Here is a 144179-nt window from a genome sequence, read left to right on the forward strand (position 1 = left end):
TGATTCAGATTATGATTATTGTTGTTACATTTCGGCTTTACATACTCGGTACATTTCCGTACTGATACCTTGTTCTTCGGGGGCTGCGCTACATGCCCGCAGGTACAGACGCACCGCGTGATACGCCACCAGTGTAGGATCTCCGTTCTGCGGTTTGGAGTGCTCCCTTTTGATCCGGAGCTTATACTTTTGGTATATACCTTTTTCTGTTGTATATTCTGTACATGTGTTTATTTGGGGTACGACGGGGCCCTGTCCCGTCATCTGATTCTGTTATGTCTGTTAGAGGCCTGTAGACATGTTTGTGGGTTGTGGGTTGTCACTGTTCTGGTAGGTACGTGTGAGATTGCGACTTAAGTGATCCTGCTTGCTATGATAGCCTCAACGGCTTATGTATAAACCTATGTGTGTACATATATTTTGTGCAACGTATGCTCTATCCGTATGAACCTATGTATGTTTAATTTAAGTAATTAGTTAGTACGCTAACTCTATCAGGTAGGTACGTATGGGTGCCCAGTTAGGACACCAGTCGCGACCCACGGGGTTGGGTCGTGACATGACAGAAAAGCTAGCATACGAAGAAGTGCCCATTGCCATATTAGACAGGCAAGTACTAAGGCTTCAAAATAAAGAAGTAGCTTCAGTCAAAGTGTTGTGGCGAAACAACAACCGAGAAGAAATGACTTGGGAGGCGGAAGAGAAAATGAAATCCACATATCCACAGTTATTCCAACCCCCAGGAGAGATTCAAGATGAAACACTAGCATTATGAGGTATGTATGATTTCTTTCCATGCTTTTGGTCGTGTGTGGCCAATTTATATTGCTATAGTGTTGTGGCCCTGTGAGGAAATATTATTATGGGTTGTTGTGACAGGATGGTAGTGCCATATTACAGGGGAAACTCTGGCGAATTTTTTGTAGAATTCCCGAGTGTTTAACATTCGAGGACGAATGTTCCAAAGGGAGTGGGGAAGAATGTTACACCTTGGAAAATTTCCCCATTAACGTACAGTGAATAGGCTAGAAAAGGGCGCGAATTATACAATTTTTTGATAAGTGAGAAAATAGCATTTGATGATTGTAATCGAGATTCAAAGACATTTGATGTAAGGGAAGAAGGTTGTCAAGGAAAGTAAGGGATATGTTGCGTGTCGAGTAAGAATTATGAGCGACGAGTTAATGATGGTGTAATGATGTTTTGGAGAAGAGTGATAACGTCCCTTAGATTGGTATTGGGGTGTTAATCAAGTGTCAAGAAAGTTTCATAAGGATTGAAGATCAAACGAGTCGACAAAAATGAGTTTCGGAGAACTGGGCATTATACGGCCAGACATACTGGCCGTATAAAACATACGGACCATATGTCCAACCGTATGTCTTGCCCAGAATAAGGGTCCTCACAGGACCAAACATACGACCATACATACGGACTGTATAAAATGTACAGACCGTATGTTCCGGTCGGGATAGATTTGAAGTGTTAATATAAGGACCCTCTCTCATTAAATCATTTCATTTTCCACTCACCACACCTCAAGAATTCCACAAGAAAACAAGAGAAATCCATGATCAACTTAATCAAACCCACAAAATCAAGTGTATGAAACCTATTAAAAGTTCATCTACATCAAGAAAACTCAAGGGAAGTGAGTTAGGGTTTTTGGTACAAAAAGAGAAGTTCCACTCAAGGTTTATTAATCCATAATCTAAGATGGGTTTTATGATCACTCCTTGTTGTTTAAGGTGTTGAAAGTAAAAAACACTTGGATTGTAGAAAGATATAGGAAATGGGTCATGAATGTGTCAATAGTGTCATTTTTTAGTAGTAGTTTGGGGTGAATGATGAATATTGGTATGTTGTGATTGTAAGTATGCTGTGAACGACATTTAGAACATGGAATAAGTATTATATGTGAGAAAATGCAATAATGACCTATGACCATGACTATGGAGAAATTGGAGTGAAATGGTGAAATGTGGGTAATGTAGATGAATGATCATTGTTGTTCGCGATATTGTGAATGTTGTTATGAACGTTTGGGAGTTGATATAGAATATGGAAAAGTTGTATAAACAAAGGAAATGCTGCCAAATTTTCTTTAGCTTTAGTAAGCACGTTTAAGTAATCGATTAGCTAATGTTAATGCGAATTCTCTTGAAGGTAGAGACGTGGGCATTGAAGGAGAAAAAGCAAGCGATAGATTAGTTAAACGAAAAAGGTATGTAAGACTAGTCCCTTCTTTCTATGGCATGATTCCTATGACATGAATCTTTTAAATTTTCCATAATCTTCTTAAATAGAGGAACTATGAGTCCATGACTGTAATGAGATATATATATGTATGAGGTAAAGAACAGAGATACGACGAGCAAGATAATGATGACGATGAGTTAAGTATAAGAGTCCTAGAGTAAAGTAAGATGTCTATGAGGCTAATGATTCTAGATATGGTCTCATTGATACTTTCCCTTGTATACACTCAACTTAACATATTAGTTCCTCCAAGGTGAGCTACGATGTGGATGATTACTCCATACTATAATTGAGGATTCACGACCTTATGTCACCCCGACATAGCCATGGTTGCCTTCAAGTTCTAATGTATGTTTTTAATGATAAATATATAATGATGCTCAGTCATGATATGTCTATGAGATGATCAATAATGTAAGTTTATAATATGCCTATTCCATGTATGAAAGTGTTGAGTTACGCTGGGTATATGACGATACGATTACACCGTGCCTAAATGGCCGAACATGTCACCGCTAATGCGGGCTGCTTATGATTACACCGTGCCTAGGTGGCCGGACATGTCACCGCTAATGCGGGCTTCTTATGATTACACGTGCCTAGGTGGCTGGACATGTCACCGCTAATGCGGGCTGCTTATGATTACACCGTGCCTAGAGGGCCGGACATGACACCACTAGTGGGCGGCTTATGATGGTTACCCGGACGCGGGTTAACGATGATGATGATGATGTGATGATATATATACGCTATGATGATACCTGTACTATGATCATATAAATATGCGATATATGTATGAAATGTATTCACCTATAAAACTTATGCAGGTTATATCTTCCTCCTATGGCTTATGATTCTTCTATTATGCTCATTTCATTCATGTCTTACATACTCAGTACAATGTTCGTACTGACGTCCGTTTTCTTTGAACACTGTGTTCATGCCCACAGGTAGACAGGGAGGTGAGCTTGGTCCAGACTCGTAGGAGCGGTTAGCTGACTTAAGAGCACTCCATTGTTCTGGAGGTGCTTTTGATTATTCTTTTGTGTACATATGTATATTTTGGGCACGACGGGGTCCTGTCCCGTCCCTATGTCTACCACTCTAGTAGAGGCTCGTAGATATGCAGGTGTGGGTTATATGGTCTCACGATGTTATTACTATATATGTATATTATCAATTTGATAGCCGAAAGGCTTATGTAGATAAAAGTATTTATGTTCTCAAATGAAAGATGATTTTCTAAGATTTGAGTATGAATTTGAAAAAAGAAATGCTTAATGAGCATGATAAGTAAGGGAATGAGTAGTGCTCGGTGGTTAGCCCCGGGTACCTGTCACGGCCCATAATCGGGTCGTGACACTGTCACACCCTAACCTTACTAGGGTGTGATGGGCACCCGACCCTTACTTAGGGCCGGGCGAACCCTCTGACCCTTAGTACACACATAATCATGTCAAACTTTTAAATCAAATAAACATAAAGTACATAGTAGGCTTTCAAAAATATTCTTCTTCTTAATCCTCAAATCAACATCAATGCTTACACATTCAAATATTTGCTCAAGACCTTACAAACACAATTCAAGAATTCTTCAAACAAGTCATAAAATATTCAAACGATCTAGCCAGTATGTCAGTTCACCCGAAACCTTCCAAAAGCAACAAGAACCATAACAACACACTTCCTTCTTTCAAATTCAATTACGACAACCCAACTTACAATCTTCCAAACACATGTCTCATTTCCAATATTCATGAAATATATTTACAACATACACATTAGCGGCTCTATTCTTATAATTATAAGGAACCATACTAATATCACATTACCTTCTTCCGCAAACGATTACAACTTCATTTCCAACCATTAAATCCTCATTTTTATCATGGAATCCACAACTATGTCAATAAAAATACCAAATAAAATCAATTCACCATATCTATACAAAACACTCTATATTCGGCCATACACTACATGTACACGGCCAACACCAACATACCCATATCTCATGAATTTCATTCATTTCTACACACTACAATATTCACAACTCATCCATGACATGTGTAAAAGACGATTGAACACATACCTTTCTTCACAAATCTCTCCACTTGGCTAGGGGTGTATGTTTGCACAAATAAATGGTTTGCTTGCTCCAACAACCATTCCATGTTGTTAAGGACATCCCAATTGGTAGAAAAGCTAGAAGAAAACAATTTTTCTTGGTTAATTTCTCCATGGAGTTGCTCGGCCAAGGCCATGGCCGAATGGCCTCTCTTGTCTCCTCTCCAAATTTCTTGATTCTTCCAAGCATAAAAGATAAATATTATGACTAGTAAGTCATCTTTTGGGCTACTTATTTTAATTCCATGTGGGCCTTGGCCCATTTCATGTTGGACGGCCAAATGGTCCAACAATTCAAGCCCACTTTTTTTTTGTTTTGTTTTGTTATTCATGAAAATTTATTTCCCAATTTCAAATTTGCCCTTAGGCTTCCTCCACATTTTTATGAGCCATCTTGCGAATTTCCCTTTCTACCCCTGACCATTCTTAATATTTCCACATCAAAATTTTTCATAAACAATTTATGTATTAAACAAGGTCAAAATATAGCATTGTCCTTAACATTGTCGCAATTACCTTAAAATATTCTAATGTGCAAAATGCGGAATATAACATTCACCCCCCCCCCCCCTTTAGAACATTCGTCCTCGAATGTTCAACTGGCCTTATGGGGTGTTATGATACTTCGGGAGGGTCCTTTCTATAGTTGTCCTTTTGTTCATGCTCGTTCCTTATCTTTACCCTATTTTCTTTATAATCGAACTCCTCGGTCTTTACATGAGTCCTCATTTCTGGGCACAAGTATACTTGTCTTTGATCTCTTTTTATTGGCGCTCGTTTCGCCCATCGTTATTCCTTATTGGCTCTCGGTTGTGGATTCCTTACAAATATGATTGAGTATCGTTTCACGTCGATGATTCATACACTTTCATAGCGTATATTCTCATATTCCGCACAATTACTGGTCCATGAACTACTTTCTAGTATCCGACGAACCCTTTTAGCTCCTTCACAAACGCTGCGTTCTTTCTTTCTTTAACAAATTTCCTAACCACCAATTATAGGTACTTTTATTACAATAGTCGTTGTCATCCAAAATATCCTTTGAGTCTTATCATTCTCTCCATTATTCTTTGTAAACTTAGCTTGTAAGCATTTTCTTAAGGTGTCTTTCATTCTTTCCCTTTATGTTGGCCTCACGGTACATTCATTGTCAATTCGTTTCTACTCCTTCCATGTGTCCTTTTGATGTGCCGACATGTTTCAAACTCTGGTCCTGAGCTAATAAATTTCCTTCTTTGGACTTGAGGCCTAATATAATATGTTCTCCCCCCCCCCCCCCCCTTTTTAAGGGGTTCCTTATATGTCACAATCTTCGAGTACTCTCGTCTTCGATTATACTTCATTCCTCGTCTTTCTTTCCAACTCTACGCATAACATGTCGAAAACTTCTTATCATAAGTTTTTCTTTCAGTTTGTGCCTATATTATCATTCTTATCAATATTCCCATATCCTTCCATTCACTATTAATCCTTTCACTCATTTAGCTCACTTACTCGTGATTCTTCTTAACCATGCTCTTGTATCGCAGCCGTGCGTCCATATTTCTTAAGCGTCCCGCTACTTTTGTTCTTAGCACCGAATCCTTACAATTTTCACTCTCCTTATCCTTATTCATCGAATCTTTAATTATATTCATGATGCTATCACCGAGCGGTCTCTTATGTACATTCCTTACATTTCATTCCATTTTTTTTTCTCAGACCAAATCTTTCAGACCTCACATGAATTCTCGCTCCACACCTTTAATTTCCCACTTAACAATGTCGACCCATTATCCTTATTCTTTCCTTGATGCGTACTCGGGTTTCTACCATTACCTCGTTAAAGTATTCTCCTTACTCCTATGGTTTATTCCCAAATGTTCTCCTCTTCCTTCGACTAATCCATTTATATACCTTTCCTACTTTCATCCTTACCCTTCCTTAGGTTCCTTCCTCCTCGGACACTTTCCTCCTTTTGCCGTTTGTGGCATTGACTCTGAAGTTTACAAAATTCTAAGCTCACAAATCCGCTTCATTTCTAAGTCATCCTTTCAGGAAAACACTTCCATCTCCGAGGAAATCATAGTAACGCAGCTGCACATTTATCCCTTTATATACCTTTCGAGGGTCTGAATCTCTTAACATTGTCACAAGGCTTTATCATTCTTTATCTTTCTTCCCATTCCTTGTCGTGGTCACTATTCCTTTAGCCCTACTTATTAGAATCGGTTCTCGAACCTCACACATTCCTCCTTTGTTCCATATTACCATACCTTACCCTTTTCACGTGCCTATCCTCGAATTCTTATCCAAATTGTCTCGTGCTTTGCCTGCAGTTTCTCTCGGGGGCTTCATTCACTGAGGTTTCTTACCTTCACCTTCTTCTGACACTTTGATCTGTTTATTTTCCAGCTACACACTCACTTTCTTTTCCAAATACCGTTATATTAGAACTTTTCCATTCTTAACCCATAGTGAAAATAATATCAGCTTACCATGTAACACTTGTACCATCTATTTTTTTGCTATCACTCGAACTTCGGTACCCTCACTTGATTAATGCCCTCTTTACCGTAGCGCCGGTTGCTGGGACTCACATGTCCACCGATACAATCACAGATGAGATATCATACGCATTCATATATATATATACAATCACTATCAACTAGCCCACAAAATATTTCCAAACACTATTCAAGCTTATCCTAATTCCAGAGCTGTGATGCGCCTTCTGTCTTTTCTCCAGTCTAGCCCGTCTCGTCCTATGTGACCTTTTGTGGTCTCTAACCATCCCATATACTCTAGTTCCCTTTAGGTTACTCTAGCTTCTCATTTGTCTCTTATGTCGGAACATATAGAATTTCTTGCACACTTCCCAGGGGGTCACCCATCCTGGAATTTCTCCCACCTTAGCACGCTTAATCTCGAAACTTCGATGGAATCCGGTGCCTTAATGCTGATATAATCGCGTCCGCTTCCTCACATGACCTTTATTACATGATCTGGAGCAAGTCAAAGTCTTACAGGTTCCGAGACACTCTCGTAACACGTCCTTTCTTTTACAATTACCGTTTTGCCCTTTTCGATCCTCAATATTCACCTTTCACTTTCATGTATAATTACCTTCCGTCCTAGATCCCCAGGTTCCCGATGGTAATGATCACACCTTCATCGCCGTAACTTGTAAGTACTCAGATATTAGTATGTTCAGATTTCCACTCGCCATCCGTACATAATAACCTACAGCAAAACTGATTGTCGACTTTCTGAATCCTCCATCAGACCTTGTTCCTATTAAACCTCGAATGTTATTCATTTTAATCCTTCAGACTACTAATCGTCGTTCTCGGTAGTATTCTTCTTGTCATGCCAAATCCATAACTCCTCTGAAACAATACATCCCATTTTCTTCTAGTTACGGTATTTCCCTTCCACGCTTTTCCTATTAGGTGTTCCAGATCAAATAACCTGATTTTGAAAAACTCTGACCAGGTCTCCTTTACAAATTCTTACCATTTAAATCTGTACGCAGCAAATACCAACAATGCCTTACAGAGCATACGGCTGTATGTCACATTCTAGCCATCCAGAACTTCCAATTTCGGATAACAGAACAAGTATATCAAGGCTCACTTTTATAGCTTTCCATATCATCGCTTACCTCCTTCCGTCATATGTAAGGCTTATATGAGGAATTTCAGTTCCTATGACTTGGCTCTATCGCACGATCTGAGACAAAAAGAAGGTCAACAATCCCTAGATGCCCCATAGCCTCCTGTTTATAAATGTGGCGCGCTTCACACCATAAACAGGACTCTACCGGACACGACTTTGCAGACAGCCCCTAGGACAACCTGCTCTGATACCACTTTGTCACACCCTAACCTTACTAGGGTGTGATGGGCACCCGACCCTTACTTAGGGCCGAGCGAACCCTCTGACCCTTAGTACACACATAATCTTGTCAAACTTTTAAATCAAATAAACATAAAGTACATAGTAGGCTTTCAAAAATATTCTTCTTCTTTATCCTCAAATCAACGAAATCTGTAATCATATGGAACTTATCACATAACACAAATGACATATCGGCTGATGGAGCCGCTTACAAAACTAACATTCTATACCCACAACTCTGTCTGCAAAGTCTCTAACATAAATCAGAAATCATAACACATATACTCTGACTCGGCAGCACTCCCGGAGCTAGTGGAGCTTGCCAACGCCGCTGGAACATCTTCTATATTGGCTACTACTCATCTGGGTGTACCTGCGCGGCATGAAACACAGCCCCCCGAAGAAAGGGGTCAGTACGGAATATGTATTGAGTATGTAAAGCATGAAATACAGAAAACAGAACCATAACCGAAACAAACAGTACAAGAGTGAGTACATTATCCAGATTACCAAAGTGCTTGTTTTCTAATCACAAATCGTGCATACAGAGGTCACATGTCAGAAAAGTGCAGATCCCGGATATCAGAATACTTGTTTCCCAGACACAAATCATATATGCCAAAGTCATATGTCAGAAGGAGAACGGATCCAGAATGTCAGAATATTTGTTTTCCAGGCACAGATCATGTATGCCGATGTCGTATATCAGAAGAAGTACAGAGGGTACGGAATGCCAAAATTCTTACTTTTCAAACACAAATCATATATGCCAGAATCATATGTCATATATATGCATGTAACAGATCCTGACCCTCTAGTGAGGGACACGGTAAACAGAATCATCATATGCCAAAATCATATATCATATATGCATGTAACGTGTCCCGGCCCTCCAGTGAGGGACTCGGTGGATAGAATCATGCATGCAACATCATGTATCATATATACATATAACGTGTCCCGGCCCTCTAGTGCGGGTCTCGGTGAATAGAGTTATCATATGTCATCCTGGCCGCCATCCCCGTATCATCACATCATCATATACATATTCATATAACGTGTCCCGGCCCGCCTATGAGGGACTCGGTGAACAATGCAGTTGAGTGCGCACGAGAACATGTCCTGGCCCGGGACTCAGTGAAAGATGCAGAAGAATGCGCACGATTACGTGTCCTGGCCCGGGACTTAGTGAAAGATACATTGAGCCGCGCACGAGCAGAGTAGTGAGAAACCATATGCACATAAATCAAGACTCGATAGATACATACACTTATCAATATTCGACTGATCATAAACATATATCAAGTCAATCGGAGTTAGTATGTGAAAGTTACGGACATTTTTACTACAGAACTTTTACGAATATTTCAAAGCGAATCCGAGATCTTTTACGAACTTAGGGATACAAATACTTACAGAATTCCTTTAGGGACAGAACTTTGGAATCATAAGAACGTATCAAAATATATCAAGGACTCAACGGAATAATCAAACGTGCTATCATGTGAAAATCAAGACATTGGTCATATCAAATGTCTCTCGAATGCCCTACGGAAACATATCAAATAGAACTTCGAACATTGACACATACAGAACTCTTTTAGGAACAAAACTCTTCACGCTCATCTCGTTGTCCAATCATATAATAAGCTTGATCATATTAAGTGTAATCATATCAAGAAGTGCATAAGCATCATAAACGAACTCGGAATCAAGAGTAGAATTACCTCAAGATACGTATCATACCTTACTTGCTCTAGGTCATGCCAAAAGAAAGAAAGGGTAAGCGTTACATACCTGCTCCACGTCCTATTAGCTACGCTTATTTGTCCCAAGCTTGCTTGTCTACATTCAAGAGAATTGACATAATCATTAGATTCATTGACATATACTTGTCTTAGTCTTTCAAATGAATTCGCTTATATTCTACCGAAATTTCGACAGCATTTCCCCTGTAAATACAACATCCCCGAGAATCTAACTCGGCCAATTTAACAACAACAATACCAACAATCATACTAGCAACTTTAACAATCAATCCAGAGTATATTCTAACATTAACAACTCTTGCCACACAATTCAACGGCATTTCATTTATATTCAATTCCATCACGTATAGTCAAGCCAACATCAATGCTTACACATTCAAATATTTGCCCAAGACCTTACAAACACAATTCAAGAATTCTTCAAACAGGTCATACAATATTCAAACGATCTAGCCAGTATGTCATTTCACCCGAAACCTTCCAAAAGCAACAAGAACCATAACAACACACTTCCTTCTTTCAAAGTCAATTACGACAACCCAACTTACAATCTTCCAAACACATGTCTCATTTCCAATATTCATGAAATATATTTACAACATACACATTAGCGGCTCTATTCTTATAATTATAAGGAACCATATTAATATCACATTAACTTCTTCCATAACCCGCAAACGGTTACAACTTCATTTCCAACCATTAAATCCTCATTTTCATCATGGAATCCAAAACTATGTCAATCAAAATACCAAATAAAATCAATTCACCATATCTATACAAAACACTCTATATTCGGCCATACACTACATGTACACGGCCAACACCAACATACCCATATCTCATGAATTTCATTCATTTCTACACACTACAATATTCACAACTCATCCATGACATGTGTAAAAGAAGATTGAACACATACCTTTCTTCACAAATCTCTCCACTTGGCTAGGGGTGTATGTTTGCACAAATAAATGGTTTGCTTGCTCCAACAATCATTCCATGTTGTTAAGGACATCCCAATTGGTAGAAAAGCTAGAAGAAAACAATTTTTCTTGGTTAATTTCTCCATGGAGTTGCTCGGCCAAGGTCATGGCCGAATGGCCTCTCTTGTCTCCTCTCCAAATTTCTTGAATCTTCCAAGCATAAAAGATAAATATTATGACTAGTAAGTCATCTTTTGGGCTACTTATTTTAATTCCATGTGGGCCTTGGCCCATTTAATGTTGGACGGCCAAATGGTCCAACTATTCAAGCCCACTTTTTTTTTTATTTTGTAATTCATGAAAATTTATTTCCCAATTCCAAATTTTCCCTTAGGCTTCCTCCACATTTTTATGAGCCATCTTGCGAATTTCCCTTTCTACCCCTGACCATTCTTAATATTTCCACATCAAAATTTTTCATAAACAATTTATGTATTAAACAAGGTCAAAATATAGCCTTGTCCTTAACATTGTCGCAATTACCTTAAAATATCCGAATGTGCAAAATGCGGAATATAACAGACACAAATACTATCGCCACGTTCATTTTTAGTCGAGAGCTATAGATCCATGATGACTACCTAACGCTATCGATACGATTTACCTTAAGTAACGATCTAGAACCCATCAACGATGCCCTGGAACTTGTCCACTTAACTAAACCTCAATAGAATCTGATATTTGTTAGCGAACTCCTAAAGCTATTCACATGTTTAATTTTACTTTATAATTTATAACCAACCAACAATCACCGGAAACTATCCGTACAATTCATCCTAAATATCATTTCGTCTGTTATTAATGACCTTTAGACATTGTCATCATGATCCATCTTAAACCACTCTCTATGTCCCAATTATGACCACATATAGACTATTAAAATCATCCATCTTAAACAACAATCTATAATCCCCTTCAATCGTACCTTTAGAAACTCTCTTCATCACTTATCTCAAGCAGGATCTATGACCCTCTAACAATACTCTTGAAACTCGACCGTAGGAGTAGAATAGTCGGATGGGATACCGATACTAAAACACATGACGTATCTCTTATTCAACTTATGAAACATACAACGTGGAACCGATATACTTATGAACAAATAACGGGAGCCGTGCCGTAGTGTATAGTCAAGGGATAGCCTTACGTACCTCGAGTCCATCTTTGAATGTAAATCCTTCTGATACACATTTAATTTGTTAAAATGGGGCTAATATCAACAAAAGCTATAGCTATACCAACACTATCGTCAAGCAATCAAAGAGCAACGAGCTTCCGATGCTATATATAATGGTGTACTCCACAGTCGATCTCCTTTTAACTACAATCAAGCTCTAAACGAGCTATCAACCCCGCCAACCTCCAAACCACATAAGAACATCTCTTAATCAGTTTACATAACTATCACAACCCAAACTCACGGCTTCCTATCACCGTCCCGTGAGTTCTTATCAAATACTTACCTTAGACGCTCATACAAGCTTGTAGAAAGTCGTAGATGAAGAATCGAACTTAAGTCACCTTCTTGAAAGCTTCCAGACACCTTACTTCATAACAAATTAATCTTCAACTTGCTAGGATCCGGAGGAACCGATGTTATAGTTATGAAATCGACGGAGGAAGATACTATACTTGATCTTGAAAAGAAGAGGAGAATCTTTTCCTTACTTTGTTGATATTGAAAAGTGCAAAATATCATGAAATATGTTGTTGCACCTTCAACGAATTTGAAAAGAAGGAAAAATAAATACTTGCTGCTACTATTAATAGTAGGAGGCGGTCGTATAATCAACAATATAAAAAGAATTGCTTAAAGTCCTTTGAACTTATCTAAAAAAGGTGGAATAATTGGATAAACATAAGCCAATATACCACAAACGTATGATTATTCATATTTGTAATATTTTAATAAATAAATTTAGCCAACAATCTTGTACTTTCCATAATTGGAAAGTTTATTTTGATTGTGGATAAGGCTTACTATATTCTATAATTATATTAAATATCCAACTCATAAAATTTCCAATATAAATAAATTCTAACTTTTTATAAAATTAAAACATATGATGATATTTCATAAAGATTAAAACATCCCAAAATATATTTTATCATAGTCCTACTTTTCAACCTAATCTAAAGAATACAAATTTTTGTTCTAGCATCTCTCAAAATGGGGAAAGATAATTTTTCTGGTGAGAAAATAATTTCTATTCTTATAACCAAATAAAATCTCATTTATAAACCTCTATATATATATATATATATATATATATATATATATATATATATATATATATATAATTTAAAGAATATATATATACATATATCTAACAATATCAAGATTGTCAAACTTATGAGGTCTTACAGTAACACCATCATAAACCCTATGTAACCTCATGAATGACCTTAATCCCTTCAAGCTCATAGGAATTTACTATGATGCATTATAATGCCAATGTACCGGGTGTTACAGCAATGTGAATGATTCTGACAGAAAAGCATAAGTTGAGTAGGTTCGTGCATGGTTTAGGGCCACATATGAAATATGTGTGTGCTGCTACGGGTATGTCCCATACTTGTACCTTTGCGTCCGTGTTGGTTTTGTTAAGCAGCAAGATAATTGGAGGATTCAAGACAGGTTAGAGAGGGAAAAGAGTAAGAAGGCCCAAGCAGGGGGTGGTTTTAGTGGCTCATACAATGGAGGGCAATACAAAGGGTATTCTGCACCTGTGCAGTTTGTTGCTCATTCTAATGCTAGTGTTCCATCTGGTAGATAGAGTCGGAGATACAACAATCAAAATAGGTATTATCGGAGTGGGAATCGACATTTATCTGGATGGGATGATTGTGTTTTCCATCATTGTGGTATAAGGGGTCGTATGAAGAGAGATTGCACGAAGTGGCAGAGAGATATGGTTAACTTTTCTGGTCCAAAAAAAAATTTGTTTGCCCCTGTTGCTGTAAAGAATCTGCTTGTAGGTAATTCTAATAATGTTCCTAATGCTCATGGTAATGGATGAGGTAAAGAGGATGCTAACATTGCTAATGGGGGTCAAGCTTGACTCTATGGTTTGGCTCATAGGGAGACACATGAAGCCTCAAACGCTGTGGTCACTGGTATACTTACTATTTTTGCTTATGAAGCGTTGATCGACATAGGTCGAACCTCTCTAATGTGACACCATATTTTTCTCTTTATTTTGGGGTGGAGCCCGAACAATTCTTAGAATCCTTTTCTGTGAATACCCTGTTGGTGTCCCCATTATTGCTTCTGGATTTTACAAAAGCTGTGTAGTTAGAGTCAGTTTCATGAGACTACCGCTGACTTGCTCAAGTTAGAGATGGTATATTTTGATATGATTAAGGGAATGGATTTGCTTTTGGCGTGTTATGAAACTGTGGAATACCGATGAAAATTAGTTTGATTCGATTCCCTAATGAACCTGTTATCGAATGGAAAGGTGACATTGCTAAGCCTCGAGGCAGGTTTATTTCCTATCTTAAGGTTCAGAACATGATCTAGAAAGGGTGTATTTACCATCTGGTTGTTGTTAATGATACTCAGGTCATAATACCCGAATATAAATTTGTGCTATTGTGGATGAATTTCCCGAAGTGTATCCCGAGGACCTCCTAGGTATTCCACCTGATAGAGTTATTGATTATGGGATTGGAGTTATTCCCTAATAATCAACCAATATCTATTCCGTCGTATTGTATGGCTCCAGCAGAGCTACGTGAATTGAAGGACCAATTAAAGGATTTGTTGGATAAAGGATTAATTCGACCGAGCACCTCACCTTGGGGGTGTTTCGGTCTTGTTTGTCCAAAAGAAATATGGCTCTCTTAAGATGTGTGTTGAGTATCATCAGTATTTTTTTTTCATTTTTTTTTAGTATCGTCAGCTTAATAGGGTGACAATCAAGAATAAATATCCTTTACCTAGGATAAAGGACTTGTTTGACCAGCTTCAGGGTGCTAAATTCTTTCCAAAGATTTACTTGAGGTCTCGGTATCATCAGTTGAAAATAAAAGAACAAGATATTCGGAAAACAAATTTTCATACTCGTTATGGGCATTTTAATTTTTTTTTATGATATTAATCGGTCGGACTAATGCACCACCTGCGTTCATGGACTTGATGAATCGTGTATTCATGCATTTCCTTGATCATTTCATTATTGTGTTAATATATGATATCTTGGTATATTCGAAGAGTTGTGAGGATCATGCAGGTCACTTGAGATTAACCATGCAAACGATTAAGCAGAATTAGCTTTATGCAAAATTTTCCAAGTGTGAGGTTTGGCTTAATTCTATGGCATTCTTCGGTCACGTGGTGTCAAGTGATGGTAATAAAGTTGATCCTCAAAAGATTGAGGCAGTCAAGAATTGGTCGAGGTCCACTGGAGCGATAGAAATTCGTCACTTCTTAGGATTAGGTTAATACCGAAAATTTGTGGAAGGTTTCTCCTTTATATCTGCACCGCTTATGACTTTGACTCAGAAGACTGCTAATTTTCAGTTGTATGAATCGTATGAAAAGGAATTTCAAGAGCTTAAAGTCACATTGACTTCAGCTTCAATTATGACTCTACCTTCAAGTTCAGGGGGTTTTGTAGTCTATTGTGATGCCTCCCGAATTGGTTTGGGTTGCGTGTTCATGCCGAAAGGCAAAGTAATGGCCTACACTTCACGACAGTTTGAAGAAGCATGAGAAGAACTATCCGACTCATGATCTGGACTTAGCTCTTGTGGCTTTCACTTTGAAGATTTGGCATCATTACTTGTATCACAAGCACTGTGATGTCATCAGAGATAACAAGAGCTTGCAATATATCATCAAACAGTGATAGTGGAATCTCAGAAAGAGAAAATGGTTAGAGTTGTTGAATGTTTATGACTTGAACGTCTTGTATCACCCTGATAAGGCGAATGTCATGCTGATGCCTTAAGTCATAAATCTATGGGAACCTTGGGGTATTTATTGTCTCACCAAATGCCAATAGGTATGGAAATATGAAGGCTAGCTAGTCTTGGGGTTAAGCTAGATAAAGCTAAAAATGGAGAGTTAGTTGGAGTTACTCAAGTGCGATTTGATATTGTGGAGACAATCAAGTTTAAGCAATATGAAGATGAAATTTTGGTGATCTGCAAGATGGAGTGCAGAAGGGTGATTACACTTCATTCACCAATGATTCTGATGATAATGTTCTAAGACGCAAGGACGGTCATGTGTTCTTGATATTAACGGTTTTCGACAAGAATAGATGGTGGAAGCACATAGTTTCAAATATTCTATACATCCGGGATCTTCCAAGACGTACAAAGCCTTGATGCAACACTATTGGTGGAAGAGTATGACAATAGATATATCAAATTTTGTAGCTAAGAGTTTTAATTGCCAGCTGGTGAAGGCCGAAGACCAAAGGCCTAGTGGGTTGGCTCATAATATTGAAATTCCCTAATAGAAGTGGGAAATGACTAACATGGACTTTGTCGTAGGTTTACCTAACACAAATTCCAGATTTAACTCTATTAGGGTGATTGTGGACAGACTCAAAAAGTATGCACATTTCCTTTCGGTAAAGACGACATATACTGCAACAAGTTATACAAAGATATATTTGAAGAGATAGTCATATTGCATAGGATTCCGACATCCATCATATCTTACAGAGGTACGCAAGTCACTGCTCATTTTTTGAAATTGTTCCAAGAAGGTCTCGAAACTCATGTTAATTTGAGTACTACCTTTCACCTTAGATAGATGGGAAGGTTGAGAGGACTATTGAAACTCTTGAAGACGTGTTACAAGCTTGTGTGATTGATTTTTGAGGTAATTGGGATGAAAATCTGTCTTTTGTGGAGTTTGCTTACAATAACAACTATCAAACAAGTATACAAAAGACTCCTTATGAATCTCTTTATGGGAGGCATTGTAGATCTCCAGTTAGTTTGTTCGAACCTACTGAAGTAGAATTTTTGGGCCCTGACTCAGTTCAGGAAGCTATTGAGAAGGTGAATCCCATTGTGCAACGACTCAAAACATCTTAGAGTCGACAGAAGTCCTATAACGACATGAGGCATCGAGAGGTAGAATTTGCTATTGGTGACAAGGTATTATTTAAAGTGTCACCAATCAAGGATTTAATGCAATTTGGTATACGACAAACTTGGTCATCGTTTTATTGTCCCTTATAAAATTGTGAGAAGAATTAGGAAGGTGTCTTACAATTTTAATTTACCGTCCGTGATGTCTATGGTGCATCTTGTGTTTCACATTTTGGTGTTGAGGTTGTATAAACCTGATCCTTCTCACGTCCTGTCCTATGAAGATATTGAAATTAATGAGTGGTTGTCTTATAAAGAAGAACCTGTGCAAATCTTAGATTGTCAAGTTAGAAGGTCGAGAACCAAGTATGTAGACTCGGTCAAAGTCTTGTGGAGTAATCATAATACCGAAAAAGCGACTTGGACGGCGGAAGAGGACATGAAGAGGAGATACACTCATTGGTTCCCTATTACAGGTATGTTTTAACCTTTTTGTTATGGAGATTCAATGTGTTGATTAATAGTATGAAGCCATACTATGAATTCGAAGAGAGTTATTCATAGTTGTGAATGTCCCCATGAAGACTCCGCTGTTGATTTTTGGGTGTTAGCTGAGTTTATAATTTTGCTATTGCGCTATTTACAAAGAAAACTCTAGAGAAATTTATATTAATCTTGGGATTTAGTCAAAATATTACGCTATGATCCACATTCGAGTATGAATGTTCCAAAGGAGGGAGATAATGTAACACTCCATGTTTCATGGTTAGGTTTGAACAAATTAAATGCTTGGTGTTAGTCAACAATTAAGTAATAAATGAGTTACATAACTATTAAAGGCTCTTTGGAAGTGATTTGGGCTGTAAGGATTTCCCTAAGGCCAAGGCATGTTGAAAAGTGCATGTAAATCAAAAGTTCCAATTGAGTTTTCATAAGGCTTCATTTTGAGAGCGTATAAATTTTTATTTCTAGTGAATCTGTGAAAACTTAAAAGATGAAAATTGTATCCTTTTGAAATACCTTTCAATGAAATAATGATCGGGTCAATCAGAGCTGTGTGTAAAGAGTTATATACGATTTACTAAATATCATCTCGAACTGCGGCCGGGATGTGACCGCAAACTCTGGGTGCGATCCCCCATTTCAACTTCTCATTTCAAGGACATTTTTCAATTTTAATGGAATGCGTATACGATGTAGATGTGCCGTAACTTCGAATATGCTACCGCATATGTATCGTAGAATCTCCAACTGGGCAGAAATTGTATAAGAATGGGATTTTCAAACCCACCTTGTTTTGACCAACATTTTGAGGACAAAACAACCTAGGGCTTCTCCAAACCTTACAAGGTGAGTTCCCAATCATTCTATGATTAAACAATATAAAAGTAACAAGGATTAACACTAGATTATCATTCCAATCCATATATTCTAGTAAATCATAGGAAGAATGATTGAAGTGGACTTTCGGGGAATGTCAATAAAGGTAAGATCTTTGACCACTAATGGTTTTTATTGAATGAATTGAGACTAGGGTGGATTATTACAAGTGATTATAACCATGAGAAATTCTCAAATCATCAACAACACGATTTTGACATAAAAGCTCTAGTTTTCTAAAAGGATGGGCATTTGTAGAATTCGAGAAAAGCTCTAATATTTATCATCATAATTGATTGTAAAGCTATCATTGAACGCTACGGGACAAGTTTGGTCATTCTTAAAGAAATTTGTCGTATGTCTCTGTTTGAACATATTTTTTTACTTGAACGATGATTTGAACAAGGTTTCAAGTACTTGTAGGGTCAAGCCTGCATGGAACCTTTTATAAGTACTCTATTAACTATGTTTAGATGTGTTCTGCCTCATAAGGGATGATTGAAATGATTTTGTAAAACGTTGATCTTTAATGTGTTTTGCCCTATGAACGGTTTATTGACTTGGAATTGATTCATGACTTGAACATGACTTCTAAATCTATTAATAATTTTATATAACTCTATTGCCTGGATGCTGAACTAATTCGAAATAACCGACTCGGTTGTTGTGCCATGATTCAGGATTCGACTAATATGCCGTGACTTTAAATTATTTATGTTTGGGTTTGTATGGGCAAGTTGTACTACTTTAGAGGACGATTAGTGTTGCTCCCAAACGCAAACACAAGTATACGTGGTCGAACAAGTACTATAGGATTTAAAGTCTAGATAATGTACCACAGAGACTTAGATTTTGTACTGTTCAACTAATCCATATTCGGTCGTAACTATTTAAGAGAGTGAAAATCGATGAGTTTGTTCTAACTAAAGTATCAATTTAAAGAAATAATGAGATAAGTGATTTTTAGGGGAATGAAACTGGGACAAAGATTGTAAGGTTTATCAGATGAGAAAGAGTTCCAGGGCCACGGCTTTTGACAATCCAGTTAAGTCTTCTGACAGTTTTACCTATCTAATTTCCTGGGTTACTAGTTGACGGGTTAATTATTACTTTATGAGTATCTTCTGAGTTGCTCACAAGTCAATTCAAGCTACTCCAACACCTATATTCCTATGGTCATCAGAAAAATACTTGAAAGCATTTAAATCTCCGTATTCAACTAAACAAGGCTAAAGGGTATATTCCTATCCCGATTAGCGAACGATTATTCGAACAAGCTCTAATTATTCTTATTACTACACATGAAAATTCTCTATTCCTAGTTCAATTCAGATGCCACATATAGTGTCTAATTAGTGATCAAGTAATTAAACAATTAAGCACAAGAATAAATAAGCAACCCAAAAGATGGAAATTCAATAGATAAAAACTGTTGTCAAACCAACTATCATGCCTTTTGCCCCAACCCTAGAATAAGAGAGTTTAGCTTCTCATAATTCGAGAAGAAGAACAATAATTTAAGGATAGATCTAGGGTTGAATGAAGAGAATAAAATAAAACCAAAGATAAAACAAGGGTGACGACTTACAAGTCTTAAGAATAATCCCAACACATCGTTTCTAACATAAAACATCTATTATAGTTTGGGCTAAAAACTGAAATAATTACAACCAAATCCCGATCAAATTGGGAAAACTGGCTGAAGACCCGCGATGGCTGCGCGACGCTGATGTCACACCCCAGAAAATTCCCCGTTGATGCACAGTGAATAGACTAACGAAAGGCACGAAGTATACGGTATAGCAATAAGTGAGAAATGACATTTGATGACCCTAATTGAGATTTGCAAAGACATTCGGAGTAAGAGGAGAAAGTTTGCCAAGAGAGGGCAAGGCATACGATGTGTATCGGAAAGGATGTACGAGTAATAAGTTCAAGGACTCTCTAGACACCTCTCCACTCTTCATCCATAAGAACTCAAGAGAAATTTATTATCAACTTCATCAAACTAAGAAAACCAAGTGTAAGAAACTCATTAGAGATCATCCAAGTCAAGAAATTTCATTAGAGGTGAACTAGGGTTTTGGCTCAAGCGAAGTATTTCCACCCAAGGCTTATACCTACACCATCTAAGGTAAGTTTTATGGTCTTTTCATGTTATTTAAGGTATTGATAGGTTGAAAGACTTGGATTGTCGAAGGAGATAGAAAATGGGTCATGAATGTGGGAATAGTGTCATTTTTGAGTAGTAGCTCGGATTGAGTCATGATTCTTGATATGTTACTATTATGATCACGTTATAAATGATACTAAGAACATGGGATAAACATTGTGTATGAGTGAACGTAATTGTTACACCTCAGAAATTTTCCCGTTAGCGTACAGTGAATAGGCTAACAAAGGACATAGCTTGTGCGATGTTTTGATGAGTAATGACGTCCCTTAGATTGGTATCGAAGTGTTGAACAATTGTTAAGAAGGTTCCATAAGGATCAGAGAGTTAACGAAGTGACAAAAATAAGATTCAGTTAACTGGTGGATTATACGGTCGATTATACGGACCGTATAATGGTTTTACGGACGTATAATGAACCGTAGAAGTGTCACAGAACGAAGTTGAGAAAAGGTGGGTTATACGGTAGATTATACGGACCGTATAAAATTATACGGCCCGTAAAATGAACCGTCAAGTTGACACAGAAAAGGGAAGTCACTGGAGCAGTTTTACGGTCGATTATACGGACCGTAAAAATTTATACGGTCCGTATAATGGACCGTATAATGATGTCGGGACAGATTTCAACTTTTAAATAAGGACCCAAGCTCATTTTAATTTATTTCACTCTCTCTCTCCACGACCCAACATCTCTCTAGAACCTTCCCAACTCTTTCAATACAAGAATCCAAGTGAAGAATTAAGATCAACTTCATCAATCCACCAAAACCAAGTGTAAGGAACACATCAAGGATCATTTAAGTCAAGAAATTTCCATAAAAGGTGGAACTAGGGTTTTGTGAAAGTGAAGCTTTTCAACTCAAGATTTGTTCAACTATCATCCAAGGTAAGTTTCATGACTTTATCATGTTGTTTAAGGTATTAGAAGACTAAGAAGCTTGAATTGTAGAAAGACATGGGAAGTGGGTCTTGAATGGGTGAATAGTGTCACCATTGAATGATAATGGAATTGAATCATGAATGTTGATATGTTGTGATTATGAATACGTTATAAATGATGTTTATATCATGAAGCAATTATTAAATGTGCGAAAACACAAAAATGAGTTATAAGGATAAATGTGGGAAAATTGGAGGGAATCGGTGGAATGTGATAAACGTATATACATAATGGTTGTTGATTGTAATATTGTGAACGTTGGGAAGTTGATATAGACTATGGGAAAGGTAGTATAAATAAAGGAAATGCTGCTCAATTTTCTCTAGAAATAGTGACGTATTCCCTTAAGTCGATTAGCTAACATTAATACGGATTCCTTCGTGAAGGTAGCGACGTGACGCTAAAGGGGAGCCAGTGGACGATAGCTTAGTTAAACGACAGAGGTATGTGAGGCTAGTCCTTTTCTTCCATGGCATGAATCCTAGGACATGATTCTTCTTTCATCCTCATGATTCTCCTACATCCCTAAAGGCTAAGAGTCCAAGATCATGAATAATTATACGAGATAAGATTAATGTTATGAGTTTAGTAGTGATATGATGTCATTCCTTGCTTATACTCACCTCATACATTAATCCCTTCGAGGTGAGGCAGAATGGTTATAAAGGTTCATAATGGAATCGAGGGTTCACGACCTTCTGTCACCTCGATAAAGTATAGTTGTTCTAGAGTCTTCATGTATATACTATGATGCGCATATTACGATGAGCATGTTATGATAAGAACGATTTTATGTTTAAAGGTTCCAAGTTTACGATTTCAAAGACGACATGAGAATGTTGAGCCATCTATTGACTTCTCGATTTTATTCATGAATGATGACTACATTTTTCCTTAAGATTCCAAAAACATATGGATTGACTTCTTGTTAGATTATGACCCTATTTTATTGTTATACCCCGCATTTTCAGAGCATGAGCATGACACGTGCTTCCTCGAAAAAAAAAATTGATTGACAATTATGTTGTTGCTACATAATTTAAACTCATGTTGATAGTGTTATATCCCGTATTTTAGTACGTCGGATTATTTGTAAGCTGAGATGGGGCCCACACGTCGAGATTTTTTTTTGGACATGTGAAAAATTATATGAAGCACATATGCGAAGTTAAACCCAACTCAAGAAGGACCCTTGAGCCAAATCGAAATGGAAGTCCTCCAAACAAATATTTTTAAGTAACGTTTTCGGGTGATCTGACTTCGAGGGCAAAAAACGGTATTATAAGTTTGGAATTCGGAAAAATACCAAGAAATAGAAGTTGTGGATAATTGAATTAGCTTTCCAACCAAAGGTCGTGGGTCCACAGGTGACGTCGGGACAAGGAGATATGGACGTTTTAAGGCAGAAAGGTCAGTGGGCTAGGCCCAGTCCGAGCCCAACCGGGTTAGACCCATGACCCATGTTTATTTAAGTGAAACTTCAGCCCTTTTTTCCTCAATTTTCATACCAAAACACCATAAAATTCTGGAAAAAGAGAAAGAGGGGCCTTGGAGAGAAGAAAAACCAATTTTGACCAAAATCTGAGCCCCGAATCCCGAAGCCCATGAAGGGAAAAGTGTTGTACGCTGCGTTGTCTTCAATATGAGCTAAAAATCAATCAAGAAAAAGAGGATGGACGTGATGGCTGCACATTTGGGGTAAGATTACGATCCCTATTCATTGTTAACAAGTTTATTTAAAGTTTTAACAGATTAGAACGGAGAAAATAGCGATATAAATTCATTTGTTGATGTTGTTGAATTATCGTTTGAGTTTGAGGAGAACTTTGGATAAAATATATACATATTTCTTGTAGGATGTTGTTATTAATGTTATTGGTATTGATTTCAGCCTCTCTACGGAAATAAAATTACTAAATAGTTATACCGCAAATTGGTTGGTTGAGAAATTTAGATAATAGTGTGTGGGCTGTTCTATGGCATACGTTGGTATTGGAAATGATGTTAATACTATTGGTATTGTTGTTGATAATTTGGCCGAGTTGAATTCTCGGATTGTTGTTGATAATTTGGCCGAGTTGGATTCTCGGGGTTGGTTGTATTTACAGGGGAAATGCTGCCGAAATTTCTGTAGATAAAGTGTTAGTTTAGAATTGGATTCTTAAGTAGCGGTAGCTAATGTTTGGTATTCACTAATATTGTTGTATATTTTGGAAAACCCGAGACTTAAGTTCGGATTAGCTTAGGAAGCGGACAAGGTATGTAAGGCTTACCCTTTCTTTCTCTTTGGCATGTCCTAGAGACAAATAAGGTATGATATGCACCTCGGGGTTACTCTATTCTTGGATTCCGAGTCTGTTTATGATTCTTATGTACTTTTGATATGTTTTTAAAAGAGTTCTATAAGCTATTTTATATGGTTTTGATGCGTATCTATGATGTCCGAAGTTCTATTTGATATGTTTCTGAATGGCATTTGAGAGAATATTGGAGATGACTAATGTCTTGATTTTCAAAGGATAGCACGTTTGATTATTCCATTGAGTCTTTGATATATTTGATACGTACATATGGTTCCAAAAGCTCTGTTTGATTTAATCCATAACGATATTCGAAAGGTACCTAACGTGATTGTTGCTTTGATTTTCCAAAAATGGCTTCTGAAACGTTCGTAGAAGGTTCTGTACTAAAACGTCCATAACTTTTTCATACTAACTCGGATTGACCCGAAACGTGTTTGTGATCCTTCAAGTGTCGGCTAGCGTACCTATCTATCGAGTCTTAAAAATTGATTTATGTGCATACAGTTTCTCACTACTCTGCTCGTGCATGCCTCAATGTATCTTTCACTGAGTCCCGGGCCAGGATATGTTATCGTGCGCCTTCCACTGCATTGTTCACCGCGTCCCTCACTAGGGGGTCGGGATATGTTATATGTATATCTGTATATGATGATATGATGATATGGGGATGGCGGCCAGGATGGCATGTGATGATACTATTCACCGCGTCTCTCCCTAAAGGGCCGAGATCTGTTATGTGCATATATAATATATGATGCCGGCATATATGATGACCCCATTCACCGCGTCCCTCACTAAAGGGCCGGGATCTGTTATATGTGTATATGATATATGATGTCAGTATACATGATGACTCCATCCACCGCGTCCCACACTAGAGGGCCGGGATCTGTTATATGTATATGTATATGATTACATATGATGTCGGCCCGCATGATCTGTGTTTGGAAAGTAAGTATTTTGGTACTCTGGATGATTTACTCATTTTCTGTACTTCTTCTGACATATGACATCGGTATGCATGATTTACGTTCGGAAAATAAGCACCTTGGTATTCTGGCTAATGTACTTACTTTTTGTACCGTTGTTCCGGTTATGTTTCTGTTTTCTGTATTCCATGCCTTACATGCTCAGTACATATTCCGTACTGACCCCCTTTCTTCGGGGGCTGCGTTTCATGCCGCTCAGGTACACCCAGATGAATAGAAGCTATTATAGAAGATGTTCCAGCGGAGTTGGCAAGCTCCATTTGCCCTGGTGTGTTGCCGGGTCAGAGTATTATGCTATGATGTCTTGTTCGAAGTTAGAGACTTTGCAGACAGAGTCGTGGATATAGAATGGCGGTATTGTAAGCAACTCCACCAGCCGATGTGTCATTCTGTGTTATGTGATAAATTCCATATGTTTACAGATTTTGTTTGATTTGAGAACAACGAAAAAGAAAGATTCTGAAAGCTTTACTATGTATTTCATTCTATTTGATTTAAGAGTCCAAAGAGATTATGTATGTAATAAGAGTCAGCGGGTTCGCTCGGCTCTGAATATGGGGTCGGGTGCCCATCACACCCTAGTAAGGTTAGGGTGTGACAAAGTGGTATCAGAGCAGGTTGTCCTAGGGGTTGTCTGCAAAGTCGTGTCCAGTAAAGTTCTGTTTATGGGTGTGAAGCCGGCCACATTTATAAACAGGAGGCTGCAGGGCATCTAGGGATTGTTGACCTTCTTTCTGTCTTAGATCGTGCTATAAAGCCAGGTCATAGGAAATGAGATTCCTTATGTAAGACTTATATACGACGGAAGAAGGTGAGTGATGATATCGAAAGTCATAGAGGTAAGTTTTGATATATTTGTTCTGTTACCTGAAATTGGAAGTTCTGGGTGGCTGGAATATGTCGTATGTATATATGCCCTGTGAGGCATTGTTGGTGTTTGCTGCGTGCAGATTCTGAATAGTAAGAATTGTAAAGGAGACTCTGTCAGAATTTTTCAAAATCAGGTTATTTAGTTAGGTACTTCTTGTCACGACCCGACTAGGGGCCGCGACGGGTACCCGGAGCAAATTACCGAGCACCGCTCACTCTACTACTTGTCTTGCTCATTTAATTCTCTTTTATCAATTTTACATACCAATTGTAGGAAAATCATATTTAATCAAAACATAAATACTTTACATACATTTGCCTCTCGGCCATCAAAATAATATACATACATATGAAAACATCTTGTGAGACCATCTAACCCACACTGCGTATCTACGAGCCTCTACTAACATAATGAATACATAGACGGGACAAAACTCCATCCTGCCCAAAATATGCATATATGAATGTACATCAAAAGAATAGCCATAAGCACCTCCGAACAATGGAGTGCTATCTATCAGCTGACAGCTACTGAGGACCTGGGCCAAGCTCTCCTCCCTGTCTACCTGTGGGCATGAACACAGCGTCCGAAGAAAGGACGTCAGTACGAATATTGTACCGAGTATGAGAGGCATACATAATGAAAGGAGACATCAATAATATGGGGATAACATCAACATGAGACATCTCGGTCTGACTGATAATCATGAATGAAGTAATGCATGCTATCTTACTCATACTCATCATCATAACATGTATGCATCATATGCAAGCTGTCCGTCCATGTCGGAACGGTGTGATAATCAATAATATTAGCCTGCGTCCAGGCCTCCCGCGTCCGGGGTACCATCTCATGCCACCCACTAGTGGTGTCTGCCCATGCCCGAAGGTCATGGTGTATCCGTATAGCTGCCCGCCTTGGCAGTGACTGCCCAGCCAACTAGGCACGGTGTGAAATGCTCATGACATGCTTAACGTAAATACTCATAGTAATATGCTTATCATAAAATACTTATCTTATCATAATGCGTGTATAAGGCTCATGATCAACTTTACTCTATCGGGGTGACGTAAGGTCGTGATCCCCCGGGTACGTTATGGAACCATTATAGACATTCTGCCTCACCTTGAAAGGACTAGTACATAAGGTGACTGTAGGCAAGGAATAACATCATCATCATTCTAGTGTCATCATATCGTATAACTTATCTCATATAGACATTCATAGGTATAAGCTTTTAACTTCATAGAATGTAAGAACTCATGAAAGGAATAAGGATTCAAGCTAAAAGATTCATGCCATTAAAAAGAAGGACTAGCCTCACATACCTTGGTCGTTTAGCTAAGATATCGCTCACTTGTTCTCCGTCGATATCACGTCGTTACCTTCATAAGAGAATTGGTATCAACATTAGTAAACTAACTATAAGAACGCATCGCTAATCCTAGGAAACGTTGGGCAGCGTCTCCTTTGCTCATACTACTTTTCTCACGTTCTATATCAACTCCCAATATTCATAATATTATTTGCAACATAATCGACAATCGTCATTTACGTGCGTTTAGCAAAATCCACCATTTTCCTCCAATTTCCCCCATATTTAACCTTATGACTCTTCTTTGCGTTTTCATGCATTTAATGCCTGTTTCATGATATAAACATCATTTATAACGTATTTGTACTCACAACACTTCAATATTCATAGTTCAATTCTACTATCATTCATTTATGTCACTATTCACTCAATAATGACCCATTTCTATGTTCTTCTATATTTCGAATGTCTAAGCTTTCCAATACTTCAAACAACATGGAATAATCATGAAACTTACCTTGGATGATGGTTGAACAATCCTTAAGTTGAAATACTTCAATTAACCAAAACCCTAGTTCCACCCTTTGTGGGATTTCTTGACTTAGATGATCCTTTATTGTGTTCTTACACTTGATTTCATGAATTTGGTGGTGTTGATCTTAATGGTTCCTTTGATCCTTTTGAATTCTTGTGGAGGAAGTATTTGGAGAGTTCTAGAAGTCTCTTGAGTTGGTTGAATGGATAATGAATTAAAATGAGGCTTAAGTCCCCTTTAAAAATCACAAAATCTGATCTTTAATGAATTCTTGTCGGGATGAACAGTGGTCGTAAACCACCATATACGGACCGTATTTTGATTTCCGGTCCATCCTCCATGGCCGTATTTAATCATTTTAAAAAGAGAAAGTTTTTGCTGAGGAACATGGCATTTTACGACCTGGTTTACGGTCCGTAAACCAGTTTACGGGCCGTAAACTGGGTCGTATATAACCATATCAACACAGGGCAGAACTTGAGATTTTTGGCAAGCTGAAAGACGATTGAACTATACGGTCCGTAAATCACTTTACGGGCCGTATAGTGCCATATACGACCACTGGACTGAAAATGTTTCCGCGACTTTCTTATTTCCAAAAATTCTTAATTGGCCATTCCCGACTTAACAAAGCATCATACACTCAAACTCTTCATTATTCCACTCATCATACAAGTACGGAGAAATTTCCGAGGTGTAACACTTCTAACAGGAAGAAGCGCGGAAAGGAAATATCGTAAATAGACAATAAGTGGGATGCGTTATTTTAGAGGAGTTATGGATTTGGCATGGCATGAAGAATAATTGCGAGAAAGACGATTAGCATTTTGAAGGATTAAAATGGATAACATTCGAGATCTAGTAGGAGCAAGGTGTTATATCCCGTATTTTTGCATATTCGGGAAATTTGAAATAATGTTGGCTTGTAAGAAATAAGGCTATATTTTGATTGTAGAAAATATATATGTTGTTTATGAAAAGTATTGAAGTGGAAATGTAGAGGAAGGCCAAGGGCAAAATTGGGAACTTTGGAAATTAGTTTCGGGAATTACAAAATTAGCCACAAGTAATTGGGCTTGAAAAAAAAAATTGTAATAGAGGGCCCAAGAGGGGTGGCCGGCCAAGGCCATGGCCCAAGGCCCATATGAACTAATTTTTCCATGTGCTTAATATGACTTAAGAGTCATATATTGACCATAGCCATTAGAACTTTCAAGAAAGAAAAAAAAAAAGAAGAAGAGAGCATCAAAAGAGGAGTAATTTCGGCTAGGAGAGGAGAAAAAGAAGACCAACAAATCTTGTTCAAAAAATTGTTTCTTCATGTATTACTACTAATTTGAAGGCCCTCTTCAACATGGTATGATTGTTGGAAGGAAAGAATCACTCTTTGGTGCAAAATACCAACCCTAGCTAAGTGAAGAAGATTGGAGAAAAAGGTAAGAATCAATTCCTTTTTATTATGTTATGAAGGTTTGTTTGTGTTGTAGTGTATGGAAATGAGTAGAAACTATAGAAATATAGAAGTTTGCAAAGTGGGTATGTATGTATATATGTGGTCGTGTATGTGCATGGTTGTGTAGTTAAGATGTGTTGAATTTTGTGTTGTATTCTAGTTGAGGTGATGATGGGATTCATATTGGAAATGAAAGTTGAATGAATTTGGTGGAAGTTGGAAATATAGGGTATGGCCGTGTGGTACATTGAAGTTGGAATGAAAATGGATTAATGTTGTTTAATATGTTAGTTGTGTTGTTGTGATCCTTGCAATGTAAGTGAAGGCAAAATGGCTTAAGTTGGCATTAAAATGGAATGTAGAAGAATAGGTCATCTTAGTATAATTTCATGATACTATGGAAATGAAGTCGTTAAGGTGCAAGTTGGGATAGTTGTAGATGAAATTAGAAGATGGAAACATGTTATGAATAAGTATGTTAAAGATTAGAAGTTTTGGATGAATTATGGCTTTGGTGAAAAATTTGTATATTTCGTATACCTTGTGAATATATATTGTATAAATGATATGAAATGCTTCCAAATTATATTGTAATGATCTTGATTAGTAATGAATATGATCATGTTGGTATTGATCTGAAAATGTGAAGTCGGAATGAAAGCTATTGCATTATGTTGGAAAGAAGCCTAGTTGTGACATATTGTAATTGATTGTGATTGTTGTTGTTGTTGGTGTTGTTGTTGGGTTGTTGAATTATTTTGGCCGATTTGAATTCTCGGGGTGTCGTATTTATAGGGGAGGTGCTGCCGAAATTTCGGTAGACAAGTACTAATTCAAGATTGGATGCCAAAAGCCTTATAGTAACATTTGGTAAATGTGACCATTTATAGGTTTCGGACGAAACGAGGTTTGAGGTTTGGCGAGCGTAAAAGGCAAAAAAGGTACGTAAAGCTCCACCTTTCCTTCCCTTGGCATGTCCTAGATGTATTAGGTTTGAATTTGGACCTCGGGGACCACTCCACTCTTCGGAATCCGCGCCTAAATTTGCCGCTTTTCCATTCAGTGGAATTGAACTAATGATGTTGCAAATGGCTAGGAAAATTTTCTAAATACCTAGAATTTGTGTAAATTAAATCCGACTACCTTAAAAACTGTCGTAAGCGACTCCATAAAGTCTATTACACATAATTTGTGTCCGCCACCTCGGCTGGCCCGAGGTGGGCCCACTATTTCCGATTCCACCCTTATTGCAATTTGTAACTTGACTTCAAGCGATTTTAAAGGAAACGTCTTAACTACTAAGGATACTTATTCTAAATACTTTATTGAGTCTCTGTAAAAGTATGAAGTTTTGTGTTGCAATCAGTTTCCCACTATTCCCGCGTTGCCTCTTGTTGTACGGTTGCCTTATTTTCGAATAATATAAAATGAAACGTTTCAACTATCTTTCTAACTACTAAAGGAAAATTGTTTTTATGATTCCCTTGAGTCTTGTAAACTATTTTGGAATGTGAAAACGACCCAAGGAGGATTATTTTCCCGTAACTCATTATGATATCCGACATACGCTTACTATGATCCTGTCCGAGTACATCATTACGATTTGACACTCGAAATGCCCTTTTTGATATAAGTACTTCGATATAAGCATTCCGACCTAAGTATGCGGATACGAGTATTCTGTTTGAGTAATTTGTTACGAATGTTCTGATAGTACGTCTGATTATTCGGATGAGTCTTATAATATATTTTGATATGCAAAAAAATAATTCCAGAGGTTTTGTTTCGACACAATCTATCGTGCTATCCAAAAGGTATACGTACATTATAACTACCGTTCGATTCCTTCAAACTGATCTGTCGTATGGATTTGCTTTGAAATGTCCGTAACTTTCACATACTAACTCCGATACGAGTAATTGGACATAAGTATTCTGATATGAGTATTTCGACACAAGTGTTTTGACATAAATGTTCTGATATAAGCATTCTGTTTAAATAACCTGCTATGAACATTCTGATGGCACGTTCGATCATTCTATCGAGTCTTGATTTATGTGCATTAGTTACTCACTATTCTGCTCGTGCATGTGCTACGATCCCTTTCACCGGATCCCGGGCCGGTATGTATCGTGCGGATGGGTCGCCGAGTCTCTTGTCGGGGGGCCGGGTCCTATATATGAATTCCGAAGTATGATGTATCCGGTTCCGGGGTACTGTGGTATATGTCCATCCCCGGTTACCGTGTATATGTTACGAAGTATGATGTGTCCGGTTCCCCGGCGTGTGATATGTCCCCGGGGTTACCGTGGTTATGATATGATGTGTTATGGGACAGAGATGTTCGGAGATATGAAATCTTCTGAAATATGATATGTTGTGGCGCCAAAGGCAGGAATGGCGACCACGTTCCTGTGCCCTATGCATGACTCTGATATGCATCATTTATGATTTGAAAGCAAATACTCTGATAATCTGGTAAACTATTCATTTCCTATATCTCTTCTGATATATGATGTCAGCATTATACTATATGTTTGTGGATCAGGCATTCTGTAACCTCTGAACTACTTCTGACCTATGATATCGGTATACGTGCTCCGTGTCTGAAAAACAAGCATTTTAACATTCTGGGAACATATTTCTTCTGACATGTGACTTCAGCTTATATAATATGATATTTCGGGCCCGCATTATCTGACATCCGAAATCTGTATACACGATTTGTGATCTGGAAATAGCACTTCGGTAATTTTGGATTATATATTTAATTCTGTACTATTGCCCAGTTATGGTTTTATTTTCTGTACTTCATGCTTTACATACTCGGTACATATTCCGTACTGACCCCTTTCTTCGGGGGCTGCGTTTTCATGCCGCGCAGGTACAGACGACAGGTTTGCTGATCCGCCCACTTAGGATCTTATTCTGCTAGTTTGGAGTGCTCTATTATCCAGAGCCTATATTTTGGTGCAGACTTCTGCTATTGTATATATGTATATCATTCAGGGGTACGACGGGGCCCTGTCCCGTCATATGGTTCTGTCGGTCTGTTTAGAGGTCTGTGGACATGTTTGTGGGTTAGGGTCTTTCTGTACGAATGTGTGTATATGTTGTGTTTGGGAAGATCCCATTCGCCGCGGCGGCCGGTCCGCATATGTTTATATGTTGCTTTGTTGGCCGGTGTGGCCTTTGTTGGTATTTTCTATGCGCAGGGTTATTTTGGATAGTCTGTAAACCAAAGGAAACTTTGCCAAAAATTTTCTAGAAATTACCTAAATTTGAAATATAGCCTTGGCGGCTTCTGCTTTATACTTGAATGCGTTTGATAACATTTGAGATAGCATTGGATAGATGTGTTTGGGTGCCCAGATCGGGTACTAGTCACGGCCTACGGGGATGGGTCGTGACACAAGGCCTACTGGGCGATTCAAGGAAAGTCGACCAAATGAGTTCTATTGTGGACTATTATATAAGAGTGGTTAGTGGAAACCCAAACAGGCTGATACCCGAGTATTTATAGGTAATAGCGACGAAGGTGCGTTCCCTACCATCAGGAATCTGGAAGTCTGGGACAGAAAGTAGCTATATATACAGGCGAAAGATGAATATTGAGAACTAAAAAGGTCAAAATAGTAATGGTGAAATCGGAAGAGCAAGAGACGTTCTCTAATTCGGAGAGAGATGCATTACGAGAATGTTTGGAATCTATTAAGACTTCAACCTGCTCCAGGTCATGCAATGAAGGTCATGCGGTGAGGTGGATGCGAGTATATCAGTACTAATGCACCGGATTTCATCGAAGTTTCGAGGTTAAGCGTGCTAAGGTGAGGGAAATATTAGGATGGGTGACCCCCTGGGAAGTGTGCAAGAAATCCCACATATTTAGACATAAGAGACAAATGAGAAGCTAGAATAGCCTAAGGGAAACTAGAGTATACAGAGTGGTTAGAGACCATAAGAGGTCGCGTAGGACGAGGCAGACTAGACTGGTGAAGAGACAGGGAGTGCATTACAGCTCTGGAATTAGGATGAGCTTGAATAGCGTTTGGAAATATTTTGTAGGCAGGATGGTAGTAAATATATATATGTATATATGTATGCATATGGTATCCTATTTATGACTGTACAGATGGGCATGTGTATCCCAGCAACCGGTGTTATGGTATGGAAGGCATCAATTGTGTAAGGGTACCGAAATTCAAGTGACAACAAAAATAAACGGTACAAGTGTCACAAGGTAAGCTGATGTTATATCTACTACCGGTTAAGATTGGAAAGTCCTAATACAACGACATTTGGAAAAGAAGGAAAGTGAGTAGATGGAAGGTAACAAGATTAAAATGTCGGAAAAAGGTGAAAGGTAAGAAACCATAGTGAGTGAAGCCCCGAGAGAAATTACCGGCAAAGTACGAGACTATTTGGATAAAAGATTCAAAGGTAGGTACGTGGAAAGGATAAAGTATGGTAATATGAAACAAAAGACGAAAATGTGGGGCTAAAAGAATAGCGACCACGACAAGGAATGTGAAGTAAGAGACAGAACGATTAAGCCTTGTGACGATGTTAGGAGATTTCGGCCCTTGAAAAGTATATAAAGGGATAAATGTATGGTAAGATTAACACGGTTTCCTCGGACATGGAAGGGATTTCCAAAGGATAATTTAAGAATAGAACGGATTTGCGAGTTTAAAGTAAAAATTTCACGAACTTCGGAGCCGATGCCACAAATGGCAAAAGAAGAAAAGTGGCATTGAAGAAAACCCAAGAAGGGTTAAGGATGATGAGTCGACACTACTGATTGGGAAGTTAGTGGTATGGAATAAGAATTCATGTGAGATCTGAGAGATTTAATCTTAGAGGGAATGGAATGAAATGCAAGGAACGTACATAGGAGACCGCTCGGTCATAGCATCATAAATATGGTTAAAGGTTCGAGGAGCATAGAATACTAGGGTTTGTAATGAATGTGAACAACCTGGTAAGACAACCTATGTGGTAAGTGTAATAGGGTCAATTAGAAAGAGTTACCAGTTAAGTAAGCTTACTCCACGAGCTTTATTCTGTTTTATAAGCAGTGTTACGAATGAGATCAAGAAATGGTACTCTATAGAGTTGATTATGATTGGGATATAATGAGAACGTAGCAAGAACTACAATACAAAGTAAGTAAAGTACAACGAGGAAACGACTAAAGAGGTTTTGCAATGGCAGGACTGATAGAAAGCATGATGAAGAGGGAAGTCAACTCGAAAAAAAACAGAGAAAAAAGAGAAAGAAAAGTGAAATTGGACTAAATTCAGGTATATTATGAAACAAACATGGGAAAGGGGGCATGACGAAATAATAAAGGTGTCACACCCCGACTTTACTAGGGTGTGATAGGCACCCGACCCCATATCTGGAGCCGAGCGAACCCGCTGACTCTTATTACATAGATAAACTATTGTATCAATTAAGAAATAAATACATGGTAAGCCCTCCAATATTGTTTTTTCATAAGTAATGTCTATCATCATATGGGACCCGCGACATGAAACGTAATAACATTGTGACAGTTGAAGCCGTCTACCAAGCTGACACTCTATACTCATGACTCTGTCTGCAAAGTCTCTAACATTGAATAGACACCATAGCTCATATACTCTGACTCGGCAGCACTCCAGAACAAGTGGAGCCCGCCAACTCCGTTGGAACATCTTCTATTATAATTGTGGCTCAGCTGGTGTACCTGCGTGGCATGAACGCAGCCCCCGAAGAAGAGGGGTCAGTACGAGTAATGTACTGAGTATGTAAGGCATGAATAGTGACATAATAAAGGAATATACAGTATGAATAATAACGGAATAGACATATGGAGCTTATCTTGGGACAGAAGTAACCTGTACATATGAATGCCTTTCAGGCAGATGCCATGCATGCTACGTCTTTTTTTCAGAAAACAGTACTTCTTATTTACATGTACAGAAAACAGAACGTTTCAGAAAACGGTATCCTTTATTCACATTTACAGACGCCGAGTACATCGGCTCTCCCACCCCCCTCCCCAACAGTGTCCCAACATATCATATATAAATATACATAACATATACAGACGCCGTATCCGGCTCTCCCATATCCCGCGTCCGGGACGAAATCCAGCTGAATCAGGTGGTGATGTAACAGTGGCCCTTCCCCTTTTCCTCATATACATATACATATACATATTCACATTCATATACATATGTCATACAATTGGCATGCATGAGAGCCCAAAGAAAGTCATGTGTCCATCGGAGTGACGTAAGGTCGGTGACCTCCGATTACATTATGGAATAATCATGGTCACTTTGTCTCACCTTGAAGGAACGAGTATTTTAAGGCGAGACTACCAACGGAAAATAGCCTTAAGAGAGAGCATAGAATGAAATCATGGACATTATAACCGCCAACTAATATGCTTTGAAGTCTTTTAGAAACTAGTGTCATAGCTAAGGAATAGAATTGAGGTTCAAGAACTAGTATAACACTTTCATATTCACATAGGATTCTTAGCTCAAGACTCTTAGTCGTGGAATCATTCTTGTCGTACTTATCATAGGCATATTCTCTTTTCTGACATCATCGTTATCATTATCATCATGGAAGTATTCTCGTTGGGATAGGTACAGTACTTGTCATTTGGTAATGGAATAAGGATCGAAGGTTTCTTTTGGATTCAGCTTCAAAGTAAGTCAAGCGGAACAATAAGGTAAATCCGGGAACCAGTGGGCCCACCTCGGATCAAATGAGGCGGCGTACCAAATTTACATATGTTACATGTCATGGCGTTACTTGTGAGGGTTTTAGGGTAGTCGGGTCCTATTTATGCGAGTTCTAGAGGTTTAGGAAATTCTTCCAACATTTTGCACACTTTTTAATTCAATTCTACTGATCGAAAAAGGGGAAACTTTAGATGCGGATTCTGGAGGGTAGAAGGGTCCCCGAGGTTCTTAGCCAACATATTACATCTAAGACATGCCATAGAAAGAAGGGAGAAGCCTTACATACCTTTTATGCTTCTTATGCGACGCCAAATTCACGTTCCAAATCCGCTAAAATCTACAAATTGGTCATGTTTACCAAAACTTGATTAGAGCCTTTAGAAGTTGATTCTTTAAAGTAACACTTTGTCTGCCGAAATTTCGGCAGCATTTCCCCTGTAAATGCACCATCCCCGAGAATACGGCTCGGCCCCAAATCAACAACAACAACAATCCGGGAATTTAACCCGGCCAAATCAACAACAATACTAACAGTTATTCTAGCAATATTCCAACATTCAATTTAATTCGATTTAATTCAATCCAATTCAATTTAATTCACACAATGTTCCAACAACTTAATCAACATACTATTTCATCCGAAACCTTCAACGTCAATCCCAACCATACATTTACTTATCATTCGTATACATTAACTTCGACGACACCCTTCATTCAATATCACATAATTCATAACGGCGACGGCTACAATATCAAATTACATCAATTTACCTTAACCTACCAAACAACACCATTTTCAACCACAATGACTTCTTACACATTTTTCATACAATTTCATCCATCTCTACACATTACAACAACAACCACATGCTACATGAAATTCATTCATCCTTTTCCATATAACACAACTCTCACACACGGCCAACATACTACATACACCTATATTGCCATAAATTTCAATCATTTCACGCTCCGCAACATATACAACAATCAAATAACATTAAATAAAATTTGTTCATCATGCTCACACCAAAGAGACATACACACGGCCTCAACTTTCAACACACAACCTTTCATGGTTTTCATCCATTTTCATATACCACAACATGCATAAATCATTCATAATACATGAGAAGAGGATTGAACCTTACTCTTTTTTTTTCCATTTGGCTCTCCAAAACCTCGGCTAGGAGTATGAATCATGCAAACGAACGCCTTACTTGCTTCTCTTGATTTCTCTAGAACTTAAAATGATGACTTGTGCCTCTTATTATTCATCACACACACATATATATATATAGGCACATGCACATGGCTGGTCATGTGCAATTTTTGTCCTTTCCTTTTTTTTTTTCCAATTTTCTCCAATTTTCTCAAATTTTCTAGAAATTTCCAAGGTCATAAAAAATGACTTTATAATCTTCTCTTGCAAGCTTTGTCCATACTTATTTATAATTAGTCCATAAAAATGTGGGCACATGCCACACACCACACGGCCAAGGGCCTCTTTTGAACCTCCAAGGCTTTTTGTGAAATTCCCATTTTGCCCTTAGTCCTCCGCAATATTTCCCATGAACCCCTTTGCGGATTTTCCTTCTTACCCTTGGCCTTTCTCAACATTTCCATTCTAGTAATGTCCATAATTGATATTAATAACCAACTTGTACATTAAAATAATTTTGGAAGGTGGTCATTCCCTTAACTTCGTCACAACTACCTTGGAATATCCGAACGCATAAAATACGGGATATAACATCCTCCCCCCCTTTAGAACATTCGTCCTCGAATGTCCAACTGATCTTATGGGGTGTCATAATACTTCGGAAGTATTTCCTTTGTAGTCATTCTTCCCTTCATGCTCACTCCTTGCCCTTTACCTCATTCCTTTTATAATCGAACTTCTCGGTTTTTACATGAATCTTCTTCCCGTGTCTTGGGCTTTCTCCTTTGTTTAGCCAACGTATTACCCTTGTCTTTCTCAGATCATCTCTTTTCTTGTTACTGTTTCATGACCATATCTTAACAAAAGCCACACCTTTAGATTCTTACTACAGCTTTTCTTTAATCTCTTTTCGTATCCCTCAATACAGGTACACTTGTCTTTGACTTCATGTGTTGGTGCTCGTTTCGTTTATCGTCATTCCTTGTAAGCCTAATATGGCCTCCCCCCCCCCCCCCCTTTAAGGGGTTCCTTATATGCTCATAGTCCTTTATGAAGTCTTTGCTTACCTTTATCCCTCACCTTATTTTCCAGCTTTGTGCCTAACATATCAAAACTTCTTATCTTAAGCTTTTCTTTTACTTTCTGTCTAGGTCCTCATTTGTCCTCATTTCCATACCTTTCTATCCTTTATTCGTCCTTTCACTTGCTTAGCTCTCTTGCTCGTAATTCTTTCTTAACTACATGTTCGTGAGGTAACCGTGCGTCCATATTTCTTCAGCGCCCCGTTACTTTCCTAAACCTCTAAGCATATTACTATAGCTACATACTTATCCTTTTTCAGATCTTTCACCTTGACACCGTCACCATCCTGAGTATTCCTTCTCTTACTTCACATTCCTCTACCCTGGTCACCATTCTCTTAGACCTACTTGTTGAAATCAGCTCTCAACCTCTCCACATTCCTCCTTGTTTCCTTTTTCCTCACTCTATCTCGTCTCACATGCCTTATTGAATCTTCATCCTAGTGGTCTCGTACTTTTACCATTAATTTCTCGCGGGGGTTTCACCCACTAAGGTTTTCTTAACTTTCCCCCTTTTCCAACATTTAAGCTTCCTATCTTCCATTTACTCACACTTTATTTCTTTTCCAAGTATCGTTATGCTGAAATTTTCAACCTCAACCTATAGTAAAATAATAACGGCTCACACACCGTACTTGTACCATTTACTCTTGCTATCCCTCGAGCTTCGATTCCTTTACTCTATTAACACTTTTTATACCGCAGCTTCGGTTGCTGAAGCTCACATGCCCACTGATACAATCATATATAGGACACACTACGCCTTTATACATATACATATATTTTTACTATCAACTAGCCCACAACTTACTTCCAGGCACTGTTCAAGCCTATCCTAATTCCAGGGCTATGATGCCTTTTCTGTCTCTTTACCGGGCTAGTCTGCCTTGTTCTACGTGTCTTCTTATAGTCTCCGGCCATCTTATGTACCGTAGTTTCATTTAGGCTATTCTAGCTTTCCATTTGTCTTTTATGCCAGAATATGTAAAATTCCTTATAAACTTCCCAGGGGGTCACTCATCATGGAATTGCTCCCTCCTGAGCACGCTTAACCCAAAAACTTTGCTGGAATCCGTTGTCTTAATGCTGATATTTTCGCGTCAGCTCCCTCACATGACCTCTATTACCTGTTCTGGGGCAAGTCGAAGTCTTACAGGCTCCGAAACATTTTCGTAACACGTCATTTCTTTTATAATTACCGTTTTACCCTTTTGGCTCCCGATGTTCATCTTCCGCCGGTGTGTATGGCTACCCCCTGTCCTGGACCTCCAGACTCCCAATAGTAACGTTCACACCTCCATTGCCATACCAAATCCATGACCTTTCTGGAACAACGCATCTCACCTATTGCCGGTTTGCAATATTTCCTTTCCACGCGCCTTCCTGTCAGGTGTATCCATGCTTACGGAATCTCCTTTACCATTCCTACTCTTCACGGGCTGTACGTAACAATTATCGATGATACTTTACAGAACATACGGCTGTATGACAAATTCCAGCCATTCAGAACTTCCTGTCCCAAGTAACAGAACAAATACCCCAACATACCTCTGTGTCTTACCTTAGCGCCATTCGCCTTTTTCCGTCGCTATTGGGCGTCTGCGAAAATTAACGATTAGTATCAGGAATCTCGTTTCCTATGGCTTGGCTATATCGCACGATCTGAGACAGAAAGAAGGTCAACATTTCGTAGATGCCCCGCAGCCTCTTGTTTATAAATGTGGCCGGCTTCACACCCATAAACAGGACTCTACTGGACACGACTTTGCAGACAACCCTTAGACCGACCTGCTCTGATACCACTATGTCACACCCCGACTTTACTAGGGTGTGATGAGCACCCGACCCCATATCTAGAGCCGAGCAAACCCGCTGACTCTTATTACATAGATAAACTCTTGTATCAATTAAGAAATAAATACATGGTAAGCCCTCCAATTTTTTTTTTCATAAGTAATGTCTATCATCATATGGGACCCGCGACATGAAACGTAATAACATTGTGACGGTTGAAGCCGTCTACCAAGCTGACACTCTATACTCATGACTCTGTCTACAAAGTCTCTAACATTGAACAAACACCATAGTTCATATACTCTGACTCGGCAGCACTCCAGAACAAGTGGAGCCCGCCAACTCCGCTGGAACATCTTCTATGATAACTGTGGCTCAGCTGGTGTACCTGCGCGGCATGAACGTAGCCCCCGAAAAAGAGGGGTCAGTACGAGTAATGTACTGAGCATGTAAGGCATGAATAGTGACATAATAAAGGAATATACAGTATGAATAATAACGGAATAGACATATGGAGCTTATCTTGGGACAGAAGTAACCTGTACATATGAATGCCTTTCAGGCAGATGTCATGCATGCTTCGTCTTTTTTTCAGAAAACAGTACTTCTTATTTACATGTACAGAAAACAGAACGTTTCAGAAAACGGTATCCTTTATTCACATTTACAGACGCCGAGTACATCGGCTCTCCCACCCCCCTCCCCAACAGTGTCCCAACATATCATATATAAATATATATAACATATACAGACGCCGTATCCGGCTCTCCCATATCCCGCGTCCGGGCATCCCGCGTCCGGGACGAAATCCAGCTGAATCAGGTGGTGATGTAACAGTGGCCCTTCCCCTTTTCCTCATATACATATACATATACATATACATATTCACATTCATATACATATGTCATACAATTGGCATGCATGAAAGCCCAAAGAAAGTCATGTGTCCATCGGAGTGACGTAAGGTCGGTGACCTCCGATTACATTATGGAATAATCATGGTCACTTTGTCTCACCTTGAAGGAACGAGTATTTTAAGGTGAGACTACCAACGGAAAATAGCCTTAAGAGAGAGCACAGAATGAAATCATGGACATTATAACTGCCAACTAATATGCTTTGAAGTCTTTTAGAAACTAGTGTCATAGCTAAGGAATAGAATTGAGGTTCAAGAACTAGTATAACACTTTCATATTCACATAGGATTCTTAGCTCAAGACTCTTAGTCGTGGAATCATTCTTGTCGTACTTATCATAGGCATATTCTCTTTTCTGACATCATCGTTATCATTATCATCATGGAAGTATTCTCGTTGAGATAGGTACAGTACTTGTCATTTGGTAATGGAATAAGGATCGAAGGTTTCTTTTGGATTCAGCTTCAAAGTAAGTCAAGCGGAACAATAAGGTAAATCCGGGAACCAGTCGGCCCACCTCGGATCAAATGAGGCGGCATACCAAATTTACATATGTTATATGTCATGGCGTTACTTGTGAGGGTTTTAGGGTAGTCGGGTCCTATTTATGCGAGTTCTAGAGGTTTAGGAAATTCTTCCAACATTTTGCACACTTTTTAATTCAATTCTACTGATCGAAAAAGGGAAAACTTTAGATGCGGATTCTGGAGGGTAGAAGAGTCCCCGAGGTTCTTAGCCAACATATTACATCTAAGATATGCCATAGAAAGAAAGGAGAAGCCTTACATACCTTTTATGCTTCTTATGCGACTCCAAATTCACGTTCCAAATCCGCCAAAATCTACAAATTGGTCATGTTTACCAAAACTTGATTAGAGCCTTTAGAAGTTGATTCTTTAAAGTAACACTTTGTTTGCCGAAATTTCGGCAGCATTTCCCCTGTAAATGCACCATCCCCGAGAATACGGCTCGGGCCCAAATCAACAACAGCTAACAATCCGGGAATTTAACCCGGCCAAATCAACAACAATACTAACAGTTATTCTAGCAATATTCCGACATTCAATTTAATTCGATTTAATTCAATCCAATTCAATTTAATTCACACAATGTTCCAACAACTTAATCAACATACTATTTCATCCGAAACCTTCAACGTCAATCCCAACCATACATTTACTTATCATTCGTATACATTAATTTCGACGACACCCTTCATTCAATATCACATAATTCATAACGGCGACGGCAAGAATATCAAATTACATCAATTTACCTTAACCTACCAAACAACACCATTTTCGACCACAATGACTTCTTACAAATTTTTGATACAATTTCATCCATCTCTACACATTACAACAACAACCACATGCTACATGAAATTCATTCATCCTTTTCCATATAACACAACTCACACACACGGCCAACATACTACATACACCCATATTGCCATTAATTTCATTCATTTCACACTCCGCAACATATACAACAATCAAATAACATTAAATAAAATTTGTTCATCATGCTCACACCAAAGAGACATACACACGGCCTTAACTTTCAACACACAACCTTTCATGGTTTTCATCCATTTTCATATACCACAACATGCATAAATCATTCATAATACATGAGAAGAGGATTGAACCTTACTCTTTTTTTTTTCCATTTGGCTCTCCAAAACCTCGGCTAGGAGTATGAATCATGCAAACGAACGCCTTACTTGCTTCAACAACTAGCTCATGTCGATAAGGACCCTTCAATTAGTAGAGAAGCTAGGAAAAAAATAATTCCATGATCATTCTCCATGGACCAAGTTCAGCCATGCCTTGGCCGAACCCCCTTTTTTTTTTTTTTTTTTTTTTTCTTTTTCTCTTCTTTCTCTTGATTTCTCTAGAACTTAAAATGATGACTTGTGCCTCTTATTATTCATCACACACATATATATATATATAGGCACATGCACATGGCTGGTCATGTGCAATTTTTGTCCTTTCCTCTTTTTTTTTTCTTTTTCCAATTTTCTCCAATTTTCTCAAATTTTCTAGAAATTTCCAAGGTCATAAAAGATGACTTTATAATCTTCTCTTGCAAGATTTGTCCATACTTATTTATAATTAGTCCATAAAAATGTGGGCACATGCCACACACCACACGGCCAAGGGCCTCTTTTGAACCTCCAAGGCTTTTTGTGAAATTTCCATTTTGCCCTTAGTCCTCCGCAATATTTCCCATGAACCCCTTCGCGGATTTTCCTTCTTACCCTTGGCCTTTCTCAACATTTCCATTCTAGTAATGTCCATAATTGATATTAATAACCAACTTGTACATTAAAATAATTTTGGAAGGTGTTCATTCCCTTAACTTCGTCACGACTACCTTGGAATATCCGAACACATAAAATACGGGATATAACAAAAGGAACTAAGCCAACGGACGGTGATATCGTGGAAGTAGGTGACGACAAGGTCGCAGGAAAAGGGTTCAAGGATGTAACTAAAAGCGATGGACATTTAAGGAATTAAAAGATCCGCTTGATGGATAAACCAAAATGACAGATAAGTACGTCAGACTATGGGAGGAAAACCCCAAAGAAAATCAGGCAAAGGTTAAAAGTAGAAGGAAAAACCCAAAGAAAATTATTGAAGGGTATCATGTTTGATTGGAGCAAGCGGGTGCTAATTAGACCGCGTGGAACTGGCCACATGAAGGCTCTTATTGGAAACAGAGACGAATGAGGGTTACAGACAAAAGGAAAGAATGAAAGGATTCGAATTCACTGCATGACTGGAGATCTGGTTATTTCCGACATACTTCTGAATTCACTCCTAATTTGTTAGCCGAACTAAGGATCAGAAACTGTAAGAGTAAACTGAAGGAAATGAATCATTAAAGGAAAGGTTTGAGATATTTTTGAATACATGTACAAGAATTGCCGTTAGATAGCTAAGGCCCAGAAATCCAATTGGAGGAAAGAGAAATCAAATGAGATGTTTCGGTGTTAAACTAGTCGAGAGACAAAGTGCCGCAAAGATTGATTCGACTGCTACAGAAAGCAAATGAGGCTAAAGTAAGAATAAGAATAATTCAACTTTAAGAAAATAAAGGCTTGGGTCATCTAGGAAACGATAGGAAGACACGTGGAGATTGAAGGGAACAAAAAGAAGATGAAACAAAAGGATTGGATAAAAGTATGTGGTAAATACGGCATGAAAGGGCATGCAAGAATGTAAACAACGAAAGCTGAAGAGGCAATGAGAACGATAAAGTATAAACAGTCAGTAGACAGACATATAATGCGAAAAGGGACGATTTTGAGTACAGGCATAAATTTTGGCCACAAAAGAAGAAAAATAGACTGCATAATTTGGATAAATTCGGTTTCAATGAGAAAGTAAGTAAAGTAATTACTAACAAGATAAGTAAGAACATTGACGTCTACCTCAACATTCGAGGACAACTGTTTTTAAAGGGGGGGAGGATGTTATACCCCGCATTTTCAGAGCATGAGCATGACACGTGCTTCCTAAAAAAAAAAATTGATTGACAATTATGTTGTTGCTACATAATTTAAACTCATGTTGATAGTGTTGTATCCCGTATTTTAGTACGTCGGATTATTTGTAAGCTGAGGTGGGGTCCACACGTCGAGATTTTTTTTGGACATGTGACAAATTATATGAAGCACATATGCGAAGTTAAACACAACTCAAGAAGGACCCTTGAGCCAAATCGAAGTGGAAGTCCTCCAAACAAATATTTTTAAGTAACATTTTCGGGTGATCTGACTTCGAGGGGAAAAAACGGTTTTATAAGTTTGGATTTCGGAAAAATAACAAGAAATATAAGTTGTATATAATTGAATTAGCTTTCCAACCATAGGTCGTGGGTCCACAGGTGACGTCTGGACAAGGAGATATGGACGTTTTAAGGAAGAAAGGTCAGTGGGCTAGGCTGAATCCGAGCCCAACCGGGTTAGGCCCATGCCCCATGTTTATTTAAGTGAAACTTCAGCCCCTTTCTCCTCAATTTTCATACCAAAACACCAGAAAATTCTGGAAAAAGAGAAAGAGGAGCCTTGGAGAGAAGAAAAACCAATTTTGACCAAAATCTGAGCCCCGAATCCCGAAGCCCATGAAGGGAAAAGTGTTGTACGCTGTGTTTTCTTCAATATGAGCTAAAAATCAATCAAGAAAAAGAGGATGGACGTGATGGCTGCACACTTGGGGTAAGATTACGATCCCTTTTCATTGTTAACAAGTTTATTTAAAGTTTTAACAGATTAGAACGGAGAAAATAGCGATATAAATTCGTTTGTTGATGTTGTTGAATTATCGTTTGAGTTTGAGGAGAACTTTGGATAAAATATATACATATTTCTTGTAGGATGTTGTTATTAATGTTATTGGTATTGATTTCAGCCTCTCTACGGAAATAAAATTACTAAATAGTTATACCGCAAATTGGTTGGTTGAGAAATTTAGAGAATAGTGTGTGGGCTATTCTATGGCATACGTTGTTATTGGAAATGATGTTAATATTATTGGTATTGTTGTCGATAATTTGGCCGAGTTGAATTCTCGGATTGTTGTTGATAATTTGGCCGAGTTGGATTCTCGGGGTTGGTTGTATTTACAGGGGAAATGCTGCCGAAATTTCTGTAGATAAAGTGTTAGTTTAGAATTGGATTCTTAAGTAGCGGTAGCTAATGTTTGGTATTCACTAATATTGTTGTAGATTTTGGAAAAGCCGAGACTTAAGTTCGGATTAGCTTAGGAAGCGGACAAGGTATGTAAGGCTTACCCTTTATTTCTCTTTGGCATGTCCTAGAGAAAAATAAGGTATGATATGCACCTCAGTGTTACTCTATTCTTGGATTCCGAGTCTGTTTATGATTCTTATGTACTTTTGATATGTTTTTAAAAGAGTTCTATAAGCTATTTCATATGGTTTTGATGCGTATCTATGATGTCCGAAGTTCTATTTGATATGTTTCTGAATGGCATTCGAGAGAATATTGGATATGACTAATGTCTTGATTTTCAAAGGATAGCACGTTTGATTATTCCGTTGAGTCTTTGATATATTTGATACGTACATATGGTTTCAAAAGCTCTGTTTGATTTGATCCATAACGATATTCGAAAGGTACCTAACGTGATTGTTGCTTTGATTTTCCAAAAATGGCTTCTGAAACATTCGTAGAAGGTTCTGTACTAAAACGTCCATAACTTTTTCATACTAACTCAGATTGACCCGAAACGTGTTTGTGATCCTTCAAGTGTCGGCTAGTGTACCTATCTATCGAGTCTTAAAAATTGATTTATGTGCATACAGTTTCTCACTACTCTGCTCGTGCATGCCTCAATGTATCTTTCACTGAGTCCCGGGCCAGGATATGTTATCGTACGCCTTCCACTGCATTGTTCACCGCGTCCCTCACTAGGGGGTCGGGATATGTTATATGTATATCTGTATATGATGATATGATGATATGGGGATGGCGGCCAGGATGGCATGTGATGATACTATTCACCGCGTCTCTCCCTAAAGGGCCGAGATCTGTTATGTGCATATATGATATATGATGCCGGCATATATGATGACCCCATTCACCGCGTCCCTCACTAAAGGGCCGGGATCTGTTATATGTGTATATGATATATGATGTCATTATACATGATGACTCCATCCACCGCGTCCCTCACTAGAGCGCCGGGATCTGTTATATGTATATGTATATGATGACATATGATGTCGGCACGCATGATCTGTGTTTGGAAAGTAAGTATTTTGGTACTCTGGATGATTTACTCATTTTCTGTACTTCTTCTGACATATGACATCGGTATCCATGATTTACGTTCGGAAAATAAGCACCTTGGTATTCTGGCTAATGTACTTACTTTTTGTACCGTTGTTCCGGTTATGTTTCTGTTTTCTGTATTCCATGCCTTACATGCTCAGTACATATTCCGTACTGACCCCCTTTCTTCGGGGGCTGCGTTTCATGCCGCGCAGGTACACCCAGATGAATAGAATCTATTATAGAAGATGTTCCAGCGGAGTTGGCAAGCTCCATTTGCCCTGGAGTGTTGCCGGGTCAGAGTATTATGCTATGATATCTTGTTCGAAGTTAGAGACTTTGCAGACAGAGTCGTGGATATAGAATGTCGGTATTGTAAGCGTCTCCACCGGCCGATGTGTCATTCTGTGTTATGTGATAAATTCCATATGTTTACAGATTTTGTTTGATTTGAGAACAACGAAAAAGGATTCTGAAAGCTTTACTATGTATTTCATTCTATTTGATTTAAGAGTCCAAAGAGATTATGTATGTAATAAGAGTCAGCGGGTTCGCTCGGCTCCGAATATGGGGTCGGGTGCCCATCACACCCTAGTAAGGTTAGGGTGTGACATTTATGTGTCCTCTTGATGTTATTATTCATGTCTGTATTCTTCATTGATAGTCCCAACTTATAATAATTGTCCCTTCAAGTTGAGACATGACGATCATGATTGATCCATAATATAGTCGGAGGCTACCGACCTTACGTCACTCCGATAGAGCCATAGCTTTTTCTTGGGCTCTCAGGCATGCTATGTATATTATATAAGTATATGATATGTATATGTATTCAGAGGATATGGGGAAAGGTGTGGCGCTATAGACGCATAGCCACCTGGTCAGCTGGCATATTATGATCTCATCCCGGACGCGGGATGCCCGGAGGCGGGATATATGGGTGACGGATCGGGCCGTACGTTCCATGGTATTATATTGATATATGATGATATATGGATCGGGCTGCACGTTTCGCAGCAAGATATGATACGATGTTTTATGAGTATGCATGCATGAATCCGCCTTAGGAGGCAAGCAGTTACTGGGTATCTTCTTGCACTTACCTTATCTTCTTATTCTCTCATTTATTTCTTGATGTATGTCTTACATACTCAGTACAATGTTCGTACTGACATCCTTTTCTTTTTGGATGCTGTGCTCATGCCCACAGGTAGACAGGGAGACGCTGCAGATCCGTAGGAGCCATCTATAGATTTACAGGAGCACTCCGCTATTCCGGAGGTGCTATTCGGTTGATCCTTTTGTGTATATTGGTATATGTCATCCAATAGAGGCTCGTAGATACTCGATATGGGTTATGTGGTTCCATGACGTGGATAGTATGTATGTGTATGAGTATATTGAAATATGTTCTTGTGTGAGAGCATTATATCTTGTAATGAAAACCAGATCCTTTTTTTAAAGTTAATAAGGAATCGATGAATGATTGTTAAATGGGTTAAGGAAATGATAGCACGAGCGGTGCTCGGTGGTTAGCCCCGGGTGCCCGTCGCGGCCCTCACCTGGGTCGTGACAGAAGTGGTATCAGAGCAGTTCATCCTAGGAAGTGTCTACGAGCCGTGTCTAGTAGAGTCTTGTTTATCGGTGTGTAGTCTACCACATCTTTAAACAGGAGGCTACCGGGCATTTAGGAAAGATGACCTTCTTTCTTCTTAATAGATCTTGCGATAGAGCTGTGTCGTAAGATTATTCCTCCCCTAACAGTGCATTATAATTTAAGTAAAGCTGATGAAAGGAAAGGCGGCAGCGGCCCGGAAGGGCAAGATGGTGGTTGAAGAAGGGCTTGATCGAGAGCCGTCTATAGATATGGAGGAGGGCGAACTCCAAGATAAGGCCCTACCTCGGTTTTTCCATACTTCGCCCACTTTTGAGGGTCGGAGGGGAGCCTCGACCTTATCTCCAGCACCCCCGTCTCTTCGCAGGGTACCGTGGGCCAAGAGATGAGACAGGCTATTCTTTTATTGACTCAGTTGGTAGCCGCTCAGGCTCAACGGCAGGATGCGGACTACGATAACAGAGGTTGGGGAAAGGGAGCTAATTCTTTAGGGGCTGGTCATGAGTTTAGAGGTGTTCCTCTACAGTCTCCTAGACCCGAATTTGATGGACCTACTTATTCAAGGTCACCCCAGAGTCTCAGAGTTCTAGTCCTCGGATTTGGAGTGATTCTGGCCAGAAGAGATCCTCGGTACCGCGATGTACTCAGTGTCGCAGGTTACATCGGGGACCGTGTCTCTAGGGCATGGATGTTTGTTATGCCTGTGCTCGGCCAGGCCATTTAAAGCGTAATTGTCCATCGTTACGTGGTAAGGGTGAGGTTCGGACTATGGGAGTGGTGACTGGCTCTTCATCATCAGCACGTTCTCCAAGGCCAAGGCCACAGATGTGGGTAAGCAGTGGTAGAGACCGAAGAACGCCCAGTCCAAGTGGATCCCAGCATTATATCCAGGCATTGGTCTAACGACCGGATCTTGATTCTTCCACTGATATTACTCTAGGTATATTGTTAGCACCCTTTTGCGATTAATGCGAATACGTGTGCAAATAATCCATATGGTAAATGTAATGTGACTGACTAAAAAGGATAACAGGTTGAGTATGCCTGCTTCATGAGGCTATCCTATGTTATAAACAGGCTTGCAAACGAGATCAAGAAGTGTCACCCTATAGGGTAGATTATGATCTGGGTACAACGAGCCCGTAACAAGAATTGTAATGTAAAGTATAGCGAGGAGACGCCTAAGGGCATGTTAAGATTTATATGAATACAAGAGTGAAACCAGTAAGCGAACCGGGAGCAGTAGATGAGGAAGCTTGAAGGACCTTGTTGGGGAAAGTTCGGCGCAGAAATTTCTTAACGATCGAGGTAATAGTCAGCAATAAGGGGGAAGTCAACCCGAAAAGGGGATGATCAGAACGAACAAAGTCAGTTTTGGCAGTAAGAGATGGATTGGCAAGGGCGGTACATCCTAAAGGATAAAGAGGTACTAAGTTAAGAATATGGTTCCTCATACGAAGAGTCGAGGATCGAATATAAGACGGGAGGAAATGAGGTAAGTCGAGCAGGAAGGAACAAGGGCGAAAATATAGCAAAAAGGAAATATACGAAGTGTGCGTACCTAAGGAATAGTTGTGTGGTAGTCAAAGGAGAAAGTATTTCCTACGAAGTTCTTATATTAAGTAAGAACGAGTGAAGTATATGAAGTAAAGAGTTGAAGAGGAAAGATGACCATGAGTCATGAGTTTACTGTATGACAATGAATCAAGGGAGTAGAGTCATAATTAATAATGATAGTGGTACAACATGGTTATGAAATCTGTACCAAGTGTAAATCGGAGTAAAAAAATAGGAGGCATGGGGCGCATTAGCGGTGTAAGAGACCTAAGCCCTAGGGAAACGAAGATGGCGTTACAAGCAAATTTCGAGCGCCGAAGAAGAGGGCAAGTGACATTAGATGGGTGGCATGGATAACTAGGCCTACTACTAATGCAAGCATCCCTATGGGGCAGGAAGTTGTTAGGTGGAGCAGATTCAGATATAGACCCGTAACTATCGGGTGAGCTAAGTAAAATACATTTTTGCTCAGATTGCTACATCGGGTGCATTGCTGGGTTACAAGACTGTATGGTGAGTATGTTAAGACTTCACGTATGAATTGTTATAGCCATAGATTGTGGGGAATGGTATGAGTAAGACGTAGTGTAGTCAGGAGTATGTAAATTTGAGATTTACAAGTACGAGTGAACGCAAAAAGGGGGGAAGCGAATAGAGAGGATACCAGTGTGAAGGTTGAAATGATGAACCCTACGGGAGTGTATTGACTAAGGGAAGTAGAACAAGGTGACACCCAAAAGCGAGAAGAAGAAGAAGGCTCGTGAGTCGTCAAAGATGGTAAAGCATCGACGACAGGTGGGGGTGGACCCACAGTTCTTCAAGATTATACCACCTCCTCGTTCCTCTAAATTACAAATCCCAGATAAATTTTTAGCGAAGTATAAGGCCGATCTATGAGATGTTGTGTCCCTTAAGGTTCTAAGTGGCGCGAAATGGGGAATAAAATTGCAAAGCTCTGATTGTGTGACATGGCTGAAGAAGAGCTGGAATCAGTTTAAGGAGTACTATTCAATTGGTTTTGGTTATTTTTTACTCTTTCAGTATAATGGAAACTCTCATTTCTCTGTCCTCATATTCTATTTAATTGCTTCCAGGATTAAAAACTCTTCTAGCCAAAATGAAGATATGACACCGAAGAATGTTGTAAATATAGTGGGTGATGGTAGTCACAAGAAGAAGGCATGCCGGCCTGAGACCCAGAATAATTCATGAGATTAACATGGATATTATTATGGGGTTACCCCGTTCTTGAGACAAAGACATTGACGGGAAGTCGTTGTGAATGATATTGATATCTATATGAACATGACCATAGATGCGATGTGCGAATGAGTATGATTATGAATGCGAACATGAGTTAGGATACATGTATATGGATAGATCTGTGTGAATGCGAATCGTGCAAAGATTATGTAACTTGTAGATATTTACGCGTTGCCAATGGAGTCAAGTGAGTGCTTAGATGAAGAGTAAGAGGTAAAACAGGGATAATGGAGTCATAATACTCCGGCTAGGGAAACATATGATAAACTAAGTTAGAACGTTGAGTGGGGATTATTGTTAAGGGCAAATAGGACAATCACTTGGAATACGACATAAGTATATGTTGTACGCTTACTACAATAGCCTGGGATATGACAACTTACGAAAACGATAAGATCACGGAATGAAGAGGGAGCTTAGTCCCCGGTATATTAGGTCTTACGAGATCGTATGCAATAGGCAAGGTAGCTTATGAATTTGATCTACCATTCATAACTTGAAGCTTCCAAAATATGTTAGAACTTCCACTAGGATCATGTCAATCAGATGATGCTCAAAGGGCAAGGAAGTTGATCTATGAAAAGGTACCCATTACCACATTAGATAGGCAAGTGCGAAGACTTCGGAAGAAGGAGGTAGTTTAAGACAAGTTTGGTAGCATCAGTCAAAGTCCTATGGCGGGACAACAATCGGGAAGAAATGACTTGGGAAGAGGAAGAGAACATGAGATCCAAGTTCCCCCATTTTTTCCAACCCCCGGAAGAGATTCAAGATGAAATGTCGACGATATAAGGTATGTATGCTTTATTTTTATGCTTTTGGTCGTGTGTGGCCATAGATGTGTTGATATTGTGATGTAGCCCTGTGAGGCGATGATATTATGGGTTGTTGTGACAGGTTAGTAGTACTAGATTACAGGGGAAACTCTGGCAAAATTTTTGTAAGATCCCGTGTGTTTAACATTCGAGGACGAATGTTCCAAAAGGGGGGAAGAATGTTACACCTTGGAAATTTTTCCGTTAGCGTACAGTGAATAGGCTAACAAAGGACATAGCGTGTGCGATGTTTTTATGAGTAATGACGTCCCTTAGATTGGTATCGAAGTGTTGAACAATTGTTAAGAAGGTTCCATAAGGATCGGAGAGTTAACGAAGTGACAAAAATAAGATTCAGTTAACTGGTGGATTATACGGTCGATTATACGGACCATATAATGGTTTTACGGCCGTATAATGAACCGTAGAAGTGTCTGTTATATCCCGCATTTTGTGCGTTCGGATAATTCAGGGTAATCGCGGGAAGTTAACAAGCAAGGCCATATTTTTATTTTTTTTGGCATACAAGTTGCTTATGAAAATCTTGAAGTAAAAATATTAAGAAAGGCTAGGGGCAAAAAGGTAAATTCGTAATATGACCCATGGAAATGTGGGGGAAGACGAAGGGCAAATTTGAAATTTGAAAAAAAAAAAAATTCATGAATTGTAGAACAAAAAAAAAATGGGCTTGTGTTGATTGGGCCATGTTGGCCGTCCAAGGGGTGGGCTAAGCCCACAAGTGGACTTGGTCAATAAGAATAAAAAGAAGACTAAGTCTTCATAATATTCATTTTATCCCCTAGAAATTTCAAGAAACAAAGAACAAGAAAAAGGGGAGAAAACCCCTAGGCCATTCGGCCAAAGCAAGAATCAACAAAAACTTTGGAAAAAATTTTCTCCAAAAATTATTTTCTACTAATTGAAGGGTCCTTAGCAAGTTGGAGTGTTCACTAGAGCAAGAACAACACATATTCTTGCAAGTTGTGAGTTCTAGCTAAGTGGAAAGTCAAGAGAAAAAGGTAAGAATTCATTCCTTTTTTATATGTTATGGATGTTGGTGTAGGTTGTATTATGTGAAAATGGATGAAATTTATGAAAATATGGATGATATGTGGTAGCCGTGTATATGTGTAGTGTAGCCGTGAGTGTATAGTGTGTGTATGGCCGTGTATATTAGTTGTATTGTGAAGGGATGGTGAGCAAATTTTATCTAGTATTTTAGTTGTTGTTGTAATGAAATCTATGGTGAGATAGGGAAGTTCAATAATTCTAGTTTAAATTGTTATTGTTGGAAAGTTATTTTGGAAGTGATGTGAATTGAATATAATGTTCTTGCATGTATGGAAGATAAGGTTGTTGGTATGATGTTGTTAGTGTGTAAATTGTTGGGTTGTTGTGATTAAATTTGAAAGAAGGGATTAGGTTGTTATTGTTCTTGTAGAATTGGAAGGTGTCGGGTGAAGTAGTATGTCGATTGAGCCATTTGAATGTTATACGAATTGAATTGAATATGAATGAAACGTCATTGAATTGTATGACAAGGTTGTTAATGTTAGAATGTACTTTGGGTAAATTGATAAAGTTATTAGTATTATTGTTGACATCGTTGTTGATAGTTTGGCCGGGTTGAATTCCTGGATTATTGTTGATTGAAATTGGCTAAGTTAGATTTTTGGAGATGGTGTATTTACAGGGGAAGTGCTGCCGAAATTTCGGTAGACAAAGTGTTAGTCTAGAATAAGGTTCTGAGACATCTATGGCTAATGTTTATATTCATTAATATTGTTATAGATTTTGGAAGGCCAAGGGTTAAGTTGGATTGACTAAGGAAGCGAACAAGGTATGTTAAGGCTTGTCCTTTTCATTCAAGGCATGATCCCGACGTTATGATTTCATACTTGCTTCCATATTTTCCTTATTTTCAAAAGTTAGATGTTTATGATTTCAAAGCATGATTACTTTCCCGATAACCCGTCAACGTTTCCAAAACGTCCATACTTTTCTAGGATAAAGGTTTATGGTACTATAATTCTTTATAACAACAACGATAGATATGTTTTACAGTGACAATGATGGTATTAAGGATGAGAATATTTTATGAAGACTATGATAAGGATGATTTTTCAAAAATGACTTCTGAAATGATCGTAGAATGTTCTGTACTTCAAAAGCTCGTAACTTTTGTATACTAATTCTGATTGACCCGAAACTTGTTTCTGAGCCTTCATATGTCGAATTATGTACGTACCCATTGAGTCTTAACGTTGCGATTAGTTGTTAGTCTCCCCTTATGATTATCGTTCCTTCAAGGTGAGACAAGCGACCACGGTTATTCCATAATGTCATCGGAGGCTACCGACCTTACGTCACTCCGATAGATACATGATTTTCTTTGGGCTCTTGTGCATGCTGCTTACGGGATATATGTATATGATATATGTATATGTATTTGGGGAAGATGGGGAAAGGGAGATATGTTGCGCTATAAGACGCATTGCCACCTGGTCAGCTGGCGTATTCATCCCGAACGCGGGATGCCCGGACGCGGGATATGTGGGGGAGCCGACGTATTCGGCGCTATGACATGATATGTTCTATTTTTCTACATATGTGGGGGAGCCGACGGGGGTCGGCGCTATGACATGTTCTATTTTCTATACATATGAAAAGAAATGTTTTCAAAGGAAAGCTAGCATGCATGGCATCCGCCCTAAGGGGCACTCAGATGTACAGGTTATTCTTTCATCTCATGATATGCTCAGGCAGAAATACACCGTACCTATATGGTCGGGAAGATTACTGGTAAATACTTATATGTTGTTTCAAAAGGTAAAGTTAGCTTACATGATGTCTGCCTTAAGAGGCAAACAGAGGTACATGTTATTTTCTTACCCTATGTTATGCTTTACGTCCCTTACCATGATCTTATGTTATTACATTTGCCTTACATACTCAGAACACTGCTCGTACTGACCCCTCTTCTTCAGGGGCTGTGTTTCATGCCGCGCAGGTACACCCAGATGAGCTGAAGCTAGTATAGAAGACATTCCAGTGGAGATGGTAGACTCCACTTGTCCTGGAGTGATGCCGAGTCAGAGTATATGTGCTATGAAGTTTTGTCCGAATCTAGAGACATTGCAGACAGAGTTGTGGGTAGTGGTTGTCAGTTCAGTAAGCGGCTCTATCAGCCGATGCGTCATTCATGTTATGATCTAAGTTTCATATGATCACATATTTTGTTTGGTTTGAAAGTAACGAAAAAGAATATTTCTGAAAATTTTTCTATGCATTTCACCTTTATTTGATTTAAAAAGTCCGAAGGATTGTGTATGTATTAAGAGTCAGCGGGTTCGCTCGGCTCCGAATACGGGGTCGGGTGCCCATCACACCCTAGTAAGGTCGGGGTGTGACAGTGTCACAGAACGAAGTTGAGAAAAGGTGGGTTTTACGGTAGATTATACGGACCGTATAAAATTATACAGCCCGTAAAATGAACCGTCAAGTTGACACAGAAAAGGGAAGTCACTGGAGAAGTTTTACGGTCGATTATACGGACCGTAAAAATTTATACGGTCCGTATAATGGACCGTACAATGATGTCGGGACAGATTTCAACTTTTAAATAAGGACCCAAGTTCATTTTAATTTAGTTCACTCTCTCTCTCCACGACCCAACATCTCTCTAGAACCTTCCCAACTCTTTCAATACAAGAATCCAAGTGAAGAATTAAGATCAACTTCATCAATCCACCAAAACCAAGTGTAAGGAACACATCAAGGATCATTTAATTCAAGAAGTTCCATAAAAGGTGGAACTAGGGTTTTGTGCAAGTGAAGCATTTCAACTCAAGATTTGTTCAACTATCATCCCAGGTAAGTTTCATGACTTTATCATGTTGGTTAAGGCATTAGAAGACTAAGAAGCTTGAATTGTAGAAAGACATGGGAAGTGGGACTTGAATGGGTGAATAGTGTCACCATTGAATGATAGTGGAATTGAATCATGAATTTTGATGTGTTGTGATTATGAATACGTTATAAATGATGTTTATATCATGAAGCAAGTATTAAATGTGTGAAAACACAAAAATGAGTTATAAGGATAAATGTGGGAAAATTGGGGGGAATTGGTGGAATGTGATAAACGTATATACATAATGGTTGTTGATTGTAATATAAGGAAATGCTGCTCAATTTTCTCTAGAAATAGTGGCGTATTCCCTTAAGTCTATTAGCTAACGTTAATACGGATTCCTTCGTGAAGGTAGCGACGTGACACTAAAGGGGAGCCAGTGGACGATAGCTTAGTTAAACGACAGAGGTATGTGAGGCTAGTCCTTTTCTTCCATGGCATGAATCCTAGGACATGATTCTTCTTTCATCCTCATGATTCTCCTACATCCCTAAAGGCTAAGAGTCCAAGATCATGAATAATTATACGAGATAAGATCAATGTTATGAGTTTAGTAGTGATATGATGTCATTCCTTGCTTATACTCACCTCATACATTAATCCCTTCGAGGTGAGGCAGAATGGTTATAAAGGTTCATAATGGAATCGAGGGTTCACGACCTTCTGTCACCTCGATATACTATGATGAGCATATTCCGATCAGCATGTTATGATAAGAACGATTTTATGTTTAAAGGTTCCAAGTTTACGATTTCAAAGACGACATGAGAATGTTGAGCCATCTATTGACTTCTCGATTTTATTCATGAATGATGACTACATTTTTCCTTAAGATTCCAAAAACATATGGATTGACTTCTTGTAAGATTATGACCCTATTTTATGTTTCCTCTTGATGTTATTATTCATGTCTGTATTCTTCATTGATAGTCCCACCTTATAATAATTGTCCCTTCAAGGTGAGACATGACGATCATGATTGATCCGTAATATAGTCGGAGGCTACCGACCTTACGTCACTCCGATAGAGCCATAGCTTTTTCTTGGGCTCTCAAGCATGCTATGTATATTATATAAGTATATGATATGTATATGTATTCAGGGGATATAGGGAAAGGTGAGGCGCTATAGAAGCATAGCCACCTGGTCAGCTGGCATATTACGATCTCATCCCGGACGCGGGATGCCCGGACGCGGGATATATGGGTGATGGATCGGGTCGTACGTTGCACGACATTATATTGATATATGATGATATATGGATCAGGCTGTACGTTCCGCAGCAAGATATGATACGATGTTTTATGAGTATGCATGCATGAATCCGCCTTAAGAGGTAAGCAGTTACTGGGTATCTTCTTGCACTTACCTTATCTTCTTATTCTCTCCTTTATTTCTTGATGTATGCCTTACATACTCAGTACAATGTTCGTGCTGACATCCTTTTCTTTATGGATGCTGTGCTCTTGCCTACAGGTAGATAGGGAGACACTGCAGATTCGTAGGAGCCATCTACAGATTTACAGGAGCACTCCACTATTCCGGAGGTGCTATTCGGTTGCTCCTTTTGTGTATATTGGTATATGTCATCCAATAGAGGCTCGTAGATTCTCGATGTGGGTTATGTGGTTCCATGACATGGATAGTATGTATGTGTATGAGTATATTGAAATATGTTTTTGTGTGAGAGCATTATATCTTGTAATGAAAACCAGATCCTTTTTTTAAAGTTAATAAGGAATCGATGAATGATTGTTAAATGGGTTAAGAAAATGATAGCACGAGTGGTGCTTGGTGGTTAGCCCCGGGTGCCCGTCGCGGCCCTCAGCTGGGTCGTGACAGTAATAGTGTACTATGACCATGATTATGGAGGAATTGTAGAGAAATTGTGAAATGTGGATAATGTAGATGAATGACGATTGTTGCTTATAATATTGTGAATATTGTTATGAATGTTTGAGAGTTGATATGTAAATGAGGAAAGTTGTATAAACAAAGGAAACGAATTAGCTAATGTTAATACGAACTTTCTTGAAGGTAGAAACGCGAGCATGGAAGGAGAACGATCAAACGATAGAATAGCTAAACGAAGGAGGTATGTAAGGCTAATCCTTTCCTTCTAAGGCATGACTTCTATGGCATGAATTTTCCTATTTTTCCATAATATTCCTCAATAACGGAAATTATGAGTCCATGACTATAAAGAGCTACATACGCACATGATAAAGAAAAGAGATACGATACGAGTATGATAACGATGATGATGAATTTAAGTATAAAGAATCCTAGAGTAACATACAATGTCCATGAGGTTAATGATCCTAAATATGGTTCCATTGATGCTTTTCTTGTGTACACTCACCTTAAAATGTTAGTCCGTTCAAGGTGAGACATAATGATTATGATCACTCCATAATGTAATCTGGGGTTCACGACCTTATGTCACCCCGACATAGCCATAGTTGCCTTCAAGTTCTAATGTATGTTTGATGATAAATGTATAATGATGCTAAGCTTATGATATGCCTATACAATGCATGAAAATGTTAAGTTTACGATAGGTATATGACGATGCGATTCCACCGTGCCTAAATGATCGGGCATGTCACCGCGAAGGCGGGCTGCATACTATTCCACCGTGCCTAAATGGTCGGGCATTCACCGCTAAGGTGAGCTACTATGTTTACACCGACCCTAGAGGGCCGGGCATGACACCACTAGTGGGCGGCATATGATGGTTACCCGGACGCGGGTTAACGATGATGATATATATGATACGATGATGTATGCACTATGATGATACATGTACTATGATTATATATGATATATGTATGAAATGTATCCACCCTTAAAAGTTACGCAGGTTATATCTTCATCTTATGTCTTATGATTTCTCCATTATGTTCATTTCATTCATGCCTTACATACTCAGTACAATGTTCGTACTGACGTCCGTTTTCTTTGGACGCTGTGTTCATGCCCACAGGTAGACAGGTAGGTGATCCAGACTCGTAGGAGCTACTACCAAACTTTGATAGCACTCCATGTTTCGGGATAGTATATATATGTTTTGGGCATGACGGGTTCCTGTCCCGTCCATATGTCTAGTACTCTAGTAGAGGCTCGTAGATACGCATGTGTGGGTAGTATGGTCTCACAATTTTTTCCCACGTGTATATATATATATATATATATATATATATATATATATTTTGATAGCCGAAGGGCTTATGTATATAAAGGTAATTATGTTTCAAAGTGAGAAATGGTTTTCCTATGATTTGAGTATAAGATTAATAAATGAACGTTTGATGTGTACGATGGGTAATGGTATGAGCGGTGCTCGGTTGTTAGCCCCGGGTACCCGTCATAGCCCCTAGTCGGGTCGTGACAAAAGTTGTATCAGAGCAGTTCAGTCCTAGGAAGTGTCTGCGAGCCGTGTCTAGTAGGGTCTTGTTTATGGTGTGTTGCGTGCCACACTAATAAACAGGAGACTACAGGGCATTTAGGAAAAATGACCATTCCTCTTCTTATGAGATCGTGCGATAGAGCTGTGTTATAAGATTATCTCCTCCTTAATGGTGTGCTATGATTTCAGAAATCCCGCTAAAGGGAAAACTACAGCCGCCTAGAAGGGGATGACTACGATGAAAAGGCGGATAGAAAGAGAGCCACCAATGAATGTAGAAGAGGGCGAATCACATAATGAGGCTCCATCTAATGCTTCTTCTACTCCGCCTATTATAGAAGAACAAGAAAGGGCTTCCGCTCCAGCTCCTATGCCTCCAGTTCCTCCACCGGCTACTTCGGGTCAACAAGTGACCGAGGCTATTCATCTATTAACGCAGTTAGATGATGCCCAGGTGCTGCGGCAGGGTTCGGGTTCGAGTGATAGGGTTGTTAATACTAGAGACCGTGATTTCATGAGTTTGAATCCTCCGGAATTCTTCGGGTCAAAGCCGGATGAAGACCCACAAAATTTTATCGATGAAATGTTGAGAACATTGAAGATTATTCATGCTTCTGAAACTGAATCTGTAGAGTTGGCATCTTATAGACTCCGAGATGTGGCGGTATTATGGTACAATAATTGGATATCATCAAGAAAAGAGAATGCACCTCCTCCCATTTGGCAAGAATTTGTAGATGCCTTCATCCGCCACTATTTGCCACCCGAGGTCCGCCGAGCTAGAGCGGATAGATTTTTAAATTTGAAATAAGGAAATATGAGTGCTCAGGAGTATAGCCTTCAGTTCAATTCATTGGCTAGCTATGCCCCGACTATGGTGGCCGACATGGGAAATAGGGTGAACAGATTCGTGAGTGGATTAGGGCCACATTTATTCAAGGACTGCTTGAAAACTTCATTGCACGATGGGATGGATATTTCCCGCATTCAAGCCCATGCCCAGAATTTAGAAGGACAACAACATCCGTAAAGGGGTTATCGTGATATTGATAGAGGACAAAGCAAGAAGGCCAGATCTATGGGGGCAGGTAGTGATTATAGAGGGGGATCAAGGCAGGCATATCCTAGACACTCAGGCCAGTCGGCGACTAGTGCGCCTCCATATTTTGCAGGTAGGAAATTTGATCGCTCCTTTCCTTCAGGACAGGGTCAGAGTTCGAGAGCTTCAGGTTCTCAGTTTGGGGGTGACCATAGTCAGAGAAGACCACCAGTACTGCGATGTAGTCAGTGCGATAAATTACATTCGGGGCCATGTCGCCAGGGTACAGATGCCTGTTATGTTTGTGGACAGACTGACCACTTGATGCGTGATTGTCCCTCGAGGTACGGTAGAGGTAGGGTTCAGCCCACAGGATCAGTAGTTGGTTCCTCTTCAGTGCGCCCGGTAGGGTAGATTCCCCAGATCCTAGCAGGTCGAGGTAGAGGTAGAGGGGGAGCATCTACTTCAAGTGCCACTTAGCCCCGTATGTATGCTTTAGCCGGACGACAGGATCTTGAGTTCTCCCCGAATGTGGTTACAAGTATATTATCTGTTTTTTCCCATGATGTGTATGTATTGATAGATCCGGGTTCTACCATATCTTATATTACTTCGTATGTTGTTGGTCGTATTGGGTGAAAGCCGAGCCAATTAAACCTTTTGAGTTATCTACTCCGGTTGGTTATCCCGTGATAGCTAGACAAGTGTACAAAAATTATGTAATTGTGATATGCGACTGCCAGACTAAAGCTGATTTAGTTGAGCTTGAAATGTTAGATTTTGATGTGACTATGGGTATGGATTGGTTGGACTCATGTTATTCTAATGTTGATTGTCGAATGAAAGTAGTTCGATTTCAATTTCCGGGAGAGCCCGTGCTTAAATGGAAGGGTAATACAGCATCTCCAAGAGGTAGGTTTATTTCCTACCTTAAGGCAAGAAAAATGATAGCAAAAGGCTATATTTATCACTTAGTCCGAGTTCATGACATCGAAGCAAAGTCGCCAACTTTCCAATCCGTTCCGGTAGTGAATGAATTTTTGGATGTATTTCCAGGCCTTCCCCCTGAAAGGGAGATTGATTTCGCTATTGATGTATTGCCGGATACCAATCCTATTTCTATTCCTCCTTACCGAATGGCTCCGGCAGAATTGAAAGATTTAAAGGCACAGTTGAAGGATTTGCTTGAGAAGGGGTTTATTAGACCCAGTTCATCACCATGGGGAGCACCAGTCCTATTCGTGAGAAAGAAAGATGGTTCCTTACGGATGTGTATCGATTATAGGCAGTTGAATAAGGTGACGATAAAGAACAAATATCCTCTCCCAAGGATTGATGATTTGTTTGATCAATTACAAGGTGCCAAGTGGTTTTCCAAAAGAGACTTGAGGTCAGGTTATCATCAAGTGAGAGTTAGAGAGGAAGATATTCCCAAAACATCTTTTAGAACAAGATATGGCCATTATGAATTCCGGGTGATGTCATTTGGGTTAACTAACGCTCCGACAATGTTCATGAATTTGATGAATAACGTATTCAGGCCTCTCTTGGATTTATTCGTAATTGTATTCATTGACGATATTCTGGTATACTGTTATATCCCGCACTTTGTGCCTTTGGAAAATTCAAGATAATTGCGGGAAGCTATGAGTGAGGCTATGTTTTGATCTTGTTTAATATATAGGATGTTTATGAAAAATATTGATGTGGAGATATCGAGGAAGGCTAAGGGCAAAATTGGACTTTCGGAAATTAGTTTCGTGAATTACAAAATGTGAACCATAAGTAATTGGGCTAAAAAAAAAAAAAAAAGAGGCCCAACTTTTGAAGGGTGGCCGGCCATGGCTAGTAAAAAAAAAACAATTGGCCCAAGCCCATGTAATTTAAATCATGTGTTAAATAAGAAAAAGGGTCCATGAATTTCTTCATTTTTCAAGAAGTTTCAAGAAAACAAAATGAAGAGCAAACCAAAGGGGCCATTCGGCCAACCCATGGAAAAATTAGGCCTTGGAAATCTTGTTCCAAAAATTTGTTTCTTCATGTATTCTTACTAATTTGAAGGCCCTCTTCAACATGGTATAATTGTTGAAGCAAGAGAATCACTCTTTGTTGCAAACTTACAACCTTAGCCAAGAGGGAAGTTGAAGGAAAAAGATTTTGAAGAATTTGGAACTTGAATTTGGAGAAGCGTAAGAAGCGGAAAAGGTATGTAAGGCTTCACTTTCCTTCTTTTGGCATGTCTTAGACATATTAGGTTTGGATACGAGCCTCGGGGACGATTCTATTCCTAGAAATCCGAGTTTCAATTTGACCCTTTTTCATTCAATAGAATTGAACTAAGTTCTACGTGCCTTGTTGAAACAATTGCATAAGCATCCATAACTTTCCCAAATGGAACCGAATGACACTAAGACATTCATAAATGACTTCATACGGCCAAGTGTTCATAACTTATGTACACCACCTCAACTTGATCCGAGGTGGGCCCACAATCCCTGAGACCTATTTGTATTGCCCTATTTGACTCATTTCTGTACAATAAGTAAGGGAAGCATTTGGCTGTTGTTCCGAGTTCATTGTGATTCGTATGTATTCTCTGAAATAAGCATCTAGGAACTCCGATATAAGTATTCTGATTTGACTATCCTGATATGAACATTCTGATATGAGTATTTCGATACGAGTATTTGAATGTAAGTATTCTGATATGAATAATTTGAAATAAGTATTTTGAAATAAGTGCTCTGAAATGAATATTCGGATATGGGTATGTAATCTGATATAAATAATCTGTTATGAGTAATCTACTTCTGACATTCCGATAGGAGTATTCTCTGTACACTTTGATGTCTTGATTTTTAGATAATAGCATGTTCGATTATTCCATTGAGTCTTGATTTATGTGCATTTAGTTTCTCACTACTCTGGTCGTGCATATGTCATGACCTCCTTCGCCGAGTCCCGAGCCGGTATGTATCGTGCGGATGGTTCGCCGAGTCCCTTGTTTGAGGGTCGGGTTCCATATACATAATTTCGGAGTATGAAGTGTTCGGTTCCGGGGTACTGTGGTATATGTCCGTCCCCGGTTACCGTGTATATGGAGTATGATGTGTTCGGTTCCGGAGTACTGTGGTATATGTCCGTCTCCGGTTACCGTGTATATGGATTATGATGTGACCGTTCCCCGGGTTCTCGTGGTATCTGTCCGATTCCCGAGGTACCGTGTATATGTATATGGAGTATGATGTGACCGGTCCCCGGGTTCTCGTGGTATCTGTCCGGTTCCCGGGGTACCGTGTATCCGGTTCCCGGGTTCTCGTGCTATCTGTCCGGTTCCCGGGATACCGTGTATATGTTATGATGTGTGACGGAGATGTTCGGAGATATGAAATCTTCTGGAGTATGATGTATTATGGCGCCAGAGACGGGAGTGGCGACAATGTTTCTGTGCCCTATGCATGACTTTGATATGCATCATTTGTGATTGAAAAGTAAGTATTCTGATGTTCTGGATAAGCTACTTACCTTCTGTATTTATCCTGATATATGATTTTGGCATACATGATTTGTGTTCTGAAAGTAAGCATTTTGATGTCTCGGATAAGGTACTTACCTTCTGTACTTCTGATTCTGATTATGGTTCTGTCTGTTATGCTTCTGTGCTCTTGACTCCGATTATGACTCTGTTTACTGCACTTCTTGCCTTACATACTCAGTACATATTCCGTACTGACCCCCTTTCTCCGGGGGCTGCGTTTCATGCCGCGCAGGTACTCCCAGGTGAGTTGAAGACATTATAGAGATGTTCCAGCGGAGAAGGCAAGCTCCATTTGCTCTTGGAGATCTGCCGAGTCAGAGTATATGTGTTAGGGGTTCTGTTAATGTTAGAGACTTTGCAGACAGAGTCGTGGGTATGGTATGTCGGTTTAGTAAGCGGCTCCATCAGCTGATATGTCATTTTGTATTATGTTATAAAGTCCGTATGATTACAGATTTGTTTGACTTGAAAGCTACAAAATACATATATGTTTCTGTAAGTTTTACTATGTACTATATTCTACTTGATTAAAAGTCCGGAAAGATTATGTATCAAATGAAAGTCTGTGGGTTCGCTCGGCTCCGGATATGGGGTCGGGTGCCCATCAGACCCTAGCAGGATTAGGGTGTGACAAAGTGGTATCAGAGCAGGTCTGTCCTAGGGGTTGTCTGCAAAGTCGTGTCCGGTAGAGTCCTGTTTATGGTGTAAAGCGCGCCACATTTACAAACGGGAGGCTACGGGGCATCTAGGGATTGTTGGCCTTCTTTCTGTCATAGATCCTATGATAGAGCCAAGTCATAGGAAAAATGAAACTCTTTCTGTGAGCCTTACATATGATGGAAGAAGGTAAGTGACGATATGGAAAGGTCACGAGGGCAAGTCTGGATATATTTGTTCTGTTACCTGAGACAGAAAGTTCTGGGTGGCTAGAATGTGATATATAGCCGTATGCTCTGTAAGGTATTGTTGGTATTTGCTGCGTACAGATTTCGGATGATAAGAATTTGTAAAGGTGACTATTGAAGATCAAGAAGGGTAAAATGGTAATTGTAAAAGAAAGGACATATTACGAACATGCCTCGGAATCTGTAAGACCTTGACTAGCCCCAAATCATGTAATAAGGGCCATACGAGGAAGTGGACGCGATTATATCAGCATTAAGGCACTGAATCCCACCGACGTTTCAGGGTTAAGCGTGCTAAGGTGGGAGGATGGGTGACCCCCCTGGGAAGTATGCAAGAATTCTATATATTCCGACATAAGAGACAAATGGAAAGCTAGAATAGCCTGAGTGAACTTAGAATATACGAGATGGTTGGAGACCATAAAAGGCCACATAGAATGCGATAGGTTACACTAGAGGAGAGACAGAAAGTACGTCACGGCTCTGGAATTTGGATAGGCTTGAATAGCGTTTGAAAGTATTTTGTGGGTTAGTTGGTTATAATTTTATGTATATATATATATATGGATATGTGTCTCATCTGTGATTGTATCAGTGGACACGTGTGTCCCAACAACCTGTGCGACGGTAAGGGAAGGCCTCAATCGAGTAAAGGATACCGAAATCTGAGTAGTAGTGAGAAAGTAAATGGTGCAAGTGTTATAAGATAAGCCGTTATTTTCACTACAGGTTAAGGATAGAAAAGTCTTAACAGTATGATATTTGAAAAAGACGTGAGTGAGTAAATGGGAGGTAAGGAGATCAAAATGTCGGAAAAAGGTGAGAGGCAAGAAAACCTCGGTGAATGGAACCCTGAGAGAAAATTATCGGCAAGGTACGAGACTATTTGGATAAGTATTCAAAGGTAGACATGGGGAGAGGATAGAGTACGGTAATATGGAACAAGAGAGGAGTGTGTGAAATTCGAGAACTAATTTCAATAAGTAGGGATGAAAGGATATGGAAATGTGGACAAAACGATGATATAGGCAAGAAGTAAAAGGGAAACTTGAGATGAGAAGTTTCGATATGTGATGCATAGAGTTGGAAAAAAAAGATGAGGGATGAAGGATAATTAAAGATGAGAGTACTCGAAGATCGTGACGTGTAAGGAATCCCTTAAAAAAAGGGGGGGAGAATATATTATATTAGGCCTCAAGTCCAAGAAGGAAATCTATTAGCTCGAGGCCGGAGCTCGAATATATCAGAATATCAATAGAATACATGGAAGAAAGAAAGAACACAGCATTGGTGCAGGAGCACGAAGGATTCGTCGAACATTAGAAAATAGTTCATGGGCCAGTAATTGTGCGGGATATGAGCATATACACTGTGAAAGTACGTGAATCATTGGTGTGAAGCGATACTCAATTATATTGTAAGGAATTTACATCGAAGACAAGCACGCTTGCATCGATAGATGACCTGGGAAGGACAAGGAAAATAAGTTGGCACAATAGGTCAAGAACACCTACGATTCGGAATGAGGATTTATGTAAAGATCAAAGAATTCGATTATAAAGGGAGGACAAGCATGAAGAAAAAGACAACTATGCGAAGGAACCCTCCCGAACTACCACGACACCCCATAAGGTTAGTTGAACATTCGAGGACGAATGTTCTAAAGGGGGTGAGGATGTTATATCCCGCACTTTGTGCCTTTGGAAAATTCAAGATAATTGCGGGAAGCTAAGAGTGAGGCTATGTTTTGATCTTGTTTAATATATAGGATGTTTATGAAAAATATTGATGTGGAGATATCGAGGAAGGCTAAGGGCAAAATTGGACTTTCGGAAATTAGTTTCGTGAATTACAAAATGTGAACCATAAGTAATTGGGCTAAAAAAAAAAAAAAAAGAGGCCCAACTTTTGAAGGGTGGCCGGCCATGGCTAGTAAAAAAAAAAAATTGGCCCAAGCCCATGTAATTTAAATCATGTGTTAAATAAGAAAAAGGGTCCATGAATTTCTGCATTTTTCAAGAAGTTTCAAGAAAACAAAATGAAGAGCAAACCAAAGGGGCCATTCGGCCAACCCATGGAAAAATTAGGCCTTGGAAATCTTGTTCCAAAAATTTGTTTCTTCATGTATTCTTACTAATTTGAAGGCCCTCTTCAACATGGTATAATTGTTGAAGCAAGAGAATCACTCTTTGTTGCAAACTTACAACCTTAGCCAAGAGGGAAGTTGAAGGAAAAAGATTTTGAAGAATTTGGAACTTGAATTTGGAGAAGCGTAAGAAGCGGAAAAGGTATGTAAGGCTTCACTTTCCTTCTTTTGGAATGTCTTAGACATATTAGGTTTGGATACGAGCCTCGGGGACGATTCTATTCCTAGAAATCCGAGTTTCAATTTGACCCTTTTTCATTCAATAGAATTGAACTAAGTTCTACGTGCCTTGTTGAAACAATTGCATAAGCATCCATAACTTTCCCAAATGGAACCGAATGACACTAAGACATTCATAAATGACTTCATACGGCCAAGTGTTCATAACTTATGTACACCACCTCAACTTGATCCGAGGTGGGCCCACAATCCCCGAGACCTATTTGTATTGCCCTATTTGACTCATTTCCGTACAATAAGTAAGGGAAGCATTTGGCTGTTGTTCCGAGTTCATTAGATAATAGCATGTTCGATTATTCCATTGAGTCTTGATTTATGTGCATTTAGTTTCTCACTACTCTGTTCGTGCATATGTCATGACCTCCTTCGCCGAGTCCCGGGCCGGTATGTATCGTGCGGGTGGTTCGCCGAGTCCCTTGTTTGAGGGCCGGGTTCCATATATATAATTCCGGAGTAGTATGAAGTGTTCGGTTCCGGGGTACTGTGGTATATGCCCGTCCCCGGTTACCGTGTATATGGAGTATGATGTGTTCGGTTCCGGAGTACTGTGGTATATGTCCGTCTCCGGTTACCGTGTATATGGATTATGATGTGACCGGTCCCCGGGTTCTCGTGGTATCTGTCTGGTTCTCGGGGTACCGTGTATATGTATATGGAGTATGATGTGATCGGTCCCCGGGTTCTCGTGGTATCTGTCCGGTTCCCGGGATACCGTGTATATGTTATGATGTGTGACGGAGATGTTCGGAGATATGAAATCTTCTGGAGTATGATGTATTATGGTGCCAGAGACGGGAGTGGCGACCATGTTCCTGTGCCCTATGCATGACGTTGATATGCATCATTTGTGATTGAAAAGTAAGTATTCTGATATTCTGGATAAGCTACTTACCTTCTGTATTTCTCCTGATATATGATTTTGGCATACATGATTTGTGTTCTGAAAGTAAGCATTTTGATGTCTCGGATAAGGTACTTACCTTCTGTACTTCTGATTCTGATTATGGTTCTGTCTATTATGCTTCTGTGCTCCTGACTCCGATTATGACTCTGTTTACTGCACTTCTTGCCTTACATACTCAGTACATATTCCGTACTGACGCCCTTTCTCCGGGGGCTGCGTTTCATGCCGCGCAGGTACTCCCAGGTGAGTTGAAGACATTATAGAGATGTTCCAGCGAAGAAGGCAAGCTCCATTTGCTCCTGGAGATCTTCCGAGTCAGAGTATATGTGTTAGGGGTTCTGTTAATGTTAGAGACTTTGCAGACAGAGTCGTGGGTATGGTATGTCGATTTAGTAAGCAGCTCCATCAGCCGATATGTCGTTTTGTATTATGTTATAAAGTCCGTATGATTACAGATTTGTTTGACTTGAAAGCTACAAAATACATATATGTTTTTGTAAGTTTTACTATGTACTATATTCTACTTGATTAAACGTCCGGAAAGATTATGTATGAAATGAAAGTCTGTGGGTTCGCTCGGCTCTGGATATGGGGTCGGGTGCCCATCACACCCTAGCGGGATTAGGGTGTGACATATACTCTCGCATAGAATCAGAACAGGCAAACCATTTACGTATTGTTCTAGGAATTCTTCGAACTTGAGAATTGTATGCAAAATTCTCAAAGTGCGAGTTTTGGCTGAATTCTGTGACATTTTTGGGTCATGTTATTTCAGATGATGGTATTCGAGTTGATACTCAGAAAATTGAAGCTGTGAAGACTTTGCCAAGGACGACAACGCCTACAGAAGTCCATAGTTTTCTGGGATTGGCTGGGTACTATAGAAGGCTCGTAGAAGGATTTTCCTCTATTTCAGCCCCATTGACGAAGCTAACCCAAAAGTCAGCTAAATTCCAGTGGAATGATGCTTGTGAATGCAGCTTCAAAGAATTAAAGGACAGATTAACTTCAGCTTCGGTCTTAACACTCCCAGAAGGGCCAGATGGTTATGTTGTATATTGTGATGCTTCCGGTATTGAGTTAGGATGTGTGTTAGTGCAGCACGGTAAAGTCATCGCTTATGCTTCGAGGTAGCTGCGGAAACAAGAAAAGAACTATCCAACTCATGAACTCGAATTGGCTACAGTTATTCATGCAATAAAGATGTGGAGACACTACTTGTGTGGTGTACATGTCGATATTTATACAGATCACAAGAGTCTTCAATACATTTTCAAACAGAAGTAGTTAAATCTGCGGCGGAGGCGGTGGTTGAATTATTGAAAGATTATGATGTGAGTATTTTATACCACCCCGGAAAGGCAAATGTAGTAGCTGATAATCTTGGCCGCCGATCGATGGGCAGCCTATGTGAAGTTCCTCTGGGGAAGAAAGAATTAATTCATGAGCTCCACCAACTAGCTAATTATGGAGTACGTTTAATTGATTCAGGTAGTGCAGGAATTGGTAGTAATAATCTCACATTTGTCCCTGAATATAGAAGTAAAAGAGCATCAATATGAAGATCCTCAGTTGAGCCATTATAGAGACACATTTCATGAAAAAGAAGAGTCTCCATTTGAAACTTCTATGGATGGAATTCTTAGATACCGAGGCAGGCTATATGTTCCGAATGTTGCAGAATTACGTCATCGAATCCTCGAAGAAGCTCATTATTCTCGGTATTCTATTCACCCCGGTGCAACGAAGAAGTATCATCATCTCAAGTTAATATATTGGTGGGATGGCATGAAGAAAGACATAGCAAAATTTGTAGCTCAATGTCCAAATTGCCAGCAAGTGAAAATTGAACATCAAAAGCCAGGAGGATTATTACAAGCAATGGAAATCCCTACTTGGAAATGGGAAGTGATTAATATGGATTTTATTGTGGGATTACCTCATTCCCGAAGCAAGTATGATTCTATATGGGTGATTGTGGATAGATTGACGAAAGCAGCTCATTTTCTTCCTTTCAAAACCACATACTCAGGAGAAGATTATGCAAGGTTGTATCTCAAGGAGATTTGGGTACTCAAGTAAAACACAGCACGGCATTTCATCCGCAAACTGATGAGCAGGCTGAACGCACTATTCAGACATTGGATGATATGCTACGGGCATGCGTACTAGATTTTGGTGGTAGCTGGGATTATCACTTACTGTTACACCTCGAAAATTTCCCCGTGAACGTACAACGAATAGACTGACGAAGAATATGAGTATACGATGATTTAATCAGAAGGGAATGACGTTTGATGACCCTAAGTAAGATTTCAAAGGTAATTACAATAAGAGATAGGTTATGCTCCACAACGACTACTTACGAGTCCTGAAAAATGTGAAAAAGTTACAGATTTGCACTTTGGTCTCATCGATGAAATACGACCGTAAAGTAGTAGACGGCTCGTAAACTGCCATGTCGTATTCCAACTTACAAAACTTCAACTTTCTGCTAAATGTTCAAATGGTTAAATATGACTTGGAATACGGATCGTAAATTGAAATACGGCCCGTAAATCGCGAACGTAAATCACCATGATCCCCAGCATACCTTTCTAGTTTTGTTATGCTTAAATACGACCATGAAATACGGCCCGTAAACTGGAATACAGCCCGTAAACTGGGTTTACAACCACTGTGTACTTCAACTACTGTTCATTCCGGATCAAATTTTAAGTCATTAAAAAGAGATCCAAGCTCATTAAATTCATTTCATTTCCACGATACTTCTCGCTAGAAACCTCTAGAATACTCTCCACTCTTCATTTAAAAGAAAATTAAAGGAAATTCATGATCAATAACACCAAATCCATGAGACAAAGTGTATGAAACCTTGCTAAAGTTCATCTCTCTCAAGGAAACCCAAAAGAAGTGAAGTAGGGTTTTGGTGCTATAGGACTAATCCCATTCAAGGCTTGTTCAACCATCATCTAAGGTAAGTTTCTTGAATAAATCATGTTGTTTAAGGTATTGGAAGGTTAAGATACTTGAATTGTAAAAAGACATAGGAAATGGGTCATTCATGAGTGAATAGTGTCATGGTTGGATGGTAGTTGGGTTGAATTATGAATGTTGGAGTATTGTGATTATAAATACGTTATAAATGATATTTAGACCATGAAATAAGTATTATATATGAGGAAACGCGATAGTAAGCCATAACCATAAATGTGTAGAAATTGAAGAAAAATGGTGGATTGTGGTCAATGTATATAAATGATGATTGTAGATTGCGGTATTGTGAATGTTGTTATGAGCGTGTGGGAGTTGATATAGAATATGGGAAAAGTGGTATAACCAAAGGATGTGCTGCCCAATTTTCCCTAGAAATAGTCACACGTTTTTATAGTCAAATTAACTAACGTTAGTGCTAATTCTCTCTTGAAGGTAGAAACGTGATATCGAAGGAGAACAAGCAAGCGATAGCTTAGTTAACCGTCAAAGGTATGTGAGGCCAGTCCTTTCTTTCTAATGGCATGAATCTTCTAGCATGATTTTCCTTCCTCTTCATGAGTTCCTATATTCCAGAAAGCTAAAAGCCTAGATCTATGAATAGCTATATAAGATAAGAGATATGATATGATGATTCTATAATGATAATGATGTTATTTATTGCTTACACTCACCTTATATGCTAATTCCTTCAAGGTGAGGCAGAACATCAATTATTGCTCCATAATGAAATCGGGGGATCACGACCTTACGTCACCCCGATAAAGTAAAGTTGTTCTTAAGCCTTATGCATGTATTATGATAAGTATGTTACGATAAGCATATTATGATGAGCATGTATGATGATGATATAGCACCGCGCCTATTTGGCCGGGCAGTCACCGCTAAGGCGAGCAGCTATACGATACACCATGGCCAAATGGCATGAAGACACCACTAGTGGATGGCATGAGATGATACCCCGGACGCGGGAGGCCTGGACGCAGGCTAAAGTTATGTTTATCACACCAATCCTATATGGACGGGCAGCTTATGTATTTATGCATACATGACATGATGAGAAGTATGAGTAAGCCAGCATGCATTATTTTCCTTATCCTTGACAATCAGATGTTCCATATTGATGTTTCCTTTATATCATTATCCTATTTCATTGTTTATGCCTCTCATACTCAGTACAATGTTCGTGCTGACGTCCGTTTTCTTTTGAAACTGTGTTCATGCCTACAGGTAGACAGGGAGGAGAGCTCAACCCAGACCAGTAGTAGCTGGCAGCTGATTGAAAGCACTCATTTGTTCGGAGGTGCTTATGATGATTCTCTTGTGTATAGTCATATATATATATATATATATATATATATTTATATTTTTTTGGCATGACGGGGTCTTGTCCCGTCCTTATGTTTGGTACTCTAGTAGAGGCTCGTAGATACGCAGTGTGGGTTAGATGGTCTCACGAGATTGTTACTATGTATATATATATATATATATATATATATATATATATATATATATATAAATATGGAATCACGAGATTGTTATTTTGATAGCCGAGAGGCTTATGCATATAAAAGTATTTTTATGTTCACAAATGAAAAGATGATTTTCTTATGTCCTAAGTATAAATTGACAAAAAAAAAGCATTAAAAGGGTAAGATGAGTAGTAGCACGAGTGGTGCTCGGTGGCTAGCCCCGGGTACCCATCGCGGCCCCTAGCTGGGTCGTGACAAAAGTGGTATCAGAACGGTTCAGTCTTGGGAAGTGTCTACGAGGCGTGTCTAGTAGAGTCTTGTTTATGGTGTGTTGCGCGCCACATCAATAAACAAGAGGCTACAGGGCATTTAGGAAAAATGACTATCCTTCTTTTTAGGAAATCGTGCGATAGAGCCGTGTATAAGATTTTATCCTCCCTAATAGTGTGTTATGATTTCAGAGTGCCGCCAAAGGGAAAGGCTACAGCCGCCCAGAAGGGCAAGACTACGACAAAGAGGTGGGTAGTAAGAGAGCCGCCAATTGATATAGAAGAAGGCGAATCACATAATGAGGCCTTATCTAATACTTCTTCTACCCCGCCTAATGTGGAAGGACATGGAGGAGCTCCAGCTCCAAATCCTCCATCGGTTGCTTCGAGTCAACAAATGACCGAGGCTATACATCTGTTGACACAACTGGTTGCCGCTTAGGCACAGCGACAAAATGTGAGTTCAAGTGATCGGGCAGCAAGTACCAAAGCCCGTGATTTTATGAGTCTAAATCCTCTGGAGTTCTTCGGGTCAAAACTGGATGAAGACCCGCAAGGTTTCATAGATGAGATGTTGAGGACATTGAAGATTTTCCATGCCTCCGAAACTGAATCCGTGGAGTTGGCATCTTATAGACTCCGGGATGTGGCAGTTTTATGGTATAATAATTGGGTATTATCAAGAGGAGAGAATGCGCCTCCTCTGGTTTGGCAAGAATTCGTGCATGCTTTCATTCGTCACTATTTGCTACCCGAGGTCCACCTAGCTAGAGCGGATAAATTTCTTAATTTGAGGCAAGGAAATATAAGGGGCCGGGAGTATAGCATGCAATTTAATTCTTTGGCTAGATATGCCTCGACTATGGTGGCCGATATGGGAGACCGGGTACATAGATTCGTAAGTGGCTTAGGGCCACATTTATTCAAAGATTGTTTGACAGGTTCGCTACAAGATGGAATGGATATTTCCCGAATACAGGTTCATGCCCAGAATTTAGAGGGGCGACAACAACCACAAAGAAGTGATCGTGATAGTGAAAGAAGGCAAGGTAAGAGGGCCAGATCTATGGGAACAGGCAGTAATTACAGAGGGGGATCAAGACAGACATATTTTAGGTACTCAGGCCAGTCGGTGACTAGTGCACCTCCTAGATTCGCAGGTAGGAGATTTGATCGCTCCTTCCGTTCAGCACAGGGCCAGAGTTCGAGGGCCCCAGATTCCCAGTTCAGGGAAGATTATAGTCAAAGGAGACCCCCAGTATCACGATGTAGCCAGTGCGGTAGATTACATTCCGGACAGTGTCGCCAGGGTTCTGATGCTTGTTATACTTGTGGCCAGGTTGGGCACATGATGAGAGATTGTCCGTCGACGAGTGGCAGAGTTGGAGTTTAGTCTACAAGTTCAGCAACTGGTTCTTCCTCAATGCGCCCGGCAGGGCAGACTCCTCCGTTGTTAGCAGGCCGAGGTAGAGCCAGAGGGGCAGCATCTACTTCAGGTGCAACTCAGCCCCGTGTATATGCTTTAGCTGGACAGCAGGATCTTGAGTCCTCCTCGGATGTGGTTACAGGTACATTGTCTATATTTTCCCGTGACGTATATGCTTTGATAGATCCGGGTTCTACTCTTTCTTATATTACACCATATGTTGTTGGTTGTATTGGGGTGAAACCTGAGCCAATCAAACCTTCTGAGGTGTCTACTCCGGTTGGTGATCCCGTTATAGCAAGACAAGTGTATAAAAATTGTGTAATTTTGATATGTGATCGCCAAACCAAAGCTGATTTGATTGAGTTGGAAATGTTAGATTTCGATGTAATTATGGGCGTAGATTGGTTGTCATTGTGCTATGCTAGTGTTGATTGCCGATTGAAAGTGGTTCGATTCCAATTTTTGGGAGAGCCCGTGCTTGAATGGAAGGGTAATGCAGCATCTCCAAAGGTTATGTTTATTTCCTACCTTAATGCAAGGAAGATGATAGCCACGGGTTATATTTATCATTTAGTTCAGGTTCATGACACCAAGTCAAAGCCACCAACTTTCCAATCAGTTCCGGTAGTGAATAAATTCGCAGATGTGTTTCCAGACTAGCTTCCAGGTCTTCCTCCGGAAAGAGAGATTGACTTCGCCATTGATGTGTTGCCGGACACCAAGCCTATTTCTATTCCTCCTTATCGAATGGCTCCGGCGGAATTGAAGGAGCTAAAGGCGCAGTTGAAAGATTTTCTTGAAAAGGGGTTTATTAGACCGAGTTCATCGCCGTGGGGAGCACTGGTCTTGTTCGTGAGAAAGAAAGACGGATCTCTACGAATGTGAATCGATTATAGGCAATTGAACAACATGACAATAAAGAACAAATATACTCTTCCAAGGATTGATGACTTAGTCGACTAGTTGCAAGGTGCCAAGTGGTTTTCTAAAATAGATTTGAGGTCGGATTACCATCAAGTGAGAGTTAGAGAAGCGGATATTCCCAAAACGGCCTTCAGAACGAGATACGACCACTATGAATTTCGGGTGATGTCGTTTGGATTAACTAACGCTCCGGCAGTATTCATAAATTTGATAAACACTGTATTCAGACCTCTCTTGGACTTATTTTTGATAGTATTTATTTATGATATCTTGGTATACTCTCGCACAGAATCAGAACATGCAGATCATTTGCGAATTGTTCTTGGCATTCTTCGAGCCCGAGAATTGTATGCAAAATTTTCAAAGTGCGAGTTCTGGCTAAATTCTATAACATTTCTGGGCCATGTTATTTCAGATGATGGTATTCAAGTTGACACTCATAAAATTGAAGCTGTGAAGACTTGGCCAAGGCCTACGACGCCTACAGAAGTTCGTAGTTTTCTGGGTTTGGCAGGTTATTATAGAAGATTCGTAGAAGGCTTCTCATCTATTTCAGCCCCGTTGACGAGGCTAACCCAGAAGTCAGCCAAAGTTCAGTGGAATGATGCTTGTGAGCGCAGTTTCCAAGAGTTGAAAGACAGATTGACCTCAGCTCCGATCTTAACGCTTCCAGAAGGGTCAGATGGCTATGTGGTATATTGTGACGCTTCCGGTGTCGGGTTAGGATGCGTATTGATGCAGCATAGTAAAGTTATTGCATATGCTTCGAGACAATTGCGGAAACATGAAAAGAATTATCCGACTCATGATCTCGAATTGGCTGCAGTTATTCATGCCTTAAAAATATAGAGGCATTATTTGTATGGTGTACGTGTTGATATCTATACGGATCACAAAAGTCTTCAGTACATTTTCAAGCAAAAGGAGTTGAACCTGCGGCAGAGGTGGTGGTTAGAATTGTTAAAAGATTATGATGTAAACATTTTGCACCACCCCGGAAAAGCGAATGTAGTAGCCGATGCGCTTAGCCGCCGATCAATGGGCAGTTTATATGAGGTCCCTCCGGAAAAGAAAGAGATGGTTCATGAGCTCCACCAACTAGCTAATCTTGGTGTATGTGTAATCGATTCGGGTAATGTGGGGATTAGTATCAATGATCCCAAAATTTCATCCTTGGACATGGAAGTGAAATAACGGCAATATGAAGATCCTCAATTATGTCGTTACTGAGACATGTCTTATGGAAAGGAAAAGTCTTCGTTTGAAGTTTCTACGGATGGAATTCTTAGATATCGAGGCAGTCTATGTGTGCCGAATGTAGTGGAATTGCCCCAAAGAATTCTAGAAGAAGCACATTGTTCTCGGTATTCTATTCACCTAGGTGCAACAAAAATGTATCATGATCTTAAAATAATATATTGGTGGGATGGCATGAAGAGAGACATAGCGGAATTTGTAGCACAGTGTCCAAATTGCCAACAAGTAAACGTTGAGCATCAAAAGCCAGGAGGCTTATTGCAATCAACGGAGATCCCTACTTGGAAATGGTAAGTGATTAACATGGATTTTATTATGGGGTAACCTCGTTCCCGTGGCTAATATGATTCTATATGGGTGATCGTGGATAGGTTGACAAAAGCAGCCCATTTTCTCCCAGTTAGGACTACATACTCAGCCGAAGATTACGCGAGGTTATATCTCAAGAAAATTGTACGACTTCATGGTATTCCATTATCTATTATCACAGACAGAGGAGCACAGTTTATAGCCAAGTTGTGGAAGTCCTTTCAAGAAGGTCTAGGTACTCAAGTGAAGTTTAGCACGGCGTTTCATCCGCAGACCGATGGACAAGTCGAGCGTACTATTCAGGCCTTGGAAGATATGCAACGAGCATGTGTGCTGGATTTCGATGGTAGTTGGTACGACCACTTGCTGCTAATCAAATTCGCATACAGCAATAGTTACCATACCAGTATTCAAATGGCTCCATACGAAGCTTTGTATGGAAGAAAATGTAGATCCCCGATCGGATGGTTTGAAATAGGGGAAGCACAACTAGTAGGCCCTGAATTGATTCAGCAAGCGGTGGAAAAAGTTAAGGTGATCCGAGATCGATTGTTGACAGCCCAAAGTCGCCAAAAGTCTTATGCGGACAATCGCCGACGAGACTTGGAATTTCGGGCTGATGATTGGGTATTTTTGAAAGTGTCACCAATGAAAGGGGTGATCATATTTGGTAAGAAAGGGAAGCTAAGTCCTCGATACATTGGACCCTATAAAATTATCCGCAAGGTAGGTCATGTAGCTTATGAATTGGACTTACCCTCGGAGCTCGAATCAGTCCATCCAGTTTTCCACTTTTCGATGTTCCGCAAGTGTGTTGGAGATCCCATAAAGATTGTCCCGATAGATGATGTGCAAGTAACAGAAGAGCTAACCTATGAAGAGATGCCTATTTCTATTCTAGACAGGCAAGTGCGAAAACTTCGAAATAAAGAGGTAGCTTCAGTCAAAGTCTTGTGGCGAAACAATAACTGGGAAGAAATGACTTGGGAAGCGGAAGAGAGTATGAAGTCCAAGTACCCGCATTTATTCCAACCCCCAAAAGAGACTCAAGATGGAACGCCAACAATATAAGGTATATATGCAATAAATGAAGTGTAATAATTAGAGTATATGAACACCCCTATTTCCATCATTACTCAGATATTATATCCCCTACTTTCGGGAGCTTTCGCAAGTCTTTCTTAGAGTTTTATTGTGTTGTGGCCCTGTGAGGCAATCATATTATGGGTTGTTGTGACAGGATGGTAGTGCCGTATTACAGGGGAAACTTTGGTGAAATTTTCGTAGAATCCCGAGTGTTTAACATTCGAGGACGAATGTTCCAAAAAAGGGGGAAGAGTGTTACACCTAGGAAATTTCCCCGAGAACATACAACGAATAGACTAACGAAGAATACGAGTATATGATGATTTAATCAGAAGGGAATGACGTTTGTCAACCCTAAGTAATATTTCAAAAGTAATTGCAATAAGAGATAGGTTATGCTCCACAACGACTACTTACGAGTCCTGAAAAATGTGAAAAAGTTACAGATTTGCACTTTGGTCTCATCGATGAAATACGGACGGTAAAGTAGTATACGGCCCGTAAACTGCCATGTCGTATTCCAACTTACAAAACTTCAACTTACTGCTAAATGTTCAAATGGTTAAATACAACTTGGAATACGGACCGTAAATTGAAATACGGCCCGTAAACCGCGATCGTAAATCACCATGATCCCCAGCATACCTTTCTGGTTTTGTTAGGCTTAAATACGACCACGAAATACGGCCCGTAAACTAGAATACGGACCGTAAGTTGTTCAACTGTGCACTTCAACTACTGTTCATTCCGGATCAGATTTTAAGTCATTAAAAAAAGACCCATGCTCATTAAATTCATTTCATTTCCACGATACTTCTCTCTAGAAACCTCTAGAATACTCTCCACTCTTCATTTACAAGAAAATCAAAGGAAATCCATGATCAATAACACCAAATCCATGAGACAAAGTGTATGAAACCTATCTAAAGTTCATCTCTCTCATGGAAACCTAAAAGAAGTGAAGTAGGGTTTTGGTGCTAGAGGAGTAATCCCATTCAAGGCTTGTTCAACCATCATCTAAGGTAAGTTTCATGACTAAATCATGTTGTTTAAGGTATTGGAAGGTTAAGATACTTGAATTGTAAAAAGACATAGGAAATTGGTCATTCATGAGTGAATAGTGTCATGGTTGGATGGTAGTTGGGTTGAATTATGAATGTTGGAGTGTTGTGATTATAAATAAGTTATAAATGATATTTAGACCATGAAATAAGTATTATATATGAGGAAACGCGATAGTAAGCTATAACCATAAATGTGTAGAAATTGAAGAGAAATGGTGGATTGTGGTCAATGTATATAAATGATGATTGTCGATTGCGGTATTGTGAATGTTGTTGTGAGCGTGTGGGAGTTGATATAGAATATGGGAAAAGTGGTATAACAGAAGGAAGTGCTGCCCAATTTTCCCTAGAAATAGTCACGCGTTCTTATAGTCAAATTAACTAACGTTAGTGCGAATTCTCTCTTGAAGGTAGAAACGTGATATCGAAGGAGAACAAGCAAGCGATAGCGTAGTTAAACGTCAAAGGTATGTGAGGCCAGTGCTTTCTTTCTAATGGCATGAATCTTCTAGCATGATTTTCCTTCCTCTTCATGAGTTCCTATATTCCAGATAGCTAAAAGCCTAGATGTATGAATAGCTATATAAGATAAGAGATATGATATGATGATTCTATAATGATAATGATGTTATTTATTGCTTAAACTCACCTTATATGCTAATTCCTTCAAGGTGAGGCAGAACGTCAATAATTTCTCCATAATGAAATCGGGGGATCACGACCTTACGTCACCCCGATAAAGTAAAGTTGTACTTAAGCCTTATGCATATATTATGATAAGTATGTTACGATAAGCATATTATGATGAGCATGTATGATGATGATATAACACCGCGCCTATTTGGCCGGGCAGTCACCACTAAGGCGGGCAGCTATACGATACATCATGGCCAAATGGCATGGGCAGACACCACTAGTGGGCGACATGAGATGATACCCCAGACGCGGGAGGCCTGGACGCAGGCTAATGTTATGATTATCACACCGATACTATATGGACGGGCAGCTTATGTATTTATACATACATGACATGATGAGAAGTACGAGTAAGCCAGCATGCATTATTTTCCTTATCCTTGACAGTCAGATACAGATGTTCCATATTGATGTTTCCTTTATATCATTATCTTATTTCATTGTTTATGCCTCTCATACTCAGTACAATGTTCGTACTGACGTCCGTTTTCTTTCGACGTTGTGTTCATGACCATAGGTAGACAGGGAGGAGAGCTCGACCCAGACCAGTAGTAGCTGTCAGCTGATTGAAAGCACTCCTTTGTTCGGAGGTGCTTATTATGATTCTCTTGTGTATAGTCATACATATATATATTTTGGGCATGACGGGTCTTGTCCCGTCCTTATGTTTAGCACTCCAGTAGAGGCTCGTAGATATGCAGTGTGGGTTACATGGTCTCACGAGATTGTTACTGTGTACATATATATATATATATATATATATATATATATATATATATATATATATATATATATATATATATATATATTATTTTGATAGCCGAAAGGCTTATGCATATAAAAGTATTTTTATGTTCACAAATGAAAAGATGATTTTCTTATGTCCTAAGTATAAATTGACAAAAAAAAGCATTAAAAGGGTAAGATGAGTAGTAGCACGAGTGGTGCTCGGTGGCTAGCCCCGGGTACCTGTTGCGGCCCCTAGCTGGGTCGTGACACTTACCCCTTATTGAGTTTGCATATAACAATAGCTACCATTATGGTATCCAAATGGCTCCATATGAAGCTTTATATGGAAAGAAGTGTAGATCCCCACTTGGATGGTTTGAAATACGAGAAGTATTGCTAATAGGCCCTGAGTTCATTCAACAAGTAGTAGAAAAAGTCAAGGTGATCCGAGATCGATTATTGACAGCCCAAAGTCGCCAAAAATCTTATGCGGACAACCGTCGGCGAGACTTAGAATTTCAAGTTGATGATTGGGTATTCTTAAAGGTGTCACCAATGAAAGGAATGATGAGATTTGGTAAGAAAGGAAAGTTAATTCCTCAATACATTGGACCCTATAAGGTTATCCGCAAGGTGGGTCAAGTAACTTATGAATTGGACCTGCCTCTAGAACTTGAATTAGTCCATCCAGTTTTCCATGTCTCAATGCTCGGCAAGTGTGTTGGATATCCTACGAGGATTGTTCCAGTAGATGATATTCAAGTGACAGAAAAGCTAGTCCATGAAGAAGTTCCCATTGCCATATTAGACAGGCTGGTACAGAGACATCGAAATAATGAAGTAGCCTCAGTTAAAATCTTATGGCGAAATAACAACCGAGAAGAAATGACTTGGGAAGCAGAAGAGAGTATGAAATCCAAATGCCCGCACTTATTTCAGCCCCCAGAAGAGATCCACGATGAAACATCGGGATTATGAGGTATGTATGTTTTATTTTTATGCATATGGGTCGTGTGTGGCCAACTTATATTATTATTTTGTTGTGGCCCTGCGAGTCAATGTTATTGTGGGCTGTTGTAGCAGGATGGTAGTGCCATATTACAGGGGAAAGTCTAGGGAAATTTTCATAGAATTCCCGAGTGCTTAACATTCGAGGACGAATGTTCCAAAAGGGGGGAAGAATGTTACACCCCGGAAAATTCCCCGTTGATGCACAATGAATAGACTAACGAAAGGCACGAAGTATACGGTATTACAATAAGTGAGAAATGACGTTTGATGACCCTAATTGAGATTTGTAAAGTCATTCGGAGTAAGAGGAGAAAGTTTGCCAAGAGAGGGCAAGGCATACGATGTGTATCGGAAAGGAAGTATGAGTAATAAGTTAATGAGTATTTAATAGTGTCTTGAAGAAGAATTATAACGTCCCTTAGATCGTTAATGAGGTGTTAAACAAGTATCAAGAAGGTTCCATAAGGATTAGAGATCAAACGAAGTGACGAGAACAAGATTAGAAAAAAGATGGGTTACACGGCCGATTATACTGTCCATATAATGTTATACAGTCCGTATAATGGTCCGCAGAATCGTCCCAGTAAAGGTCCCTCATTGATGGGATTATACGGTCACTTATACGGACCGTATAATGTGCTGTATAATGGTCACAGAAGCGAGATGTTGAAGCGGCGATTTCACGGTCACTTATACGGACCGTATAATTTTATACGGACAGTATAAGTGTTCGTATATTTTCTCGACGGATCAGATTTTTAAGTTATTAAAAAGGGAACCAAGTTCATTATTTCATTTCATTTTCACCCAACACTTCAAGGACTCTCTAGAACCCTCTCCATTCTTCATCCATAAGAAATCAAGAAAAATTTATGATCAACTTCATCAAACTAAGAAAACCAAGTGTAAAAAACTCATTAGAGATCATCCAAGTCAAGAAATTTCATTGGAGGTGAACTAGGGTTTTGGCTCAAGTGAAGTATTTCCACCCAAGGCTTATCCCTACGCCATCTAAGGTAAGTTTTATGGTCTTTCCATGTTATTTAAGGTATTGAGAGGTTGAAAGACTTGGATTGTAGAAGGAGATAGAAAATGGGTCATGAATATGGGAATAGTGTCATTTTTTAGTAGTAGCTTGGATTGGGTCATGATTCTTGATATGTTATCACGTTATAAATGATATTAAGAACATGGGATAAACATTGTGTATGAGTGAACATAATAGTGTACTATGACCATGATTATGGAGGAATTGAAGAGAAATTGTGAAATGTGGATAATGTAGATGAATGACGATTGTTGCTTATAATATTGTGAATGTTGTATTAACGTTTGAGAGTTGATATGTAATATGAGGAAAGTTGTATAAACAAAGGAAATGCTGCCCAATTTTCTCTAGCCTTAGTAAGCATGTTCTTATAATCAATTATCTAATGTTAGTACAAACTTTCTTGAAGGTAGAAATGCGAGCATCGAAGGAGAACGATCAAATGATAGAATAGCTAAACGAAGGAGGTATGTAAGGCAAATCCTTTCCTTCTAAGGCATGACTGCTATGGCATGAATCTTCCTATTTTTCCATAATATTCCTAAATAACGGAAATTATGAGTCCATGACTATAAAGAGCTACATACGCACATGATAAAGAAAAGAGATACGATACGAGTATGATAACGATGATGATGAATTTAAGTATAAAGAATCCTAGAGTAACATACGATGTCCATGAGGTTAATGATCCTAAATATGGTTCTATTGATGCTTTTCTTGTGTACACTCACCTTAAAATGTTAGTCCCTTCAAGGTGAGACATAATGATTATGATTACTCCATAATGTAATCGCGAGTTCACGACCTTATGTCACCCCGACATAGCCATAGTTTCCTTCATGTTCTAATGTATGTTTGATGATAAATGTATAATGATGCTAAGCTTATGATATGCCTATGAAATGTATGAAAATGTTAAGTTTACGATGGGTATATGACGATACGATTCCACCGTGCCTAAATTGCCGGCCATGTCACCGCGAAGACGGGCTGCATACTATTCCACCATGCCTAAATGGTCGGGCATGTCTCCGCTAAGGCGGGCTGCTATGTTTACACCGAGCCTAGAGGGCCGAGCATGACACCACTAGTGGGCGGCATACGATGGTTACCCGGACGCGGGTTAACGATGATGATATATATGATACGATGATGTATGCGCTATGATGATACATATACTATGATTATATATGATATATGTAGGAAATGTATCCACCCTTAAAAGTTACGCAGGTTATATCTTCATCTTATGTCATATGATTTCTCCATTATGTTCATTTCATTCATGCCTTACATACTCAATACAATGTTTGTACTAACGTCTGTTTTCTTTGGACGTTGTGTTCATGCCCACAGGTAGACAGGGAGGTGATCCAGACTCGTAGGAGCTACTAGCAGACTTTGAGAGCACTCCATTGTTCCGGAGGTGCCATTGATTTATTCTTTTGTGCATAGTATATATATGTTTTGGGCATGACGGGGCCTGTCCCGTCCATATATCTAGTACTCTAGTAGAGGCTCGTAGATACGCATGTGTGGGTAGTATGGTCTCACGATTTTTCCCACGTGTATGTATATATATATATATATATATATATATATATATATATATATATATATATATATATATATATATATATATTGATAGCCGAAGGGCTTATGTATATAAAGGTAATTGTGTTTCAAAGTGAAAAATGGTTTTCCTATGATTTGACTATTAGATTAATGAATGAACGCTTGATGTGCATGATGGGTAATGGTATGAGCGGTGCTCGGTGGTACGCCCCGGGTGCCCGTCATGGCCCCTAGTCGAGTCGTGACAGGTCAGCCTATCGCAGGTATATCTTTTGCCTTCATCATAGATTGGTCTGATAGTGCCCAAACTTGCCTTGCATCCCCGACATGGGCTGAACGCGGATGGTCCTTCAATGGTCCATTTTTTGTCTAAGTGTTGCACACTTCTCCCGTCATGTCGTTCTTGTGCAATAAGCTCCCATTTCACTTGAAATTGCTCAGATTTCCTTAATTCCACCTAGTTGTACCTAAACATACAAACATACCAACATAAGGTCGAATATAACGATTTCATTATAAAAAAAGCGATTAAAGTACTAAGATTTAGAAGGAAAGTGACGCGAAATATAAATATTTGTGCCACATATCACCACCCCCACTTAGACTTTGCTCGCCCTCGCGAAAACACTTACCTATACTAACCTATCACAAACCCAGAACCATGCCATTCAAATAGGTCTACTCAGGCTTCGACTAATACAACGATTTTCAAAAACACATTTCAAAACAACATTGAGCCAATCCATATGAAAGTCATGCCATCAATCAATATTTTAAGTTTTACAACATAAACGAACAACCTTCTCAAGAACAACTTTCTTCCAAAAAAATAAGACTCAAAGACGATGTCAAGACTAAACCAGAGGACCATGATGGGCACCCGGAGCTATCCTACCGAGCACCACCTGGCATACATATATCTCAAAATTATATCTGAGTGGACCATAATGCTAGCTCATTGTCACGACCCAATTTCACTAAGTCATGCGGGCACCTAACTTTCTCACCTCGGCAGGTGAACCATAACTCAACATTCATAAATAACATAAAGTAGAGGAAGCAAGTAAAATAACCTAAGTCTCACAATATACTATAAATGTTACACCCCGTAGTTTCGTATGTTTAGATTCGAGCTACCTTTCAGGAGGTATGTGAGATGATATGTGTTTATCTTATGGTTATGAGGGTTTAATTTCATATAATAAGCCATGGGAGGATTAGAGAAAGAGTATCTTTTAGTATATGTGAAGTTTTGAAAGGTACAACCATGGGAAGTACGTAGCAATGAAGTAAAAGATGAATTACCATCTTTTAAGTCGTCACCGGAAGGACAACCTTGGAACTAAAGGAAATGACCATTATCAAGTATGATTAATGATAAATATCATGTATGGAGAGTTTTGAAAGATTCCGGGATCAAGCAAATCGAAGAAAATAACTTTGTCCAGAATTTGGAAAAACGTTGGCAGAATTTTGACAGAATTTTGGGTCATTTTTGGAGGGGTATATCTCCAGGTATATTGGGAGTTTTAAGGTGTTTTAAAAGCCTAAAATAAATTCGTTGAGTCTAGTTTCCAATGCAACAAACCGCTAGTCAAAACGACATCGGAGTAGGGAGTTATGGCCATTTTAAGATAACCCATCCAAGCTGCAAAATGGCTTCTGCGGGTCCCACTTGGGAAAGTCGGTGGAACCAATTTATAAAGGGTATAAAAACCCCCCATCAACCCCATTTTTTCATCCTTTTACACTCTCATTATTTCTACAAATCTTCCAACACATCCCCCAAACAATTATAGCCCATTAAATCAAGAATTTAACAAGATTACACCGAACTAGTCCATGAAAGGTAATTGTTCTTGCTTCTACTTGATGTTGTAGTAAGTTTGGTCTTGAAGAAAGTTGGTCTGGCTAAATTTCTTCAAGTATAAGTTATGTTCTTCATCCTATCTCTTATGTTGAGTTGATTTGAAGGTTTAGCAAGTATTAAAAGTGAAAATAGTTATAGAGGAAAGGTCATAAAGTGTTGTGTTATATTTGTTGAGTTTATGGACTGTTTTGAGCATGTTGTATCCGTGTGGTTGGGCTGATTTCCATGCATATGGATAGTATCTAATGTTGTTGGTGTGTTGATGAGATTATGCTCCTTGATTAGAAAGAAAGGAAGTGTATATTGTTGTTGTATATTGAAAAACATCATGTGGGATGTTTTATGGAATATTTTGGTAGTGATGATGATGATGTTAATATTAGTATTGTTGTTGCTGTTGTTTTGTTGGTATTGTGATTTCAGGCTAGACATATAAATAGGGAAGATGCTGCCAGAATTTCGACAGATTCTAAAAGGATTTTAATTAAAGGCTTGAGACAAGTGTATGATAGTGAGCCTAACAATAGTATGAATGGTTTTATATGTAGATTACGAGACTATGAACGATCTTGTGTAGATTGCAAGACACGAGGTAGGTTGGAAAGTAGCGAAGTGAGCTTCCAGGTATGTTAAGGCTAAACTTTTCTTTCTAAAGGCATGATTCCTTTGTTGTGAACATATACATGATATCTTCAATAAACCCGTTTCTAAAAGTACCAAAGCTTATAGTTCCCGATGTTCTTATGACATCACTGAGCTTATTTCATGACTATAGATGTTATTCATTGATGTTGATCTCATCTTATGATTTTGTTCTTTCAACGTGAGATTTGTTCATGATAATAGTTCTATAATGTTAATTGGAGGTTTACCGACATTATGTCACTCCGATGAGTTTAGGAATGTATATTTAAACAATGTTTTGTAGGACATGAATAGAGTGCTAGTAGAGGATCCATAATGAGGTATTTGATGCTAGAAGAGAGGCTTATGATGTAGCGCATGCTTTGGTTAATGTTTAGTTAAGCAGGAAGAAGTCCTAATGGCATAGAACTGTGCTTATAAGTCTTATGTGATCATGTTCGCAATAACGGACAAGTGATGACGATGAGAAGTGCATAGAGATTACTTATGAAGGTCGGGTCATGATGTTGATTATATTTACCACTGGTCCATGACCAGTTGGGCAGCTATGTATTTACCACCATGCTACGGCTGGTTGGGCAGTTATTACCACCGAGCTACGGCCGGTTAGGCAGTTACCACTGATCAGTCGGGCAGTTGCGCTCTACCATCGGGCGATAATCAGACGGGCAGTCACCACGGTGCTACGGCCGGTCGGGCAGTTACCACTGATCAGTTGGGCAAATAGCACCAAGATAATGTGTTGGTCAGGATCACAGTATTATGCATATATGGAGTTAAGGATATGAGAGCATAAAGAGACATCTGTACTAGATTCTCATTAACAAGCCAGATGTGCCAAGTTGATTCTTATCCTTCTTCTTTGCAGCATATGTTTATTATATTACATTTCCACCTTACATACTCGGTACATTATTCGTATTGACGTCTCTTCTTGTGGACGCTGCGTTCATGCCCGCAGGTATAGACGGACGGGACAAGGATCTTCCCCAATAGGTTACTTTCAGGTACCAGTTTTGATTGGTGGGCTCCACTTCTTCCTGGATCATTGCCAAGTCAGGGTCGTATATGTATTTTTGTGTGTTACGGGTACGTTGGGGGCCCTGTCCCGACTTGTATACTTCAGTCATGCTCCTAGAGGCTTTGTAGACAGTGTCTTGTATACCGCTTAGTTATGTCTTGCTAGTTGTTATATCGGATTCATGGGCCTATTGTGTGTGTATATATATATATATATATATATATAAGTTGGTTCGCTCGGTTTTCGTAAGATGCCGGGTGCCAGTCACGCCTTACCAAGGTTGGGGTGTGACAATAAAAAAGTGCGGAAGTAAATTAAATCCACCCCAGTATCTGGTCTGGTCATACAAGAGTATCTAATTAAGTACTATAAGTCTGAATAGTGATAATAGTACATAAGATCTCAAAAGATGTCTCGAATGGAAATAAGACATAAATAGTTAGAAGAGTCTTCGGGCAGTGAACGTCCTCATGCTCCCCCTGAATAGACCTCGATAATCAGCCACGAGAGGTAGAAGTAGATCCAACCTGGTATTCTGCATTCATGAAAGAATGCAGCAAGTGCAGGTCCGTACAAACAACAAGTACTGGCAGGTATCATAGGCCGACTAAGACTAGCTAACATATATAAAGATAACAAAGCCAGATAAACACGTAAAACAAGGTACAAGTCAATCATGATTCCATAATCACAATACAAGTCATCACCTATGTTATAGCATCTAAACCCGATGGTGCCAAGTGTCAGTATAACCAATCTGAACCAGTATATCACAATCATATCACAATAATATCACAGAAAACCAAGGGGTACAATGCAATGCAATAATGTATGAATGATGAATGCAATGCAATGCATATGCACTATACGCATGTACTCCGACGATGGAACATCACATCTCGGCAGCACAACCAATGGGGGACCCGCGAGGTCCATGTACCACTCGTTCTGAAAAATGACCTCGGATCACCAGCACTATCTCGATCTTGGCAAGAGACCTCGGGCATCGATCACTCATTCAATCTCGGTAAGAAACCTCAGGCAACGTACACACATTCTGCTCCGATAAATGACCTCGGATCACGGACTCTCCTCTCTCTTTTACGCTCTCCGACAAAGACCACGGACGCTACTGTCACGACCCAACTAGGGCAGCGATAGGTACCCGATACGATCATACCGAGCACCTCTTATCTATCGTTTACCTTTACTACTGAGTGGGCCATATGAACTATACCATATTTTTATTTTGTTACTTAACACTGTGATTACTAGCATAATTATAAACAAGTGTTAATAAACTTTGTTAACATATTACACAACCACAAGGACGAATAAGGGTGCAAGCATCTAACGGTACAAATCTGTCTACGAGCCTCTAAACAAAATACATATAGTAACAAGAAGGGTCGGGTGCTGCCGTGCCCGAATATGTACACAAAAGTAGTACCAATGAACTAAAGCTCCGGAACAACTGGAGCGCTCTCAATGTATCGCGGGTGGAGCTCCTAGGGACCGAACTCGTCTACCTTCTTACCTGCGTGGCATGAAACGCAGCGTCCACAAGAAGGGACGTCAGTACGAGTAATGTACTGAGTATGTAAGGCATAAGAAAAGCAGCATAATAAAGAACATAAAGTATGAATAACAATGTCATGGGATCGTAGAGCATGTAGTGAGATAAGAGAGTAACCTGTACATATGAATGCCCTTTTTGGCCGGATGCCATGCATGTTTATCTTTCCTTTGAAAACATTTCTTTTTCACATATATAGAAAATAGAACATGTCATAGCGCCGAACAACGCCGGCTCGCTCACATATGTCCCGCGTCCGGGATGAAATTTACGCCAACTAACCAGGTGGCAATGCGTCTATAGCGCAACATATCTCCCTTTCCCCATATCCCCCATATACATATACATATGTCATATACATATATCATATAGTCAGCATGCATGAGAGCCCAACGAAAGTCATGTATCCATCGGAGTGACATAAGGTCGGTAACCTCCGATTACATTATGGGATAATCATGGCCGCTTTGTCTCGCCTTAAAGGAACTAGTGCTATAAGGCGAGACTATAAATGAAAAATAGTATTAAGAGAAAACATATAATAAGATCATAAACCTCATAAGGCGTCCATTTATATTCTTGAAGTCTTTAGAAAGTAGAGTCATATTCAAGGAGTAAAGTTGAGGGTCAAGAACTAACTCTATATTCTCATATTCATATTGAATCCGTAACTTGAGATTTTCAACCATGAAACCATATTGATCATAATCATCATAGACATATTCTCATCTTTGACAACATCGTTTTCATTACAAAAACATGTCCGTCGTCATAATCATAAAAGCTTACAAGATCATAAACCATTGTTTTGGAAGAATATAGTCATTTTTGGAAAATATTTACGGGTTATCATGGATAGAATCATGCCTTAAATTCTAAACATCTAACTTTTAAAAACGAGGAAAATATGGAAACAGTTATAAAGCCATAGCGCAGGAATCATGCCTTTGAAAGAAAGGGACGAGCCTTAACATACCTTGTCCGCTTTCCTAGTCAATGCAACTTAACTCTTGGCCTTCCCAAAATCTATAACAATGTTAATGAATACAAACATTAGCTATGGGTGTCCAAGAATCTCATTCTAAACTAACACTTTGTCTACCGAAATTTCGGCAGCATTTCCCCTGTAAATACACCATCCCCGAGAGTCTAACTCGGCCAATTCTTATCAACAACAATCCGAGAATTTAACTCGGCCAAATTATCAACACAATTCCAATAATCATACTAACAACTTTAACAATTTATCCATAATACATTCTAACATTAATAATCCTTACTACACAATTCATCGGCACTTCATTTGTATTCAATTCAATCACATACAATCAAACCAATACCAATGATACCACATTCGAGTATTACCCCGAAATCATTCCAACACGATTCAAGAATACTTCAAGAAACTTACATAACATCCCAAACAACCCAATTAACATACTACTTCCCCCGAGACCTTCCAACTTCAATAAGAACAATAACAACCTAATTCCTTCTTTCAAATTCAATTACAACAACCCAACAATTTACACTCTAACAACATTACACTAACAACATCATCTCCCATAATTGCAAGAACATTATATTCAATTCACATTAACTTCTAAAATAAGTTTCCAACTACTATAACTTCACTAGAATCATCCAACTTTTATTATCAACATAGCATCCACAACAACAACAACCAAACACTAGATAAAATAATTAAATCATTATTCCTACACCTACATATACATGCACGGCCAAACACCATATATATATGGCCACAACATACATCTCCATTTTCATGATTTTCATTCACTTTTGCATCCTACAACATACATAATCACCCATAACATATAAGAAAGCGATTAAACCTTACCTTTTTCCCTTGACTTCCCACTTAGCTATGTTTTGTAACTTGCAAGAATATGGGGTTTTCTTGCTCCAAGGACCACTTCACTTTGCTAAGAACCCTTCAATTGGTAGAAAATAATTTTTGATGAATTTTTTTTCCAAGGTTCTTGTGGGATTTGGATATGACCGAATGGCCTTAGTTTTTCTCCTTTTTTTTTTTTGTTCTTCAAAGTTCTTGAAGTTTCTAGGGAAATAAATGAATACTAAGATGACTTAGTCATCTTTTATTTTGGTCCATTAAGCTTCTAGGTGGGCTAAGCCCACTCCAAATGGGACGGCCCAAATGGCCCCTTTAATTCCAAGCCCATTTTTTTTGTGTTTTATTTTGCACTTCATGAAAAATTTAATTTTTCCAAATTCCAAATTTGCCCTTAGTCTTCCTCCACATTTCCATGGGTCATATTGCGAATTTCCTTTTTTTTTTTGCCCCTGGCATTTCTTAATATTTCCACTTCAAAATTTTCATACACTACTTGTGTGCTAAACCAAAAATTAAAATATAACCTCGTCCTTAACTTTCCGCGATTATCTTAAATTATCCGAACTTACAAAATGCGGGATATAACAGCTACACTCTCTCACTTATCATCATCAGTACCATAACCATGCAATATCAATGTATCATGGATATGAGTATTAATACGATGCAATGTAATATCAAAAACCAATTCAATCCCAAAAAGTACCACACAGGTCACACAAGTAATACCAATAATAAGGCTACACAATAAGCCACAATGGAATCACAATTCTCATCTCAATATCAATCGAGTAAAGTACCGCAATAACATAGTCATGATATATCACTATTCACAAATACCAATTGTCTCAACGTGGCAATGAGCTAATAAGTAAATAGATCAAGGTAAGTCAACAACACAACGAGGTGGCTAGCTCCCAAATCATACAACAAGGCCCAACCTAACACAATATTCAACCCAAATTTATACCCTAAGGTTTACATGCATTTTCTGACAATATCATCTAAACATACGCTTCGCTAATCGAAGTCTCACCATAAGGTATACTGCAACCTACTTGGAGAGCCGAATAGCAAAGTCTCCAATAATCAAACCTTAGTCTTTCCCTTTCTTTGAGCCTCGAGATAATGGAAGTCTAAACATATCCGAATCATGAAATTAAAATCAAGAAGAAACATCATTCAAACCTTACTTCTATTCAAGACCCTAATCCCAACCGATGGAATAGGGTTTATGAACTAGAAAGATGGAATAAGGAATCTATAGGTCTCAACATGAAATTAATGTTCTAGGTGATCAATTCCCATCAGTTATAAGCTAGAAGAATTCATGGATTACTCAAATTCGGATTTTAGGCAAAACCCCCAATTTCGGGTAAAAACCCTAGCTTTTGAATTCAAGAATCAATCTCTAACAATGGTAGATATAAGCTCAACAACATTAGATACATCAGATTCTATGATTATCTTAGCCAATTTCATCAACATAATCGACTTAGGAAGAATAAACCCTTTTTAAGAAACTTCTGTGAAAACACATTTAATCCCTCTTTGATTCTATAGATTTCTAGCATTAGATCATGATAGGATTAACAATTTGTGGAACTAAGACCAAGAGAATTACCGTGATGACGAATCTGCCCCCAAACCCTTAAATTCGCCTCTAGAGCTTAAGGTTATGCGAATAGAATAATGGCATATGTGTTGGGGTTTTATTAAGTCATTAAATGAAGAAACTGCTCGTCAACCGCTTCTGCGATCACGGGACCCCTATAACGGTCCTGCTTCAGCACTTACCCCACTGCTATAGTGGTTAACCAGAAAATTCACTTAGCCGCTTTTGTGGCATGGCCACCGCTACAGCGGTGCCGCTATTGCGGTATACCACAGAAAATAATTCAAGTTTCACAACTCATTCCGAAATCCGATTATTACCCGAGGACCTATACTCTCAAACCAGATATACATAAAAACACACTACGAACGCACTTGTGGCCTCAAAATTTCCAATGGAGGTCTCGTTGATCGAGTCAACTCCTGATACCTTAAAACTAGTTTTCCACCCCAAGTCCCAAAATGCACCGGAGTGCATTGGGAACTGAAACAAATACCCAAATAAATTCTGAATGACCATCTAGACCTCTCGAAATTGATGAGTTTCTGATAAAAGTCTGTTTACCCAAAAGTCAACTTCGGGCAACAATTTTTCAGTTTAAGTCTAATTTCACAAAACCCAACCTATTTCGTATCCGATTACCGCGAAAATTGGACCACCTATCTACGTAGGTCAAATATATGTTGATATAGCTCGGGAAAGGGTCAACAAGGTCAAACTAGCCATAACGACCAAATGGGTCTTTATACTCATAAAGGCCATAATCTTTAAGGGACACAAACCCAAAAGATATATCTATACATCATCAAACTGATCTCAACTACTCAAGCTGACATGGATATCAAAATAACAATACACCAAAATATGGACCGAGAAGGTCACAAAACAACTAATTGTACACATCTGTCCACAGGCCTCTACATGGAGTGCATATCATCATCAAGACGGGACAAAACCCTGCCATGCCCATATGTACACAAAAGAATCATACCAGCTAAACTGCAGCTCCGAAACAAGTGGAGTGCTCTTCTACCAAAGCTGAGATGGCAGCCTAAGGATCTGTACTGTCTCTCTGTCTACCTGCGGGCATGAACGCAGCGTCTACAACAAAAGGACGTCAGTACGAATAATGTACCCAGTATGTAAGGCATGAATAACAACATAACAAAGATATGAGAGTCCCATGCGATAAGAGAATAACCTGTACATCTGAATGCCTCTCAAAGTAGATGTTACGCAAGCTTTCCTTTTCTAAAAAAAAAAACAATTTCGTGCATACATACATATAATGCCGTACCCGGCCATATAGGCTTGGTGTCATCCAAACCCAGCCATAATAAGGCTCTATGCTATCCTAACCAAACTGCAGTAGTGTGCACAATAGGTGTCATACACGACCGACTATAGCGCGGCTCGGTGTTAAAAAACAGCTACATATATCTAAAGTATGCATGAGAGCTCAAAGAAACGTTATGACTCTATCGGAGTGACGTAAGATGGGTAAACCTCCGATTACCATTATGGATCTATCATTATGTATCGCACCTTGAAGGAACAACAACCATAAGATGAGATCAACATCAATGAATAAGATCAATAACCATAAGATAAAGAACAATAATCATGCGACCAATATCAATAATATCATAAGAACATCAAGAACCATAAGCTTCTTGTATTTCTGGGAATAAGGACATTATGGATATCATTTGAGTGAGTTTTATATCAATAAGATCATGCCGTAATAAAGAAAGGAACAACCTTAACATACCTTGTCATCTTCTTAACTACTCAACGCCTATCCTCCCGAGCTTGTAAATCTACATTCAAGATGATTCATACTAAGGTTATGTCATTGAAGTTGTCATAGGGTCGAACTAAATTAATTGGTAAACTAACGAAAACCGAGCAGCATTTCCCTTACGCCATCTACTTCTAGGAACTCCAAACAACTCCCAAAACAATAATAAAAGATCAACAATACCATAACCAAGAGATTACATTCAAATTATACTCAATTTAGCCCCAAAACGTCTCTTCATAATCAATTCATAACAATAACATCAACAAAACCCCTTATACATTTGTATACAATACTTCCTTAACATCATTGTCATGCCCCGAACCTGGGCCTGGACTTAACACGGCACCCGGTGCCTGACTGCATGTGACCGAGAGAACCAATTGGTGGGCTGAATTAACATGTGATACCAAAACATAACTGATTTATAAAATAAAACTTACACATGCTGATTAAGTGGAAGTCTAACTGAAATATCATAAAGCAGAAATACTTAGACAATCTGAAAATATCTGAAAGTAGCCAAAATGGCTAAACCAAAACAACTGAGCATAACTGCCAACAAAGCTAACATAACAAATATATGACTGTCTGGACTGTGTCTATGAAGCCTCTAAGAATACTGAATAATATAGTTGTTTAAAAACTGAAATAACTGGATAGCTGACAACGCCCCGAAGGGATCTGGGGCTCACCAATAGCTGATACGTGCACTTATAAATAGCTGAGTCGTCAACCTATATATCGCGATGTAGGCCCCCAAGTAATAAAAAGGGACATCATCACATTTCAATCGTACTGGTATGTAAACCAACTGAAGCAATAAAGTACTGGAACTGAAATTGAAACTGATAACTGTAAATTGTGATAGCAAAAGAAATAGAGATATGAATACTCCCTGCTCTGTATCTAAATCATCTGTTTTATCTGTGTTTTTATATGTGGAGCCCCGGCCCAATAAATGCAGGCTATGGCCTCGGCCAAGTAGTGCGTCAGTCACTGGCCTCGGCCAAGTATATGTATACATAAGACTGTGCCCTTGGGCAAAATCACATATGTTCAATTATGGTTAATTAATAAAGACTGAGACCATAATAACAATGAAAAATACTGAGCTGAAATAGACATGTTGGACTGAACTGAAAACATTGACTGTTTCTGAGCATACAAAATTTCTAGGTTGAGACTCACATGGTAACAATACATAAGTCTATAAAGATTACGTGATGAGTTCATGATATTCAAATTGACAACGATGAACGAATTCTGTAACTGCAACCCTAGAAGATAACAGTTCTACAACATATTATGAAACTAGGGCTAAACTGTATTCTGATTCAAATTACTGACAAGTATGAAGAATGAGGCGTAGGGAGAATCATAAACATTCCTAAATGTGGATAGTTAGCCTCACATACCTGTATACGCTCCAAGTCTTGTAACTACTAGTCTGAAATTGAGAAGAACCCAAAAGCCTAAGTCTTGAACCCTTAAATGGGTTTTCTTGAAAACCCTAGGTTAAGAACATTGAATTCAAGCTTAATGTTTGTAATCTTATGTTAGAATTCACTTAGGATTATTAGAATTGACTTACCTTGGTGTTCTTCGTGATGGAGGAGAGGAACAGGTCATTCTAGGGTTTAGGGACTTGTAAAAAAAATTAGAACTGAAACCAGGTATTTATAGTTTCTGGTGCGGACTGAGAAATATGGCCCAGAATACGGTCTGTATTGTCATACCTCGACAAGGGATATGACGGGCTCCGACCCGTAGGCCGGGAACCACTTGACTTAACAGTTACTTTGAACATTATATGCCATAACTCAAAGAATACCTGCATGTAGAAAAGGCCCAACATAGAAATATCCTATAATCCAACACATATATACACATGCGAACCGATAAGGTGGCTACAACATCCCGAGTATCATAAAGCCGGCAAGGCTAACAGGAAAGTGTCACAGAACAAACAAGGCCAACATGACCCTACATATAATTTACATAGCCCACTATGTCTATGAGCCTTTAAGAGTGTACATAAGAACATATATTACATTAGCAGAAAAGTATCAAAGATAGCAAGTCCGGAGTAGTGGCACTTGCTGACACCGCTGATGCTGGAAGTCCTACTGCAGTCGCTCTCTAATAACTCTGTCAGAGCCTGCAGCGCGAACTGCAGCGTCCCGTACTGAGTATGTAAGGCTGGAATCAATAACATAAATGGGACGGAGATATAAAGAGAATAGAGGTAACGTTCCATCTGAGAACGTACAACGTACAATACATGAGTTTAAAAATCATATGCAAGTATATACATAAATATATATAAATAGTATCATCATTATAACGTGCCCGGCCTTTTCAGGACTCGGTGTGTAACGTACCCGGCCCTTTCGGGACTTGGTGTGTAATACCAACTGATCAGTGGTTGCACGATAGGTGTCGTACCCGGCCGACTATAGCGCGGCTCGGTGAAGTAAAATAGTGTGTATATATATATATATATATATATATATATATATATATATATATATATATATATATATATATATATATATAAAATGCATGAGGAGACAACGAAATAACATCGGGCCTTTTGGAGTGACACAAGGTTGTAACCTCCGAATGAATTATGAAATTCGTAACAAATCCAAGGAAATAACTTAATGATAATAAACGTGATAATGTTCAAGAATCAAACAAATAATTAAATCATTAAGATTGGAAATACAAAGCATAGGAGTGGAGTGAATTTGTTATGGAACACTCATGTTCATATTCTACTTGGATTCGTGCCAAAGAAAGAGAGAAACAAACACCTTACATACCTTATCCGTTAAGCCACCACTTAAAGAATCCCTTACTCCGATGATTGCCCTTCACCCAAACCTATATGTCGAGAAATACATCTTTAATCATACTTTCATCATATTTCCCATCAACTTAGAAGTACTAGTTATCGAAGGCTAATTTGGGTTACGAAAATTTTGGTAGCATCTCCCCTATACAATCTACTTCCTCAGAATACCGAAGCAACTCCCAAACAATACCAACAACATCAACAACAATATCATCAAGATTCTACAAGATAATCATGTATAAGTTCATCCAAAACTTTCTTCAATTTCAATCCCCAAGCCAACAATACCAATACCACAATCTATAACTCTTATTCTAGTAAATATTCCTAACTCAATATTAACAAAGAGAGATTCACACCTTACCTTTACTAGAATAGGAAGATCTTCAATATTTACTTTGAATCCAAGCCAACTCCAACGCAAAACGAAACTATAATCGTGGCTACACGTTATCCGAACCTCTATTAATACTCTGTCACTTGAAATTACTCAAAATCCTCACTTTTATGATGCATATAAGCTCTCATATATTTGCTGAGCTTTATAGAATATTTGGGGGATTTATTATGAAGAGAAATGGGGGTTTTACCCCTTATATAGTGGATTAGATTCGGTTAGCACCGACTCTAAAATCCTTCTGCGCGTTCGCGCTGCCCTGGGGCGCATTCGTGTAGAGTTGCCCAGTGCTACTCTGCACGTTCACGCCAACCTTTGGCGCGTTCGCGCAGGGTTAACCCCTGCGCTGGCAGTCTGTCTTAAAATGCTCATAATTCTCTATTCCGATGTCAGATCGACACGTGATTTGTTGCGTTGGAAACTAGACTTCCCGAACTTCAATTTAGGCTTTTTTTTACCCTAAAAATCCTCATATACTATAAGATATTCCTTGCTTAATTAGGGCCAAAATTACCCCTCATATTTTCTCCAAAATCCAACAAACTTAATTTCCTTAATTCACTTGCCCTCCAATCCTTCCGCCGCTTATTATATGAACTTAAACCCTAATAAACATAGGATAAGAGTATCTAATCTCAATTATCCTTGGAGGTAACTCCGATGTCCATATCTTCAGAGCCAACACCTACGAATTTCAACGTACAAAACTACGAGGTGTAACATTCTCTACCCCCCCCCCCCCCCCCTTTAAAAACATCCGTCCTCGAATGTTGGAATACTTAAGGTATAATCATATATTTTAAATTTTTACGGAACTTTAGTAAAGTATCTTATGCAATTGAAGCACTGCTAATTTCCTGCCTACCACAATTCTAGTTTATATGTCCTGCAGGATATCGTACTCAACGACACATAACATGCAGTAATTAGAATGATATTTCCCATCACATTGATTCTCAAGGGATTAAATATGACTTTTACCTTGTAAGTGATTTGCGGATAAAGCAGCATCTTGCAAGGATTCTTTCGGAATAGTATCATCTATGACAGGGAATAAATGGGGGATAATTGGACTTCATTTCTGCTTCTGCTTCCCATGTCATCTCTTCCCTATCTTTACTTCTCCATAGAACCTTTACTGAAGCCACATCTTTGTTTCTGAGTCTGCGAACTTGTCGGTCTAGAATAGCAATTGGTTCTTCCTCGTATGTCAGATTTTCAGTAACTTGTATATCGTCAACAGGTATGATTCTGGAGGGATCTCCGATACATTTTCTCAGCATGGACAGATGAAAAACTGGATGAACTGCTTGTTGTTCTGATGGTAATTCCAATTCATAAGCTACCCGGCCTACCTTTCGGACGATCTTATAACGTCCGATATATCGAGGACTGAGCTTCCCTTTCTTACCAAATCACATCATGCCCTTCATAGGTGATATTTTCATAAATACCCAATCACCTACCTGGAACTCGAATTCTCATCGTCGTACATCCGCATAAGATTTTTGGCGGCTCTGAGCTGTGTGTAACCGTCCCTGGATAAGCTTTACCTTTTCAATGGCCTGATGGACAAGGTCTGGCCCGAATATGTTTACTTCTCCGACTTCAAACTATCCGGCAGGAGACCTACACTTACTGCCATATAAAGCCTCACACGGAGCAATTTTGATACTAGCATGATAGTTATTGTTATAAGCAAACTCTATCAGAGGCAACTGGTCATCGTAACTTCCTTGGAAATCCAATACACAGGATCGTAACATATCTTCCAGAGTCTAAATGGTCCGTTCATCTTGCTCGTCCGACTGCGGATGGAAAGCCATAATAAGATTTACTCGAGTACCAAGACTTTCCTAAAAAAAATTCTAGAACTTTGCTTTAAACTGAGTGCCCCTGTCATAAATAATGGAAACAGGAATGCTGTGAAGACACACAATCACTTTAAGATACAATTTAGCATAGTTCTCAGCAACATAAGTGGTTCTTACTGGCAAGAAATGGGCTGATTTAGTTAACCTATAATGATCACCCAAATAGAATCGAATTTACGAAGAGAACGAGGAAATCCCATGACAAAATCCATATTAATCACTTCCCACTTCCACGCTATGATCTCCATTTCTTATAATAAGCCACTGGGTTTCTAATGTTCGATCTTTACGTGCTGGCAGGTGGGGCACTGAGCTACGAAGTTAGCAATACCTTTCTTCATACCATTCCACCAATAAAAGCCCTTGAGATCATTATACATCTTGGTGGATCCGTGATGAATTGAATACCAGGAGTAATGAAATCCTGACATGATCCTATCTCAAAGCCCGGTTACATTTGGAACGCACAAACGGCCTTGATATTTGAGAATCCCATTTGAATCCAGTTCAAAGGCTGAGCTCCGATTTTGTTGCACTCCTTCCTGAATGCTAGCTAAAATTACATCTTCATTCTGCTGAGACTTTACATCCGAGGCAAGAGTCGATTGGGATATATTCTGTAAGGTAATCCCAGTGTCTTCTAAATCCAGCAGGCGAACTCCCAAATTTGCCAAGCAATAAAGCTCCATAGTCATTTCCAGCTTTTCCACTGGCACATACAATAGGCTACCCATTGACTTACGACTTAGAGCATCAGCAACAATATTAGCTTTGCCAGGGTGATACAAATCTCAGCATCGTAATCCTTTAACAATTCGAGCCACCTTTGTTGTCTCAAATTTAGTTCCTTTTGCTTGAATATTTATTGAAGGCTTTTATGGTCTATATAGATATCAACACGGACTCCATATAAGTAATGCCGCCATATCTTCAAAGCATGAATCACCGCGGCCAATTCCAGATCGTGGGTTGGTTAATTTTGCTCATGTTTCCGTAACTGTCGTGAGGCATAAGCGATCACCTTACCGTTTTTCATTAGTATACACCCCAGGTCTGTGCGTGACGCATCACAGTATACAGTGTAACCCTCAGTGCCTTCTGGAAGGGTAAGAACCGGAGTGGATGTTAACTTATCTTTTAATGTCTGGAAACTCCGCTCGCACGCTTATGACCATTGAAACTTGGCCCCCTTCTAAGTTAATTATGTAAGGGGAGCTGCCATAGAAAAAAATCCCTCCACAAAGCTCCGATAATATCCAACAGGACCCAAGAAACTTTGGACTTCCGAAACAGTTGTGGGTCGAGGCCAGTTCTTACGGCTTCGATTTTCGGATCATCAACTTTGATACCTTCATCGGACACAATATGGCCTAGAAAAGCCACTGAAGTTAGCCAAAATTCACATTTGGAAAATTTTGCATACAGCCTTTGATCCCGCAATGTTTGCAACACTTGTCGGAGGTGATCAGCATGTCCTGTCTCCGAACAAGAATATACCAAGATATCGTCGATGAATACTATAACAAAAACATCCAAGAAGGGCCGAAATACTGATTTTATTAATGCCATAAATGTCGTAGGAGAATTTGTCAATCCGAAAAACATAACTAAGAATTCGAAATGCCCATATCTCGTTCGGAAAACTGTCTTTGGAATGTCTTCCCCTTTCACTCATAGTTAATGATACCCTAACCTTAAGTCAATCTTCGAAAAGCACTTGGCACACTATAGCTAGTCGAACAAATCATCAATTCTAGGTAATTGATATTTGTTCTTGATAGTCACCTTATCCAATTGCCGGTAGTTAATACACATTCTTAGTGAACCATTCTTCTTGCGTACAAATAATACCGGTGCTCCCCATGGAGACGTGTTGGGCCTAATGAAGCCCTTATCCAGCAAGTCCTGCAATCGCACCTTTAATTCCTGCAATTCCACAAGGGACATGCGATGGGGTGGAATAGAGATCGGTTAAGTGTCCAGATACACATAAATAGCAAATTCAATTTCCCTTTCAGGAGGGAGACCCAGTACTTCATTGGGAAATACATCCTGAAATTCATTAACTACAGGAACGGATTGCAAAGTTGGTTGTTCGGCTTCAGTGCTCCTAACTCGAACCAAATGATAAATATAACCTTTGGAAATCATTTTCCGTGCCTTAAGGTAAGAAATAAACCTACCCTTTGGAGCCGGAGTATTGCCCTTCCATTTGAGAATCGGCTCTCCCGGAAACTGAAATTTCACAGTTTTGGACCAAAATTCCACACAGGAATAGCAAGAGGCTAGCCAGTCCATACCCATAATAGCATAAAAAATCCACTATTTCTAATCTCACTAAATCAACAAAAGTCTCACGGCCACATATCATAACCATACACTTATGATAATTTTGTCTGGCAACAACAGGTTCCCGGACCAGAGTACAATCTAAGAAAGGCTTGAGTAAAGATTTGGGCTTAATACCAAGCTTATCAGCAATATAAGGAGTGATATAAGATAATGTGGAACACGGGTCAATCAACGCATAAACATCAGAGGAACAGATGGATTAAACAGCTGTCACAACATATGGGGACGACTCAAGATCCTGCCGCCCTGTAAGTGCATAAATACGGTTATGGCTGCTGCAAAAACTAGACACCTAACCTATTCCCCTACCTCTACCTGTTGGTGCTGAAGAAGAACCTTGCCTAGGAGGGCGAACAGAAGATGAAGAACTTGGGATCGAACCTGTCGACTGAGTCGGGCCTCCTCTACCGCGAGATGGTCAGTTTCCCATAACATGAGCAGGCTGCCCACAAGAGTAACACACCCTCATACCCTGGCGGCACTGGCCAAAATGGCCCTTACAGCACTGATCACAATGGGGCATTGGGGGCCTTGCCTGGCTAGATTCTCCCCTATAAGAAGGAACTAACGCTCTCGAGCTCTGGCCCAGTCCAGAATAAGTGGGTCGATTATAACGCCTACCTCTAGAACCGGGAAGGTGCACTAACTGCTGAAGGGGATGATCTTCTATTAAAATAGGGCCTATAAGCTTCCTGATAAACACCTGAATAACCTGCGGATCTGGCCCGCTTATAACGGCCCCTATTCGGGTTTTGCTCAGTCTGCCGTCGACGTTCAAGGTCCTCCAAATTTTGAGCATATGCCTGGATGCGAGCAATATCCATGCCACCCTGTAATGAAGCAGTCATACAATCCTTAATCAAGTGAGGCCCAAGTCTAGTCACGAAACGGTGTACCCTATCTTTCATTTCCGCCACCATCGTCGAAGCATATCTAGCCAAGGAGTTAAACTTCAAACTATATTCCCGAATGCTCATATTGTTCTGGCGAAGCAATAGAAACTCATCAGCCCTAGCCCAGCGAACCTCAACGAGCAGATAATGATCTGGAAAGGCCCTGGTGAATTCAGACCATACCGCTGGAGGTGCATTCTGCCCTCTCGATTGTTGCCAGGACTCATACCATACCATGGCCACATCCCACAGTCTATAAGAAGCTAGATCAACTGGTTTGAATCAGAATCATGCATTACCCTCAAAGCACGGCCAATTCAATCTACAAAGTTCTGAGGATCATCCTTCGGGTTTGTCCCCATGAAAATTGGAGGGTCCAAAGTAAGAAAGTCATGCACGTGGGAACTGACAACCTTGTCCGGAAGGCCATCCTGCTGCTAAGTCTGAGTAGCCACCAATCTAGTCAATAACTGGACTGCGTCTCGCAAGTCCTGGTTTTGAACTGCAGGGGGAGGAGCTGGAGGCTGCGGAACCGGAGGAACTGGGGCTCTATCATGCTCTTCCGCAGCTAATAGAGTAGAGGTAGCATGCGAGGGGGTTGCGCTCTGAGCCTCGCCATGCTCCAACTCGGCTGGGGGTACTCGGCTCGAGCCTTCCCCCGCAACATTTCGTATTGTGCTTGCCTTCTTCTTTCTCTGAGGCATCGCTGAAATTTAACCAGGAAAAGATTAGATAATGTCTTCCTTACTTGGCTCTATCGCACGATCTTGATCATAAAGAAAAATGTCTTCCGAAATGCCTTGTAGCCTCATAGTTATAGATATGGTGCACGACATACTGATAACCAGGACTCTGCTGGACACGGCTCATAGACATCCCCAGGATTGAATTACTCTGATACCAATTTGTCATACCTCGACAAGGGGTATGACGGGCTCCGACCCGTAGGCCGGGAACCATTTGACTTAACAGTTACTTTGAACATTATATACCGTAACTCAAAGAATACCTGTATGTAGAAAAGGCCCAACATAGAAATATCCGATAATCCAACACATATATACACATGCGAACCGATAAGGTCGCTACAACATCCCGAGTATCATAAAGCCGACAAGGCTAATTGGATAGTGTCACAGACCAAACAAGGCCAACATGACCCTACATATAATTTACATAGCCCACTATGTCTATGAGCCTCTAAGAGTGTACATAAGAACATATATTACATTAGCAGAAAAGTATCAAAGATAGCAAGTCCGGAGTAGTGACACTTGCTAACACCGCTGAAGCTAAAAGTCCTACTGCAGTCGCTCTCCAATAACTCTATCAGAGCTTGCAGCACGAAATGCAGCGTCCCATGTAATGGGACGTCAGTACGGGTAAAAGTGGGACGGAGATATAAAGAGAATAGAGGTAACCTGCCATCTAAGAACATACAACATACAATGCATGAGTTTAAAAATCATATGCAAGTATTTACATACATATATATAAATAGTATTATCATTATAATGTACTCGGCCTTTTTACGATTCGGTGTGTGTCACGACCCAAACCGATGAGTGGTGACGAGTGTCTGAGCTCTAGCGACCAAACACCCCTCTACTCATATCTGAACCTTACTGAACATCAAGGGCCCACAAGTGACTTAGACTGATATCATAAATAGGCGACATTATGAATTCAGTACAACCTGTATATACATAAACATGTTGAAGGAACAGTGCAAGCCAGCTAGGCTTCTACATATACTGTACACAAAAGAATATAAGCCGACAAGGATACATCGTCTGACTAATACATACAACTATCTACAGACCTCTACTGGAATAAAAGCTGTAGAAAGGACGGGACAGGGCCCTGTCATACCCATATGCATGTACATCTCAAAAGGCTAGCATACCAAAATATACTGTACCTCCGGGTCAATGGATCACACTGACCACTGCTGGATAGAAGACCTACTAAGCTGGACCACCTGTCGATCTACCTGAACCTGCGGGCATGAACGCAGCCTCCCAAGCAACAGGGAGTCAGTATGGATAATGTACTGAGTATGGAAGGCATAAGAACAACATGTATAAGTAAGAATCATGAATAAGATCTGACTCATAAGCTGAAATGACTATCTGCATGTACTTGTATGAACTAGTATATGTATGTATCTGCATAAATCTGTGTAACTGAAAATGCCTCTGTGGGCGCATAATAAGCATGTTCATGTCTATCAATGTAAATCATACATATGTATATGCGTATATAGTGCCTGTCAAGCCTCTATGGCATCCCATCATATCATAAGGGCCTCTCTGCGGCCATCATCATATACATTACTGCGGTACGTGCAGCCCGATCCTTATGTCATCATCATGGTGCACCAACTGATCAGGTGGTAATGTGTATATAACGCCTATTCATTTCCCCATACTTCATATATATGTAATACTTACGCATATAACGCCTTCTGGTCACGGGTCAATATGCATATATATGAATGAATGTAATGCATGAATAAACTGTATACACAAAACTGGACTCATGAACAGAAGGAACAATCATAAACGGGGTACATGAACATCAAAGACTGAAGTACTCCTAATGCTTCTAAGAGTAGAGTAATATGGAAGCTCGCTTACTCGTTTGGTTCATATCATAAGGTCCTGCCAAAAGAAAGAAGGGATAGCCTCAACATACCTTGAAGTATACCCAATCATCCCACTTTTACCTCTCGAACTTGTAAGTCTACAATTAAGATAACATAGGCCTTAATGAGACTATTTACCTCGCTTACTAACCATCTTTAAATACACATAGAGCTTAACGAATTGTGGACAACATTTTCCTTGTAAGCTTACAACTCTTCAACTTCACATTCGATCCAACATCGATCACAATACCCACAACAATAATGACAACACCTATGTATCAAAATATACTTAAATCCATTCCCAATCATCTCTTAAAAATAATCCCAAATAACTATCTTATCCTTCATTAACTTACCACTTCCATAAGTACCCTCTCTTCACTTAAAACCACTAAAACTCTTGATAATCAACTTAAATACAAGGGTAGAAATTATTTACATACCTTAAGAGGTCTAAAATTCCAAGGATCAACTTCAACTACAACTTCCTATGCTTCACAAATTTGAAGAAACCATGGAAACAACCTTCTTCTTTACAAGCTCGGGTTTACGGGGCTCGGATCTTGCCAAATCACCGCTATAAAGATAGAAAATGTTGGGAATAAATATACTAGGGTTTTTCTCTGACTTGGAAGAGAGAAAATGAGAATTAAAGTCGTAGATCAAATATTTATACTTGGAAATAAAAAGTCCCAGTGGTACGGTTCGACGAGCGGGTCGACGACTTGCCCGTCAACCTTGTTTATAAGTGTAGCGTGCTTCACACCCATCAAGAAGACTCTACTGGGCATGGCTTGTAGACACTCCCTAGGACGAACTGCTCTGATGCCACTTTTGTCACGACCCAACCAAAGGTCCATGACGGGCACCCGGAGCTAACACACTGAGCACCTCTAATCATACATCTCATAAACATTTCTAGGTGGACCATAAAGATAGCTTCTGGATATCATGATCTGTAAGGACATATATCATAATATAACGACACATCTCTATATAATCTTCAACAGTTATATCCATCATCACCAGCCGACAAGTCTACTGAAATATTATACAACAACATGAACCGGTAGGGTTATGAAACGTCTAACTGTACACACATGTCTACGAGCCTATACATAGAATATAGGTGACCATAAGTACCAATACCAATAGACTGCAGCTCCGCAGTAAGTGGAGTGTTCCTGAGAATCTGCTGATAAATCACCTACGGGTCAAATCCGTGTACCTGCCTACCTGCGGGCATGAACGCAGCGTCCACAAGAAAAGAATGTCAGCACGAAAATGTACTGAGTATGTAAGGCATGAATAACAACATAATAAGACATATAGAACATAACATTAGATAAAGATAACTTGTACATCGGATTGCCTCATAAGGCGGATACTATACATGTTATAGCCCGTATTTTGTACGATCGGATAATTCGAGATAGTCGTGATAAGTTGGGGGGCAAGACCATTTTCAAAAAAATTATTTTAATGTACAAGTTGTTATGAATATTATTTATGAATATTGTTATTATGGAAATATTGAGAAAGGCTAAGGGCAAAAAGGGAAATTCGCAAAATGGCTTATGGCAATATTGTGGAAGGCTAGGGGCAAAATTAGAATTTCAAAAATGTTCAAGAAAATTCATGAAATAGGCCAAGTGGCCAGGCAAGGTAGCTATGGGCCTTGGCCCATATGAACCAATAATATATGTAGTAAAAGATGACAAATTAAGGACATAATTATTCTTTATTTTAAGAAGTTTCAAGAAAAAGGGAGAAGGGCCATGTGTCCATATTTTTATTTAAGGGACTCAATTATAAATATGGATAAGTGGTGGAAGAAAATAAAACATATTTATCTTCTAAAATCAAGAAGCTTGTAGAAGAAGAGAAAGAAAGAAGAAGAGAAGAGGGGGGTTCGGCCACCATGGCCAAAAATTGAACCCATGGAAGACTTATCAAAAAAATATTTTCTTCTAGTATTCCAAGCAATTGGACGGTCCTCTTTAACATGGAATGATTGTTGGAGCAAGAAAACTATTCATTCTTGCAAGTTCATAACCCTAGCCAAGTAAGAAGACAAGTGGAAGAAGGTAAGGTTTCATCTTCTTTTGTATGTTGTGGATGGTTTGTACATGTTGTACGATGAAGAAATGGATGAAATTCATGAAAATATGTGTGTGGAAGTGGTGGCCGAAAATAGGGGTGATGTTGTGAGATGTGATGAATTGATTTTATGTAGCATTTTGATTGTTGTTGTGTTTTGGATTTTATGATGTTAAATGAAGACTTAATGGCTTGAAATGAATATGAAATTGTTTGTGCATTATTGAATAAGTTAGTGTGACATTAGTGTGGTTTCTTATATTTGTAAGAATGAATTTGTTAATGTATGGGCGTTGACATAATTCATGAATTTGGAAGTGAGACATGTGTTGGAAAATTTTAAGTTGGGTTGTTGTAATTGAATTTGAAAGAAGAAAGTGTGTTGTTATGGTTCTCGTTGCATTTGGAAGGTTTCGGGTGAAATGGCATATTGGCTAGATTGTTTTGAATATTGTATGACTTGTTTGAAGTATTCTTGAATTGTGTTTGTAAGGTCTTGGGCAAGTATTTGAATGTGTAAGCATTGATGTTGGCTTGACTATATGTGATGAAATCGAACATAAATGAAATGCCGTCGAATTTTGTGACAAGAGTTGTTAATATTAGAATGTACTTTGGATTGATTGTTGAAGTTGTTAATATGATTGTTGGTATTGTTGATTGATGATTTGGCCGAGTTAAATTCTCGGGGATGGTATATTTACAGGGGAAATGCTACCGAAATTTCGGTAGAATATAAGTAAATTCATTTGAAAGACTAAGACGAGTATATGTCAATGAATCTAATGATAATGTGAATTCTTTTGTATGTAGACTAGCAAGCTTGGATAAATAAGCGTAGCTAATAGGACGGGGAGCAGGTATGTGAGGCTTACCTTTCTTTCTTTTGGCATGATCCCTATGAAACAAGTATATGATATATATGTACGATTTCAAAGAGATTCCTATTCCTAGAGCCACTAGGATGGCTAATATCCTTGATTTCCATAAGCTATTTCATATGATTTTGATGCGTATCTATGATGTCCGAAGGTCTACTTGATATGTTTCCGAAATGGCATTCGAAAGATAAATTGATGTGACTACAGTTTTGATCTTCTAAGGCTAGTACGTTGATTATTCCGTTGAGTCTTTGGTATATTTTGATATGTACATATGGTTCCAAAAGCTATATTTGATTTGATCCATAATGATGTCCGAAAGGTACTTGTTATGATTGTTGTTACTTGATTTTCCAAGAATGGCTCCTGAAACGCTTTTAAAAGGTTCGGTACTTCAAAAGCTCATAACTTTCGTATACTAATTCCGATTGACCCGGAACTTGTTTCTGAGCCTTCACATGTCAGTAAGTATACTTGTCTATCGAGTCTTGATTTATATGCATATAGTTCTCACTACTCTGCTCGTGCACGCCTCAATATGTCTGTTCACCAAGTCCCGGGCCGGGTATGTTATCGTGCGCCCTCCATTGCATTGTTCACCGAGTCCCATAATGGGCCGAGTACGGTATATGTATAAGATGATGTGATATGATGATGATGATGATGTGTTATGGTGGCCAGGAGGGCATATGATGATTTGATTCACTGAGTCCCTCACTAGAGGGCCGGGTACGGTATGTATATGATATATGATGTTCACATGCATGATTCTATTCACCGAGTCCCTTAATGGGCCGGGTACGGTATGACTTCATTCACCGAGTCCCTCACTAGAGGACCGGGTACGGTATATATATATATATATATGTATATGTATATGTATGCATGATGATATGAAAGTATGATGGTATGATCTTATCCACCGAGTCCCATAACGGGCCGGGTACGCTATGTGATAACGATATGCATGATAAATGTTTTGGATGCAAGAGTTTTGGTATTCTGAACACTATATAAGTTTCTGCACCCCTTATGTCAGTTATGATTCTTTTACTGTGATTCTTGCCTTACATGCTTAGTACATTTTCCGTACTGACCCCCTTTCTTCGGGGGCTGCGTTTCATGCCGCGCAGGTACACCCAGATGAGCTGAAGCTATTGTAGAAGATGTTCCAGCGGAGTTGGCAAGCTCCACTTGTTCCTGGAGTGTTGCCGAGTCAGAGCATGTGTGCTATGAAGTTTTGTTCGAAGTTAGAGACTTTGCAGACAGAGTTGTGGGTATAGAATGTCAGTTCTGTAAGCGGCTCCATCAGCCGATGTGTCAGTTTGTGTTATGATATGAATTCCATATAATTACAGATTTTGTTGGATTTGATAAACAAAGAAAAAGAAAAGATTTCTGAAAGCCTTAATATGTATTTCATGCTTATTTGATTTAAAAGTCCGAAAAGATTATGTATGTAATAAGAGTCTGTGGGTTCGCTCGGCTCCGGATATGGGGTCGGGTGCCCATCACACCCTAGGTGGATTAGGGTGTGACAATACATGCTTAGTTTTCTTTTACAAAAAACACTCCTCATATATATATATATAAATAATTGTGCTGCGGATCGTGCAGCCCGATCCATATATATATATATATATATATTGCCGCAGAATGAATAGCCCGATCCATTTATCCATATATCCCGTGTCCGGGACGATATCATAATATACCAACTGATTAGGTGGTTATGCGTATATGATGCCTCACCTTTCCCCAGATCCCCTATATACATACATACATATATATATATATATATATATATATATATATATATAATATAAGTAGCGTGCATTAGAGCCCCAATAAAAGATACGACTTTATCGAAGTGACGTAAGGTCGGTAACCTCCGATTTATATTATGGAACAATCATCGCTTTACCTCACCTTGAAGGAACAATGATTATAAGGTGAGATCAACAACAATGAGTAGAATCAAGGAAATCATGAAATAAGCTCAATAATCTCATCTTAGCATTAAAATCATAAACTTTGAAACTTCTAGAAACAGAGTCATCATCATTATCATTATCATTATCATCATGAAAACATAATCATCTTTAACGCCATAAGAAACTTTAAGAATCATGAATCTCTAGCTTTTGGGAATAGGGACATCATGTAAAAGATATATGAGTTCACAAGAAAGGAGTCACTATTGTCATCATGGTCATCGTACAAAAAATCTTGTCTTTAACATCATAAAAACCTTGAGAACCAGGAACTTCTAGTTGTTCGGGAACAAGAATGTTATGGAAGACATGTATGGAATCATAACATAGGAATCTTGCCTTTAGAAAGAAAGGGACTAGCCTTACATACCTTTTAAGTGGCCTTAACTTTAACTATTTAATGCTTATCCTCCCAAGCTCATAAATCTACATTCAAGAGAATTCATATTATCATTAGGCTTATCGTCATATGCTTGTCTTAGGCCCTCAAATTAATTCCTTTTAAAATCTGCCGAAATTCGGGCAGCATCTCCCCTGTTTATATCCTAGCCCGAAATCACAATACCAACAAAAAAACAGCAATAGCAATACTAATATCAACAACATCATCATTAATACCAAAAAATTCCATAAAACATCCCACACAATATTTTTCAACATACAACAACAATATACACTTCCTTTATTCCCGAACAAGGAGCATAATCTCATCAACACACCAACAACATTAGATACCATCAATATACATGTAAATCAGCCCAACCACACAGCCACAACATGCTCAAAACAATCCATAAACACAACAACTACAACACAACACTTTATGACCTTTCCTCCATAACTATTTTCACTTTTAAGACTTGCTAAACATTAAAATCAACTCAACATAAGAGATAGGATGAAGAAAATACCTTATACTTGAATAAATTTAGCCACACCAACTTTCTTCAAGACCTAACTCACCACAACATCAAGTAGAAGCAAGAACAATCACCTTTCGTGGACGAGTTTGGTGTAATCTTGTCGAATCCTTGATTTAATGGGCTATAAATGTTTGGGGGATGTGTTAGGAGATTTCTAGAACTCATGGGAGTGTAAAATGCTGGAAAATGGGGTTGATGGGGGGTTTTTATACCCCTTGAAAGTCAGTGGAACCGACTTTCCAAAGTGGGACCCGCGGAAGCCATTTGGCAGTTTGAGGGGTTATCTTAAGATGTCCATAACTCCTTACTCCGATGTCGTTTTGACGAGCGTTTATTGCATTGGAAACTAGACTTGACGAACTTCATTTTAGGCTTTTCAAACACCTTAAAACTCCCTATATACCTGGAGATATACCCCTCCAAAGTTGACCCAAAATTCTACCAACTTTTTTCCAAATTTTCGACAAACTTATTTTCTTCGATTTGCTTGGTCCTGAAATCTTCCAAAACTCTCCATACGTGATAGTTATCATTAATCATACTTGATAATTGTTATGTACTTTCTGGTTACGACTTACGAGATCGTAATTTCCTTTACTTCATTGTTACGAACTTCCATGACTTGTACCTTCCAAAACTTCATGGGACACCTACCATACTCCATTAATACGGTAAAATACATGCCATCCCATGTATGGAGGATGAATTACGATCTCATGAGTTTTGGAAGGTACAAGCCGATTTGAAGTTTTGGAAGGTACAAGCCATGGGAAGTTCGTAACAATGGCTTGGAAGGTACAAGCCATTGTTACTTCATTGTTGGAAGTTTTGGAAGGTACAAGCCATTGTTATGAACTTCCTATGGCTTGTACCTTGGGATGTTAGAAAACGAGCTTTATCCGCTTATTTATTCCAAATGGAGGTTTACTAGAATGGCCCATTTCCCCCAAATCTCTCGAAATATATCAATCTTCAGACATTGGTAGAGAACCAAGCATTTTGACAAATTTTTTTTCATAGATAGCTTATGATTCTTTACAATTACTATGCCTATTTCAGCTCTAGATTCATCCTCATTCTTGGCTAATACCACGGAATTGTCTTACACAAGTTTACTCCTTATTATCTCCTACACTATCGCCTTTCACCTTTATTTCCTTTACGTTTGAGTACTCTATGCTTGAAATGCTTGCATAATCCATAAACCTCCTCTTCTAAATGATCATACACATCTTTTCCTTTTCAATGTTGGTTGCTACCATCAAGTATTTACATGCTTCTAAATGGTTCATTTTCATTTCGATCCACTTCTATTGTTAACTCCGCATCCTTCTATTAACAAAGACATTATCTATTTCTGAGTCAAGTATTGCCTTTGAGGCTTTCCCTGTACAATGCTATCTCCATCAATATGAAATTTTGGAACCTTGCATCCATACAACTGGCTCGCAGTGGCTGTTTCACTTGACTCCTCATCTTAGCCCATTATTCACTTCTCTCTCTAATCCAAGTCTTACACCCATCACTTGTTTCTTCTCACTATGAAATCATTCACATGAGCCCTTGTTGTATAAAAATATCGTTTTATTCTAGTCCATCTTACGTTTGACCAGAGATCCTAATACACGCGTGAGGTATCTTTTTAAAGTTAATACTGCTCTTCCGTTTTTATGCCTATCCTTTAACTCTACCTCATAATCCACCTTATTGTTGGATTATCTGCCCGTCGAATACTAATACATTTCCTCGGAAAGTCGAATACTACTCCTTTGATGGTCTCTTTTGGTTACCGTTTAGTTGGCACAACTATCAAACCATAAGGGAATTATCTTTACCCCAGTATTTCTCTCATTACCTCTATCAATACCCATAGACCATCTTGTATGTTTATCTTATATTCTCTCTATACTCCCTATACCACATCATCCACAAACTCGCCCTCTCTTGGCTCACCTTTCCTCAATAGTCATCCCTGGGACCTTTACCGTGTAACTCACTGGGGGTGCAATTCCATTTGTTACTGTCTGGAGATACATATGAAGTCAGTCCATTGATCGTTCAAAATCAAACCTTGTTTCTTCTTCCGTCTTACCTGTCATCCTTTCCTTAGATGATTTCATCTACAGGACAATCGTTCTAAGCATATTTCAGAGTACCATTGACTACCCCTTCTCTACTCTGATCAATTCACACCGCCATAGGAGCATTGTCCCCTGCCATCTCAACATTTTAATAACAAGGTAACACTTGGCCCTTTTAAAATTCTTTATATGGATGTCGCGTAAACTCGCTCCTCACGCATAAGATATCTTGCTCAACAAATGGTTCCATAATTCTCGTCATAACATAATTAGCCATACCATTCGTGCCGCATGATTCAAAATTTCAATCACTTCCTAACTTCTTGTTACATTCCCACTTTGTCTTAGAATGTCCACAGGGTGTGGTTCTCTTCCATTGTAACACCCCGTACCTTTAACGAAAGTTTTGACCACGATCCTAGACTTAGAACATCAGATAAAGAATGTCGGAATTGAAATTTTTCCGTTCAGTTGTGATATGGTGGTTTACGCCCATGAACAGTGGTCGTATTTCAATTTACGACCATGAACAGTGCCCATAAACGGAAACCAAGAATTTCTGAACATTCTGGAATTTGACATTTTCAGGTCATATGGTTAAATACGGACCGTATTTCACTTTACGGCCCGTATTTCAAGACGTGTTTAGAATTTGGGAAAACGTTTTTGATGAAAGTTGTAGAGCATTGAAATACCTTTCGAACGGTATCTTATGGGGATCAAACGGATATCTGTGCAAAGAGTTATGGCCATTTTACTGAAGAGACGCAGTGCAGTCCATATCGCAAAATACGACCCGTATTGCAGTTTACGACCCGTAAACTGAAAATACGGCCAGCACAGTGTTGGACGTAAATTGCATTTTCCCAGGACAGTATATATTCGTCCATACCAGTTCAAATCATTATTTTTCATTCCTTCAAGCCCTAGAACGACTTCCTACCCTCTTCCGTCATCAAGAACATCAAGGTAAGCCTACTCAAATTATTCCAACTCAATTCTAACACCTATCCTTGTAATCTAAACAAGAAATTATCATTCTAAAACTAGGGTTTTCAAGAAAACTCATCTCAAGGTTCAAGAATTCAAGATTTTGGAAATCTTCTTCAAAGCTCAAGTCTTTAATTCATGTTTTGGAGCAATTAAGGTATGTAGAACTTCCATCCACACGAAGGAATCTCTACGTTCTTCCCCATGCTCCGTTTCTTGATATCCATGAAGTTCAAACCCTAGGGCACTAAACCCAACATATTGGTAACCCGTATTTATGTATTTATGTACATAAATTTTGTATCTACATTCGTTGTTGTATTCCTAATCTTCCATTACGATTATTAGGAACCTTAGCTTAATCCATGAATCATGAATTCTTCCTCATGTATTCTCATTATGTTTATATGAAACTTTATGATTTTATGTAGCAAGTTACAAGCATGTTTTCAAGTCAATTATATATATATAATTATGAACTATTGTTATTACTCATGAATCAAGAACATGTTTGCAAGACTATGACAAGTTATCTCATGAAACAATATTACAAGATATTTCATGAAACTACGTTTACAAGTTATTTCGTGAAATCATGATTACAAGTTATTTCACGAAAATCATGGGCTTCTTAGCCAACTATATTATGTTCATGTTTTGGGAATTGCTTAGTTAACCGAGAAGGCTCAGATAGCCTAAAACTACGTAGCCACCGTAGGATAAGGGTTGTCAGCAAGGAGGCAACACCTTCATTATGCAGTTTGGATCCTTACATGCTTATTATTACTTAAATCTCATATTCCTAGCAAGGTTGTGAGTGTTCTGCTGGTAGGACGCAAGTACCAGACCATGTTGTCGGTTATACTATAGCATTCCCCACGATACAAAGTAGTTTTACATACAAGTATTTCTATTGTTTACTGTTTTAAGACTTCACTCACGTTTCATGTTCATGTTCAAGTTACATTCAGTTTCAGTTCATATCCTATATCTATGTTGTGCCATGTTCTTCATTTCAGCAGGTTTTACATACTAGTACTATTCACCATGTACTAACGTCCTTTTTGCCCGGGGCCTGCACTTCACGGTGTAGATACCGGTTTTCAGGAGCATACATCTGCGTAGTAGGATCACTTCAGATATCAGCTTATTGGTGAGCCCCACTTCTCTCGGGGTTCAACATGGAGTCTGCATTAGTATTTAGTTTATGGTAGTCCAGGGCCATGTCCTGGTAGTTAGTATTCAGACATGTTTTAGAGGTTTCATAGACATATGTTAGTTCACAGAGTCAGTTATGCTTTTATGTTTGCAAACTATTGTGTTTCCATGATATTTCATGCTATGAGATAATTTCAAGACTTTATTCCGCAAATTACACTTTCATGATTTATTTAAATTGCATCATATACATTGTATTGTTTTGATGCCCATGTTGACAAGCAAGCCATGAGGTTCGCTCGGACACATGCAAGCAAGGCCCGAGTGCCGTGTTACGCCCAGGCCATGGTTCGGGGCGTGACAAAGCTTGGTATCAGAGCCTAGGTTCAAGTGTCTTTAGGGAGTCTATGAAACCGTGTCCAGTGGGGTCACTTTTATATGTGTGAGGGCCCCACCCATATAAACAGTTGACCACCAAGACATTCAGGATTGTCTCAATTCTTTCATATTCTAGATCGTGCAGTTAGAGCAGTACTTTTAGGATATCTTTCTAATTCGTGCGTGTACGTATTTTCAGAAAATGCCTGCGAAAAGGAAGTACACCACAAAGGCTAAAGCCACCAGCCAAGGGGCTACTGCAGAAGAAACTCGGGAAGAGACTATTCCGACTCAGACAGCAGCCCCAACCGCCCCTACAGTAACACCTCCTATTGATTCGGATGGGGATGTTAGGAATGCTATCAATATGCTCACACAACTGGTAGCAGCTCAGGCCCAACGTCAGGAATCTGGGTCGAGTTCAGGAGGTAATGGGGAGTCTTCTAAGACTAAGGACTTTCTCAGGATGAAATCCCCAGTCTTTACGGGGACAAAGAAAGATGAGGACCCTCAGGACTACATTGATGCTCTCCAAAAGATCTTCAGGATTATGACAGTTACAAAAACCGAAGCAGCTACTTTTGGAGCTCATCAGCTACAGGGCATTGCTAACACTTGGTATGAATCTTGGGAATTATCCCGAGGTGAGGATGCACCTGATGCTACATGGGATGAATTCACAAGTGCCTTCCTGGACCACTTCATGCCAATAGAAGTCAGAGAAGCTAAGGCTGAACAATTCCTGAAGCTTAAACAGAATGGTAGGTCAGTTCAGGACTACTACATAGAATTTATCAGTCTGGCTAAGCATGCTTCATATATGGTACCAGATATGAGGGCAAGAGTGAGGAGGTTTGTTGGAGGTCTTGATCCCTATTTGTACGATGGGGCCAATATTGCCGCACAGAATGGGGGAATGTCTATCTCCAAGATGATTACTTTCATACAGGGAAATGAGACAAGGCTGAAGGAGGAGGAAGCCTTGCAGAAAGAGAAATACAAGGAGTTCAACAAGAGGGCCAAGTCTACCGGACAGTTCAGCGGTAATGAAAATAGGAAGTTCTTTAAGAACAGCTCAGCCGGACCTACTCCGTCCACGGCAAGTGCTCCAGTTTCCAAGTTCAGGAAAGATAACCGTCAACAGAATTTCAGGTGGTCAGGCTCCCAATCTCAGGCCAGTGTGACTCAGAATAACTTCACCAATCCGATTTGTGCTAAGTGTGGGAAGAGGCATCCTGGGGAGTGCCGCTCTAGATCAAATATTTGCTATGGGTGTGGCCAGCCGGGCCATGTTCAGCGAAATTGCCCTTCAGTCAGACAGGGCACAGGAGGTAATCGGACTCAGTCAGTAAATTCATCAGTTCCTCATAATAACCAGACTCAGGCAGGACGTGTACCAGCTAGATCTAGCAACACAAGCGGTGGCCCAAACCGTTTGTATGCTTTGACTGGGCGCCAGGATATCGATAACCGTACTGATGTTGTCACAGGTATACTCACAGTTTTCAGTTTCGATGTTTATGCTCTCATGGACCCTGGATCCACCCTATCATATGTCACCCCTTATGTTGCTAGGAAATTTGGTATTGAACCTGAAAAGCTAAAAGAACCTTTTGAAGTGTCAACTCCAGTTGGTGAGTCAGTCATAACCCGACGTGTCTATAAGGGCTGTCCAATCAGAGTCTATCACCATGTTGTTCCAGCTGACCTATGTGAGTTAGAAATGGTAGATTTTGATGTAGTCATGGGCATGGACTGGTTATATTCATGTTATGCGTCAGTTGATTGTAGAACCAAAACTGTGAATTTCAAGTTTCCTAATGAGCCAGTCTTAGAGTGGAAGGGTGATTCTGTCAGTCCTAAGGGTAGGTCTATTTCTTACCTCAAGGCAAGAAAGATGGTGTCTAAGGGTTATATCTATCATCTCGTTCGGGTTAGGGATTCATCTTCCCAGACCCCAACTCTTCAGTCAGTCCCTGTTGTTAATGAGTTCCCAGAAGTTTTTCCCGAGGATCTTCCCGGAATCCCTCCTGATAGGGAAATTGATTTCGCAATTGACCTACTCCCAGGTACGAAACCTATATCTATTCCACCTTATAGGATGGCTCCAGCTGAACTACGCGAGCTTAAAGCTCAACTCAAAGATCTTTAAGACAAGGGTTTTATCCGACCCAGTGTCTCTCCATGCGGTGCCCCAGTTCTTTTCGTTCGCAAGAAGGATGGTTCTTTGCGCATGTGCATTGACTATCGACAGCTCAATAAAGTCACGGTCAAGAACAAATACCCTCTTCCACGAATAGACGACTTATTTGATCAGCTTCAGGGTGCCCAATGTTACTCCAAAATAGATCTCCGATCAGGTTACCATCAGCTTAAGGTTAGGGGACAAGATATTCCTAAAACAGCCTTTAGAACCAGATATGGCCATTTCAAATTCTGTGTCATGTCCTTCGGTTTGACCAATGCCCCAGCAGCATTTATGGACCTCATGAACAGAGTCTTCAAGCCATACCTCGACCTCTTTGTCATTGTCTTCATAGATGATATCCTCATTTACTCCCGTAGTGAGGCCGAGCACGCAGAACACCTTCGTATAGTTCTTCATATTCTTAAGGACCATAAGTTGTATGCAAAATTCTCCAAGTGTGAATTTTGGCTCAAATCAGTAGCCTTCTTAGGTCATGTGATTTCTGGTGAGGGTGTTCAGGTTGACTATCAGAAGATTGAGGCCGTTAAGAATTGGCCCAGACCTGTTATATCCCGTATTTTCGAACGTCGGATTATTTGTAAGCTGAGGTGGGGCCCACACGTCAAGATTTTTTTTTGGAACATGTGACAAGTTATATGAATCGCATATGTAAAGTTAAACACAACTCATGAAGTGCCCTTGGGCCAAATCAAAGTGGAAGCCCTCCAAACGAATATTTTTAAGAAAACCTTTTCGGGTGACCTGTCTTTGAGGGGAAAACACGGTATTATCAGTTAGGAATTTGGAAAAATACCAAGAAATAGAAGTTGTAGATAATTGAATTAGCTTTCCATCCATAGGTCGTGGGTTCCCAGGTGACGTCGGTACAAGGAGATATGAATGTTTTAAGGTCGAAAGGTCAGTGGGCTAGGCCCAACTAGGGACCAACCGAGTTGGCCCAAAAAAAAAATGAAAAGAAAAATTTAGGCCCAAGGTTGAAGGGAGGCCGGCCAAGCCTTGGCCCAAACCGACAATATGAAATTGTCATGTGATTAGTCATGTGACAATTATATTAAAAAGGGGTCTTTATCCTTTTGAAGCTTCAAGAAAAAATTAGATAAGGAAAAGACAAAAGATGAAGAGCAAGAGAAAGGGGCCATTTCGGCCAAGACCATGGAACTTAGGTGCTTTAAATTTTGTTCCAAAAATTATTTTCTTGTAGTATTTCCACTAATTCAAGGGTCCTCTACAACGTAGTATAATTGTTTCGGAAGATAAGTCATCCGTTTCATTGTTTCTGCACTTTGGCCAAGTGAAGAAGTTGAAGAGAAAGGGTAAGATTTAATTACTTTTTATGTGTTATGAAGGTTTGGTTTATGTTGTGGGAGGTAGAAAGGGTTAAAATTCATGAAAATATGGAAGTTGCATGAATATATATATGTATGAATGTAGCCGTGTACATGTGTGGTTGTGTAGTCAAAGATGAGTTAATTTTATGTTGTATTCTAGTTGTGGTTATGGTGAAATTCATATTGGAAATAAAAGTTGATTTAATTTGGTTGAAGTTGGAATTATATGTATTGGCCGAGTGGTATATTGAAATTGGAATGGGAATGAATTAATTTTGTTTAACATGTTAGTGGTGTTGTGGTGATCCTTGCAATGTAAATGAAGGTAAAATGATATAAGTTTGCATTGTAATGGAATGTAGAAGTTTGTGTCATTTTAGTATGATTTTATGACATTATGGAAATGAAGTTGTTAAGGTGCAAATAATGATGATTTTTGATGTAATAGGAAGATGGAAACATGTTATGAATAAGTATGTTAAAGATTAGAAGTTTTGGATGAATTATGACTTTGGTGGAAAGCTTATATATTTTGTATATCTTGTGAATATTTTGTGGAAATGATATGAAATGCTTCCAAATTATATTGTGATGATCTAGATTAATGATGAATATGAAAACATTGAGTTTGTTTGGAAATAGGAAGTCGGAATGGAAGTTATTACATTATGTTGGAAAGAAGACTAGTTGTGTTATATTGTGTTTTATAGTGATTATTGTTGTTGTTGATGTTGTTGTTGGGTTGTTGTTGATTGTTTTGGCCGAGTGAAATTCTCGGGGAGGCTATATGTATAGAGGAGATGCTGCCGAAATTTCTGTAGGCAAATATGAATAAGGATTGAATACTTAAAGACTTGAAATTGAGAATTGGTAAATGTGACCAATTGCAGATTTTGGGCGAAACGGCAAGTGAATTTGGAAAGGCGTAAGGAGCGTATAAGGTATGTAAAGCTATCCCGATTCTTCTCTTGGCATGTCCTAGATGTATTAGGTTTGAAGTTGGACCTCGGGGACTACTCTACTCTTCGGAATCCGCGTCTAAATTTGCCCCTTTTCCATTCAGTGGAATTGAACTAATTATGTTGCAAATGGTTAGGAAAGTTGTTCAAATACATAGAACTTGTGTAAATAAAATCCGATTACCTTAAAACCCTCATAAGAGACTCCATAAAGTTTATTACACATACCTTGTGTCCGCCACCTCGTTTGACCCGAGGTGGGCCCACTACTCCCGAATTTTTCTGATTTGTTCCGTTTGACTTGTTCTGAAGTAGAATTCAAAGGAAACTCTTGGTTACTCTACTAACTACCATATGACGTTTGTTTGAATTATATTGTTGAGTTCCATAATGCATTTTGAAACATGAAAACGATTTCAGAAAGCTTATTTTGATATAAACCATCGTGACATCCGAAAGGCATACGCTATGATTACCGTTCAATATCTTTTATATGATTTGCCATCTGAGTTATGCTATCGTGATTCTGTAAATGTTATATTTTTATATGTTCAAACAATCCCAAAAGCTTTAACTCGATATAATCCCCCGCGACATCCGAAAGGTACGTGCTATGACTATCGTCTGATTTCTTTCTTAAATGACCTGTCATTCGGATTATTCTGTCGAGTCTTTGTAAATATTTTATGATGCATAAGTTTCTCACTACTCCACTCGTGGATGCCTCAATGCTTCCTTCACTGAGCCCGGGCCAGGATTTGTTATCAAGCGTATTCCACTGCATTGTTCGCCGTGCCTCGATGTGAGGGGGCAGGTATGACATGTACATGGGTCCGGAGTATGATGTGCCATGTACACCTATGTTCTGATATGATATGATGTGGCCATCTAATATGTTATGATATGTAACGGAGCTATTCCCTACTCTGAAGTATGATGTGTTATGGCGCCAGTGACGGGGTGGCGCCACGTTCTGTTCACCGGGTCCCGTATTGGGGCCGTATTTGGCATATGTTTCTGCATGCATTATTTACGTTTTGTAAGTATACATTTTGATATCCTGGACTTTGCACTCATTCTCTGTATTTTCTGTTCCGGTTATGATTTCGTCTACTGTACTTCATGCTTTACAACTCAGTACATATTCCGTACTGACCCCCGTTCTTCGGGGGCTGCGTTTTCATGCCGCGCAGGTACAGACGACAGGTTTGCTGATCCGCCTGCTTAGGACTTTGTTCTGCTATTTTGCAGCGCTCTTTTATCCGGAGCCTATATTTTGGTATAGTATTCTGCTATTGTATATATGTACGCTATTCAGGGGTACGACGGGGCCCTGTCCCGTCTTATGTTTCTGTTATTACTGTTCGTAGAGGTCTGTAGACACATATGTGGGTTGTGTATATGTTCTGGGAAATACGTATTCTGTGATGGCCTTATCGGCTTCTGTGCGCTACATCTGCTTATGTACGATAGCTTGTGACTCTGTTTGACTTTATATATTTATATATCTAATTTATATGTTGGTTTGGGGTTACTGGGTACGTAAGGTGTCCTGCTCGGACACGAGTCGCGGCCTACGGGGTTGGGTCATGACAGAAGTGGTATCAGAGCGGTTCGTCCTCGGAATGTCTACAGACCGTGTCTAGTAGAGTCTTGTTTATCGGTGTGTTGTGCACCACATCTATAAACAGGTGGCTACAGGGCATTTAGGGTGTTACCTTTCTTTGGATCTTAGATCGTGCGATAGAGCTCAGTCATAGGAAATGAAATTCCTTGCACTAACCTTTGATTTCAGCTGAAGAACGACATCGACAGAAGAAAATGGCTGATGATATTGGAAGCTACACAGTACACAGGTAAGCAATGGTACGAAAGATGTATGTCGGGTAAGGTATTTGAAGCACGATTGAAATATAAAGTTGAAAATTAAAAGGGAAGTAAATAGGAAAGTGTAACAGGTGTAGTTTGAGTTGGACATGTGAGGTAAGCCTCGGCATCTTTATATTTCTATTTGAAATTGTTAGCCCTGGGTGGCGATGATGTGATAGGATATAATATATATATACATAGATGTGTTGGCCCTGTGAGGCATTGTTGGTATTTCTGCGTGCAGATGTTGGGATAGTAAGAAGTACAGAGGAACCTCTGCCCAAATTTTTCCAGCATTATAAAAAGGAAAAGAGAATGTGTGGAGTAGCTAGCACCCTTACAGAAGTCACGCAGACCGAAGCAGACTAAATGGGTGAAAAGAAGAAAGCGCAATACCGCTCGAGATTTAGAGTGAATTTGAATAGCGGTTGGGAATGTTTGTAAGCAAGATAGTAGTAAATGCAAATGTATGCGTATGACTCTCCCCTGGGGACCATAGTGACTAAGAGGTGAGTCCCAGCAGCCAGTGTCGCGATATATGAAAGACATTAACTGAACGGAATTTAAGGGACAAAGCGAAAGACATGGTACAAATATTACAAAGTAGACTGATACTAGCCCCACCACTAGTCAAGGATGGAAAGTCCTAGTATCACGATGTTCGGGAATGGAGAGAAAGTGAGTACGAAAAAGGGGATAGCAATTGTAACATTTGGAAAATTTTGAAGGAAAGAAAGAGACCTCCTGAAGTATAACTATATGAGGGACCCTCCCGAAGTATCATAACACCCCATGAGGCCAGTTGAACATTCGAGGACGAATGTACTAAAGGGGGGGAGAATGTTATATCCCGTATTTTCGAACGTCGGATTATTTGTAAGCTGAGGTGGGGCCTACACGTCAAGATGTTTTTTTGGAACATGTGACAAGTTATATGAATCGCATATGTAAAGTTAAACACACCTCATGAAGTGCCCTTGGGCCAAATCAAAGTGGAAGCCCTCCAAATGAATATTTTTAAGAAAACGTTTTCGGGTGACCTGACTTTGAGGGGCAAAAACGGTATTATCAGTTAGGAATTTGGAAAAATACCAAGAAATAGAAGTTGTATATAATTGAATTAGCTTTCCATCCATATGTCGTGGATTCTCAGGTGACGTCGGTACAAGGAGATATGAACGTTTTAAGGTCGAAAGGTCAGTGGGCTAGGCCCAACTCGGGACCAACCGAGTTGGCCCAAAAAAAAATGAAAAGAAAAATTTAGGCCCAAGGTTGAAGGGAGGCCGGCCAAGCCTTGTCCCAAACCCACAATATGAAATTGTCATGTGACAATTATATTAAAAAGGGGTCTTTATCCTTTTGAAGCTTCAAGAAAAAATTAGATAAGGAAAAGACAAAAGATGAAGAGCAAGAGAAAGGGGCCATTTCGGCCAAGACCATGGAAATTAGGTGCTTTAAATTTTGTTCCAAAAATTATTTTCTTGTAGTATTTCCACTAATTCAAGGGTCCTCTACAACGTAGTATAATTGTTTCGGAAGATAAGTCATCCGTTTCATTGTTTCCGCACTTTGGCCAAGTGAAGAAGTTGAAGAGAAAGGGTAAGATTTAATTCCTTTTTATGTGTTATGAAGGTTTGGTTTATGTTGTGGGAGGTAGAAAGGGTTAAAATTCATGAAAATATGGAAGTTGCATGAATATATATATGTATGAATGTAGTCGTGTACATGTGTGGTTGTGTAGTCAAAGATGAGTTAATTTTATGTTGTATTCCAGTTGTGGTTATGGTGAAATTCATATTGGAAATAAAAGTGGATTTAATTTGGTTGAAGTTGGAATTATATGTATTGGCCGAGTGGTATATTGAAATTGGAATGGGAATGAATTAATTTTGTTTAATATGTTAGTGGTGTTGTGGTGATCCTTGCAATGTAAATGAAGGTAAAATGATATAAGTTTGCATTGTAATGGAATGTAGAAGTTTGTGTCATTTTAGTATGATTTTATGACATTATGGAAATGAAGTTGTTAAGGTGCAAATAATGATGATTTTTGATGTAATAGGAAGATGGAAACATGTTATGAATAAGTATGTTAAAGATTAGAAGTTTTGGATGAATTATGACTTTGGTGGAAAGTTTATATATTTTGTATATCTTGTGAATATTTTGTGGAAATGATATAAAATGCTTCCAAATTATATTGTGATGGTCTAGATTAATAATGAATATGAAAACATTGAGTTTGGTTTGGAAATAGGAAGTCAGAATGGAAGTTATTACATTATGTTGGAAAGAAGACTAGTTGTGTTATATTGTGTTTTATAGTGATTATTGTTGTTGTTGATGTTGTTGTTGGGTTGTTGTTGATTGTTTTGGCCGAGTGAAATTCTCGGGGAGGCTATATGTATAGGGGAGATGCTGCCGAAATTTCTGTAGGCAAATATGAATAAGGATTGAATACTTAAAGACTTGAAATTGAGAATTGGTAAATGTGACCAATTGCAGATTTTGGGCGAAACGGCAAGTGAATTTGGAAAGGCGTAAGGAGCGTATAAGGTATGTAAAGCTATCCCGATTCTTCTCTTGGCATGTCCTAGATGTATTAGGTTTGAAGTTGGACCTCGGGGACTACTCTACTCTTCGGAATCCGCGTCTAAATTTGCCCCTTTTCCATTCAGTGGAATTGAACTAATTATGTTGCAAATGGTTAGGAAAGTTGTTCAAATACATAGAACTTGTGTAAATAAAATCCGATTACCTTAAAACCCTCATAAGAGACTCCATAAAGTTTATTACACATACCTTGTGTCCGCCACCTCGTTTGACCCGAGGTGGGCCCACTACTCCCGAATTTTTCTGATTTGTTCCGTTTGACTTGTTCTGAAGTAGAATTCAAAGGAAACTCTTGGTTACTCTACTAACTACCATATGACGTTTGTTTGAATTATATTGTTGAGTTCCATAATGCAGTTTGAAACATGAAAACGATTTCAGAAAGCTTATTTTGATATAAACCATCGTGACATCCGAAAGGCATACGCTATGATTACCGTTCAATATCTTTTATATGATTTGCCATCTGAGTTATGCTATCGTGATTCTGTAAATGTTATATTTTTATATGTTTAAACAATACCAAAAGCTTTAATTCGATATAATCCCCCGCGACATCCGAAAGGTATGTGCTATGACTATCGTCTGATTTCTTTCTTAAATGACCTGTCATTCGGATTATTCTGTCGAGTCTTTGTAAATATTTTATGATGCATAAGTTTCTCACTACTCCACTCGTGGATGCCTCAATGCTTCCTTCACTGAGCCCGGGCCAGGATTTGTTATCAAGCGTATTCCACTGCATTGTTCGCCGTGCCTCGATGTGATGGGGCAGGTATGACATGTACATGGGTCCGGAGTATGATGTGCCATGTACACCTATGTTCTGATATGATATGATGTGGCCATCTAATATGTTATGATATGTAACGGAGCTATTCCCTACTCTGAAGTATGATGTGTTATGGCGCCAGTGACGGGGTGGCGCCACGTTCTGTTCACCGGGTCCCGTATTGGGGCCGTATTTGGCATATGTTTCTGCATGCATTATTTACGTTTTGTAAGTATACATTTTGATATCCTGGACTTTGCACTCATTCTCTGTATTTTCTGTTCCGGTTATGATTTCGTCTACTGTACTTCATGCTTTACAACTCAGTACATATTCCGTACTGACCCCCGTTCTTCGGGGGCTGCGTTTTCATGCCGCGCAGGTACAGACGACAGGTTTGCTGATCCGCCCGCTTAGGACTTTGTTCTGCTATTTTGGAGCGCTCTTTTATCCGGAGCCTATATTTTGGTATAGTATTCTGCTATTGTATATATGTACGCTATTCAGGGGTACGACGGGGCCCTGTCCCGTCTTATGTTTCTGTTATTACTGTTCGTAGAGGTCTGTAGACACATATGTGGGTTGTGTATATGTTTTGGGCAATACGTATTCTGTGATGGCCTTATCGGCTTCTGTGCGCTACATCTGCTTATGTACGATAGCTTGTGACTCCGTTTGACTTTATATATTTATATATCTAATTTATATGTTGGTTTGGGGTTACTGGGTACGTAAGGTGTCCTGCTCGGACATGAGTCGCGGCCTACGGGGTTGGGTCGTCACAAGACCCGCATCAGTTTTAGATATCCGCAGTTTCTTGGGTCTAGCAGGCTATTACCGACGTTTCGTCGAGGGGTTTTCATCTATTTCAGCACCATTGACTAAGCTGATGAAGATGGAAGTTAAGTTCCAATGGTCAGATGCCTTTGAGCGAAGCTTTGAAGAGCTGAAGAAGGGATTGACTTCTGCTCCAGTTTTGACTTTACCAGAGGGAACTGAAGGGTTTGTGGTTTATTGTGATGCTTCGGGAGTTGGTCTCGGATGTTTCTTAGTGCAGCATGGTAAGGTTGTAGCCTATGCATCTCGTCAGCTCAAGGTTCACGAAAAGAATTATCCGACTCATGACCTAGAGTTGGCAGCTGTAGTTTTTGCACTTAAGATATGGCGTCATTATTTGTATGGAGTGCATGTTGATATTTTCACAGATCATAAAAGCCTGCAGTATATCTTCAAGCAAAGAGAGCTGAATCTTAGGCAGATTAGATGGCTCGAATTGCTTAAGGATTATGATGTGGATATTCTCTATCATCCTGGGAAAGCGAATGTTGTAGCCGATGCTCTTAGTCGGCGCTCCATGGGGAGCTTAGCCCACGTTGATGCAGATAAGAGAATTATGACCAAGGAAGTTCACCGTTTGGCTAGTCTTGGAGTTCGACTTTTAGACTCCGAGGACGGCGGCGTAGTTGTTCAGAATAGAGCCCTTTCCTCCTTAGTGGTTGAAGCTAAAGAGAAACAGTTTAGCGATCCCTACTTGTTGCAGCTGACAGAGGGAATTCACAAGCATAAGACGACGGCTTTTGAACAAGGGGGAGATAATGGTACCTTGAGGTACCGAGATAGATTGTGTGTTCCAGATGTAGATGGGCCCAGAGAGCGAATCATGTCAGAAGCTCACAACTCCAGGTATTCCATTCACCCAGGTTCCACTGATGTACCATGATCTTAAGGAGATTTACTGGTGGAACGATATGAAGAAGAATGTGGCAGATTTTGTAGCTAAGTTCCGAATTGTCAGCAAGTGAAAGCGGAACACCAGAGACCTGGTGACTTGGCTCAGAATATTGATATTCTTGTCTGGAAATGGGAAATGATCAATATGGACTTTGTATCAGGTCTACCTCGTTCAGCTAGGAGACATGACTCTATTTGGGTGATCGTTGACAGGCTTACTAAGTCGGCGCACTTTTTGCTAGTCAAGACCACAGATTCAGCAGAAGATTATGCCAAGCTGTATGTTAATGAGATTGTCAGATTGCACAGATCGTGGTGCTCAGTTTACAGCGAACTTCTGGAAATCTTTTCAGAAAGGATTGGGTACCAAGGTGAACCTTAGCACAACTTTTCATCCGCAGACCGATGGCCAGGCAGAGCGTACTATTCAAACTCTGGGGGACATGTTGAGAGCATGCGTCTTGGATTTCAAAGATAATTGGGATGATCACTTGCCTCTTATCGAGTTTTCCTATAATAACAGTTATCATGCTAGCATTGGGATGGCACCGTTTGAAGCTCTGTATGGGCGAAGGTGTAGATCACCAATTGGTTGGTTCGAAGTTGGTGAAGCAGAGTTGTTAGGACGAGATTTGGTTTATCAGGCTATGGAGAAAGTCAAGTTAATACAGGAGCGTTTGAAAACGGCTCAGAGTCGCCAGAAGTCTTATACAGATGTGAGGCGAAGGGACGTAGAATTTTCAGTTGATGATTGGGTGTTCCTTAAAGTCTCACCCATGAAGGGTGTTATGAGATTTGGCAAGAAAGGGAAGCTCAGTTCCAGATATATTGGACCTTACAGAATTCTACGAAAGGTCGGTCTAGTAGCTTATGAACTTGAGTTGCCACAAGATTAGGCTGCCTACATCCCGTGTTTCATGTGTCCATGTTGAGGAAGTGTGTAGGAGACCCATCGCTGGTTGTTCCTGTTGATACTATAACAGTTAAGGATGGGTTGACTTATGAGGAGATCCCCGTAGCCATTCTTGACCGTCATGTTCGCAAGTTGAGGACTAAGGAAGTAGCCTCAGTGAAAGTCTTGTGGAGGAGCCAGAAGGTTGAGGAAGCTACATGGGAAGCCGAGGAGGATATGAAATCCAAGTACCCATTTTTGTTTGAACAGCAAGCAGAGAACCTTCAAGGTAACTTTCCGTAGCCCATGTCACGTTATGTCTCATGTTTCACGCTCATGTCATATATCCAGCACTCATGTTTCTTGTCTAATGCCAGAAGTATCTATATTTTCAAGTAATCACATCATTTCATGTCTCATGTTTCATGTCATGTTTTCTTTACGTTTATGTATTCAAGCCATGTCCATCCATATCCTTAACCATGACCCATCATTCGAGGACTAATGATCCCAAAGGGGAGATATTGTAACACCCCGTACCTTTAACGAAAGTTTTGACCACGATCCTAGACTTAGAACATCAGATAAAGAATGTGGGAATTGAAATTTTTCCGTTCAGTTGTGATATTATGGTTTACGCCCATGAACAGTGGTCGTATTTCAATTTACGACCATGAACAGTGCCCGTAAACTGAAACCAAGAATTTCTGAACATTCTGGAATTTGACATTTTGAGGTCATACGGTTAAATACGGACCGTATTTAACTTTACGGCCCGTATTTCAAAACGTGTTTGGAATTTGGGAAAACTTCCTTGACGAAAGTTGTAGAGCATTGAAATACCTTTCCAACGGTATCTTATGGGGGTCAAACGGATATCTGTGCAAAGAGTTATGGCCATTTTACGGAAGAGACGCAGTGCAGTCCATATCGCAAAATACGACCCGTATTGCAGTTTACGACCCGTAAACTGAAAATACGGCCAGCACAGTGTTGGACGTAAATTGCATTTTCCCAGGACAGTATATATTCGTCCATACCAGTTCAAATCATTATTTTTCATTCCTTCAAGCCCTAGAACGACTTCCTACCCTCTTCCATCATCAAGAACACCAAGGTAAGCCTACTCAAATTATTCCAACTCAATTCTAACACCTATCCTTGTAATCTAAACAAGAAATTATCATTCTAAAACTAGGATTTTCAAGAAAACCCATCTCAAGGTTCAAGAATTCAAGATTTTGGAAATCTTCTTCAAAGCTCAAGTCTTTAATTCAAGTTTTGGAGCAATTAAGGTATGTAGAACTTCCATCCACATGAGGGAAACTCTACGTTCTTCCCCATGCTCCGTTTCTTGATATCCATGAAGTTCAAACCCTAGGGCATCAAACCCAACATATTGGTAGCCCGTATTTATGTATTTATGTACATGAATTTTGTATCTATATACGTTATTGTATTCCTAATCTTCCATTACGGTTATTAGGAACCCTAGCTTAATCCATGAATCATGAATTCTTCCTCATGTATTCTCATTATGTTTATATGAAACTTTATGATTTTATGTAGCAAGTTACAAGTATGTTTTCAAGTCAATTATATATATATAATTATGAACTATTGTTATTACTCATGAATCAAGAACATGTTTGCAAGACTATGACAAGTTATCTCATGAAACCATATTACAAGATATTTCATGAAACCACGTTTACAAGTTATTTCGTGAAATCATGATTACAAGTTATTTACAAGTTATTTCACGAAAATCATGGGCTTCTTAGCCAACTATATTATGTTCATGTTTTGGGAATTGCTTAGTTAACCGAGAAGGCTCAGATAGCCTGAAATTACGTAGCCACCGTAGGATAAGGGTTTTCAGCAAGGAGGCAACACCTTCATTATGCAGTTTGGATCCTTACATGCTTATTATTACTTAAATCTCATATCCCTGGCAAGGTTGTGAGTGTTCTGCTGGTAGGACGCAAGTACCAGACCATGTTGTCGGTTATACTATAGCATTCCCCACGATACAAAGTAGTTTTACATACAAGTATTTCTATTGATTACTATTTTAAGACTTCACTCACGTTTCATGTTCATATTCAAGTTACATTCAGTTTCAGTTCATATCCTATATCTATGTTGTGCCATGTTCTTCATTTCAGCAGGTTTTACATACTAGTACTATTCACCATGTACTAACGTCCCTTTTGCCCGGGGCCTGCACTTCACGGTGCAGATACCGATTTTCAGGAGCATACATCTGCGTAGTAGGATCACTTCAGATATCAGCTTATTGGTAAGCCCCACTTCTCTCGGGGTTCAACATGGAGTCTGCATTAGTATTTAGTTTATGGTAGTCCAGGGCCATGTCCTGGTAGTTAGTATTCAGACATGTTTTAGAGGTTTCATAGACATATGTTAGTTCACAGAGTCAGTTATGCTTTTATGTTTGCAAACTATTGTGTTTCCATGATATTTCATGCTATGAGACAATTTCAAGACTTTATTCCGCAAATTACATTTTCATGATTTATTTAAATTGCATCATATAGATTGTATTGTTTTGATGCCCATGTTGACAAGCAAGCCATGAGGTTCGCTCGGACACATGCAAGCAAGGCCCGAGTGCCGTGTTACGCCCAGGCCATGGTTCGGGGCGTGACATCCATCCTCTGTTTATTGAGTTTCTGCTCTAGTAGACCTTTCTTCTGTTTGCGTCATTTTTGCCCTTCCTTCTCTATTTCCAACACGTCTCTTTTTTTTTTCTACTACACGCATCACACATACCAGACATTCATCATTTATCGTTCTTTTGTTTCGTTGATCCACCTTATTTTGGTTTCGCTTCCCTTCATATCAATAATAAAAACTCCTTTTATATAACCGTTCAAGCAAATTCCTTGATGCATAACTTAAGCTATAACACAGAACATAACTGCGATCATATGGTCAACCAAATGCTAGACAAGGAGCTTTTGTGAACACATATATCATATATATATATATATATATATATATATATATATATATATATTGCCGCAGAATGAACAGCCCGATCCATTAATCCATATATCCCGTGTCCGGGATGATATCATAATATACCAACTGATTAGGTGGTTATGCGTATATGATGCCTCACCTTTCCCCAGATATATATATAATATAAGTAGCGTGCATTAGAGCCCCAATAAAAGCTACGACTTTATCGGAGTGACGTAAGGTCGGTAACCTCCTATTTATATTATGGAACAATCATCATCGCTTTACCTCACCTTGAAGGAACAATGATTATAAGGTGATATCAACAACAATGAGTAGAATCAAGGCAATCATGAAATAAGCTCAATAATCTCATCTTAGCATTAAAATCATAAACTTTGAAATTTCTAGAAACAGAGTCATCATCATTATCATTATCATTATCATCATGAAAACATAATCATCTTTAACGTCATAAGAAACTTTAAGAATCATGAATCTCTAGCTTTTGGGAATAGGGACATCATGTAAAAGATATATGAGTTCACAAGAAAGGAGTCACTATTGTCATCATGCTCATCGTAGAAAACATTTTGTCTTTAACATCATAAAAACATTGAGAACCAGGAACTTCTAGCTGTTCGGGAACAAGAATGTTATGGAAGACATGTATGGAATCATAACATAGGAATCATGCCTTTAGAAAGAAAGGGACTAGCCTTACATACCTTTTCGGTGGCCTTAACTTTAACTATTTAATGCTTATCCTCCCAAGCTCGTAAATCTACATTCAAGAGAATTCATATTATCATTAGGCTTATCGTCATATGCTTGTCTTAGGCTCTCAAATTAATTCCTTTTAAAATCTGCCGAAATTCGGGCAGCATCTCCCCTGTTTATATCCTAGCCCGAAATCACAATACCAACAAAAAAACAGCAATAGCAATACTAATATAAACAACATCATCATTAATACCAAAAAACTCCATAAAACATCCCACACAATATTTTTCAGCATACAACAACAACATACACTTCCTTTATTCCCTAACAAGGAGCATAATCTCATCAACACACCAACAACATTAGATACCATCAATATACATGTAAATCAGCCCAACCACAGAGCCACAACATGCTCAAAACAGTCCATAAACACAACAACTACAACACAACACTTTATGACCTTTCCTCCATAACTATTTTCACTTTTAAGACTTGCTAAACATTAAAATCAATTCAACATAAGAGATAGGATGAAGAAAATACCTTATACGTGAATAAATTTAGCCACACCAACTTTCTTCAAGACCTAACTCACCACAACATCAAGTAGAAGCAAGAACAATCACCTTTCGTGGACGAGTTTGGTGTAATCTTATCGAATCCTTGATTTAATGGGCTATAAATGTTTGGGGGATGTGTTAGGAGATTTCTAGAACTCATGGGAGTGTAAAATGCTGGAAAATGGGGTTGATAGGGTTTTTATACCCCTTGAAAGTCAGTGGAACCGACTTTCCCAAGTGGGACCCGCGGAAGCCATTTGGCTATTTGAGGGGTTATCTTAAAATGTCCATAACTCCTTACTCCGATGTCGTTTTGATGAGCGTTTATTGCATTGGAAACTAGACTTGACGAACTTCATTTTAGGCTTTTGAAACACCTTAAAACTCCCTATATACCTGGAGATATACCCCTCCAAAGTTGACCCAAAATTCTACCAACTTTTTTACAAATTTTCGACAAACTTATTTTCTTCGATTTGCTTGGTCCTGAAATCTTCCAAAACTCTCCATACATGATAGTTATCATTAATCATACTTGATAATTGTTATGTACTTTCTGGTTACGACTTACGAGATCATAATTTCCTTTACTTCATTATTACGAACTTCCATGACTTGTACCTTCCAAAACTTCATGGGACACCTACCATACTCCATTAATACGGTAAAATACATGCCATCCCATGTATGGAGGATGAATTACGATCTCATGAGTTTTGGAAGGTACAATCCATTTGAAGTTTTGGAAGGTACAAGCCATTGTTACTTCATTGTTGGAAGTTTTGGAAGGTACAAGCCATTGTTATGAACTTCCTATGGCTTGTACCTTGGGATGTTAGAAAACGAGCTCTATCCGCTTATTTATTCCAAATGGAGGTTTACTAGAATGGCCCATTTCCCCCAAATCTCTCGAAATATATCAATCTTCAGACATTGGTAGAGAACCAAGCATTTTGACAATTGTTTTTTCATAGATAGCTTATGATTCTTTACAATTACTATGCCTATTTCAGCTCTAGATTCATCCTCATTCTTGGCTAATACCACGAAATTGTCTTACACAAGTTTACTCCTTATTATCTCCTACACTATCGCCTTTCACCATTATTTCCTTTACGTTTGAGTACTCTATGCTTGAAATGCTTGCATAATCCATAAACCTCCTCTTCTAAATGATCATACACATCTTTTCCTTTTCAATGTTGGTTGCTACCATCAAGTATTTACATGCTTCTAAATGGTTCATTTTCATTTCGATCCACTTCTATTGTTAACTCCGCATCCTTCTATTAACAAAGACATTATCTATTTCTGAGTCAAGTATTGCCTTTGAGGCTTTCCTTGTACAATGCTATCTCCATCAATATGAAATTTTGGAATCTTGCATCCATACAACTGGCTCGCAGTGGCTGTTTCACTTGACTCCTCATCGTGCCGCATGATTCAAAATTTCAATCACTTCCTAACTTCTTGTTACATTCCCACTTTGTCTTAGAATGTCCACAGGGTGTGGTTCTCTTCCATTGTAACACCCCGTACCTTTAACGAAAGTTTTGTCCACGATCCTAGACTTAGAACATCAGATAAAGAATGTGGGAATTGAAATTTTTCCGTTTAGTTGTGATATGGTGGTTTACGCCCATGAACAGTGGTCGTATTTCAATTTACGACCATGAACAGTGCCCGTAAACTGAAACCAAGAATTTCTGAACATTCTGGAATTTGACATTTTGAGGTCATATGGTTAAATACGGACCGTATTTCACTTTACGGCCCGTATTTCAAAACGTGTTTGGAATTTGGGAAAACGTTTTTGATGAAAGTTGTAGAGCATTGAAATACCTTTCCAACGGTATCTTACGGGGGTCAAACGGATATCTGTGCAAAGAGTTATGGTCATTTTACTGAAGAGACGCAGTGCAGTCCATATCGCAAAATACGACCCGTATTGCAGTTTACGACCCGTAAACTGAAAATACGGCCAGCACAGTGTTGGACGTAAATTGCATTTTCCCAGGACAGTATATATTCGTCCATACCAGTTCAAATCATTATTTTTCATTCCTTCAAGCCCTAGAACGACTTCCTACCCTCTTCCGTCATCAAGAACACCAAGGTAAGCCTACTCAAATTATTCCAACTCAATTCTAACACCTATCCTTGTAATCTAAACAAGAAATTATCATTCTAAAACTAGGGTTTTCAAGAAAACTCATCTCAAGGTTCAAGAATTCAAGATTTTGGAAATCTTCTTCAAAGCTCAAGTCTTTAATTCAAGTTTTGGAGCAATTAAGGTATGTAGAACTTCCATCCACATGAGGGAATCTCTACGTTCTTCCCCATGCTCCGTTTCTTGATATCCATGAAGTTCAAACCCTAGGGCATTAAACCCAACATATTGATAGCCCGTATTTATGTATTTATGTACATCAATTTGGTATCTACATTCGTTATTGTATTCCTAATCTTCCATTACGGTTATTAGGAACCTTAGCTTAATCCATGAATCATGAATTCTTCCTCATGTATTCTCATTATGTTTATATGAAACTTTATGATTTTATGTAGCAAGTTACAAGCATGTTTTCAAGTCAATTATATATATATAATTATGAACTATTGTTATTACTCATGAATCAAGAACATGTTTGCAAGACTATGACAAGTTATCTCATGAAACAATATTACAAGATATTTCATGAAACCACGTTTACAAGTTATTTCGTGAAATCATGATTACAAGTTATTTACAAGTTATTTCACGAAAATCATGGGCTTCTTAGCCAACTATATTATGTTCATGTTTTGGGAATTGCTTAGTTAACCGAGAAGGCTCAGATAGCCTGAAACTACGTAGCCACCGTAGGATAAGGGTTTTCAGCAAGGAGGCAACACCTTCATTATGCAGTTTGGATCCTTACATGCTTATTATTACTTAAATCTCATATCCCTGGCAAGGTTGTGAGTGTTCTGCTGGTAGGACGCAAGTACCAGACCATGTTGTCGGTTATACTATAGCATTCCCCACGATACAAAGTAGTTTTACATACAAGTATTTCTATTGATTACTATTTTAAGACTTCACTCACGTTTCATGTTCATATTCAAGTTACATTCAGTTTCAGTTCATATCCTATATCTATGTTGTGCCATGTTCTTCATTTCAGCAGGTTTTACATACTAGTACTATTCACCATGTACTAACGTCCCTTTTGCCCGGGGCCTGCACTTCACGGTGCAGATACCGGTTTTCAGGAGCATACATCTGCGCAGTAGGATCACTTCAGATATCAGCTTATTGGTGAGCCCCACTTCTCTCGGGGTTCAACATGGAGTCTGCATTAGTATTTAGTTTATGGTAGTCCAGGGCCATGTCCTGGTAGTTAGTATTCAGACATGTTTTAGAGGTTTCATAGACATATGTTAGTTCACAGAGTCAGTTATGCTTTTATGTTTGCAAACTATTGTGTTTCCATGATATTTCATGCTATGAGATAATTTCAAGACTTTATTCCGCAAATTACATTTTCATGATTTATTTAAATTGCATCATATAGATTGTATTATTTTGATGCCCATGTTGACAAGCAAGCCATGAGGTTCGCTCGGACACATGCAAGCAAGGCCCGAGTGCCGTGTTACGCCCAGGCCATGGTTCGGGGCGTGACATCCATCCTCTGTTTATTGAGTTTCTGCTCTAGTAGACCTTTCTTCTGTTGGCGTCATTTTTGCCCTTCCTTCTCTATTTCCAACACGTCTCTCTTTTTGTTTTTTCTACTACACGCATCACACATACCAGACATTCGTCATTTATCGTTCTTTTGTTTCGTTGATCCACCTTATTTTGGTTTCGCTTCCCTTCATATCAATAATAAAAACTCCTTTTATATAACCGTTCAAGCAAATTCCTTGATGCATAACTTAAGCTATAACACAGAACATAACTGCGATCATAAGGTCAACCAAATGCTAGACAAGGAGCTTTTGTGAACACATATATCATATATATATATATATATATATTGCCGCAGAATGAACAGCCCGATCCATTTATCCATATATCCCGTGTCCGGGATGATATCATAATATACCAACTGATTAGGTGGTTATGCGTATATGATGCCTCACCTTTCCCCAGATATATATATACACATATATACACACACACACACACACACACATATATATATATATATATATATATATATATATATATATATATATATATATATATATATATATATATATATATATATATATATATAGCGTGCATTAGAGCCCCAATAAAAGCTACGACTTTATCGGAGTGACGTAAGGTCGGTAACCTCCGATTTATATTATGGAACAATCATCATCGCTTTACCTCACCTTGAAAGAACAATGATTATAAGGTGATATCAACAACAATGAGTAGAATCAAGGAAATCATGAAATAAGCTCAATAATCTCATCTTAGCATTAAAATCATAAACTTTGAAATTTCTAGAAACAGAGTCATCATCATTATCATTATCATTATCATCATGAAAACATAATCAACTTTAACGTCATAAGAAACTTTAAGAATCATGAATCTCTAGCTTTTGGGAATAGGGACATCATGTAAAAGATATATGAGTTCACAAGAAAGGAGTCACTATTGTCATCATGCTCATCGTAGAAAACATTTTGTCTTTAACATCATAAAAACCTTGAGAACCAGGAACTTCTAGCTATACGGGAACAAGAATGTTATGGAAGACATGTATGGAATCATAACATAGGAATCATGCCTTTAGAAAGAAAGGGACTAGCCTTACATACCTTTTCGGTGGCCTTAACTTTAACTATTTAATGCTTATCCTCCCAAGCTCGTAAATCTACATTCAAGAGAATTCATATTATCATTAGGCTTATCGTCATATGCTTGTCTTAGGCCCTCAAATTAATTCCTTTTAAAATCTGCCGAAATTCGGGCAGCATCTCCCCTGTTTATATCCTAGCCCGAAATCACAATACCAACAAAAAAACAGCAATAGCAATACTAATATCAACAACATCATCATTAATACCAAAAAACTCCATAAAACATCCCACACAATATTTTTCAGCATACAACAACAACATACACTTCCTTTATTCCCGAACAAGGAGCATAATCTCATCAACACACCAACAACATTAGATACCATCAATATACATGTAAATCAGCCCAACCACACAGCCACAACATGCTCAAAACAGTCCATAAACATAACAACTACAACACAACACTTTATGACCTTTCCTCCATAACTATTTTCACTTTTAAGACTTGCTAAACATTAAAATCAACTCAACATAAGAGATAGGATGAAGAAAATACCTTATACTTGAATAAATTTAGCCACACCAACTTTCTTCAAGACCTAACTCACCACAACATCAAGTAGAAGCAAGAACAATCACCTTTCGTGGACGAGTTTGGTGTAATCTTGTCGAATCCTTGATTTAATGGGCTATAAATGTTTGGGGGATGTGTTAGGAGATTTCTAGAACTCATGGGAGTGTAAAATGCTGGAAAATGGGGTTGATAGGGTTTTTATACCCCTTGAAAGTCAGTGGAACCGACTTTCCCAAGTGGGACCCGCGGAAGCCATTTGGCTGTTTGAGGGGTTATCTTAAAATGTCCATAACTCCTTACTCCGATGTCGTTTTGACGAGCGTTTATTGCATTGGAAACTAGACTTGACGAACTTCATTTTAGGATTTTGAAACACCTTAAAACTCCCTATATACCTGGAGATATACCCCTCCAAAGTTGACCCAAAATTCTACCAACTTTTTTACAAATTTTCGACAAACTTATTTTCTTCGATTTGCTTGGTCCTGAAATCTTCCAAAACTCTCCACACATGATAATTATCATTAATCATACTTGATAATTGTTATGTACTTTCTGGTTACGACTTACGAGATCATAATTTCCTTTACTTCATTGTTACGAACTTCCATGACTTGTACCTTCCAAAACTTCATGGGACACCTACCATACTCCATTAATACGGTAAAATACATGCCATCCCATGTATGGAGGATGAATTGCGATCTCATGAGTTTTGGAAGGTACAAGCCATTTGAAGTTTTGGAAGGTACAAGCCATGGGAAGTTCGTAACAATGGCTTGGAAGGTACAAGCCATTGTTACTTCATTGTTGGAAGTTTTGGAAGGTACAAGCCATTGTTATGAACTTCCTATGGCTTGTACCTTGGGATGTTAGAAAACGAGTTCTATCCGCTTATTTATTCCAAATGGAGGTTTACTAGAATGGCCCATTTCCCCCAAATCTCTTGAAATATATCAATCTTCAGACATTGGTAGAGAACCAAGCATTTTGACAATTATTTTTCATAGATAGCTTATGATTCTTTACAATTACTATGCCTATTTCAGCTCTAGATTCATCCTCATTCTTGGCTAATACCACGGAATTGTCTTACACAAGTTTACTCCTTATTATCTCCTACACTATCGCCTTTCACCTTTATTTCCTTTACGTTTGAGTACTCTATGCTTGAAATGCTTGCATAATCCATAAACCTCATCTTCTAAATGATCATACACATCTTTTCCTTTTCAATGTTTGTTGCTACCATCAAGTATTTACATGTTTCTAAATGGTTCATTTTCATTTCGATCCACTTCTATTGTTAACTCCGCATCCTTCTATTAACAAAGACATTATCTATTTCTGAGTCAAGTATTGCCTTTAAGGGCTTTCCCTGTACAATGCTATCTCCACCAATTTGAAATTTTGGAACCTTGCATCCATACAACTGGCTCGCAGTGGCTGTTTCACTTGACTCCTCATCTTAGCCCATTATTCACTTCTCTCTCTAATCCAAGTCTAACACCCATCACCAGTATCTTCTCACTATGAAATCATTCACATGAGCCCTTGTTGTATAGAAATATCATTTTATTCTTGTCCATCTTACGTTTGACCAGAGATCCTAATACTCACGTGAGGTATCTTTTTAAAGTTAATACTGCTCTTCCGTTTTTATGCCTATCCTTTAACTCTACCTCATAATCCACCTTATTGTTGGATTATCTGCCCGTCGAATACTAATATATTTCCTCGGAAAGTCGAATACTACTCCTTTGATGGTCTCTTTTGGTTACCGTTTAGTTGGCACAACTATCAAACCATAAGGGAATTATCTTTACCCCAGTATTTCTGTCATTACCTCTATTAATACCCATAGACCATCTTGTATGTTTATCTTATATTCGCTCTATACTCCCTATACCACATCATCCACAAACTCGCCCTCTCTTGGCTCACCTTTCCTCAATAGTCATCCCTGGGACCTTTACCGTGTAACTCACTGGGGGTGCAATTCCATATGTTACTGTCTGGAGATACATATGAAGTCAGTCCATTGATCGTTCAAAATCAAACCTTGTTTCTTCTTCCGTCTTACCTGTCATCCTTTCCTTAGATGATTTCATCTACAGGACAATCGTTCTAAGCATATTTCAGAGTACCATTGACTACCCTTTCTCTACTCTGATCAGTTCACACCGCCATAGGAGCATTGTCCCCTGCCATCTCAACATTTTAATAACAAGGTAACACTTGGCCCTTTTAAAATTCTTTATATGGATGTCGCGTAAACTCGTTCCTCACGCATAAGATATCTTGCTCAACAAATGGTTCCATAATTCTCGTCATAACATAATTAGCCATACCATTCGTGCCGCATGATTCAAAATTTCAATCACTTCCTAACTTCTTGTTACATTCCCACTTTGTCTTAGAATGTCCACAGGGTGTGGTTCTCTTCCATCCTCTGTTTATTGAGTTTCTGCTCTAGTAGACCTTTCTTCTGTTTGCGCCATTTTTGCCCTTCCTTCTCTATTTCCAACACGTCTATTTTTTTTTTCTACTACACGCATCACACATACCAGACATTCGTCATTTATCGTTCTTTTGTTTCGTTGATCCACCTTATTTTGGTTTCGCTTCCCTTCATATCAATAATAAAAACTCCTTTTATATAACCGTTCAAGCAAATTCCTTGATGCATAACTTAAACTATAACACAGAACATAACTGCGATCATAAGGTCAACCAAATGCTAGGCAAGGAGCTTTTGTGAATACATCTCTTCTAATCTCTTTTCTCAAGGTATCACCGAGGTCATTAAGGCTAGCTTATAGTGACATGAAAGTTTCTCCCACCATAATCCTCAGGTGAAGCCTAGCTTAATAATTTGATTCGGTGTTACATGCATCGGCCTATATGTATGCATCAAGCTCATTTTATGATTCGATCCTCCAAAGCATAAAAGGGCTAACCAAATTCTTCTAACTTACGACTTCTTTTGGATTGCCTATCTCTTTAATTCTCCTTAGTATACAAAAATTCTTTCTATTTCAAGCAAATCATTCTCCTTTCCCATGTTCTTTACTCCGTCCTAACTTATTCATCATTCCCTTAGTTTAATACATACTTGCTATGTTTATCCTGCATTTTAACTATTAGCTCCATCCTTAATCACTCGTTGCTGGTCCTCTCTTCTTCTCACGACAATTCTATCTACAGTTCCCACAATTTCCTTTAGATTCCTGGGAGAATTTTGGCAGAGTTTCCCTTGTAAACATAACAATCCCAACCCTGCATATAGCCCAGAAAACACATCCCATGCCTTAATAGGACACATATAATATGCAACTTAGCAGCACAAGACTGTTTACCATAAAAGGATATAAGTAATAAAGCTTGTCTCATAAATTGTACCTGCACACTCTTTCTAGAATTTCACTGCATATATTGTTTTCTACACACTATATCAATCAACTCCCTTCGGTGAGGTTTACTTACTCATAAATCATGATTATGGATATCACTGGGTCACTAACAAGCATAGACATCTCAAATCGTTTGATTGGCTCAAAATTTCACCTCAACACAATCAACAACATCAGTAGTAAAATATGACAGCGTAGAACCTGAATCAATCGATGCATACACATCATAAGAGGATACTGACAATATACCTGGGACAATATCAGGGGGAGACTTAAGATCCTGTCGTCCAGCTAACACATAGGTATGATGTTGGGATCCACTTGGACTGGGCATTCCTCTTTGGTCTCTGTCACTGCCTACTAACATATGCGGCCTTTGCCTCAGAGGGCGTACCGATGATGAAGAGCCATCTGCCACTCCCATAGATCGAACCTTATCTTTACCACGTAACGATGGACAATCGCGCCTGAAATAGCCTAGCCGAGCGCAGGCATAACAAACATCCAAGCCCAAGCGGCACAGTCTCCAATGTAACTTGCGACACTCAATACATCGTTGTACCAATGATCTCATCTGGCTTGGATTGCCCCTATATTGGGAACTGGGAACTCTAAAACTCTGGACTGGACCCATGCAAGTAGATCTATAGGCCCTGGGTCTAGGAAACTGTGGTGGCGAACTAGGTTTTGAATGAGCTGAGTGCCTAGAGAATTACTGCCTCGGGGAGCCTCCGGACTTGTGATTAAACGCTGAAGACCTAGTACTCTTCCTCCAACCCCTGCCATCAAGGCTCGCACCCTGCTACTGAACTTGCGCGGCTACTAACTGGGTCAGCAAAAGGATGGCTTGTCTCATCTCCTGGCCCGAGGCATCTTGTGGAGGATTTGGGGGTACTGGAGCTAAGGTTGAGACTACCCTTTGGCCCTCTAAAGCCGGCGAAGTATGGGTAAACCGAAATAAGGACTTACCCTAGGGTTCATTCTCCTTCATATCCATAGAAGACTCTCGTTCAATCCCCTCTTCAATCACTATCTTGCCCTTCTGGGCTGCTGTAGCATTTTCTTTCATCATCTTTGCTGAAAACATAACGCACGGTTAGGAAAAAGGGAATTCTTATATTATCCCTCTATCGCACGATCTATGAAGAAGAAAGACGGTCATTATTACTAAATGCCCCACAGCCTCATGTTTATAAGTGTGGCGTGCTTCACACTCATAAACAAGACTCTACTGGACACGGCTCGTAAACACACCCTAGGACGGAACTGCTCTGATGCCACTTTTGTCATGACCCAACTAGGGGCCATGACGGGTACCCGGAGCTACCCTACTGAGCACCACCCATCATACTTGTCATCAAACGCTTCCTAAATATATATTTCTCTCAGCACGGAACTTGTTATAATACAATCGTTATCATTTCCAAAATACATCTACCTTTGCACACATAAGCCTACCAGGCTATCAAAAATGATATACAAATATACACTGTATTAATCATGGGACATCTACTACCCACACATAAGTATCTACGATCCTCTACAAGAATACTGAGACATAAGGGTGGGACAGGGCCCCGCCATACCCAATACATGTACACAAAAGGATATACCCAAAATGTACAACTCCGAAGTAATAGAGTGCTCCTGTATATATATGCTGAACAGGCTCCTAGGAATCCGATCCGTCCCCCTGTCTACCTCTGGGAATGAACACAACGTCCAAAGAAGAAGGACGTCACTAAAAAAAATGTACTGAGTATGTAAGGCATGAATATTACTAGCATAATAAAGAAATAACGAAACATGAGGCGAAGATATAACCTGTACGTCAATTGCCTCTTAGGGCGAATACTATGCCTGCTTAACTTTTAAAGGAAGACACATGTTATGCATATCAAATATACCATCATCATTAACCCGCGTCCGGGTAATCATCGCACGCCGCCCACTAGTGGTGTCATGTCAGTCCATCTAGGCACGGTGTAATCATAAGCCGCCCGCCTTAGCTGTGTCATGTCCCGCCAAATAGGCACGGTGTAATCATAAGCCGCCCGCCTTAGCGGTGTCATGTCCGGCCAAATAGGCACGGTGTAATCATAAGCCGCCCGCCTTTGTGGTGTCATGTATGGCCATCTGTGCGCTGTGTAACCTCATCATTTTATACTTATCATAAAGCATGCATTAGAAATCAATTAAAAGCTACAACTCTATCAGGGTGACGTAAGGTCGAGAACCCCCGATTCCTTTATGGAGTAGTCATGATCACCATGTCTCACCTTGAAGGAAATAGCATTATAAGGTGAGTCTAGCAACAATGAATAATATCAAGGAATCATATAAGGATCATTAGCTCTATAAGAATATCGTATCATAAGCTTTGGAATCTCTAAACTTAGACTCATCATCATCATTGTCATATTCACAACGCATCTCTTCTCTTTATTTCATGAAAAGCTCTTAATAATCATAGACTGATAATTTCCGGAATATGGGAAAGTCATGGAAAGTTAAAGGAAGCCATATTATAGGAGTCATCCCTTAGTAAAAGAAGAGACTAGCCTCACATACCTTTGTGTCTCCTTAACCCTAAATGCTCTTCTTCCAAGCTTGCAATTCTACATTCAAGAGAGTTCGCACTATGATTAGATAATCAAAAACATACTTGAGCTTAAACTAGAGTGACTAAGAGTTAATGAAAATTGGACAACATTTCCTTTGTTTCTACAACTTTCTCCATATAATAACCAACTCCCAAACATTATTAATGTCACGACTCAACTGGAGGGCCATGACGAGTCCCCGGTGCTAACCCACCCGGGCACTTCTTATCGTACATTCACATTTACATCTATGCGAGCCACATATCTTAATCATACTTTCTATCCATCATTCATACTAATCTCATTGGCCAACAATACATTTATATCACCATCAACAACTATGCCCATATAAATGTAAATAAGCCGATGAGGCTATCAAAATGATATACAAAATATAAGACGACAAGGCTAAAGACATCTAACCATACACAATTGTCTACGAGCCTCTAAGAAGAGTAGGTGACATCAT

This window comes from Lycium barbarum, chromosome 1 (assembly GCF_019175385.1).
Source record: "Lycium barbarum isolate Lr01 chromosome 1, ASM1917538v2, whole genome shotgun sequence".
Classification (NCBI taxonomy): domain Eukaryota; kingdom Viridiplantae; phylum Streptophyta; class Magnoliopsida; order Solanales; family Solanaceae; genus Lycium; species Lycium barbarum.